We start from the raw sequence: 144,179 nt of genomic DNA on the forward strand, positions 1-144,179 counted from the left end.
AGTGAAACAAGCCAGAAAGAGAAGATATCATATGATATCACATATATGTGGAAGCTTTAAAAAAGAAAAGAAATGGATTTATTTATAAAACAGAAACAGATTTACAGACAGAGAAAACAAACTTATGGTTACCAGTGGGGGAAGGGGTGGGAAGGGAGAAAGGGATAAATTGGGAGTTTGAGATTTGCAGATAGTAATATATATATATATATATATATATAAATTTTATATATAGTTTATACTATATAGCACAGGGAACTATATTCAATAGCTTGTAGTAACCTATGGTGGAAAACAATATAAAAATGAATATATGTATGTTCATGTATGACTGAAGCATTATGCTGTACACCAGAAACTTGACATATTGTAAACTGACTATACTTCAACAAACTATATATTAAAAAAAATAGGTTTATTCAGGAGGCAGCCAAGTGATGAGGGGAGATGGGAGAACAAATTTCAAATCTGTTTCCCCAAAGGTGAGGGCTTTGGGATATTTATGGGTTAAAGAAACAGGGTGGTCTGAGGCATGGTGGGGAAAGGTGACTGGAGGTGAGAAAAAGGTGATGTCATTATTGTTCTGTACAGGAGCAACTAAGGTACATGCTTTTTCATGGGATGCAGGTGCAGGAAATGTTGGTGTTAGCTTGTTCTGAGGGTGGAGCTTTTGACCCTTTGATGCCAATAGGTCATGGATTGGACACGGTGCATAACCCAGTTGTGGATCAGTGGTTCCAACTAGCTGGGGCTCAAACTTGAAAACAGCTGATTCCAAGTTCCTGAAAAACAACTTGGGCAAACATTGTTTAGACTGTGTGATGCTTGAAGGATATGTGAGTTTCTGTAAAGACAAAGTGAGCTTAATCATTAAAGGCAGGTTACAGTTTACTGTTTATTAAGCAAGCTATAGTTTAATGGATCTAACCAATGACTGACCTCAGTTTCACTAGTAAGTATCCTAAGCTCTCAGTTGACGTGCTAGAGGTATTAAAAGTCTTACAGAGATTACAAGTTGTTTCAATCAGCCCAGTCTCTTGTTTACTATAGCTGTTTGTCAGAGGATGGGATATATTTCCTTTGAAGAATGATAACATCATCCTGAACATCTACAATTTTCCATTAACAATGTTGTACGTTCAGTAAAATATTACAAGTCATTCCAGGAAACAGCATTCTAAACAAAAACTGGCAATAGAAACATCCATAGTTAAGCTAGATGCTAGGATTAAGAGACATGGATTTTTTAAAATCCTGATTAATGTATTCAAGAAAAATAGATGTCAAGAAAGAATTACACCAGAGAAATTCTATAAAAGCATCAAAAGGAATTTCTACACCTGAAGAATGTAGCAAGTGAAATTAGGTTCTAAATAGGTTTAATCACATATTGGACATAACAAAAAGAGGATTTGTTAACTGGTTAAGTCAGTTAAAATATTCAAATTGAAGGACAGGGAGCAGAAGGTTCAAGAATGCAGAAAAGTCACATAAGAGATACATGCAACATGGGGAAAAGATCCAATGTTGAAATCAGAGAAGAAATGGAGATCATAGCGCAGAAGCAGTATTTGAAAAAATAATAGCTGAGATGTTTTTTCCCCCAAAACTGATGAAAGGTATCAAAAAAGTGCTACAAACTCCAAGCTGGATAAGAACAAAAGAAGCCACAATTAGACTCATGATTGTAAAATTTCTGCAAGCCAAAATCTTAAGAGCATCCAGAGAAAACTGACACTTTTAAAGGAGCATCAATCAGACTGATAGCTATTTTCTCAAAAGAGAACTGAAAACCAGAAGACAATACAATGATATCTCCAAAATGCAAGAGAAAAAAGCCAAAAATGTCAACCCAGAATTGATCAGCTAGTGACAATATTTTTCAAATGTGAAAGTGAAATAAACAGTTTTCTAGACAAACAAAAACAGAAAAATTCATCACCAGGAGACCCACACTAAGATAAATGCTAAAGGGAATTCTTTGGACTGGAGGAAAGTTATCCCAGAAATCCAAAAAGGAATAAACAAGAGAAAGAGTGGGTGGTAAATACAATGCTATTGATAGTTTTGCAGGGCTTAAAACAAACAGAAAATTACTGTTCGTGAAAACTATAACACAAAATTAGGGCATGTGTCATTTAGACTATCATTTATTATTAAGCCAAAAAACCTCAATCATATTGAATTGGTCAAGCCTTTGTGATCTCTCTGAAGGCTTCTGGGCAGAGTTCAGTCTGAGTGAAATTAGTTACAAAAGGGGCCAGGGGACCTTGGGAATATCAGGCTAAGGGCAGTGTCCAGGGCTGAGGGAGAAAAGGATTACATGGCCCTCTCTCTGAGAGGCGGGACTACCAGTGCAACTAACAGTCTCATGTGTAGACTTTTAAATGCTTCTACATGAAGAAATATTTTTTATCAGTACTCTTTCATTGTTTGCCCCCCTCAAATCCCAAATTTATGTTTGGTTATTAAACACAAGGGCCATTTGATGAGTAGCAGGGTGTTCTTTTTTTCATTTCATTATCTAGAACAAACTGAAACTAAAGTGTGAGAACTTGAATTTCATTGTTGCAGATCAAGTTAATTTGATCACACGACCAAAATTCCTAGATAGGACAGAAGGATCAGTGTCTTGGTGGCCTGATGGGGAGTTTGTTGTAAGGAGGCAGAATGAAGCTCCAAAACTGGATTGAAAATCATTACTTTAAGGTGGGCAGGAAAAGATGGTAAGTTTTCCTCTCTCCTCTAGCAATATAAACACATATTACCACAAAGTTGGCCATTTGTTGAAAAATTAATGGGATGTTGAAATCCAAAGAAATTAACATCATTTTGTGGCCCTTGCTACTTGTGGGATATTGGGCACCTCTTCTCCAAATATCTAATTCTCTCTTTTCATATGTCTAATCTGCTGTTAAAAATTTCTATTAAGTTTTTAATTTTTGGCTATTTCATTTTCCCTTTTTAGACTTTCTATTGCTTCTTTAAAGAAAAATTTACACTGCCATTTTTGTGGTTTTCTGCTATGAATCCTGTTATTTCTTTTCCTTTAAGAATAGTAAACACTCTTGCTCTCTAACCTGTCTCTGATACTTCTAACAGCTAAAGTATTTGCAAATCTGTTTTTGTTGACATCCTGGTGCTGTGTTTAATTATGTAGCTTATTTTCTTGTTGGTGTGCTAGGTCCTCATGCTTGGGAAAACATATATATGAGTAATCTGAGACCCAGGATAAATTATAAGTGCCTTCTTCCAGATATGATATATCTTTGCTTCTGAAAGATGTCTGGAGGAACTATCACCTTCAACCAAGTTCAAGGCTAGAGGGTCTTTGATCTACCTGGGGATGTGAAACCTACTTATTTGCAGGTGAGCTGCTTCACTTCTGGCTCTCTTTTACCCCAGGAGTTATTCCCTTTGAGTTTCAAGTATATAGTAATGGTGATTTCTTAAAGATTTTCTAGCTTGTACAGGCCCTAGGCTTTGATTTCTGCCTTGATCACCCCATGAATTACCAAAAGCAAAGTTCACTTTTGCCAGAATCAGCAAATGATGTCAGGGTAAAATTTGCTTCTGTGCTTGCTTAATATTTTCTCTCCATTTAGTTCTGGTAGTTTCTTCCTATCTTGTTTCCTCTCAGATGCTTTTAGGCAGATTTTTTTTGTATTATATTCAGCATTTTCAGTAGGATATTTGATCTAGATAATCTACCCCACTATTCCCAGAAACTGGAAGCCCAAGATAATAAATAATCTGCATTAAGATGATATTAGCTCACAGAATTTGCAGTTCAAGCAGATAGTGTGTACTTTCTAAGCTGAAAATAGCTGTTAAGTTGTCAGTTATTATTATTGTTAGAAAGTAGAAGAAAGAAACCCAGTTATTGTGTATTGGCTACCACCTTATATGGGGCTGTGTCATCCCCTCAGAATGGCTTTGGTTTTACAAGCTCCCATTCATAGTTTAGCCAAAGAAGAAAATGTATTAGAGCTTTGCTAGGAAGCAGAGGTTGGCAAACTATGACCTAAGAGCCAAATCTGATCTGTGGCTTGTTTTTATAAATAAAATTTTATTGGAACAAGGCCCCATATTCATTTACGTATTGGGTATGCCTGCTTCTGTATTAATAAGGAAAGAGTTGGACAGTTTCAACAGAAGCAACATGGACCACAAAACATATGATATTTACTCTCTGGCTCTCTATGGAAAAAGTTTGCCAATCCACTGATATGAAGTATTATTCCACCCAGGTCTTGTCTGACAAGTGGATGTGCTGGGAGCAAGTCAATTATTTTCTGCAATATTTGTGTACAATTTTAAATACTGGAAACTTAGTCTTGATACAATAGACTCCTCAGTCACACTGAAAAAAAAATAAAAAGGAAACAGCAATAATGAACACAATAAAATATCTTCAAGTAGCAACACTGTAGTTAAATCACTACTCTTATTTAGTTCAGAAAAATATTTTCCTTATCCTCCACAGATATTAGCTCACTTAGTTTTTGCTTTTTTAGAGAATGTATTTTCTACTTCATTTATAAAGTCAAACTCTTCATTTTTTCATTAACCTCTGCTCCTCAGTGCTATGTGAAGGAGAGAAGGCTTAGAGAAAATGGAAACTCACAAGCAGCAAAGAAAGGTGAATCCAGGCACCCATTAATTGTGGGAGAGTGGTTTTGAGCAGACATACAGCTCTCTTTCTCTACGCTGGACTAGCAGGGTTTGTGGGGCAGGATGAGCCAGCAGGGGTTTCTGCCAAAAAGCAAGATACTTTCTGAGATGATTCCTGCTTCTCAGGAGTAATGATAGAGATCTTAGCACAAAAATCAAAGAACAAAACAACTGGAAGAGGAAGCAACATTCAAAGTCCAGTACATTTCTTTTTGGTTCAGCACCAGCTCTAATGAACAGATCTCTTGTTTCTGTGTATGATGTCAATTAAGCTACTGTTCTGGCTCCCAGATACACAAGGGTGTTCTATATGTAAATGGTATTGATGTCATTCATGCTATCAATGTTAAGACTGCATCAATATCTCTGCAGAATTTTGGTTCAATCATAAATACCACAGAGTCTAGAAGACGACCAGGTCGAAAAGCATCTTACTGAGATGAATCAGAATACTGAAAAATACACCGGTCCCATTGTGAAAGTGTGTTGCTAAATTAAAAACAAGGAACACAGTAATTTCCTCGACCCAAAGCCCTGTTGGACGGATGTCTTCTGAGATGTGGTATGTATATAAAAGGGATGGGATCCAGGAGTGAGAAATAAAGAAATAATGAAATCATTTCTTTATAGAGGATCAGCTGCCTTACATGCATGCCACTTTGCATATTAAATCATCTGAAATTCCCTGGGGATCTGGAGCTGGCTCTTCACCTGCTGATGAGTTTGTAACTCAGTGCTAATTAACTGTAATGACTTTGAGAAATACCCTTCTAAATCACCACCCCATCCTCGGTTGCCAAAAGCCACCTGCACCTAGGTGGCTGACTAACAGCACCCCAATTTTATTCCATTTTTCATGTGGAATCCATTGTCCTCTGTCTTCACTGGAGAGCCAAGATGTCTCTAAATTTCTTCTGTGATGTGGTGTGGTAGGGAAGGAGAAGCTGCAGCCACAGAAGGTGGATATGTGAGAAAAGCTAAGGGGCTCTCTTCTCTAAGACCAGGACACAAAAGCCCCCTCTGTTCCTTACCAACTGGGCTCACAATTCTCATTCTATGAGAATGTAGGGGTTGATCAGATAATCTGAGGAACCAGGAGTGTCAGAGAAGGCAGTTCCCATGTGGCCAGTTCCTGGTGGCCTGGTGAGAACTGCAAGAGGCTGCTGGTAATTTTCCAGGCACTCAGCATGCTCCATGGTGCCCCTTGCACAGGCACAATGGCCACATAGCCAGGAAGCCAGATGGACTCTATTCTAGGCAAATGCAGAAAAGGGATGACAGAGTCTGGATTTGCTTAGCCCCTTAGCCTTGCTGCTGGCCTTCTGTCTTCCAGGGCCAGATTTACCCTTCATGGTCCCCAAAGGGAGAGCACATCCCAGCTTGGTCACCTGGAAGCTGTAGATTTGCTGATTTGCACCCTTGTGCATATTTTTATGTGGGCTGGGAAAACAGATGTCTCCATCCCGGTTACTGAAAACCCAGCTGGTTACTGCTGCATCAGAATGACCTGGATTTGGGGATCTGAGTTTTCCTTGCCAGAGCCTTGGGAAAGTCGGGAAATATGTCAGTCTTTGAGTTGAAGCACAGATGGTTGAGGTCAGAATCGCTGCATCCCTCTCTCTCCTGTGTGCTGTGGGGATTACAGGAACAGTGACAGTAAGCATAGTACATTACACCCAGTGCCCCTGCTCCCTTACATCATTTTTTAAAATTAGGCAGGTTAAAAATTAATTCAAACCAACCAACCAACCAACAGTAGAATCATCCTATAGTCTCTCCCATTTTTTAAACCACACCTGCACCACACCCTCCATTCTAGGTAATGATGGAATAGAACTTCATAAAATGGGTATTTGACCAGAATCTTCTGGCCAATGAGACAGCAAGTCTGCTGTGGAATACCTAGGAAAGCTTCCTCCCTCCTAAGAAAACAACACTTGAAGAAAGTTTTCTCTTTCTCCCACAGATGTTGCCCTATCTTCTCTAAGCAAAGGTGAGGGGGCGGGGAGTGTTTCAACAGGGAAGAGATATGGTTTGACTGGGGTTAAGTTTAACCAGAGCAGGAAGCATCACAGGGAGATGGCTGGAAATAACTGCTGGAGGGCTGTGGATGCGTCCAAGGTTCTGCTTCCCAAAGCAGGTGATGGTGTTATTTTTACAGTCCTGGCTGTGGCACAGCAACAACAAAGCATTTTGATTCAAGGCAACCTTGTGCTGGGTATAGAAAACAGTAATGACAGGTGAGGTGGTGTAGCGCTAAGAAATAGAGGTGGCTCTTTTTAGTAAAGACTATGCCAAAATGACATTTTCTGTAGAAACCCTTAAAGCTGTACACTTGCCTTTTCAGCCACTCTCATTATAATTACTCACCACTGAAATAATATATGTAAGGTGCTAAGTATAGTATCATGAGCATGGCAAGTACTCAGTACACATTAGCTACCGGCAGTATTGCAGATAGCAAAAGATCCTTCCTGGATGCCAAGGATAGCAGAATAATCTATAAAAATAACCCTGGGGGATCTGTCTCCCCTTCTCTGCCAGGTGGGAAGTCGGTTTGCCCTGTGGCATCATTATGCTTGTAATGTTTATCTTCTTCCTCCGGTTTCTCATTGTGCTGCTGGGCCCCTGGGGTGGTGTTGCTGGCAGGGCCCTGGCTGCAGGCTGCATGCAGCCTAGCTGGTCCAAATCTTCAAATTTAGGTTGCTGACCCCACAAGCACAAACCCCTTGGCTCCATGTCTGGTTCTCTCTGCTTCAGTTAGACAGGAAACCAAAGCTGGGCAAACCTCCAGATTTTCAGATAGGCCTTCTGTTCAGATAAGCTTCCAAGGATGTTTCTGCTTGGGAACAGTAACACACCTCAGGTTCCTTCCTGGGTTTTGACTTGTGCCTCTGTGACATGCCACCAGGTTTAGAACTGATGTTGTACTTGGAGTGGAAATGCCCACATGTGGCTTGAATTAAACAGACCTCCATGGATCAGAGATGCAAGGCTAACTAATCTCAGGGTGTTAAGCTGAAATTTTCTTAGAGGCACCGAGCAATCTCCCCTGTGAGAGATAAGTCTTTGGCCCATGCGGTTCTTTTTAACTGAGTTCAACTTCATATTGAATACATAGCAGCTTCCTGGTGACTTAGTGAAGCAGTACAGTAAGGTGGGAAAATGGGCTTTAGCCTCCTTCTGCCCTGTGTTCAAATCCCTGCTCCAGACCCTAGTACTTGTGATGAAATCATCAAATTTCTCTGATCCTATGACCTTTCTCATAGGTTTATTGTGAGGATCATATTAGTATGTGCCAAATGACCAGAATGTAATAAATTCTCCATACATGGGGGATATTATTTCTAACGCCCCAGGGAGAGGAGATTGCTATTGTTCAAATGTATTTTATAAGTCAAAAAATAATGTTAATAAAAATAATGACATTAATGGAAATAGGCTAGTTTGCTCAAGAGAACAGTTTCTTTCAGACATTCTCATTATACCTGATTCTTTCCACATCTTTCATACTGGTTACCCAGGCTTAAGATTATTCTCTAGAAGCAATATATGGGGAAGAAGTTCTTTGAAATGTTACTAAAACTAACAACAGTGTTTGCCAGCTCAGTTTGGAAGAATGAACATAGCCCTAGGAAAGGAAGTTCTTATTTTACCTTTGCAATCAATTCAGCTTTATCAAAAACAAGGGGAAACAAACTAGCATTCAAAAAATACGTAACAACTTTGACAAGGAGAGAAATTCAGCATTTGTCCCCTTTGATAGCAGAGCAGTCTATCCTGATATAGAGATCTCTTTATTCAAGTTTAGCTTCACTAAAACATGTGATGTTGCTGTACCTGTGAGGATTTGTTCAGCAAATGATATTTAAGCACCAACATTGAAGGATTCAGCAATGATAAAAAAAAAAAAAGACTGTTCTAGGTGAGGTTTGAATCTGAGGATCTCTAATGTGAGGCATTTAGAGCCAAGAATCTGAAATTCAAAATTCAAAATTGCTCAGTTCCGAGCAGGACTGCATGCCCTGATTCTGGGCTGGCTCTCTCCAAAACATACCATTGGGCCATCTCATTCATTCTTCCACCTTTCTTTCCCTTATGAGAATTTGTCAATTTTGATATCATTTATCAATTACCTGAGAAATGGATCTCACGATATAATTCATGGGACTCTGTTTGGTAAGATCTTTTCCTAAAAGAAAATTTTTTTTTGCTATTTTTATTTTATTTTATTTTATTTTATGTTGCCTTCATTTTTGTTTATTGAGTTATAGTCAGTTTACAATGTTGTGTCAATTTCTAGTGTACAGCACAATTCTTTAGTCATACGTGAATATACATATATTCATTTTCATATTCTTTTTAACTATGAGTTATTACAAGATATTGAATATATTTCCCTGTGCTATACAGTATCAACTTATTTATCAATTTTATATATATACCCATCAATATCTGAAAATCTTCATCTCCCAGTTTAGCCCTTCCCACCCTCCTCCCCCTGGCAACTACAAGTCTGTATTCTATGTCTGTGAGTCTGTTTCTGTTTTATATATAAGTTCATTTGTCGTCTTCTTTTTTTATTTTTGTTCCAAATATGAGTGATACCATACAGTATTTTTCAGTGGAAAAGGAGGAGAAATTAATATGGAAAACCTAAAATAACCAATTGGAAACCAACCACTCTGCTTGATGGATGCAAATAAATGTTGTTTTTGGCAAAAGGAAAGTATTGTTTTCTATTTGGAAATAGGTAAACCTGTCAAGCCAATAAAAAATAAGTTAATTATGAATAAGACAAGGAATACTTTACAAAATGTATTATAAAAAGGTAATGAACAACTGCATACCTATATACTGGCCATGTTAGGCTACATGAATAATTTTCTGGAAAACAAAGCTTACAAAATTGAGTCCCAAGAGGAGGGTATGGCTCAAGTGATAGAGCACATACGTATCATGCACAAGGTCCTGGGTTCAATCCCCAGTATCTCCTCTAAAAATAAAAGTAAATGAAAAAACCTAATTAACTCCCCTCATAAAAAACATCATGTATCCAAAATTGAGTCTTGGAAGGACAGAACCTTCAAACAGACCACTTTCTTAAAAGAAATGGAAATGTTGGTCACACATCCACCTCGGGGTGGCCTGATGAGCTGATGCCTTTGAGTTGTTGGAAAGCTTGGCAACTATCTTACAAAGGTAGCTTCTCCCCACCCCAGCATCTGCCAGCACCCCCAGGATGAAACTGGGGCTTGTTTAAGTTTAAAACATACAAGTAAACATTCCTATATACTCAGAGCTTATTTATTTTATATGTAGTAGTTTGTGTCTCTTAATCCTTTATCCCTTCTTGGCCCTCCCCGCTTCCCTCTCACCACAAGTAACAACTAGTTTGTTCTCTATATCTGTGAGACTGTTTGGGTTTCATTATATACATTCACTTGTTTTATATTCCAAATGCCACATATAAGTGATAACACCCAGTATTTATCATCTCTGCCTGACCTAGTCCTCTAAGCACGCTATCCTCTAGATCATTTCATGTCATTTCAAATGGGAAAATGTCATTCTTTTTTATGACTGAGTAGTAGCCCATTCTATATATGTATAAATATAAATGAAATAAATTATGTACATATTTATTTATTCATCTATTGCTGGGCACTTAGATTGCTTCCATTTTTGGCTATTGTAAATAATTCTGTTATATATATATATATTAGGATGCAACTATCTTTTTCAATTGGAGTTTTTCTTTTCTTCAAATATATATCCAGGTGTGGAATTTCTGGATCATAAGAGTTTTATATATAGGTTTTGAAGAATTTCCAAATGTTTTTCAAAATGTCTGTAACAATTTACATTCCCACCAATGGTGTACAAGGGCTCCCTTTTCTCCACTTCCTCACGAACATATGCTATTTGTGAACTTTTTGATGTTGGCTATTCTGGCAAGTGTGAGATGACATCTCATTGGGTTTTGATGTGCATTTCTCAGGTGATTAATGACGTTGAGCATCTTTTCATGTGCTGTGGGTCATCTGTATTTCACCTTTGGAAAAATATCTATTCAGAATTTATACCCATTTCTTTCTCTTTTTTAACATTTTTTATTGATTTATAATCATTTTACAATGTATCAAATTCCAGTGTAGAGCACAATTTTTCAGTTATACATGAACATATATGTATTCATTTTCTCATTTTTTTCTCTGTGAGCTACCATAGATCTTGTATAATAGATAAACAAGATTATACTGTATAGCACAGGGAAATATATACAAAATCTTATGTAGGCATTTCTTAATGAGAGTTTGTGTGCTATTGTGTTGTGTGAGTTTTTATATATTTTGGATGTTACCCCAATCAGATCTGAATTGCAGTTATTTTCTCTCATTTCATGCCTCACCTTTTCAATTAGTGCATGATTTCCTTTGCTGTGAAGAAGCTTTTCAATTAGCTGTAGTCTCAGTTGCTAATTTTTATTTTCATTTCTTCTAATTTCTGTAGTCAGAGCCAACAATTCAAAACCAAATCTGATGTTAAGGACCTCACTGCCTATTCTTTCTTGGTGTTATATGGTTTCAGGTCTTCTATTCAAGTCTTTAATCCATTTTGACTTTCTGTGGATGCTCTAAGATAGCAGTCCAGTGTGATTCTATTGCATATAACTGCCCATTTTTCCACACACTATTAATGGTGGAGATTGTCCTTTCTGCTACTGTGCATTTTAGGCTTCTTTGTTGTAATTTTCTTGACCATACATGTGTGGATTTATTTCTGGGCTCTGTATTCTGTTCCATTGGTCTAAATGTCTGTTTTTATGCCAGTACCATACTGTTTGTGTCACTACACTTTTGGCTTTTTTTCTTCTTCTCTAAATTACATGTGGAAAACCAGCAGGGGGACAGGGCTCCCGAGCAGTGCAGGGCCTTTTATCCTGTAGTCACCAAGGGCTATAGAGCCCACTGGGCTACCTGCTAGACAGCTGCAGGACAAGACATGGGACTGGGGACCTGAGGTTTCCCAAAGCCCCAGCTTCCTGCCACTTCCCAGGCGAGTACTGGGGCCCACGAGGCCACACTGACATCTCCCAGGACTATGGAAAGAGCCTTGGGGGAGGAACTGTGGGCCCAGGGCAGACCAACCTCCAGCATTTGAGGTAAACCTGAGGGAGGAGTCAACCAGGTAAAGAGCTCAATGGGCTTTCACTGAAGGCAGGGCAGGGGGTGGTCCTTGGAAGAACAGACAGACAGAGGCCAGTGTGGCTGGACTGAGGAGAACAAACCTAGGTGGGCTGCTGACAGGAGGAGGGGCTTCAGATCTGGCTCAGGATTGGGGCTTTTCCCCAAAATGACCCTGAGACATTTCTTGTGTGTTAGCAGAGTGACAGGAACAGGTCTGTATTTTAAACATCCCTCTCTTGGATTGAAGGGAGTAAGAAAGGAAAGCAAAGAGCATGAATCTGGGGCAATGGCAGTGGTGGATTAGACAGGGAAGGTGAGGGGGATACAGAGAGGTGATGAATGCATTTGCAGTTGGGACCCAGGGACAGGGGAGAAGCTGACTGCATGTGGGGTGAAGAAGAAAGAGGGATCAGACAGAGTCCCAGGTTCTGGTTTGAGCAGGTGGGGAGATTGAGCAGCTGCTGCATGGATGGGGGAGGGGTGCGAAGTGAGTTCCAGAAGGCAGAGTGGGGCAACATAAATCTTATGAGATTAGATCAGTTCTGATACACTTTATTTTTTCATGGACATATATTTGATTTGCAGTGTTGTTTAAGTTCCTGGTATACAACATACTGCTTCAGTTATACATGCATATATGTTCTTTCTCATATTCTTTTCCATTATAGGTTATTGTAAGTTACTGTATATACTTCCCTGTGCTATTCAGTAGGCCCTTGTATATCCTACCTTGTGTCTGTAATCCCACACTCCTGATTTATCCCTCCCCACCACCACTTTCCTCCTGGAAACCATAGATTATTTTCTATGTCTGTGATTCTATTTCTGTTTTGTAAATAAGGTCATTTGTATCCTTTTTTATTTTTTTTTTAGATTCCACATATAAGTTATATTTATCTTTGTCTGACTTACTTCACTTAGTATGATAATCTCTATATACATTCCATTTAGTTGGAAATAACATTCTTTCATTCCTTACAATGACTGAATAGTATTCCAAGGTGTATATATACCACATCTTTCTCATCCACTCACTGTCAGTAGACATTTACTGTGCTTCCACATCTTGGCCACTGTAAATAGAGCTGATGTGAACATTGAGGTGTATGTCTGGGAAATCTAGAGATTATCATACTATGTGAAGTAAGTCAGACAAAGACAGATATTATATGATATAATTAATATGAGAAATCTAAACAAAAGGCAAAAGTGATACCATTTTATAATGAAGTCACTGAGAGAAACTGCTTCCCAGGGGGTTTCAAGCAAGATGTAGTACTACAGATGACAAAAAAATACTCCATACCTCATGATCTGGACTCTGATTATACTGGGTTTGGACTGTAAAACCTGACAGCCATCCTGTGTCTTGGGGAGAGTAATTTAAGGACAGGAAAATAAAGGAAGCAGCAAATGACACTGACAAGCCTGTCTGGTGATGCCAGCCATCATTTGCCTGTCTGTCCCTGGCCCCTATTCATAAAGCCAGAGAAGCCCAGCTTGCCAGTCTGTGTGCCCCATGAAGGGGATAGTCTCCTATCCCCAGCTATATCCTATCTGCCTCCAGCCCTGTGGTTTTTAGTGTAGGCTGTTGAGCCAGACTGTCTAGGAGTCTGTGATCCCATCTCCAGCCCCTGCTACCTGTATAGCTTTGAGTCACTATGTTCTGACTTCCTAGACAGGACCTCAACACCTCTCATCAGCTTTGCTTTGGAAATTAGAAACTCTCAGACCTCAGGATGCTCTTGTCCATCCCACCTATGTGCAGGCAGTTTTCTGCTGGCCACACAGAGATTTAGCACTGGCTTACAAGCCTGCACAAACAACACACACACCCACATGTGAAGGTTGACATTAAATACAGGCTATGGGATGGGATCAAGAGAAAAACAGACACAGGGGAGATACTAAGAGTAAGTAAAAGGGTGTAGGAGGCATCACTAAGATGGGGCAATTCTCCCCCACTTTTCAGGTCTTATCCCACATGCACCTGAGGACAGCCCTAGAAGTACATGATAGAATAATCCCCACTGTGCAGGTGAGGAGACAGACAGGCCTGGACAGATGCCAGGATATATGCAGGATGGAGGACAGGTAAGAATGAGGAGTTGAGTCTGGAAGCCAGATTGTCTCCTCACAGCTACACACAGAGCCTCCCCGGGAGCTGTGGAGAGGCAGGGCTGCTGTAACTGTGGAAGATGTGGATTTGCATGGAGAAGGGTGAGCAGGCAGGTACGTAAAGGGCTGTGTGTGGAGGTGTTGTCTGAGCATGGGGTTCAAGTAAGGGGACCCAAGGAAGTGATGTCACTTCTTTGACCACAGACCCCAACAGAAATAGAACCAGGTAACCAGGCACCCACATTCTAGTGATGGCCCTAGAGCCAGCTCACTTGGTAGGAGACAGTTGAGAGAGAAACATGTTCTCCTTCTGTGTTCCCACCTCCAGGGCTTCAGCTTCAGGAAATCCTGAAATGAGAGGTTTTTCAGATGCTGTAGATGTTGGTTCAATCCTCAATTCGGATGACTCTGATCTTTTACCAGGAATTCACCTAAGGTAAAATATGTGGCCTGGAGCAGACCAATCCAGACACAGCCACCTCAGGGAGCCCTCCCTGGTCAGGGCTACTTCTCCTCATCTCCATTTGGGGGAAGGGGAACTTGAGGGGAGTTTTCCCTTCTAGGCAGGAACAGGTTGTTGAGCACTTGGTAACCTGGTGGTCCTGTCATTGTCACAGCCAAGGACAGGCCTGGCAGGGGGGAAAGAGGACTCCTCAGGGGCCTCCTACCTGTGCTTTGCCAATGGGAATCCAAGGGCTTCAGGTTGTTGGGTTTTTGTCCCTCATGTAGATCTGTGCAGAGAGTGGTATGTGTGAGTCTGGAGTCGAGACGTAGATCTGAGAATCAGCCAATACATTCAGACAGGGCTCTAATGATTCTGACTGGCTGCTAGGCACTGTGTTTGCAGGACTCTACACAGGACATCAGAAAGGACCTGGTCCGTGGGGTCCCCAGTTCTATCTCCCTGCAAGAGGGGCAAGGGCCCCAAGACACCAGCAGAGCTCAGTGCAGGCTCAGGGTGAGTGCGAGCGAGGAGACTCCACACCCAGGAAGCCCTGGGTCCCAGAGCTGCCCTGCACCTCCCTTGGTATCTCTATTAGAGACCTGCTGGCAAAGGAATCTGATTCCCTGTTTCTTCCACCCACCCTCACAGCCCAGGCCCTGTCTTGGCCAGATGCAATGTCAATGTCCATATATTAGACAGAATCTCAGAAAGAGACTTTGATAGAATCTCAGTTCATGTTAAGTCAATGGTGTTTTTACATTTTTCTACAGATTTTCCTGTTTTTCTTCCACCCTTACATTTCCATGTTTGCCTGACTATCCTGATCCCTCCCACTCCAGGATCAGTCTCTGTGTTCTCATCTCTAAAATGGAATGTTTTGACAGCAGTCACAGAGATGATGTAGTTCATACAGGGAGGTGCTGTCACTTCTGTGCTGTTCACTTATCTGTGAAGCTGATGCATTTAATCATCACCCACTGATACCTTTCCTGGTGATAAGGATAACCTTTATTCTGCTGAGGGCTCTCCTGTCCCACCTCTTGGCACATGTCCCTGAGGTTTGGGGATTTGGTCTGAGCTCTAGCCCAACACCCTGCCCTGGAGGTCCATGGTGTTGCCTCTGACTCTTATCTCTCCTCTGTTCCACCCCAGGCGGAAGATGTGTCAACAGGAAGCAGGAATGGGACCTGCATGTCATGAAACATCCAGAGAGACAGACTGGAGATTCTGGTGGCAAATCTGGTGCCTGCCATCCTGTCAGCAACCCCACTAACCACACATGTTCCTGGGCACCTATAGAGCTTTGGCCACCACCTAGCTGGTTCTTGACCTTCTAGTCCAAAAGTGAGCACTCTGCCCTCACAGGACATTGGTGATTCAGCCACCTACTGGCGATGAGATGGGGGAATGTCACTCCACCTACATGAACCTCAGTTTGCCACTCTGCACCCTGGAGTGAGCGAAGATCAGGCCCTAGGATGATAGTAAAACAGAGGGGGCCCTTCATGGAAAGTGCTTTCTGGGGCCCTTGCCCCTGGAAAGGTCAGCTGGAGGGGTTGTGGTTGTGCTAATTGGTCATTTTCCTCCTGCCCTTGAGGAAGTCTCCGCCTCCTGCATCACTGATTGTGGCCTTGGGTTAAAATAGTTTGCTATTTCAAATGTGATTTCAAATGTGATTTGTATTCCATTAGCTGTCCGTGTCCTAGGTCAATGAGAGCAGGGATCCCTGGGAGAAAAAAAATGGAGTCCTAGGCCCACTCAGGTCTGTGTAGTGGGACTGGTTGGGTTCATTCATTCCTCAAGTATAGTAAGGGACCCAAGGGACAGATACATTTATAGGAACAGCAATCATTTAATGCACTGAGCAGACAACAGCCCTGCCCTCCAGGGCTTCCATTCTACCAGGAGTCACACTGTCACACTAGACACCACATCCAGGTAGTGTTCTCAGTACAGTAAATGTGACAGAATCCTGGCCTCCTTTAGATATTGATACATCCTCCCTTACACCGATGAGGATGGTGGACACCTTCACCAGCTGAGATGGCCAGTTTCTTTGATTGAAGAGGAGAGGACTCTCTTCCCCAAATCCAGTGTGGATCTGTAGACTGTGTTGATAAGCAGGGAGCAAACCCTGAATTTCACACATATGATTTTTGCTTGAGAGCAGAAGTCTTAGGGCTTCTTCTGGCAAAGAAGAAAGGAGACCCAGAGAGCTGTGGTTGGGTCTGTGGCACTGTGAGGGGCATGTGGGAGGTCAGAGGACAGAGTCAGCCCCTAAGAGAACCCACAGCCATCCCCTCTCCATCCCAGCCCTGTCCTCACCTCCTTCCTGGGACCCAGAACACAAGGAGTGAAGAGCATCCTGCTCACACTCTGGTGGAGCCTCAATGATGGGAACTCAGCAGGTGCTCAGGGGACCCAGTGAGCCTCAGGAGACAGGTGAGCCCACCCTGTGGGAAGTGAGTGCCATGGGCAGGAAAAGACCCAGGCGGGGTTCCTGGAGTTTTAGGCAGCAGGAAGGTGCAGGTGAGTAGTGAGGAGGCCCCCGGGAAGCCTGCGTGGCAGACACAGCCTGTCTGTTCCCTCCTGGGTCAGACACTCATAGAGCAGCTCTGTGTTCCTGAGAGGGCAGTGCCCAGAGCACACAGCCTGCCTCTCCTCACAGAGGTCACATTCAGTGGGGATGGGCAGGGAGAGGGACAGAGCAGTGTGACAGGTGTCCCTGAAGAGGTGAAGAGGTGGAGAGTTGGTCACACCACTGACCAAGGCCTTTCCCTTCATAAGGCTTGTAGCAGCCCCTCCTCTGTGTCCAGGCCCACTTCTGCCCAGACTGTCAGGTGAGAAGGGATGTGGAGCAGAACTGGCCTCTGGGTGGAGAGGAGCCAAAGGCAAAGAGGCTCAGTTCCCCACAGGGCTCTGAGATCACAGCCTGGAATGAAAGGCCAGGTCTCTGCTGCCCTAGCCCCAGTTGTTTCCCTTTTTACTGAAGAATTAGCAGTGGTAGAATAGTGTTTAAATTCAGAGAAAAACACTGGTGGCTGCCAGATATGTTATCTTTCAGAGCTTAAAATCCAGTCCCAAGTGCAACATCCAGGGACCACTTTAAGGATCACTTCTCTCCTTAGCTCATGGTCTGACACCCAGTGATCAAGCCTGGTTTCCCTCCACTTTCCAGGAGTTCCTCTAAGCACGTCCTGGTCTCCTTGGAGGCCACAGCTCAAGTCTTAAAGGCCCCAGGTCAGGAAGGAGTTGCCTCCTCCTTCCATGCTAAGGAATTTCCCTCAAGCCTTTCATGTCTCAGAACCTGCCTCTTCCTGTGATGAGCCAGGGTCAGTCACTGTCTTTGCAGTAGTCCACTCCAGCCACACTAAAGGATGTGGTCTTCCCCTCTGATCTAAAAAGAGCAGACTCATCAGAGCACAATAGAGCACCAATAGCACAAAGATACACACACATGCCCTGGCATTGTCCCATCCTGAATTATAAAGAGAGAACAGACCCTTTCACGTCTGACACTTCTCTAAGTTTTGGTGGCTCAGGCTTCATACACGAGCTACGTCACCTGTACTGGTAAGGCGGCGTTTCACCTGCACAGGTGCTTTTCTACAAGACCTTTCCAAGAAGAAAGCTTCTCTGCATCACGTAGGCTGGGAGTGGGAGCTCAGCCCCAGGATGGCAGAGGTCGGGGGAAGGGTTCCCTTTCCACATCTTGCTCCAAATGCCACTGCCTTTGCCCTATGTAAAAGGTCATTGGCTTTCTGTCCCAACATCCACTACATCTCCACATGTTCTCAGGCGAGGTATCCTTATACATGAGGGTCAAGATTTCATTTAAAAGGCAGGACATTTTCCTTTTCACAAAGTAAAAGTGATCAGTCTCTACCTAGATTTCTGGAATTCAGTGCTTGAAAAAATGGAATTATATAGAGAGTTTATTCAAGAATTTTATACTCATGAAAATGTCTTTTATGTAAAAAGTCAACACAGAGATATCATCTGATATATAACGGCTGTAAAAAGATTACACTATTACACTCACATATTGTTCATAAAAAGCAAATACACACACATCAACTATATGAAGAACAAAGCTGAAAGGAAACAAAGACATTTACAGTGATTGCTTCAGTGATTCCTATTCTGCTTCTTTATGTTTCTTTGTATTTTCCAAAATTAATAACATTTGTTTCTATTTTACTCGGAAAAGTAAAATAAGCATTGGGAAAATTCAGACTAAGAAGCATCCACAAGATATAATAAAGACAAAAATTAACATCTGCATGGGACAGAATATTGTAGGAACCGTGTTCCCAGCTAATCCACTGACCCTCCTTGTAGAAAACAGAGGGTAGATGGTGCGTGCTTTTTCATAAAATGTCATCTCTTGCTATAAGTATGTAAATACTATATAAAATATACCACATAAATACTATATTTGCCCGTGTTTCACATTAAAATGAAAGACTTGACATGCCCAGTGAATACAGCTAATCCCTAGAATAATATTTCTAATCTTTTGAAAGGCTGAGGACAGTCAGAAAGAAAATTCCACACTGTGTACCACTTTTTTTCTGCTTAGCAAAATGCTACCCAAAAGCCTAAAAAGTACCTAAGGTCTCTTCTTGGTTTATTAATAGATTGACCAATATCATAAAGTCACTTTCCATGGCCCAGAAGGAAGCTTGCAAGAGCACAAGGCACATCAGCTGCTGCTCTGAATGAAGGTATCAATTACTTGCACACCCCCTCCTTTTCCCTGAAAACTTGAAAGTGTGTAGAACTAGTGACTATCTCTTCTTATCACAGCACAGACAGATGGCTGCAGGGTTCTCCTGTGAAATAGTGAGAGCCGAAGTGGACCCTGATTTCTCCAAGGAACAGCTAGCAGATCTGTTCATCAGTAGTGGTAAGTCTGTTTCAGCAAACTGAATTGTGGGAACAAAAACACGTCTCGTCAGTGATGCCATTACAAGGAAATAAATGTTGCTTGGGATAAATTTCAGTGGACTTTTAATTTATTCAGCAGCATTCCGATGAAAACTGGGACCCAGGTGAACACTTGCAAAGAACTATTTTCATGTACATATCATTACATTTATTGCACATCCTGTATTTTTTCTTTTTCTTCATCTTTTGTTTATATATTATTGTCTGCTATGAGCATACTATATAACTGGCACCCAATGATGCTAAAGGAGGAGGTGGTAGGAGCAGTCCACCTGGCAGAGCTAAGTATTGTGTCTTTGGTGCAGTTTAGAACTGCACAGTGATAAAAGCAGATCAGTTTTGGGTAAATTTTATTCTTACTTATAAATGCTCTGCAACCAAAGAACCCCTTATTGCTGCACCTGGGGTGAACTGCTTTCTCCACCTCACTCTTAGAGTGCTGTTCACTGGTACTTTGTTAAGCACATTACATGTATTAGTTAACTCATTTAATCTCCACAGCAGCCCTGTGCAAGTCAGTATTGTTACCTCCATTCCAAAGGTGAGGAAACAGGCACAGAGAGGTTCAATAACTTGCCACAACTACATAGTGGCAGAACCACGGTTAAAATGTCTATTAATAGAATGTTTTCATTAATTTTTCTATCCTTAGGCTCTAGAGTTTAACACCCCAAGCTTCACCACAGGTGGAGTTAGTGTAACCCTGCATAGCATAGCGTGACTAGTGGTTGTGAAACAAAACTGAAACGGACCAGCCTCCAGTCTCCAAGACCTCAAAGCCACAGAGACCCTGGGGGCCAAGGGGAGTGAAGGAGGGAGGCAGTTGTGCGCTGAGTGGAGAGGAGGGTTGAAATGTGAATTCAGGTCTCTTTTTTAGGGGAAGTGGTGATTCTCATCTTTGGAGCTATGATCAAGGAATATATCTTGTGGCTGGGGTAGCAGTTGACCAGGATGAGGAAGAAGGAAATAGCCAGGAGTTCCTAAATCAAAAAATAAAATTCAGAAGCAGTTTTAGAGAGGGATGGAGGAGTCCACAAAACCTGAGGCACATATTTTGGGGACAGGAAAATCCCACCAGAATCTGAATGTTGCTCTGGTACTGAGGTCAGTCTTTGACCAGATACTAGTGAAAGTTAGCTACAGAAAGTTGTTTTTCCCTGACCATGATACTAATAATAGCTAATATATATTAAGCTTTGACTCTGGTAAGCTTTATTCTAAACACCTGACTTATAAATACTTGAGACAGAAGTTAAGTACCCGATCCACAGATCCCATGGCAAGAACACAGCAGAGCAGGGCTCAGAACAAGCAGTCTGGCTCCTAGTCCTCAAAAGACTAGGAATAGACTTACCGTATGACCCAGGAATCCCACTCCTGGGCATATATCCAGAACAAACCCTACTTCAAAATGACACCTGCACCCCAATGTTCATAGCAGCACTATTTACAATAGCCAAGACATGGAAACAGCCTAAATGTCCATCAACAGATGACTGGATAAAGAAGAAGTGGTATATTTCTAAAATGGAATACTATTCAGCCATAAAAACTGACAACATAACACCATTTGCAGCAACATGGATGCTCCTGGAGAATGTCATTCTAAGTGAAGTAAGCCAGAAAGAGAAAGAGAAAGAAAAATACCATATGAGATCGCTCATATGTGGAATCTAAAACAAACAAACAAAGCATAAATAGAAAACAGAAGTAGACTCATAGACATAGAATACAAACTTGTGGTTGCCCAGGGGGCAGAGGGTGGGAAGGGATAGACTGGGATTTCAAAATTGTAGAATAGATAAACAAGATTATACTGTATAGCACAGGGAAATATATACAAGGTCTTATGGTAGCTCACAGAGAAAAAAATGTGACAATGAATATATATATGTACAAGTATAACTGAAAAATTGTGCTCTACACTGGAATTTGACACAACATTGTAAAATGATTTTACATCAATAAAAAATGTTTAAAAGTAAAAAGCAGTCTGGCTCCTGAACCTGACCTGAATCACTGCCAGCCATTGCTCCTTAAAAACTCACCTGTGCCAAATATTTATTTCTCCTCCTAGATTTATAACAAAAGCCCGTATGTGTTTTCAAGGTTCCATCTTGTTTCATCTCAATGTAAAAAACTAAAATATTTTGTTCTCACCCTATCATTGTAGATAAGCAATTAGACTGGATTCTGCTCTAAACTTAGAGAGCTAAAAAAATCTGAGAACAGTGAACTAGGTCAAGGAGGATGCAAAGGTGACCAACTCAGTGTTTCTAAACTTTTGGGAGCATCTTTTTAAAAAACAAAGCAAAACAAAACAAAACAAAAACACCTCTTCTTCCTAATTGCCCAATTTGGTGAGTGCACAAGTCTTTTGGCCCCTAAACTTGGAATTTAGGTCTCATTGGCAGACTTAAAAAACCTAAATGCCCACAAGTGCCAAAAAGCCACATTAAGTGGTGAAGCCAGCTAATTGGGACTGGGGGAGGGGAGGCACATCTTGGTCTCCCCAGGGCAGCAGCTTTCAGCTCTAGCCACTTGTTGGTGGTAGAAGCGTAGACCCAGGGTCCTGAGATCTTGTGATTTGGAAGAAGAAGCCAGAAATCCAGGTTTTTCTGTGAAAATCTGGGAGTTTGTTCTTTCCATATTTTCAACTATCTCTATTTTTAAAGCAGTATGAGGACCATTTAGAACCCCCAGGTTCTCATTCATGGACCCCTCACCCTTTTCACACAGCCAGTCTGTGTTCATGTCCTGCCAAGTGGGCCTCAGTGTGCCTTTTTCACCCACCCTTATGGTACCATCCTACTGTATGCCCCCTTTCCCCTGGCAGTGGCTGCTCTGCCTACCTCTTCTCCCTGAACATCCTTCATGGACCACCAGACTCCTGATTGAAAGTTCTGTGTGATTTCTGCCTCCCACATTCTTTCATCACTCACTGAATCAAGTCAATGCTATTCAAGACCTTCCATTCAAGGACATTGACCCATCTGATTTGCTTATCTGTCCCTTTTTAATTTAATTTTTGAGATATAGTGTAAGTTTAAGGTGTACAATGCATTGATTCCATACATGTACATATTGCAAAATGAATACCACTGGAGCATTAGCTAACATCTCCATCGCTTCACATAATTACCATTTCCTTCTCACAGTGAGAACATTTAGTATTTTCTCTCTTAGCAACTTACAAGTATAGAATACAGTATTGTTAACTATAGCCTCCATGTTTACATTAGATCTCTGGAACTTATTTATCTTATAACTGCACCCTTTGACTGTCATCTCCCCATTTCTCTCATCCTCCAGCCCCTGACAACCACCATTCTACTGTGTATCATCAGACTGGCATTTTTAGATTCCACATACACATGATATCATGCAATATTTGTCTCTCTGACTTATCTCACCTAACGCAATGCCCTCAAGATCCATCTGTGTTGTTACAAATGGCAGTGTTTCTTTCTTTCTCATGGCTGAATAATATTCCATTGTATATATATGGCACATTTTCTTTATCCATTCATCTGCTGATGAGTAGGTAGGTTGTTTGCATATCTTGGCTATTATGAATTAAGCAGTGAACATGGGAGTGCAAATATCTCTTCAAGATCTCTGCAAGATTTTATTGCCTTAGGATATATACCCAGAAGTAGAATTGCTGGATTATATGGTAGTTCTATTTTTAGTTTTTGAAGACCCTCTATGCTATTTTCCACAGTTGTTGTACCAGTTTTCATTCCCACCAACATTGTCGAGCGTTCCCTTTCTACACATCCTCACCAGCACTTGTTAACTCTTTGGTGACAGCCGTCCTAACAGGTATTGATATCTCACTGTGGTTCTGGTTTGCATTTCCCTGATGGTTGCTGATGTGGAGCTTCTTTTCATGTACTTGTTGGCCATTTATACATCTTCTTTGGAATATCTGACCCTTTTTAAAAATAGATACCTAAGCTCCAGCGAAAATATGGTATTTCTCCACACATATCCTTTGCTTTTCCACTCTCTACTCTTCTTTGTTTATGCTGCATTTTTTGCCTAGAATTACTCTAGGATTTCATCTAGAATAAACACACTAACTCTCTCTCTCTCTCTCTCTCTCACACACAAACACACTATGCTGCATGGCAGGTACTATGCCCATTACAGTGCTGATCGAAATAGCCATGGAAGCCCCTGCTTAAATGCTCTAAGGACACCTCAAATGAAGGCTTTTCTAATCGCCCCAGATATGACAACCACCTCTGATGAACAGCAGTAGGTTTTGTTTACCTCTGTGCCCCACCTAACTCTAGGTCAAGGCAGTGAGGGTACTATCTGGGCTTTTGGGCTTTTGGGCTGGCCCACACACATGTTGCGAGCTCCCTGAAAGCTAGTAATGTAGCTTATTCTTCTGTTTCACCTTGTACACTGATTGCCAATAATTGCTTTTTGAATGAGTGGATGATCAGGAAATAGCATGGGCAAAGAAAAAGGAGTTAGTCGTACTTAATTGTCAGCAGGTAGAAGAACTTGCTTATGGCGGAGGTAGAAAGAAGTAAGATTAGAGTGTGCAGGAGTTGTTAAGGCAATAGCTGATAATAGGGCATAAGGATAAGAGTGAACTGAGTTTGAAAAAGGAAGTTTTGGAACTATAGAATGAGGCCAAAAATCTCCACTCTAACTCCTTTCTCATGTAGGAAGTAGTGTAGCATCTCCAAGTATTAAAGGACTTTATTCTGTATGTGGCCCAGCAATTTATAAGTATCAAATACCCTCTTCCTTTTTTTAATAACAAAAGTAAGACATAAACACAAGATTCATCTGCCGAGACTGTGAAGGCATTTGCCCAAGTTTGCCAGCTGAGTGTATCATAGATCCTCATCTGCCTGAGTGCACACGTCCACTCAGCCGTGAGTTCTTCTGACTCTGCTTCCTACATCTCGTCTCCACCCCCTGCTCTCCTGTCCCCCTGCCACCTATCATTTCTTGCTCAAGGGACAATGGAGACCCTTCTTATTTTCTCTGGTCTCATTCCTTCCACAGGCCCCCTACAGGCTTCCGGAGGGCGCACCCTAGAATAGAAAACTGCTCAGGACAGTTCCCTGCTATTACACTGCAGTGGCTCCAGAATAAACACTGAAGGTCTCCAGATGTTAAGAACATTACAGTCTGGCTTCAGATCTCTCCCTTGCTGCTGTCCATCCTCATCTCCTAAAACTCCATCCACTGTCACCATCATTTTCTCAGTAAGACCAACTGCTGTTGACTGGTGACCAATGAGGAGGTCAAAGAAAACATACACTTTGAATAGATGGGGGCACCAGAGGCTTCTGAGCAGTGTGAGAGAATCTTGTGTGAGCCAGTGGGAAGGGTCTATGGAGACTGTGGTGTCCCTTTTTTTGTTGTGCAGAAAGCACCTAGCAGGGAATGTTCTTTTGGTCAAAGGGTGATGGAAAAGGACACAGAATAGCATGAGCAGAGATCTGGATGAAAGAAAGGGGGTCTCCTCCTCTATTCCATGTAGGCTTTTAGAATATTGGGGATAGGAATCTTTCAGCTATTCTCTTGCTTTTTTACTAATAAATTAAATTGATCAAATTGCATGACTTCCAAGTGAGGAATACACTGATTTGTAAGGTATTCGAAACTTATCCCTGGTTTTTAACCTTATTTTCTCTAAAGAAAGAGATTTAAACTACTAGAATTGGGCTGGGGTTAGAAAGTTGCACTTTTATCTTCCAATGGGCATCATACATGCATTACTGTATATGTTCCTCTATACAACTCTGCAGAAGAAAGCCAGTGGAAAGAGACACAGAGAAGGAATTTTTAAAAAAGTGTATGAATGAAAAAATACAAGAAGGAAAAACAGCAGATTTTTTGAAACTAATTAGCTTTAAGAAATAAAACTTACATGGAAATTAAAATGGTGCCAGTGAAGAAAATAATGTGGAACAGAACATGTCAACAAGGGTTATCTTTAGGCTAGCAAGGGTTATCTTGTGTTTATTTTAAAATAACATCTTCCTTATCATATTGACTTGTGTGAGAGACAGTCATGCCACATGGCTCTGTTATTTGCTAAGGAGGGTGTGAATGTGTTTTAGAAGTGGGTCAAATTTCTCCTCGGTGTAAGGTATTAAGTTGGGTTAGCAAGACCGACACTTTTTAAAATTGCATGTGACAGTAGTAGAAAAAAAATTAAACACTAAATTGCTATTTCAAAGAAATTCTTAGAATTAGAATTCCTGAGAGAAATTTCTACTTCAGACGTAATAGAGATGGACTTACTGTGATAATAGGAGGAGGCTGTGCAATTGAAGTCTACTTAAATGAGTGTTCCTCCTTAGACCCTACGTTTGTGGAGGCTCTTGGAAGGTTTGTCCCTTGCTTCTCATCTGGACTCAGAGCATCATCCCTACAGAGCTTTGTTTTAAGTGAACAGTATAGAAGATGTGCTGCCATCCATCTCAAAGGGGAGATTTTGGACTTGAGGTATGTTAGATATAAAGGAGTTTGGATTTAACTATAAATGTGATATGTTAATTATTTTTAAGCCCATGAGTCTTGCTCTAGAACTGCTATCCAGAACATTTAATACAATGGTGTGCAATGCTGGACAATAGCCCTGAGCCTACCCAAGAGGGTGTCTGTTTAAGATGACCAGCCTCTGGAGAGGAGCAGGGCTGATATAGCCTATAAAGTTGGAAGAGAAAAGGACAAAAAGAGTAGATTTGTTTCAGAAATAGGGCTTTGAATTATCACAGGGCAAAAGAAATCTGAACGGCTTTCCAGCACTGGCCAAAAGGAATCTCCAGCTGTAGCGTGGAGTGGGTGGCCATCTTGTGTCTACACAAACCCTGATCAGGGGCTGATAAATCCTTCAAGCCAGAAGGTGTAATGAGTTTCTGCTTCTGTGGTTGGTTAATATATTAGAACTGAAACTATGTTAACCTGAACTCAAAACATGCTATTTCTCAACTAAAATGAAATTTACCTTTGGACCAACTTGCTTCAGGATGTTGCTTGTAAGTGGTCTGTTGGAGACGTAGATGTTACTGAAAAATTGAGTATATTTTTGAGTAACTGAGGCCAGCAGTATTGAAGACCAAGCTTTTCATCAAAGAACCCAGTCTGTTTGACTCTTGATCAGTCCCTCAGGGAAAACCAAGATGAACAGAGATGAGATGGAAACAACCCAACAATCATGAACAGCACCCCCACCTCCTTTTGTCTAGGGCACAAGCTGTCCATTCAATGCGGGATTAACGAGCAATACAGTTCTTACCTGTTGACCCAGGAGGATGAGTTTATGTCTCCTGAACTCCTGTAAACTCAATTATCTCCAGTCTGAATCCTCCTGTCCTTCTGTCCCAGCCCGGCTGGACAGCTCAGGAGAGATGCCTGACTCAGCAAACACTCAGGCCTGAAACAGCCCATCCTCATCTCCCTGCCTCATGTGTGCTCTTCCTCGTATGCTTTCTGCCTCCATTACCTGCATGGCATCTTCTGATGGGAGCTTCCGAGTTGTCTGTGGTATTTCTCTCCACCGCTCTGTCAGGACAGTCAACCACTGAGCGTTACCGACTCCATCTCAAAACACCTTTTTGTTCTGTGCCTTGGCCCTCGATGAGGGTCCCACTCCCTCTTGTCCTCATCTCAGCAATAAGAGTCTGGGGGTGTTTTCCTGTTTTTCTTTCCTTTCCTGTCAGTTCATCACACCAGTGTAAGATCTCAAAGCAGGATTCAAATCATGTTTATCCCCCTCCTTAAAGACTTTCACCCATTCCCTCAGCTGGTAGTTTCTCCCCCGTGACTTTTGGGTTCTGAGACTTCATATGAGCAAATCTCACCCTGGCTGATCACAAAATGTCAATACCTGAGCTCAGAACAGACCAGTTAAATCAGAGCCCCCGGGGATGGATCCTAGAAGATCCTAGCCCAGGGTGAGGACCCAGCCTGCTGCCTGGCTGCTCAAAAATGGGCCTCCTGGATTCTGTTCCACTGATTTCATTCCTCTGCCCCGAGCTCCCAACCAAACCTAATTGAGGCCTGTATCAGCTTTGAGCTCACCAACATACCCCTCTTGCAACATGCCCCTCGATTCTGACCTTGGTTTGAGGCCCCTGTCCCCTCCAACCTTCGTTCTTCTGACTGTGCCATGTCTTAAACCTAGAAAGCCTTCTTCTGAACTGCATGTCAAGATGCACTTCCTTTTAATAGGTTCAGTTTAAAATGGCACACATCCCTGGTTAGAATTGATCACCTTTCTCATGCCACAGTGCTTAGCATGGTACATCCAGCAAGGAGGCATGGGAAATCATTTGCTGAGATGCAGTTCCTCTTTCCTGCAGACACGTTCTTTCTGGATGCAGCAGCTTCAGGACTACTGGAGCTAGTCAGACACTTAACACACATCAGGGAAAAGCTGGAGATCTGCAGTCCTTAGTTACAGAAAAGCAGATTCATCAACCATTCAACCTGGCCAATTTTTTTTTAATCAGTGGATATAAAAGTTTGTTAGCTTATCATTGTTGTTGTTGTTTAAAAAAAAAAAAACTACAGGTTTCTCAGACTTCCATGTCTCTGAAATAACATTTGAACCTGAGAAGCATAGAATTTTAGCACTCTTGACTCGATCGCTGTGTTGAAGAGGACCCAGCCCCCCCAAGTACAGCTAAATTGAGACGTGGTTGTTACTGTTTCTACTCTTCTAGTTTTTAAAGCTTCAGAAGAGATTCATTTACAGTGCTCAAGGAGTTCTTTTGAAAGTGAAAATGCATTTGTGTCTATAGTAACAAGGAGGCCAAAGGGAGTATGATACACTATCAGAAGTGTTTGTGAAAAGCGGAAGGCGTGACAGAATTACTCTCAAGTATCTTAAATTGATCTTTTTTCAAGGTTAATTTAGCTATGACTGGGGCATCTTAGAATCTTCTAAAACATTAAAAAGTAATTTAAATCTTTTTATTCATTGGTATATAGGAAGAATTATATATATTTTAACTACAATTTGAATGACATTAGAGTGCTTAGCAGGTGCCAGGCACTGTTTCAATTACACTTTTGTCCACTGACTTATCTTCTACATAAAATAACAATCTTCCATTTACTTTCCATCTTTCATTTGGGGTTGATATGTAGTTCAGCACCCCCTGTCTTTAGTGTGAGGACCCCTTAAATAAGAATCAGAAGTCCCAGACTGTAGTCCTTCCTTAACCACTGTTTCTGAAACCTTAGTCAGATCACTGTAACCTCTCTGAGATCTGTAAAATGAAAGGAGAGTTCTGCTTGTCTCTGAGGTCCTGTCTCCATAATTTTATGAATATTTTACGTATGTGTCATTAAAGGTCACTTAAGGATTTTGGCTTTCTGTATTGTGAAATACACATCTATAAGATACATACTACTTATATTTACAGATCAGTGAATCATTTAAAATAACCACTTAACCACTGATCGGTCACGGAATATCCCCAGTTTCCAGAATATACCCATGTGCCACACTCTGTTCACAAACTTTTCCTTCTGGAGATGTCCACTAGTCTGCCTTGTTGTAGTAACCATTTTCTTTGCTTTTTTAAAAAGTATTACTACATATGAACCCCTGAATTATATGTTTATTGTTGCCCCATTTGAATTATAATGTTCAAATTATACTGTATGTATCCTTGTGTGATTTCTTTATATATATATTTTCAAATTGAAGTATAGTCAGTGTACACTCTTGTGTCAATTTCTGGTGTGCATCACAATAATTCAGTCATACATGAACATACATATATTCATTTTCATATTCTTTTCAATCATAAGTTACTACAAGATATTGAGTATAAGTCCCTGTGCTATACAGTATAAACTTGTTGTTTATCTGTTTTATTTACATTAGTTAGTGTCTGCAAATCTAGGCCTCCCAATTTATCCCTTCTTCTCTGCCAATAGCCATAAGTTTGTTTTCTATGTCTGTGAGTCTGTTTCTGTTTTGTAAATAAGTTTGTCTTTTTTTTTTTTTAGATTCCACATATGAGTGATATCATATGGTATTTTTCTGTCTCTTTCTGGCTTACTTCACTTAGAATGACATTCTCCAGGTCCATCAATGTTGCTGCAAATGGCACTATTTTATTTTTTTATGGCTGAATACTTATTTATATTTTTTAACATTTTTATTGATTTATAATCATTTTGCAATGTCGTGTCAAATTCCAGTGTAGAGCACAATTTTTCAGTTATACATGAGCATATATATGTTCATTGTCACTTTTTTTTCTCTGTGAGCTACCATAAGATCTTGTGTATATTTTCCTGTTCTATACAGCATAATCTTGTTTATCTATTCTACAATTTTGAAATTCCATCTATCCCTTTCTACCTTCTGCCCCCTTGGCAGCCACAAGTTTGTATTCTATGTCTATTAGTCTATTTCTGTTTTGTATTTATGCTTTTTTTGGTTTGTTTTTGGTTTTGTTTTTAGGTTCCACATATGAGGGATCTCATATGGTATTTTTCTTTCTCTTTCTGGCTTATGTCACTTAGAATGACATTCTCCAGGAGCATCCATGTTGCTGCAAATGGCATTATGTTGTTGGTTTTTATGGCTGAATAGTATTCCATTGTATAAATATACCACATCTTCTTTATCCAGTCATCTGTTGATGGACATTTAGGCTGTTTCCATGTCTTGGCTATTGGAAATATTGCTGCTATGAACATTAGGGTGCTGGTGTGATTTTGAAGTAGGGTTCCTTCTGGATATACCATTTGTAGCAGTCCTCCACATGGTTGCTTGTAGTTGTGATTTGTTCCCTTTCATATCTGTTGTATGAATATACTCCTGTTGGAGTACAATGTATTGTTGGTGGACATTTGGGTTGATTCCCTTTGGGATTTGTTAAGGAACTGGTATTGGACCATTGTGTATGTGTGTGTGTATTCAGTAATGCCAAACTGTTTTTCAGAATCCTTATACTCCCATAGCAGTTTAAGAGCATTCCCATTGTGTCACATCTTTGCACACGTAACTTTTTGCCAGTTTATATAGGTTTCTGTAAAACCTTTAATCACCAAATTTCCTTTTGATCACAGCATGTCTGATCCTAGTGAAACAATCCTCTGCTACCAAGAAAATCATCATCATCTTAGAGAATTTGGAAAAATCTTCACTGTCTGAGTTGCTGGGGGACTTTTGGGGACCTCTGGAAAATCACAGCACTGAGAGCCCCTGTACTTTCCAGAAAAGTAAAGATAGCGGAGAGGGCTCGCTGAAAAGCAAGCTTCTTCAAGATCCTTTCAATCTTTCTATTCCCCAGAGTACACATTAGGCTTCCTGGTCTTCTTTCCTTCGTGCATATGAATTTGGATTTGTCCCTTGATACCTCTTGCTGAGGTTGGAGCGTTGCTTTCAGTTTGTTTTAGGAAATGTAACATCTGAATGTTACTGCTTTGATGAGAACCACTTTCTGATGGGAACCATTGCCAAGGCCTGTGTCCAGGGCTCTGACTTGCTGGTGCAGCAGCATTTCCACTGGGTTCAGCTGCAGTGGGACGGGGAGCCCATGCATGGGCTGCTGCAGAGGTTCCTGAGAAGGGAAGTTGTGAACGAGGTAACAGCCTACAGTCACAGGCTGCTGCCTGGAGAGGGGCCTTGCGTGCCAGGCAACCTGGGCCTGGGCTCTGCCATTTACGTGTGGTGCACAGCAATTAAAATTTTTGGATATTCAAGGGTTAAATAAGATAACACATACAAAATCCATAGTGGTTTCTGGAATATATTAAGTACTAAAAAAAAACAAGCAAATATTCATTGTTCTCAAGGAGTCTCTCCAAGTTTAAAATGCTGTGGGAAACTAGATTAGAAAGTTAACCACTCTTCTTAAGGAAGAGCTACTGCTTCCTTGGAGCCTTCACTGTCCATCCCCTTGAGCTAATCTTAATATTTGACTGTTACCCTGTCCTGTCATAAATATTAAGAAGTCATGTGAAAAAAATTAGAACGCTGTTGACACCTTTTTAAGAATAATAATCACTGTTAGTGATTTTTCAGAATAATAAAATATTCTATATTCTACCAAGTAACAAAATTAATTAGTGCTGACCAAAACTAGTACATTACTATTTAATTATTATTCTTAAATGAGGCCAGTAGCTGAGTGTCAGGATGGATCTGAAGTAAAAGAGCTAAGTTTAGCAGGGTTTTATTGTGTAATCCTGCACAGTGGGCCACACTTGGAGGACAGGATCTTCATTGTATCAGCATAGTATTTTAAGCTGTAACCCAAAACCCCTCTGCTAGCTGCTTCACATAAAGAGGCTTTTCCCCTTATATAACCAGACATCTTGCAGAAGGTGTTGCTGCCGTCCATTCACACCTTCATGATGGCAGAATCTCAGGTCTGGGTGAGTCTCTTGACCACCTTTCAGACTGCAGGATATCTGCAGGGCTTTGGGTACCATAACCTCACACAGACGTGTCTGCTGGCAGGAAGCAGGATGCTGTGTAGAGAGGGAGCTTCAGCATCTTCCGTCTCCTCTGTATCAGGGAGGAAAACAGCTTTTTCTCAAACTCCCAGAAACCTGACTTCCCCTTAATGGTTCATTAACTAGAACTACTTTCATGCCCACCTTTCCACCCCAGACCATGGCTAGAATGAACTTCCCAAGACCAAAGTGCTCCACCAAGTTCCTGAACAAAATTCTGTGTCTGTTGCATTAGAGCATATGAATGTACGTGCATTTGTGGGGTGGGGTGGGGGAGGCAGGCGGAGGGAGAAGTGTGGAGTGGGAATGCCTTCAGTGATTCCATGAACAGTGCCTGCCACTAGTAACTTGAATTAGTTTCTGAAATTTGTAATTTAATCAGAAGTCTTCTGCCCCAAGCTCTGCTAAAGTCAGTGCCTGGTTATCAATCTATGCTTTTGACCAAAGCACATATAATGTACAACATTAACCAGCAGGAAGGAAGGTAAGGTAAACATAGTCATAGGTCTGTAGCTTTTCAAATTATAGAGATTTCCATTAATTTCATCACTCTTATTATTTAAATCTTATTGCCAAAAAAATCACATAAATAATTGCAAAAGATACTAGTTTTTCTTAAAGATTTTATTGTTTAAGAGCAGTTTTAGGTTTACAATAAAATTGAAAGGAATGTACAGGGATTTCTGATATACCCCTTGCTCCCCAATCATGCATAGCTTCCCCTGTTATCACCAGAATCGTGCATTTTTCTTATCAAGAAGTAACCTACGTGGCACATCAACGTCCCTAGTTTACCTAAGAGAAAAACATCGAATGCGTCATGAATTTGCATGTCTTCCTTATGCAGGGACCCTGCTTCTCTGAAACGTACAAGTTTACTGGTTTACCAGTTTGGTTCTGTGGATACAGCACTATTTTGGATAAAATGTACCTCTTTTTCCCCTTCTCCACCTCTCTGGTGAAGCTAGTTTGAGAAGGATTGATTTTACTTGTTTTGAAAGGAAAGTTCCAAGCGTCAAGCTCTGCACTTTCCTCCACTGTGTTTAAGAACAGGCGAGTGGGGTGTGCTGTGAAGAACAGAAAGAGGGGAAAGGGTAATGCCTTTAATTTACCAGGAATCACTCAGGTAGGATAATAAAATGGGCTCTTGGAGTGAGTGCACAATGGGAATGACTGACTCCTGCAACACATTAGAACTCTTGTAACTGCAGGAAGGAACCAAACCCTTGGGGGCTCTCTGAAGCACGCTGGCACTTGTTCACAATTTCTTCTTCTGGTTCCTCACAGGGACAAAGGTAAACTGATCTTTAGGACAACATCAGGCTTCTAGAATTAAAAAAATAATAATTATATTTCTTTAGTAGGAAATTAATATTCAACTGTTATTAATTGTAGCACATGATCTCATTATTCCTGCTAGAAGAATATTGGAGAAAGTGGGAGAAATATGATTGTTCCTTTTTTTTGAAGAAAAGGGAAATTATAACAGATCCCTAAGCCTGGTGTAACACAGTGATGTCACTTTAGTGGTGCTGCTAGAGTCACTGAGCCACTCTTTCATTTTTTTTCTATACCAAATTCTAACCCTTCTTCATGTAGGACATACAAATATTCATATATTATCTTCAGTCTTAATATCATAATTATTATGATATATCATAATTATCATTATATCATAAAGATTTACATAAATCTGCTTTCTTATAAAATAGAGTTAATTGTGAAATAATTCTAAATTATTGAGATTTCTCCTCATAGTAAATAAATCTTCATCCTTTTATGAACCTTCTGTGCTACCAAAAAGGGACACTTTTTTATAAAATATAATTCTAAGGAGAATTGATCCCATTGAACTATGTGTATGATACAGTATTACTTAAAATAGATACATTTTAAAATTTGAAAACAAATGAATTTCCTTATGCCAGCAGAACTCTGTACATTTTGATGAAGTTAGCATTTTAGCTGACTTGCATTCTAGGGAAATTAAAAGTAGTACAAGGTGAACATGCCTCAGGTCCAGATGTACCATTTTCTCACTTATCCAAATTATTAAACTATTTCATGTCATCTTTATTCATTTGTTCAGAATCCTTTCTTGAACACCTACTATTTGCAAGACCTTGTGAGGTACTCTCAGTACATGTGAAAACTGATTTCTTCCAGAATTGATGTGTAAGAATTCATCTGAGGTGTCTTACTGCACTGTCACGTCTGAATCCTTGCATTTCACATAATGAGCTACAGATCTATTGCCGCATCTCATGCTAACACACATGATAGAGCATGGTATTACCTATCCCTCCTACAGCCACCCCAGGTGGAGGGAAAATCAGAATCGGCTACATTTTTGTTTTACAGTTTTAAATGTTTATCTTTTAAATTTTGGACTGATAGAAACAAAAGGAAAAGAATCCCTGTTCTAAACCGAGCCCCCATCTTGCTCCTTCCTGTGTCTCTAGTTACGAGGGCAGGTGCCCTCTCCCTGTGATCCCCTGTGCAAGATGGTTGACTGGGCCCTGGCTGTCTGGCAACAGCTCAGAGTGTGCCTAGCCGGCTTGGGCACACTGGAAGCACTTCTTGGACCAAAGTTATTTCCTATCTTGTCCTTTAATCCCAGGGTATATACAAGCAACAGTGAATTAAGTGTCATTTCTCCTTCTTTGTCCATGTAAAGTAGAGCCTAGGCCAGTTTGGGATTTTGGGGGGTGAGTGAGAAAGCTGCAGGGAATGCTGGGCTCCACACTGCTGGTGCAGGAGCACCAGGACTTGTCTGTTGAGCAGTTCTTAGGGAGACTGTTTTTTGCTAAGACTAGATAATAGCAGTTTCCCTTTGTTTACAAAACTCTCATCTGAGTTGTGGGTGACTTGCTGTGCAGTGTCTCCTGAGGAAGGTCCACATGACACATTCCGTCAAGGATCCTATAACCAAAAAAAAAAAAAAAGGAAGGAAGGAAGAAGGAAGGAAGGAAGAAGGAAGGAAGGAAGGAGGAAAGAAAGAAAGAAAGAAAGAAAGAAAGAAAGAAAGAAAGAAAGAAAGAAAGAAAGAAAGAAAGAAAGAAAGAAAGAAAGAAAGAAAGAAAGAAAGAGAGAAAGCCAAACAAAATGGCACAATTTCATTCTATTGATGAAGTGAAGAGCTTCCTCCTTTATTAATGAGACTTACGTACTTACTAGGTTTTCTTTTGGAGCAGTTTATGAGAACAGACATATATACAATAAGGTTAATGAGACAGAAAATCAGAAGAAAATTGAAAGGAGGAAAAATTTATCTCCATCCAGCTTACTTAGTAAGGGTTCTGAGATTAGCTATTAGATTTGATTCTGTGCTTTCTGGCATCCTGGGCAGAAATCCATTTTGGAAAGCAGGGGTTGCAAATAATATATCTTCTCTTTTGTAAGACAAACTGTCAAATTAGTAATAGCTCACTGGGGGAAAAGAAGAAGTGCTATATTAAAAAATACATAGCATTTTCTTCTTAAAAAGCAGAAAAACATTTATTCATATAATGACTCCTTTGTCAGTATCATGATTAAATTTAAGCCTTTTCAGAGTCTCAAGATTCTTAGGAGCCAGTTTTCACCTTTCCTGTTTGGAGCAGTTGTTGTCAAGGAGTAGACGCCCAGAGAATTTTATGCTCCTTATAAGCTGACAGGTTTACCTGCCTCTGGTTCGGGATGCTGGGTCAGAAGCCAGCACTTCATCACTTACAGCACAGCTGCAGCCTAGGTTTCATACGTGCATCAGTTCCCCAAGCTTCTCGGGTCCCCTGGGGTGATGCCTGGTGGCCCAGGTGGGTGCTGTCTTTGTATCAAAGCTGTGGAACTTCAAGCTTGGGTGGCAATCACCCTGTCTTCTAACAGGAGATGCTGGTGAATCTGTGTACCTTTTGTCCTGAAAGGAAAAATTTTCATTATCCTGCTGAGGAAACAAATCTGCCCACTGCTCCAGAAGGAGGCACTGTATTTTCTAAGTCTGTTTGCTGTACTAACATCCTTGGAAATGTAGTCCAGGACAACAGCTGACACAGGAGGTACAGAAATGCTGTGGAGAGTTGTCTCTGAAACATATAGGGAATTAAGAGATTTTTTTTTTGCCAAAGCTTATCATCTTTACCCCTTTAGCAACTTTAAGAGTAATTGTGTATTTTTTTTCTGAATTATGTATCACTAGACATGAACAAAGAAGCTGACCATAGACAGATGCTTGTTATCTGGATAATAGTTTTAACAGTCTTGAAAGGCTGATGCCAATAACCTAATAGCTTTGACAAGTTTCCTACTCTGGGAGTAGTTTTTTAATTTACAGCCTTTAATGGTAATTGTTTTTTTTTTTCTTAATGCTACAACAAAGTGTCATCTTTTTTGAAAGAATCTAAATTGGCATTGAGGGCTTCAAATTTGGGCTCAAGTCCCACAGCTACAACTATTAATGTGTAGAGTTCACTTGAGGTGATGGCTCGTTGACTGCATCCCTTCTACAGGGCTAACCCTCCACATGTAGACCCACCTTGGGGTAGGCAGATTTTATTTGCCAGTGATTATAAAATGAATCCCCATTGCAGAAATATTAAAATACAATCTATGTATCTTACTAAGGAAAATGGCAAGTAAGTTTAAGCTGTTTAGACACAGATTTTTAGGCAATCGTTTCCCCAGACTGCTTCAGTGTGTAAAGTTTTCTCCTTTCCACTTCCCCCTTACAGTAAATACTTATTTGGGCATTTATCTATTCAACACTCAAACATTGATTCCTGCTCTCCAAGATCTTATACAGAAAAAGGAGAGAGACATGTGAACAGCTTCATTTGAAATACATTGCACTTTTAAGGCAAACTCAAACTACTCTGGTGTTGGATAATTTCATTTATTCCCAAACTACCTGGGAATTATAGGATATATATAGAAACACTTAGGTTTTGTTTCATGGTCTTCAAACCTGTCCCTCATAATGTAATTTACAAGAGGTCTGGTCTTAACAATGAACCTGCCCCTCTCTCACAAGTTGGATGTCTAAGCTGTGGAATGCTGTCATTGCACCCAGAGTTCAAGAAGCAATATTGTCAGGAACCTCTGAGAAAAGACAGCCAGGCCTTGGGCACACAACCAAAATTCCTAGCCAAAGGCAGCAGGCTGTGGTGAGAGCTGCTCTCAGCATCTTGCTTAATAAAGCTGTTCTGCATGGCTGTTCCCTCCAGAGAGCAGGTATGTGGTTTCATGCTGAGAGGAGAGGAAATTCACACACTTACGTAAGACTTGTTTGAATTTGGTTTTAGGGATCTCTCTTTTCTCTGTGTAACTAGAGAAATTATCTCGACATAATGGTTGTCTCACAACATTGCTCTAGAACTCATCTATTTTTTAATTACTGGCTCACCTTTAAATACCAGATTTCAAAGTAAAGTTTGCTCGTTGACAAAACCTCTGCATGGATATTAAGCAGGCCCATGATTCTGAAGAGGCTATTTCTTTGGGAACTGGAAATGTTGGATTTTGCTTGACTCCATGAAACCGCATTATCACCACTCTCCTTTGTGTTGTTTCAGAGCTGGACCAGCATACAGCTGATTTCAAAGGAGGAAGTTTCCCTTTATCCATAGTTTCAAGTTACAACAGTTGTAGCCAAAAGAAAGAAAGTGGTGCCTGGAGAAAGGTGAGAACCAGTCCTTGCAAGAAGTCTGGGCATTTCTCTTCATTCACCTGGAACAAGCCAGACCTGAGTGAGGAAGGTAAGGGGGCCAGGCATGTCACCTACACACATGTGGGCAGCCACAGGTGGTTTCTGAATGCAGATGTGCTATTATTTTTATCATTATGCATTCAGCTAAACAAAACTGAGTATGTCAATGCATATTTTCAAGGAATAAAGTACATAGAGTAGGTACATTTCAAAAATATTGAGAGTACCCTACATGAAAAGATAACATTTTATACCAGAATTCTGAAATTAATTTTTTCTCTACTCTGTTAATGATCATCTGGTTTCGATTAATTTTTCTTAGGAGCCACACCATTACATATGTATGTAAAAAAATTGACCCATAAAAGGAAAGAAATATGCCAAAGAGCATCCCTAAGCCAACCTTAAATATTTAGAAATATGTTAGGGTCTCTTACATGTTTCTTTCTCATACATGGGATGTACCTTGTCCCAGGATTTACTCTAAGCACTGGAAACACAGAAGTGAAAACACGAGATAAAAATCCTTTCCCTCATATAGTTGACATTCTAGTAAGTCAGTGAACAGATTGTGTGTATAACTGGATATCATATACAGAAAAGAAATGTGTAAGATTGTATTCTAATAAAGAATAATTTATCTCTGGGGTTGGCTTTGACACTAGGATAATCAACAATTGTACAAATTACAAATGTCCTCCCTAAAGGAGATCATCTTTGAGTAAGAATGATGTTCCAACCTCATATGCATTGAGGATTTCTAATATACGTAATTAATTTTAGGTCTTCAGGGTACAAGTGGGCTCCTGAAGTAATACGTTTCATGTAATTTTATGGCAACTTTATAGCAGAGGGGTTGCTAAAATAAAAGGATATGATGTCTGAAATCTTATATTTCTTAAAGCAGAAAAAAGTTGCTTTAGTATATTTCCATATTTAAGCTTGTATTTTTAATAAAAATTTAATATGGCTTTTAACCATATCAATACATGCCAGATTTTTGAAATTACTCCAAATATGTGATGATAAATTGTGACCACTTTTTAAAAATGATTAAATAGACAGTAACTGGGAAAAAAACTCTCATTGTAAAATAAGCATTATATATTTATAATAGGATACATTCTGATCCCCAAAGCTTGCCATTACTTCCTAAAGTTAGAAATAATGAAGTTTGACTCATGGAATAAAATCATTACACTCCAGTCCCGCAAGAGACTCCCCTACATGAATTTCTGTAGCGAGAATTATACCCTCTACCTCTCTATCCCTTGGTAGTATTCAAAAGAGCTCTATGATGAGGATTGCCACCTCTGATTACAGATGTCAAAACTGAGGCTCAGAAACCCATGGCTACCTGCTCCAAATCCCTTCGACAACCCCATGGTTCTGTAATCCATGTTTTTGTATCTTGCAAGTCCAATGCTGTTTTTTTCCATCTGTTCCCCTTTAATCCTGCAGCATGTGGAATAGCCCATGGCAGTCGTACCTGGACACCATGCAGACTCTTCACTGTGGCAGTTCCAAGTGTGTGAGAATTTCTTGAGGGTTCAGCATCAGCCTCTTTCCTGAGCTAAGTAATTACCTAAACAATAAGCATTGTCTGTATATACTTTAGAGTTGACAAACAAAACCCATTAAATGAATATGAACTTATATTATGGAAATGAGTCTACCTTGGCAGACTATCATGCAAAATATTAAACAGTAAATAATTATAAATGATTTTAAATTCATTTATATGTTCAGTAATTAGTTTTAGAACTATTGGATATATCAGATATTCTTTGAAGTATGAAAACTCACTTGAAAGATGAATAATATTGTGTGCAACTATAGGTTTACACTGACTTCAACACAGAGATTTATAAAATTCATTGTCCAGTGTTGCGGTGAATAAACCACTGTTTGGTTAAGAACCAAGGTGGACATGCCTCTAGGTATTTTTCATCATAGTAATCTTTCCAACAATTACATTTGATATAAAATCATTACAACAAGGTTTGGGTTGAATTTTGTTTTTGTTTTTTAAATCATTGTTTAAAAAAATACCAAAATAGGAACCCTTTTGCATTCCCTGCAGACCACGGTGGAAGCTCATGAAATTTGGTAAAGACACAGCCTCTTTCTTTGCTGACCTAAAGCACAAAGATGTAGGTCACAGGCTCCTGGAGGGCAGGGCCCAAGCCTGTGCACTTATCTGGAATTAGGGCAAAACTGCTATTTAGTGCTTTCTGATAATAATGACAGAAGTAGGGATGAGTAAACAAGTACAGAGATTTTCTGATGGTCTGCCTTTAGTCAGGAGATTTCAGAATCATTGTTTAGAGATAACCTGTGTTAGCAGCATTCATACAATTTCTTTTCTTTTTTCTTATTTATTTATTTATTTTTCCTGCCTAATTTTTTTTAACATTTTTTATTGGTTTATAACCATTTTACAATGTTGTGCCAAGGGGGCGGGGGGGTGGGAAGGGATAGACTGGGATTTCAAAATTGTATAATAGATAAACATTCATACAACTTCAGAATTCACTCAGAAGCAAATGTTTTCATGAGCTTACAAAATGTAGGCTGTATTACAGAAACAGATATTTTGGTTTGGAAATGGCTGAGTGTTTCTCATACTTTGACTGTAACCCACAGTGAGAAATAATTGAAAGCATGACTAGTTACACATGGATAGATATGCATTTGCATGTACCCATAACTATTACAAATTGGTATGTTTACTGAAGGCAATACAGTCTGATATTTCCTATCCTGTTTCTTTTTTTTTTTTTAATGGATTGAAATCTGCAGTTTGAAATATTGGTATGATATGCAGTACTTCTTAATGGTGTGACTTTTTGTATACTGTTTCTACTTTGAATTTCTTTGCATTTTACAGAAAACAAAGTTAAATTTGTACACTATTAATGCCACCTGCACTGTAATACATCATGGGGCCCACACATCAGAAACTCTGCTTAACCTATAGTCAGTAGTGTTAGAAGGCAAACAAAAGTAGAGAAAGGGAAATTACCATCATCAAAGGGCAGGTATTAACTCCTTTTTAGGTACTTTGAGAACAAAGGCCTAAGGGCATGGGTAAGGGACCAGTGAGAATAGGGTCCACTGATAAAAGCAGAGTTCAGGAATCCCGAATTCATCTTCAGGAGGTGTGAGTTGTACTGACTTTAGTTATAAATATACATGAGGTAGTCATTCTCTGACCTTTCCATAGTGTCTTAAGAGATGGATTTAATCCAAAAATAGTTTCTCTGTACTGAGAAATTAATACAACGTTATACACTGACTATACTTCAGCAAAAAATTACAATACTCTCTCTTATAAATAAAGTTCAAGATGCACAGGGACATTCTTTTAAAATGCTTACAATTTTTCTTTAAACAGGTATCAAGAATAATATTGCAGCTGAATTGTAACAGGAATGCTTCTCTGTCAAAACAAAAAGTAAGTTTACCTTGCAGATTTAACTCATAACAAACAATACACATTCTTATTAGTTTGTGCAACAGCTATGCTGTTAATACAATTTCTTAAAAAGCATAGAGGTCATTCAAATGCTAGTATTAAACTGAAATCTAATGAATGAATGAAATCTAAAGAAAAAACTTCCTTAAGCTTAATATAACTTAATAATAGCCTATTTTGCTGTTTGTTAAAAGGTTAGAAATATCATTGGATTCATTTTATATCAAATTTGATAATTATTCTTAATGCATTTGCAAAGTTAGGGTAAATCCTATTTGTGAACTTTTAAACAGGCTTTAAATGTTACCTTTTTTTTTTAAATGATAGAATTACAGAAACATAGCATGACTTATTCTCTTATGTTGCTCCTAAGGAATTGAGTATAGCTCCAAATTTGTAAGCTGAAATAAAGAATTATTTATTATAGAATATTTGTAAATAGGTCCCCAGTGTAGCTGAATAAACTGTGTGCCCTCTCACTTGGCAGATAACATTTAAAATCCTGTGGCCTGGTTTACAGAATTACAGAAGGGGGAGACGTTGAAGGGAGGTAAAGGAAAGTTTCATGTGCTTGTTTCTACCAGGCCCACTGTTAGATCTGCTATATTCAAGGAACCTATATAATTTTTTGTGCTAATTCTATGATGTAGTATAAGGAATTTGTTCCAGATAAGGGAGCTCAGGAGCTGAAGTGTTGAGTCCAAAAAGAAAATCTGACCCAGGGCCATAGTGCTAATAAGTGGTAGATTCATACTTTCTCCACTATCCCACTGCCCCCTACACCATACAGTAGAGTGTTCAATGCCTTAGCTTTGGAGACAGAAGAAAAGGGAAGAGTATGAAGACTGGAATGTTATAAGACAACATTGATTTCTTTGTGTAATATTTTATCCTATGGAGAATTTTGAGTGGGAGTTATCAAAATCCAATGGGAGTGGGTTGTTGACTAAAATGACATTTATGAATGCCTTTAAAGGATATTAAAATCATTTTCCTACCCTCCACCAAATCCCCCAAAAAAGATGTGGTGTCTAGGTTCCATATTGGGAATTGGGCTGTTGCTCTCAGTTTGAAAAACTCTTCTGAACTTTGTGGTATGTCTTTAGAGAATAATATATCATTGATGTTGAATTTGGATCAAAGACTCTCTCTGGGTTCAGATGATGAAGCAGACCTCGTGAAGGTTCAGAGCATGTGTTACTGCAAACCTGAATCTGATATAAGCAAGGTAAGCAGGAGACATCAGGGAAGGCACTGAGTGGCTCCACCCAGCAGCACAGAGACTTCTTGGAGCCGCATTATTACACTCACTCCCTGATAGAAATTCCTTATAATTAATGCTCCAAATCAAAACATCCCTTACCTTGCTTAGAAAAGCGTTTCCTTCCAACATACAATTCATAGAATACGAGAGCCCTATTTAGCACAGCTAGTCATTTAGCACAGCTAGTCAGAAAACCATGAAGTTAAAAATTGTGTATGTTAATTGTCTTACCACAAGTTACACTAACACATCCTTTTTCTTTCCACATTCTTAACTTTGGCCCGTAAGTCATCTATCTGTAAGAGAACATTACAGCAGACTTGTGTTCTAGATAGAGCAACAACTCTCCTTAACAAATAAGAAAAATGGGTGGCCTGTGTAATTTGTTTAGTCAGTCTTTAAGCTGTGAAATTTGAGATCCAAATATGTACATCAATGACTCAGTCTCAAAGAAAGCATTATTATAGCATCAAGCTCAGCCTGTTCTGGCACTCTGATATCTGCAGCAACACTGACCAAACTTCCTTGATAAATGTCTTTTACTTCAAAGAGAGAAGGAAGGTAGTCATAACTTGTGCAGGTTCCACTGAGAGACTCCCCTATTATACTTGGACAGTTATGGTCTCTAGGACAGAGTAGAATTGACTACCTTATTTAACCTTGCTGGAAATGAGCTGAAATACTTAGCCACTGGAAAAATAAGGTAACAATCAAAGTCTTGCAAATTTTATATTCTTTTGTTGCCAAGTGACTTTAAAAAAAATAAAGGCTCATGTGGTTATCTTTTTTCTTAGAGACTGTTTCTCATGCATTTGCTGTTAGTTTCCCATGAAGTCTGCACGTATACAGTATAGGACTTAAGGGTCTGTTCTGTAGAATTTCTGACAGAGAAGAGAAGGATCACATTTCTGGTGTGGGCCTTCCACAGTGACTTTGTCTCACCTTGAATATGTCACAGTGTAACTGCAAAAGCACAACTTGATAAATTGTGTATTTTCCAGATTGCAGATTCCAGCGATGATTTAAGGAGGTTTGATAGTTCAGGAAACAATCCTGCATTGTAAGCAATTGTTAATAATTCAAGAATGCCAGTGTCACAAAAGGTAAAGGCCCCTTTCCCTCCAGAACAGGACAAAGAAGGATTGTTGTGGAAGTGACTTCACAAATCTGTCAATGTACATCACCAGGTTACTTTTAAACCATAGCTGGGAAATAAATAGGAGAAAGGTAAAAGTGTTCATTAGGTAACCAAGGTTAGAAAGATTACTGTTGAGCTAATAGCTTGAAAGAATCATATAGAAACAGCATTATCCCCTCCCCTTATATTTGATGCCTAAAAACTTGATTCCAAAATTTTGGGTGTCTTTTCCATTTGGCTTTATTATTTTATACCAAAACTAGAACTAATGTAACTTCTGTCTTCTTTGTTCTACTTTAAAAGGGAACACTGATTTTCATCTGAGAACTATTTTGGAAAATTGGAGTTAATTTACAGCAAAGGGCTGAGTGATAACCTAAAGGTCTTCTATACACGGTCTCACTTCTGGTTTTCTTTAACTTGCTGTATCATGCATGATGTTTCAGAGTCTTTCCTTTAAAAACCAATCAGAATGTCAAATAGAGGAGCCCAGATTCCAACGGAGTTCATTAACCTCTTGAAATAAAAGATTGGTTAATAAATGCCAAGAGATGAAATGGCCCAGCCTGATCCTCCTGGTGAAGGGAAACAATAAAACTGCTCCTTACCCAGCAGTGATTTTGTGAGGATGCATCTTTTGCAAGAGGCATTTAATGATGTGTGATTTGCTCACCAAGCCATGTTAATTCTGGTTCACATCCTGTTCTCGTCCCCTCTGATGGCGACTGACACCGCCCTGTGGGGAGCACAGAGAGCAGATTCTCAAGTGAGCGTGGTGAGACCACTGAATTATTCCTCCTCCTCAGCTCCCCTGCCCCTGCCCTCTCACTGCTTTATTAGGTTTCAGTCTTGATGAATTACACGTGAAACTGTGGGGCTGTGTGTGTGTTGGGGAGGAATAGTGATGAGGCTGCAGTCCCGTGTAAGAAATATGTAACTTGACCATCTGTAAAGAAGAGCACGACCTCCCTGGCTCACTCTCTAGAGTGTCTGCTTTTCTTTTTCCCAGTTGGGAGCAGTTTAAAAGCACAGTAAAATATAACTTGGAGAGCAGGTATGCAAGGATGACTAAGGAAGTGACCTGGGGTCTCTACTGAAATTCTGGCTGGAGAACACTTTGTTCAGGAGCTCCCCTGAGCTGTGGTTCAGAATACTTTTCTTAAGCCTCCAGGACTCTGCTTTAGGATTCCTTGTGGAACAATCTCCTGGCCCAGTCACTTACCTGTATAAAAAGTTTTCACTGCTAGTAACTGGCTGCTGTTGACTAGCATCTAAGGGAGACAGTTTTGTACCTGTTTCTGTGACATGACCATATTGGGTTGCCACAGTAAGGCACTGTCCATAAAAAAAATAGTACTGAAAGTAAGATAAGCCCTGGACAGCTTTGTGTTAAAAGGGACCTTAAAAAATTGGTCCTTTGATACTTACTGGGCTCTTAAAAAGAAACATGGAGTTGTTTAAATGCGTGTTTGATGTGGGTGTTAGGCCAGCTGCCTCCCGTTTTTCCTTTGCCCACTGGACACGTTCTGTTCCCCAAGGTTACCTATTTTTCTCCGAGCCTACCAGCAGAGGGCGAAGTAATACGCGTTTGGATTTGGCGTCCTCCTGAGAAAATACAATATCACTCATATGTGTAATTTAAAAAAAAAAAGGACACTATGAACTCATCTACAAAATAGAAACAGACTCACAGACATAGTAAACAATCTAATGGTTACTAAGGAAAGGGGATGGGAAGGGATAAATTTGGGAGTTGGAGATTTACAAATGTTAACCACTATATACACATAGATTTTTTTAAAAACTTTCTTCTATATACCACAGGGAACTATATTCAGTATCTTCTAATAACCTTTAATGAAAAAAATATGAAAATAAATACATATGTGTATATACATGACTGGGACATTGTGCTGTACACCAGAAATTGACACATTATAATTGACTGTACTTCAATAAATATTTTAAATAAATAAAAATTATTGTGTTCCTTCTCATGTCTTCTTTGACAGATGTACTTCATATCCACTTCAGATTTTTCAAAAGGGTGGCCCAGATTCATGGAAGCATATAGTACTTTGTGGTAGATATGAGGTTGAATGTCTGCTTTTTAATTTCAAATCAAGTCACATTTCCTCTTGGGAATAGCCAACCTATATATTGTAGAAACTGACTAGTATGGTGTCTTTCAAGAGACATCAACAGACTTATGCTTCAGGGGCACAATTTATACTGAACTCCATGTGAATAGCCTCCTTTGGATCGTGAAAAATATCCACCTTCCCAGATTACCTGTCATTCACATCCAAACTGAGAAATAGCCTGTCCTAAATTAGAGACATGTTGCTTTGAAACCTCAAATGACTGACCCATCTGTATAAAAATCAAAAGCCAAGATGTTTACGTCTTTAAGCCATTTTGAGTCTTTTTGTGTATGGTGTAGGGGAGTGTTCTAACTTCACTGACTTACATGCAGCTGTCCAGCTTTCCCAAAACCATTTGCTGAAGAGATTGTCTTTACTCCATTGTGTGTTCTTGACTCCTTTGTCAAAGGTTAATTGATCAAAACTTTGTGGGTTTATTTCTGGGCTTTCTATTTTGTTCCATGATCCAATGTCTGTTTTTATACCAACACAAAATGACACTATGAACCTCTTAGAAGAAAACATAGGCACAATATTATCTGACATAAACCTCAGCAATGTTCTCCTAGGGCAGGCTACCCAAGCAATAGAAATAAAAGAAAAAGTAAACAAATGGGACCAAATTAAACTTATAAGCTTTGCATAACAAAGCAAACCATAAGCAAAACAAGAAGACAACCTATGGAATGGGAGAAAATATTTGCAAAATTTGCAAAAGATGAGGCTGACAAGGGCTTAATTTCCAGAATATATAAACGATTCATACACCTTAATAACAAAATAAATAAACAAAAAAACCCAACTCAGTCCAAAATGGGCAGAAGACATAAACAAACAATTCTCCAATGGAGACACACAAATGGCCAATAGGCACATGAAAAAAAAAGCTCAATATCACTAATTACCAGAGAAATGCAAGTCAAAACTGCAATGGTATCACCTCACACCAGTCAGAATGGCCATCATTCGAAAGTCCACAAATGATAAATGCTGGAGAGGCTGTGAATAAAAGGAAACCTTCCTACACTGCTGATAGGAATGCAGTTTGGTGCAGCTGTTATGGAAAACAGTATGGAGATTCCTCAAAAGACTAAAAATAGACTTACCATGCGATCTAGCAATCCCACTCCAGGGCAAATATCCAGAGGGAATCTTAATTCAAAAAATATATGCACCCCAATGTTCACAACATCTCTATTTACAATAGCCAAGACATGGAAACAATCTAAATGTCCATCAACAGACAACTGGATTAAAGAAGCTGTGGTATATTCATACAATGAAATACTACTCAGCCATAAGAAAGACTAAAATAATGCCATTTGTGGCAACATGGATGGACCTGGAGAAGTTCATTCTAAGTGAAGCCAGAAAGAGAAAGAAAAATACCATATGGTATCACTTATACACGGAATCTAAAAAAAGAAAAAAGACAAATGAACTTATTTACAAAACAAGCACTCATAGACATAGAAAACAAACTTAAGGTTACCAAAGGGCTAAGGGAGTGGGAAGGGATAAATTGGGATTTTGATATTTGCAGATACTAACTACTATATATAAAATAAACAATATTCTACTATATAGCACAGGGACTATATTCAATATCTTATAGTAACTTATGATGAAAAAGAATATGAAAATGAATATATGCATGTTCCTATATGACTAAAGCATTGTGCTGTACACTAGAAATTGACACAAGTGTGTAAACTGAATATAATCCAATAAAAACATATCACATTTTTTAATATAGAAAAATATCCACAATACATAATTTTTTGAGTCTGCAAATACAGACCCTACACTTTCTTTTTAATGGCTGCATAGACAACCATATTATAGATGTGCCATAATTTATTCATCCATTTTCCTACTGATAGGCTTTATTCAAATTCCTTTAGTTTTTTTTTCCCTCATATTAAATTCTGTATTTTATCTCCTGCTGTTTTGACCAAAAATTAACAGTAAGATTTGACTTCTTTTTCCTTAAAAGAAACTTGGGGTTTGAGTCATGGGTATATTTTCTTCCCATTTAGTTTCTTGAGTTGCATACAGGAAAGCATTATCATTCAAATGTTCTTTTAATCATCTAGTCCACAATTTACCAGCAATCAGAACAAATTTGTAACTCATAAGCCATGTGCAGAAAAGAGATATCTCCCTTCACTGAGAAAATAGACAATTTTGTGAAACGTGGGCCATTATACACTGAACCACACTGAGAAGCCACAATGCACCTTCATTTGTTTTCATTTATGCTTTAACAGTTTTTTTTTGTATCTAGTGCAAGGCTGATCCAAATTTTGCTACATTTCAATTTACTTTTGACAAAACTGTCTATGACAATATCAATCAGGAAAACTAGAAGAATAAAGTTAGAATGCATAGTCAGCCCAAATGTTTTCTTTTAATTGAAAAATCAATCATTGAGAAAACAATGAAGGAGATTGTTTCAGTTTATTTAATGTTGTTTCTGCTATTATAACCTATGGCACAGTAAAATCTTCATACACTGTATTAAGTATTGGTAATTTTGTTTCTGTAGGGCAGATTCCTGGAAATGGTTTTGCTGTGTGAAAAGGCACAGGCTTTTGAGAACAATTAGTTGTAATGCTTTGCAGAAGGAGATCCTCTAAATGAATGCATCTCAGAAAGCAGCCACTTCTCTTACACTGAGGAATATTGTCCCTTACAATACAACAGAAGCCTGTGGGCCACAGACAGTGACTCCAGGGCCAAGGTGAAATACTCTCTTCCTGGTAGGCAGCTGCAGAGCCTCATGTTCCTTCTGGGACTCTGAGGAGGCTCAGGGAACAAACACAAGACTCCCGGGGGTGGACCTGGGGCTGCTCTGGTTTTTTTCCTCAATCCTCACGGTGCATCTGCTGGCTTTCTAGGCTGGAATCATCTAGGTTCCAGCTGTTTCTTCTGCCTTTAACACAGCAGACTTAGAACTTTCCAATTTCTGTTCTCTCAAGATCTTGAGAAATCTAGTCACTTCCAGTCACTCATGTATGCACTAAAATGCCACGTCCTCAGGGAGGCCTTCCCTGGCTCCTAGCCATCCAATGTAATTACCTTTCTTCATACCCTTCCTCTCCTTCATGCCAAGATTACTTCACAGCCCTTTTCATTGTCTGAATCCCAATGGCTCTGTGGTCAAGGTCCCTGCCTCCCCTGCAACCAAATATGATCCCTTTTCTACCCATTACACACTGAATGGCCAAAGGGGTTCCTAATCAAATCCAAGTAAATCCAAATTCCTCTCTCTGCTCATAACCTTTAGACTGCTTGCCAGAGCATTTAGAGTGATAGTATCTCATGGTGGTTTACTGGGCTCTACCTGAGCCCCAGGCTACTGCTCAGTCCATTTCTTTCTGTTCCATCCTGCTTGGCTCCCAGAGGCCACACTGGCCTTCAGCTCTTCCTCAAGGTGCCAGGAACTTGCCTTTACCTCCTGTTCCCCCTACTAGAACACTGAATGGAGACAGTCACAATTCTCATACCCTGGCTTCCTTCAGGGCTCAGATCAAAAGAGTACCCTGTACTGCTCTGCCCTGTTACTTTCTTCATAGTATTATCACCAGCTAAAATTATTTTGTTTACTCATTTACCTATTTATGCATTGTCCCTCTACCAGTAGAAAGTAAGTTCCATGAGGGCATGGACTCTGCTCTTTCTTCCTTTTCCTCATCCTCAGTGACCAGCACATGGTCAGTTCTCAATAAATGCTGCCTGTGAGTACAAATGAATTATACTATGTATCTCTCCCCCAACTAGAAAGTAAGCTCCTTGGAAACAGGGACCTCATCTCTCTGGTTCATTACTGTCTTCCCTAGTGCCCATCACTGTCCCTGGTGTCTGATGGACTCTTGGTAACTATTTGTTAAATGAATACAAGTGTGCCATTAATGGAGCTTGGGATGTGATGGTGATTATTTCTGTAGTGTATTTGTTTGAACCACATTTAGGTTAAAGGATTTAGAATATTTAGAAGAATATTCTCAAGATTACCTGTACTAAGCTGATTAGTATCTACCAAAACCATATGTCCACTTGAACTTGAGTGTGATCTTATTTGGAAATAGGGTCATGGCAGATGTGATCCCATTAAGTTGAGGATGAGTGTGGGCTTTAGAGGCCTGATAAGAGGGAAATTCTAGCACACAAAGATATGGAGGGAGAATGCTGTGTGATAATGGAGGCAGAGATTGGAGTGATGAATTTACAAGCCAAGGAACACCAAGGATTGCTGGCACCTCGGAGAAGCTAGGAAGAAGCAAGGAAGGATCCTCCCCTAGAGCCTTCAAAGAAAGCATGGCCCTGCCAGGACGCCTTGACTTTGGGCTTCTAGAACTTCCAGAACTGTGAGAAAGTAAGTTTCCACTGTTTTAACCTACCCAGATTATGTTACTTTGTTTTAGCATTCCCAGGAAACTTCTAATACACCATCCCTCTTTTTTTTTAATGCTATTCATCAAAAGATCCAATGGTATCAGTATTAAAAAAGATATGAAAAGAATTTGATAGTGATCTAGACATTCCTCCATTTTAAGTGTTGGAGATTATATAAAATACAAGATTTTTTCAAGGTGAGAAACTGACTACAAACTAGCTTGGCCTGTTGGATATTTTGCTGAAGAAATGAGAAGTGTTTCCCCATGCCAGGGAATCAGTGTTCAGTTTAAAAGCTGGTGAGGTGAGCAAACACACATTATCATTACTTCCACTGACAGAAAAGCCAAGAACACAGAAGGAGTTGAGTCATATGAGTATATCCTGAGACAACCTCTAGGAAAACCAAATGTACATCACATGTAACACACCTCACAGGTACACAATCATTAAGCAGCAGCATTATGTAAGGAATGATGCTTACTTGGCCTACACTCATTGCGTAAAACAATCTTAATTTCCACGCTAAGTCCAAAGTGAGGATTTCCTCAGCATGCATAACACTATTTAAAAGGCCCCTAGTGTAGAGCTTGTGGGTTTCACTCTTTCACCTTTCCATGCCACATTAGCAAAGCTCAATAATCCTTAATTTCAAGGAAAAGGGTAGGTTCTTTATTCTCTCTGAGCTTTTCTCCACCTAAAGCAAGTCTGAAGAGGTGTCACTGTCCACCTAGAGCTGCACTCCAAAGAGGGAGAGCCTGCCCAGGACGGCTGACTGTCTGACACATGCTTGAGTCATGCTGCCCACATGCAGTGATTCAGTCACACTGGCCAGCACTGCTCATTAGAGGAAGGAAAACTGGCCACTGAAATAAGGTAGTTGGCAGAGCTGATTTTATTATTTTTGTCTTCAAAGCAAAAAAGCTTGAAAGTAATAACACATTTGTCCAGAGGGAGAAAAGGAGGCAACTTCCTGGACTCTAAGAGGAAGCACTGAACAGCACCAGGTTGAAATTATATGCTAAATTCCATCCAAGAAGTATCTTTGGGGAAGTTGCATATTTCACATTTATTAATAACACTCTGCCAACCCCTCACCTTGGTATCAGTCAGTCCCTGAGGCACCACTACTTCATGTGGCTGTTCTTAAGAAAAACCCATCCACTAAGAAAGACTGAGCACAGGCCAACCTACCTTCTTCCTGCTGCTTCCTGGAGGCAAAGACCTCACCAGATCTGTGCAATGCATTTCAAGAAGATCCAACACACATTCCTTTGGGGCCTCTCATGCTTGCCACGGGCTCTTATAACCTAGACAGCAAGAGCCATGAAAAGAGAGCTGACACGGTAATTTAATGGAAGTTCTTCCAACAAATAGGATGTGTGTTCAAATACAAGGAAAAGAAGCAAGCCCTTTGAAAATGAAATGCACTATAAAAGGTAAGGTCAGAAGCAGAGCCAAGAAAAAGTTTTATTTTTTTTTAAATGCTAAGAAAATAAACAAAATGCCAGCTGGTTGTGCTGACCTGGCTTCCTTCGTAAGGGTTTTCTCTCTTCCTGAGTCAATGTAAGCATTGTTCCAACCCTTTTGAACTCCAAAGAGAAAAGTAAAATATTACATCATGCTTTGTATGCCTTTCTTGGAGCTGTATGGAGCACATTATTGAAATACTGGCATTTTTCCTTACCTTAAGGAATATTGTAATAAAAGATCTGATATTGATAAAACAAAACGTCTCTCAAAACAAAAGCAGAAAATACAAATGACAGCCCTCAATGCCTTTGGATTGAAATGAATTTTCATTCCTTTTTCAAAGAGAGTTCAACTTTCTCAAAGGATGAAAAAGAGTATTTTTACAGTTACACTGGTCTTCGCATGAGAAGTTTCTGCAAAAATTGGTAATGATATTTGATGCCAAGGGAACTGAGTAGTGATCATCCTTGTTCTCAACAGACTTGCCTAAAATATGTATAAGACCCTTATGATAAATTCACATTATCAAGTCTCTAAACATTTTCAAGTTCAGCTAACTGAAAACTTCGGGGAAATAAATCTTGTTTCCTGGCTTTCATTAGCTTTGGTAGGTGCTGCTGTTAATTCACTTACAGTTAATGACATCTTTGAACCATGTACAGCATTGTCCCAAAGCCAAACAGTACTCAAAGCTTTCCAGTTTCTCTAACTCAGGGCCCTGAAGCCCAAGCAGAGCCCTGGCCAACAAAAGGGTCACTTATATTAAGAGGTAAAATGGATTTGACTTAGAGTAACTGACTGAAAAAGCAACATGAGTTCATGTCACCTTCAACTTTTATGATTGAATAACAACATTTGGATTTTCTTCTTCACTTTGCTCTTCATTTGTTTTGATAATGCTCTTGATTGGGTCTGAGTCAACACTGGGTATCCTGAAAACCCTCTCCAAGGTAGTTGAAAATTTACCACTGTAAAGAGGCATGGGCCACAAAAATCTTTGGGATTGCTTACAACTCTCTGTACATCCAGCTGTAGAATCATTGCTACTGAAGAGTGGGAGACAAATCTAAGTTGTCTGCTTTCTAAGAAGTGAAAATCCTGGAATAGCTTTCACTTTTTCAACCGTGATCACATAGGGGGAAAACAGAACTGAGTGCAGCAACTATGGGACCCACTGCGAGGTCCATTTGAACAGTGTAAAAGAAACTCATTTGGCCACAGAACCACACAAGAAAACAATTCTACATCTGTTACTGAGTCAGAGGGTGATGTATGAGCAATTGCAGAGATATGAGGGAATTTCTGTGACTAATGGAAAGACCAGAGGAGGTATCAGAATTCAGTCTGGGGAACTGAGAGAATTACCTCACACAACATTGAGAGGAAGCCTCTGGCTGCCACTGCATCATGGACCCCACTGAGGGTGATCATTCAAAAGAATTCATTCTGGCCTACATTGTAATGAGCCATGAGTAAAGCCCAAATATGTTACTCTAGCCATGGTTACCTGAAGCAAAGATTAAGACTCCTTTGGAAATGGGTTCTCATTTCCCAAGAAAATGCAGAGGGATGAGCCCTCATTTGGGTATGTACTTCAAGGGGGTTTGTGGATCCTCAAAGCCTCAGGACAAAAATCCCCAATGTTAGAGAAGCTGACTTTCAAAGAGGTGAATTTGGGGCACCATTTCTACTTGGAGAGCCTCATAGTGAGAAGCTGAACCCTGACCTTACTGTGTGAGGGGAACAATGAGAAGACACATCGCCTCTCTGCCCTTTGATTATAGGTAAGAAGTCTGCTGTGCCTCATCACCCCACTCCCAGGTGGGGGCCCAGGAGGCACAGCTGATAAGGAAATTTCCCATCCTACCCCAAGCTTTCATATTCTGACAATAAAATCCCATCACTGAAGACAATGTGTATAGGATTCCTTTCTGTGACCTTGAAAAGCACAACTAATACACCTGCCAAGATGTGAGGTGGGATGTCCCACTGTGGTTACTCAAATGCCTGCTGGAAAGCTGGCTTCTATCCTCCCTCCCTCTTTCCTGTAGCTTCACAGGAAAGATGGGATGATTCCACATGCCAGCCCTTATCCTGGAGACTGTCTTGATTGTTTGACTCTTTTTGTGGGCCTAGAAGAAAGTACTTTCTGGGCAGCTGAACTCTAAAATGAGTAATTTGGTAACTTGGAAAACAAACGCTAACAAATGTTGCCCAATGAAAGGCTGTGAGGGTGTGGAATTGCTCCTCAATTAGAACTTGGACAGAATCCTAGAATTTTCTAGCTGTCCTTCAGTGCACAGTGTTTTTGAAAAGGTATTAGTCAAGACGAGTCACAACCAAAGTCACCAGGTCACAGGAGATAGAAATATCTTTGAAGTCCATAAAGATCAGGCTTAAAGAGCATTCAGGGCACCATCACTCTTATCCTGGCTATGCACACACATTTACATTCCCAGGAGAACACCCACCCTCACATCCTAGCAAAGGCTGGTGTCATGTGTTATACTAAAATGGAGGAGTGAGGGCTGCTGAACATTTGGATCAATGTTCCAATCAGAAAGGAGACTCAATAAAAAAGCTTTAAAGAGAGTCTTATATGTCTGTGAGTCTGTTTCTGTTTTATAAATAAGTTCATTTATCTTTTTTTATATTCCACATATGAGTGATCATATGTATATTCATATATTACTGAAGCATTGTGCTGTATATTAGAAATTGACACAACATTGTAAACTGACCATACTTCAAATAAAAAAAGTAACAAAAAAGTCTTGAAGAAAATAGATAATCACTTTTCTAGAATGGATCATCTTAAGTCAGGGAATTAGACAAGATTCTGTCACTTCTCATTTCTGGAATGATGATTTTGAAGACATTTTCAAGAAGGCATTAAGGGAAGGTCAAGCCATTTTCTCAAATAGATAATAACAAAATATTTTGTCTTAGAAAAAGCATGTTATCTGAAAAGTGATATTAGATAACCTATAGCTTCTTAGGTAGAAAATTCTGAACACTCTGGAGTAGTTGCTTACCAGTAACCATAACAGCGGTAGTCACATGTGACAAGAAGCCCACCCCTTCATCAACTGAGCTCTCATCCCGTCTCTCCACATATCCCCCAACCTGATCCCATCTCTCACAGCCTCCCAGGAATCACAGCAAAATCTCCTGCATCTTCAAACACTTGGACCACTCTTTCTCTTTCCACATGGTTTTAATGAAAACCTGGCTCCCTCTGAGCACACCGTTTTTATGGGACCCTCAAGGGAATTGCTTTCTTTTCCACATATCTTGTACCACTAGACCCAGAGGTGGAGGAGGATGTCCTCCCAACCTCTTTGTCCCATTAACACATTGTATCTTCCTCTTCCACAAATGTCCTTCTTTGAAGTTCTGACATCAGACTCCTCCAGCAAATGGTACTAGTCTTTTTTTATGGTCATACATATTTCTTTAGGGTTACCCTCTCTCTCTCATTTATTGAAGATTTGCTCTCCAGGTTCACTGATTTTAATATCAATGTAAATTTTCCTCTGATACCCTGACCTCTCAGCTTACTAGCACCTTTTCTTCCACCTTATTTCAGCTACCCACTCTCATGAAGTACCTGGCTTTGTTGTTATCAATATCTGCATCCCATCATGATCTCAATTTCCAGCATTCTATTCTCTGATCAACCTCTTCCCCCGGGATCCCAACTTCCAAAACTCAGACACCACAAAATTCACAGTCCGCTGAACTACACACCTTTTCAATATTCCTCCCCCATTCTGCATCCTTGTTTCTCTCCTCACCTAGTTTATACACCTGCTCCAAACTTAAGAGTCATTCCTTTCCATTCTCCTCAACTCCCTCATCCCCCCTTTCTTCCTGTTGTGCTTACTTGGCATAACCCTGAACCCAGTTAAATCCAGTTCTCTACCTATTGTATGACTATACCTGTAGAGCTGAAGATGGTTAAAAAACACACAACCATCCTGGCCTGCCTCTCTTCAGATTTGTGAACTATGTCACACATGGATCCTTTCATGACACCTGGCTATCTCTTTACTTTCCTGTGGTCCATTCATTCCCATAACTTACTTGGAAGCCATGTACCAAACAGAACCAGGATGCAGAAGTTATTACTTCTGTTAGCCATATGGGCATCTGGGTAGGACTTCTGTCAACCAGAACCCCTGATCCAGTTGCATCCTACCCTGGCAAACTGGCCCAGGGCTCCAAATGCCCTCCTACTTACCCACGTATTCTCATGTTTTTATGTGTGCCATGACTTTAAAAGACTGTGGAAACTGTCTTAGATAGAAGTTCACACTTCCTTCTGCTTAAATCCCCAATATTTCCTTTCCAATCCTCATGTTCTTATGTCTATCTTACTATTTAATTAATAAAATTGAGTGATTCAAAAGAAAACTTTCATAATTTCCACACCCACATTTATCAATGTACTTTTTCTCTTGTTCCCATAAATAATGTCCATCCTCCTCACTAAAGATGATCCCTCCTCTTGTGTCCTAGGTCCCTTCACTCTCACTCAAGGTACTCTGGGACAGCTCTCAAATCTTCCTGCAGCTCCATCAACTCCCCCTCCCCTTAGCTGACTATTCCTATATCCAGTATAATGAAAAGATTTTCTTTTTCTCATCTTAAAAACAAAAGTCTTGACTTCCATTTCCCATCCACTTACAATCCATTCCTCTCCTTTCCTATAAGTAAAACTCATAAAAGTCTATACTCATTGTCTCCAATTTCTCTCTCCAGTCTCTTGAACCCCACTCAAATGCTCTTGTAGAAGTCACCAATAGCATTTGTAATGCTGCTTCCAGGGGTCAATTCTCACTCCTCATCTTAACTGACCTACAACATTTACTAAATTGATTACTTCCTTCTTCTTAAAACACATTCTGAACTTGGATTTAGACACTATTCTCTCTGAATTCTCCTTCCTCCTATAATTTCCATCTTCATCTCATTTCCATGGCCTCCAAAGTTAGATGGTCCTCAGTCCTTATTTTTTATATTCATTCAGAATTCAGACTCTAGGTCATCTAATCTGAAAGCATCCTCAAACTTTAAAGTCTCTTAAGATCACTGGGGGATCATGATAAAAAGTCCATACCCATTCAGTAGTTCTGGAGATAGTGAGATTCTGCAGCCCTAACAAGCTTCTAGGTAATGTTAATCCTGTAAGTAGCAAGGATCTAGGTTCACTCTAGTGGCATGAAACAATCTACATTTTGATGACTTTCATATAATCTAGACCTCTCTCCTGAACTTCAGACATATATTCAGCTGCCCACTTGCTATTCCACTTGGAGTTCTCAAATTTAACATGTCTAAAACATGTCCTGAATCCTGCCCATCCCTTACCACCCCCCCAACTAGCTTCTCTTTCAGTCTTCCCAGTCAATAACAATTTCATCCTCAAAACTTCTCAGACCAAAAATTTAGCATCATCCTTCAGTCCTCTCCTCCTTTCCCATCCTATATCCAATTTATTATCACAGTCTGTTGCTTCTGTCTTCTAGGTACATGCAGAATCCAACCACCTCTCAGCTACACCATTGTTATCACCTTGGTCCAAGCTGCTGTGGTCTCTCACTGGGCCTTTTGCAATAGACTCCTAACTGCCTTTACACCCTTAACTGTTCCAGTCTAGTCTCAACCCAGCAGCAGAGTGACCCTGCTAGAAAATAACACCCAGCACTTCACCTCTCACTCTAAACACTCCAGTGGTTTCCCTCATCACTTTGAGTGAAAACCAGTGTTCTTACAGAAGACCATATCATCTCCCCTTCTCCCCGCCCCCTAATTCTCATGATTCTATTTCCCTCTCTGATCTCAACACAGCACCTTATACTGTTCCTCCAAGTTATGGAGTATGATTTTGCCTTTGCTTTGGCGCCTCCATTTCCTCACACTTCAAGAGGCCCAGATGACTTACTTCCTCACTTCATTCAGGTCTCTGCTCAGCTGTTACATCAATGAGGACTTTTCTGACTATGCTATATAAAATGATCCCTCTAAATCTCTGCTTAAATTTTCTCCTTCATTGCTGTGTGCTATTTTACATAGTGTAACCAATTGTTTATTTTTGCCCCCACCCACTAGAATATAAGGCCCATCAGACAGAGGACTTTGCCTTTTTCACTGCTGCTGTATCCATAGCATCTAGGACACAGAGATGGCACCCAATAATTTTTTGAAATTCTGGTTAAGAATTCTTACTTGATGTTACCACCACTTTTTTTTCATGTTTCACAACTTTAATAGAACATTCTAACTATTCTGTGCAAATTGAAAACACTGTATTCAGTTATAAATATGCCATAAGTAAGGCTCAGCACTCTACAGGCCTGGCCATGGTGTAGGCACGGCATCCCTGCCTACCCGAGGCTACAGTCACACAGTTGGAAACCCACATGCCAACCAAGAACAGGTCGCTCCCAACCCAGGGCTTTTAAGACAAGGTGAATATGGGGCCAAGAAATGGGAGCTGCTGAGAAAGCAAGACATTTTCCCACTGAATGGGAAAGCTATATTCCCAGCCTGAGCCCCACCCCACAAATCCCAGGTCTGCCCACAACCCTCATCCTCAGAGACAAGTGTGGTCCATTTGTCACAAGGACTAGCTCACCATCAGCAGTTTCTTCCATGCAGGCCTCACCCGGTAAGAGACAGACCACCTCTGCCCACTCAGGGCACCAGGTCTCTACTCACAAACCTTGTTTTAGAAACTCTAAGGACAAGGGACAGCATGGATCCCAAGCCCTCACTGGCATGAAAGGGTAAATACATACGAGATGAGCAAGAGCTCGTGCCTCAGGGTCCGTACCACCACTTGTTAAATAAGTGCCTCTGAAGTAACCTTAGGGTTCAGGCGTCATGCTGCCACTTGTTCTCAGGTGACAAGTTTCAGTGTCCCTGGTCACTGCTGTGCTGCTCCCCCAGTCTCCTGAGCATCCTGGCTTTTAGGCACCTTGATAGCCCAACCCACCAGTCCAGTGGTTCTTAGCTGGCTGCACATTAAAATTACCTGTGGAGCATTTAAGCTGTCAATAACCTAATCATATTCTCCCAAGATTCTTCCTTAATTGTCTTGGGGTGGGGTCTTGCCTCAGTGTTTTCTCAAGTTCTCCAGATTTTCCTAATGTTCATCCAGGTTTCACAGCCCCCACTCTGATGATGATCACTCTCTTAGTTTAGGCTGCTACAGAAAAATGCCACCACCATGGATAATTTTTTCTCACATTTCTGGAAGCTGAAAGTCTGAGGTCAAGGTGCTGGCAGATCTGGTATCAGGTGAGAGCAGGCTTCCTGCTTCACACGCAGCCAGCTTCTTGTGGCATTCTCACAGAAGGAGCAAAGAGCATTCTGGGATCCCTCTTATAACTGCTCTGATTCCAGGCATGGGGTATCCACCCTCCTGACCTAATCACCTCCCAAAGACCCCACCTCCAATACTATCATATTGGGCTTAGAGTTTCAACATATGAATTTGGGAAGGACAAAATTGCGGTCCATAGCAATCATTTTGACCTCAAAATCATAGTCAAAGTCAGCGTGTTTTTTACACATTAATGTGAATGAATAAGAATCACCTGGAGGGTCTGTAAAAACAGTTTCCTGGACAAACTGCCAATGATTCTAATTCAATAGTTTGGGGAGAGAGGAACATAGGTTTCTAATTCTAACAAACCCATAGGTAATGCATGGTGCTGCGGGCATCAGGGCCACACTCGGAGAACTACTGGTCTAGTACTTTCAGGTTACTCTGTGTGTGGAGAACGTTCCAGTAGCCTTCCAGGGATTGGGTTTAGGAGCTTTCAGTGGGATGGGACTTTCTGCAACCTTGACCACACCCTCCAAGCACCCACATCTGGGGGCCACAGCAGCAGCAGCAACTCTCTGATTCTCCCTCCCCTCAGAATAAGCCCCAAATCTGATGGCAGGGCCAATTTTCCTTTTTTCTTTTTGTGGGGGAAGAGGGGGAGCTTGACTGTGAATTGTGCACTGATTTACTATTGATTTCAACTATTTATACAAGTATTTATTAAATTCCTATCATGCACAAGTACCAGCACCATGCTTGGCACTGGAGGATACAACAGTGTGTTCTTGCTACAGCCAAGTTAACCACCTGCCCCAAAGTCTTTTTCTGCATTTCTTCCAAGGATCAACAGGTAGCCTATGGGATTATCCCAGAGTTCTCCAGTTGGGAACGCAGATTAGGCTTCAACAGGAAGCTGGCTATGCCCTCACAGACCCCAGCAGCTTCTGAACAGTTTATCAAATGAGCTCCCCCTCTAAGAGACAAAAACTAGGTACTATCTTCCACACCAGACCCTAAAGGATGGCAGATAGAAACACAGTTCTTATGCAAATATTTTCCAGTCATTTGTAAGGATTTCCCCTGTCCTTTCCTTAATGAATAAATGTTTTAGTCCAACCTCTCCCAAAACACAGAGTGTAAGTGGCACAAGGAAACTGGGTTGCATGGCCAAACAAGCTGGGAAATAGTGCATATAATATTTCATACTTAGAGAGTCAAAAATGTACCTCTGTGTATGAAAAGCCATGAGAAGTCCTGCAGTAACTTGTGACATCCCACTAAACAGACTGAGAAACAACTGATACAGGTCAATCCAAGCCCTTTGTTAGTACACCTTTACAGGCTTTGGGTTATGTTAGACCGAATCACTTCAGCATTAACAAAGACTTAAAATCAACAACAGAGCCACAAGCCTGAATCTGGATAGTGCTGAAAATATGAGCTTTCTCTTGTTGTGAGCATCCTATTTTTCTGAAGAGATTTTCTGCTATTTGAGACTCAGTGGGAGGGCAGAGCGGGGCTTGGTAGCCTCTCTAGAGAGGAACACATAACTAGAAAGTGGTTCTTTCTTTGTGTGGTAAACTGTCAGGTGACTTCCCTCTGATTAAAAATGAGTCTAAAGGGCCTAAATCCCAAAATATATGAACAGCTCAGACAACTCAATAGCAAAAAATAAACAGCCCAATCAAAAATTGGGCAGAAGACCTAAATTGACATTTCTCCAAAGAAGACATACAGATGGTCAACAAGCGCATGAAAAGATGCTCCAGATCACTAGTTATCAGAAAAATGAAAATCAAAACTACCGTGAGGTATCACCTCACATTAGTCAGAAAGGCCATCATTCAAAAGTCCACAAATGACAAATGCTGGAGAGGGTGTGGAGAAAAGGGAGAGGGTATGGAGAAAAGGTGGGAATGTCATTTAGTGCAGACACTATGAAAAACAGTATGGAGGTTCTTTAAAAAAACAAAAAGAGTTACTATGTGATCCAGAAATACCACTCCTGAGCATATATCTGGAGGAAATTAATTCAAAATAATACATGCACCCCAATGTTCATAGCAGCACTATTTATAATAGCCAAGATATGAAAGCAACCTAAGTGTCCATAGACAGATGACTGAACATATATATATATATACACACACACACACACACACACACACACACAATGGACCACTATTTAACCATAAAAAAGAATGAAAGTAGTGCCATTTGCAGTAACTCAGATGGACCTAGAGATTATCATACTAAGTGAAGTAAGTCAAAGACAAATATCATATGATATCACTTATATGTGGAATCTAAAAATGATACAAATGTACTTATTTATAAAACAGAAATGGACTCACAGACACAGAAAACAAACTTACAGTTACCAAAAGGGGAAGAGGGAGAGAAATAAATTAAAAATTTGGGATTAGCAGATACAAACTACTATATGTAAAATAGACAAACAACAGGACCCAGTGTATAGCACAGGGAACTATATTCAATATCTTGTAATAACCTATAATGACGAAGAATATGTATATGTATAACTGAATCACTCTGCTGTATACCAGAAACTAACACAACATTGTAAAACAACTATACTTAAATTAAAAAAAAAAAAAAGAAATGAGTTTAAACTTTCTAACGGCTTAAAATCTAGGAATGAGATGTAATTTCTGGAAAGATCTGTAACCCCTGAGCATCACAACTCTCAGAACCTCTTTCACAGGGATGTGTGAGAAACAAAATGGGAACTATATATAAAAAGCACCTGGCACATATTCAGTGGGAAAAAAAAGAGTCACCTGGGAGGTGAAAGATCAGAATAACTGAAACCCACAAGAATCAGAAATAAGCTGGAGGGCAACTTCCAGGACAGGGAGGTGAGGAGCTCTGTGCACCTGATCCCCAGTGGAACAACCATTACTGCTCAAATTATCAAACAACCATGTAAAATCTCTGGAAATTGTACTAATGGCATACAGCAAATGGAGAAATATTATTCAAGAAAATATAGTAAGTCTTGGTAGAAACAGCAAAAGCCTATAGCAATTCAGCCATAACCTGCTCCCATTTTCCTTCCCTATCTTGTTATGATTGAAGCTCTACTCTGGTATGTTATGGCCAAGAGGGTGGAGAGGGGGTCCCTTTCCCCCCAGCTCAAGTCTAGGACTACAGTACCTCCTTGGGGGTGCAGGCCAATGGCATTTCTCATTCTCCCAGCTTGCAGTTTGGTGTCACAGAGGCTAAATGCCAAATGAGTGCAATGGAGCAGTCAGGGCCCCCCTCAGCCCTCATCTCAGTTCCGATTGCAGGGCAGAGGTTCATCTCAGGTGTAGCAGCCAAGAACACTTGGCCTCTGATCACCCTCATGCTAGCTCATTCACAGGGTGGAAGTTTTACACCAGGAGAGGAAAACCTGGAAGGCCAGAGTGTACTACCTTTACTCAATACCTTGCTATAAAGCTGGGATGTCCTTCAAGAGAAGTAGGAAATTGTATTTGCCCCCAACGCTGGAGCAATGGCCCAGAGACATTACCCAGATGGAGTCACATCATCGGAACGGAGAACTCTCCCCAAATGAAGTGACTTCATCTGGAACAGAGTGTGGGGCAAGCCTGAAGGTGCTCTCAGAAACCATGGAGATTCAGGTGGGAAGCAATTGAGAGCAGGCTGGTAGCTATTTTATACACAGTATATTCAATATCTCATAGTAACCTATAATGAAAAAGAATATGAAAATGGATATATGCATGTATATGCATGACTGGGACATTACGCTGTGCACCAGAAATTGACACTTTGTAACTGACTATACTTCAATTTAAAAAAAAAAAAGAAAAGAAAAAAGAAAGAAAGAAAAAAAAAAGAAAAAGAAAAAAGAAAGAAAGAAAAAAAAAAAAAAGCAGGCTGGTAGTGCCACAAGAACAAGCTAAACCATTAGGCCAGTGAGTTCACCAGAGAGGACCAGGAGGCAGCATAATCACAGAGAGGCACTACTCCAATTGACTTTAAAGCACAGTAATTTGCCTGCATCTCTCTGGTGGAATATACCCTAAAGATGAAGGAAACGAGGGAAAATGAAATCAAATATTTTTCAATGACTATAGTATGGGTGTAGTGTTGTACTATTATTCTGAAGTGGTGAGCAAGTGAATAATTACATACTATCCTAATTTTTATCACTGTTACTGTTTTTGAGAGCTGGGCTTCTTGGCAGGGGGAAAAGAATATGCAGATAGAAGACAGACAAAGGCAAGTAAAAGCCCTGTAGTCTCGAATTTGGATTGGAAGCAATAGTGTGACCTTTTGACATATTTTCTCTATAGTAGATATAGAAATAGGTATATATAGTAGATATAGAAATAGCAATATAGACATAAAAATAGGCATAAAATGCATTCCTTTGGTTGGTTAAAATCCACTATATAGTTTATCTATATCTGTCTCTTTGTTCAATTCACTGAAAAGACCAATCCAGTGACCAATGCAATAGCAAGGAGCAACTCTAGTGACCAGTTTGGTCTTCACATACCATTTCCCACTGAAAGGAATGAGGGGTCCTTAGAGAAGTGGTAACTTCCATCTCTGCAAGTAAGCTTAGAATACATACAAGTAAACAGAGGATATCTTATTCCAAAATTCAAAGAAATTATCAAAACATATTGGGGTATTTCAGAAGAACTCAGGAGCCAACTAGAAGCCTTGGGATCTAATGCCAGTTAATAGAAATTATGGGAGACAGAAATTTGTTAAACAACTCTATGGAGATGAAAATGGCAAAATCTAGGCTGGTAGAAACTGCAAAGCATAAACAACCCAGTTTCTTCAACAAGTAAATTGCATGGGGAAAAAAAGAAAAAGGAAAAGAAAAGAAAAGAAAAGGGAGGAAAACTCTATAAGGGACTTAGAGATCTATGAACCATTCACAATATGTGAACCTTAATTTGATCTTGATTTAAACAAATCGTGGGCAGTCCTTGCTTTATATTGTTCACAAATGAACAGATTTCTGTTGCCAGTTTAGTTAAATAACACCAGTCCTCCAGCAACGTGGTTCAAATCTCAGTTACCACAGTATATTAACTATGAGTAATTGCATAAAATGCAGATGTCACCACTAGGTCTTCAGCCCACAAATCACTATACAGCCATCCCTCACTATCCATGTGGGATCAGTTCCAGACCCCCCAGGGACACCTAGTAAAGGATATTCAAGTCCCTTATGTAAAATGGCTCAGTATAATGATCATAGTCAGTCCTCTGTATACACAGATTTTCCAACATGTTCGGGGACTAATCATGTCACTTCTTTCAAAGTCTGTTGGTGGTTGGTCAATGTGCAACTATTATTCAGGACACACAAAAACAGTAAAGTGTGTGGAGTGTGTGGTTGTGTAGCCTCTTGGTCTCTCAATGATAAACCTGCATGCCACTTTACAAAAACAGAAAATTGAAGGAAGAAATTGACCAACAAAGATGAAAATTCAGCAAAGAGACAAAAAGTGATATCGCTGAAAGTGAAATTCACACAGAATCTAGATGGAGTTATGAAAGAAACAGCTGACTGTGGGGATGTTGACCCTGCAGGCATTTAAGAGACTCTAGATCTGCAGCCAGAGGAAATCAGTGAAGGCAAACTTAGCAACACAAATGGGGAAAGCGGTTGTGGCAAAGAGACAAAGACACAAAGACTCCGAGAGGAAGTGACATCAGCAAAAATCTTTATGTTAAACAAACTCTTGGATACATTTCACAATATTGGAGGCACTAAGAATAAAATGTTGGAAGCGGATCCAAAGTTAGAAAGAAGTATGACAACTTTCCAAGACATACAAGAGATGGTGCCTTCATATTGTAAGTTACAGGACCCGAAGTTAAGCGAGCACTCTCAAACTATTCTTGATAGGTATTTTATAAAGAATTAAAATACTTAAAACACTTGATGTTCCTAATGTTTTAAATGTATTACTATGTACTAAATAAATACTAGTTTTACTAGATTTTTTCATTTTCTTATCTATTTATAACCAAAGTAGGAGTGTTTTTAATGTTTAATAGTTTAATATTTGCAAATATCATAGATCAATTACAATTTTACCATTAATTATGTAAATTATTTTTGCATGGTCACTTTACAGACCTACACTACAGTGCAAAGTGAAGACTACCTGTATTTGAAGAAAAAAATGAAACAATGATATTTGTACATTGAGTGGATAGTTGAAGATACTAAGGACTTTTATTTTTTAGTTGTTGTAGTGGCATGGTGGATATGTTTAAAAAAAAAAAAGATGACAGAGAAAGTCCTTACCTTTTAGAGATACATACAGTTAAAGTTATATGATAGTTAGAATTTGCTGAAAATAATGTAGGAGGGAAGTGCAAGGCAGTATTGGTGAAATAAAATTGGCCATGAATTGGTACCTACTGAAGCTCAGTGACAGGGATATGCAGTTTATTTTATGTCTACTTTTGTATATATTTCAAATTTCCAAGAAGTTTTTTAGATGCTAATTGACCAGAAAAAATGTAAAAATATCATCATTCAATCTTTAATTGCAATGTTTAATTTTACTTTGTGGCTCCCTGGCCACAGAAGAGCCAGGCAACATTGCCAGGTTCAAGGGCAAACGCCTGGTGTGGGCTCTCAAGTAGGAAGGGAGCTAAGTCTGTTCAAGGACACTTGAGTTCTTGCTTTGCCTTCACAGGACACTGGAGCATGTGACATAAATGGGAGATAGGAAGGAATAAAAATAAAGATTTCTTCCCCACAAGAGCATTGTCTATGATCACACATTTGTTTACACAACTTTTGTTTAACCCCTGGTATTGGCTGCCAGTGAAGAGGCAGGGAGAAGAAAGATGGTTGTTTTGAAAATTGTCTTGTTTTTAGAAGCTTATTGAGCTCTGACAAAAACAATGGTTGAACAATCAAGTGTGGCCAAAGACTCTTTTTTGAACACTTAATCCAATTTAATTTCCAGCTTTATTGAGATATAATTGACAAAGAGCACTGTGTAAATTTAAGGTGTACAATGTGTTGATGATTAACCACAGTAGCATTAGCTAACACCTCAATCATATCACATAATTGCCATTTCTCTTTTGTAGGTGAGAACACATAAAATTTACTCTCTTAGCAACTATCAAGTATGTAACACAATATTCATTAACTATAACCACCATGCTGACATTAGATTCCCCTGAACTTATTCATTTTGTGACTGAAAATTTGTATCCTTTGACTAACATCTCCCCATTCCTTCCAGCCCCTGGCCATTGGTTACCACCATTCTACTCCCTGTATTGATTTATTTTACTAAAACAGAGAAAGCCTATTTCTTTATATTATACATTTTTGTAAATTACAATTTTAATGTCATAGGAGTTAATTGCAAGATAGATTTCTGCTATTTATTTTTAGCATCTGTGCCAACACTTGTCAATCAAAATATAATTCGGTCTTAGTTCCCTTTATCTGTACATCTGTCATTGCTGTTAAAGACGTTTCCTTCTATTACTCCATAAGTGTCAAAGGTGAAGGAGGAAGAACATAGCTAAAGAGTTGCTTATACACCAAAATTGTTCAGGCTTAATTTTCAATATTCACAATGGCTTCAGGAGAAAATATCTTTGGAGATTCATTTAAGTTGTTGGGTGAGTCTGTGCACATTTCAGTAACTGGCATATATGTTTTTTGGAAAAAAATCAGTTATCCTAACAGTAGAACCAAACCTCTATAAGGGAGCACTATTTGAGAGTCAATCTGTACTTTTTGTACAAATCTCATACTTTGATGAATGGAAGATGTAAACTGGGTCAACTTTTGATCCAAGTAACCATTTAGCATTATTGCTGCATGAATTCATTTTACTACATGAAAGTAAAGGCCAGCTTTAGCATATTCACTTAAAAGTTTCTGACCACCTTTCCCAATGCACTGTATCATTTTATAGTTAGAAAAACTGAGTTGTTAAAAAGCAAATGAATGTTCCCACCACAGTGAAATAAAGATAAACCCTAAACTTCTGCCAAGAAGTCTCCCTTATCTGAGAAATACATAGATACTGATTCCCCAGTTTCCTGTCCACTGACAGAAAGTGACTCTGGTCTCTGGTTTTACAGATAGGGAACAGCTAATAATTCACAACCTATTGATTTGGAGTTCTCATGCCCCATGCCTCTGTCTTGGATTTATGTTTCTCTCACTGTATCTTTTAATAGCAAATTGTGATTATCTGCACCTGCTTTAACAGTCAAACAGGTTTTTCTATTGAGCTTTATAAACCTCATTCTAAATTGTTTTCCACATAGTATTTGAGGTTCTTTCTTTAGCAAACTACTAAAATATTTACACTGGGGGTTTTACTAGCCTTTCACTCTAATACACTGTAATTTCCCAAACCTGGAAGGTCCCCAGTAACTGGAAGGAAATGTACTTGTTTTGAGCTTTAGCTTTTTTTTTCTTATAAAGAGGAAGACGAAAGTGAAAAGGCTGAGAAATAAATGAAAAAAGTATGAGTCAGACGCAAGTGGATGTAGACTGAGACAAAACTCAAAACTCCAGCTTTACATAGAGAAAACAAGTAGATAAAAGTTTGTGGCCAAAATAATTTATTTTAAAAAATGAAAAAAAAAGAGGGGAAAAAATCTGATATAAGAAAAAGTCAGGGGTTAGGATAAGCAGTGGTGCTTAGGTGAACAGCATTGACTTTTCCTTTCTTGTTTCTGTGTTTTTCTTCTTAAAGTGGGTTGTTAGAATTAGGGCTTCTTTTGTCACATTGAGTTTACATTTGACTCCTTCCAATTTGCAAAGTTTTGTTTGTTTGGCTTGTGTTTATTCAAAATGAATTAGACTTCTACTTTCAGATCCAATATGTAAAGAACTCAGAAGTCACCACTCAAACCTAACAATAACTAAAAAGTTGAGCAAATTGAAAAATCAACAAATCTTCTTAGATCTTTCAGAGAAGTAAGTCATAGGCCAAACTGCTACTCTCCCTCCAAAATTGGAGACATAAAGGGGGGTACAAAAATCACAACTTACCTGAGTAGAAACAACCAAGCAGAAACTTCCTTAGGAATCAATGCTGGGGTAGTGTAATTGGCAAGTTTCTAGAGACTCAATGTGGACCAGCCTGAGAGATGAAAACTCCAAAGGGACTCGGTCATCAGGGGAGAGGGACCCACACTTTGATGAGTTTGTAGCTCCAGGAGCTCTAACAGGTTCTCACAGTAAAAATGAGTGAAAATTCCCATCTGCTTCCAGCAGGAGGAGGAGAAAGGAAACCATTTTGAGAAATACCAGAGCATTCTATTTTTCTTACCAAGGCCTAACCTCAGGAGAAACTGTTTTACCAGAGCCTAACCTACCTGGAGAAGGGAAATGTCCAACTCCAACCCCTTCTACCACCCTGCTCCACTTAAGAGGGGGGGAAGTTCTGAGAAGAACTGGTGAGGTTCCAGGGGCACAGGTAAGACCTAATCATAGGTCTACAGAATACTCACCTCCTCCAACACCTTACTACTATGTAACTAATGGCCTATTTCCCACAGTTCCTTTTTCCTAGTACATCATGCTTGGCTTTCAAACAAAACAATCACAAGGCATACAAAAAAGGTAAGAAACAGTTTAAAGAGACTGAACAAGTATCAGAACTGGAGTCAGATAGGCCAGGAATTATCAGGCCAGGAATGCATATAAACTATGGTTAATATCCTAAGGGGTCTAATTGAAAAAAGTAGAAAGCTACAAGCACAGAGAGATGGAAACTCTAATAAAGCATCAAAAAGAAGTGCAGAGATCAAAAACAATGTAACAGAAATGAAGAATGCATTTGATGGGCTCATTAGTAGGCTAAATATGGCTGGGAAAAGAATCACTGAGCTTCAGGATATGACAATAGAAACCTCCCAACTGAAAAGCACAGGGGAAAAAAGCCTAAATATTCACGAACTGTGGGACAACTACATAACATGTAATACATCTGTAATAGGAATATCAGAAGAAGAAAGAGAAAGAAAAAAAAGAAATGTTTAAAGCAATAGTGACTGAGAATTATTCTCCCAAATGAATGTCAGACACTAACCCACAGATCCAGGAAGCTCAATGAACACTAAGCAGGACAAACAACACCCCCCCCAAAGTCCATACATAGGCATTATATTTAAACTGCAGAAAATCAAACATAAAAAAAAAATTGAAAAAAGAGAAAAAAACACCTTACTTATAAGAAGAAAGGATAAAAAATATATCTGACTACTCCTCAGAAACCATGCAAGAAGAGTAGAGTGAAATATTTAAAGTACTGAGAGATAAACCCACCAACCTAGAATTCAACACTCTGAAAAATTATCCTATAAAAAAGGGAGAAATATAGTCAGAAACAAAAATAGAGGAAATTTGTTGCCAGTAGATCTACCTTGAAAGAAATGTTAGAAGAAGTTTTTCAACAAGAAAAAAAATTATATAGGTGAGAAGCTCAGACCTATAGGAAAAAAGAAGAGCATTAGAGAATGAGTAAGTCAAGGTAAAATAAAAACCTTTATTTTTCTTATTGTTAATTGAGCTAAAAGAGTAGAGCTTGTTCACTAAATAATAGTAACATATTTGATTACATGTCGCATGCATAATAAAAATGCTTACATATATATAAGATGAATGATACAAGACACAGGAGTGAGGTATTAAGAATACTTTGTTATTATAAAGTACTTGTACTACCCTTGCAGTGCTAGAGTGTTATTTGAAGGGGATTCAGATTAGTTGTAAATGTATATTGCCAACTCTAGGGCAACCACTAAAAAATAGTTTGGAAAAAAAAGTATACTTGACATGCTAACAAGGGAAAAGAGTGGAATCATATAATTCTCAATTAAACCTACACAAAGGAGACAAAATGATTAAGACAAAAACAGGAACAAAGAACAGGGTGGTGAATAGAAAACATTACATATACAGCAGATACTAATTGAACTACATCAGTAATCCTTTAAATTTTAATGGTCTAAGCACTAATCAAAAGACAGAGATTGTCAGAGTGAATAAAACAATGAGACCCAACTATATATTTTACCTGCAAGAAACCCACGTTAAATGTAAAGACATATATAGGTTAAAAATAGAAGTATAAAGTACAATATACCATGCTAACATTAATCAAAAGAAATGGGAATACTAATATTAATTTCTGACAGGGTCAACTTCAGAGCAAAGAAAATTTTTAGAGATAAAGAGGGGCATTGCATAATTATAAAGCAGTCAATACTCCAAGTAGCCATAGCAATTCTTATTGTGGATGTGCCTAACAAAGGAAGTACATGTACGCACACATTACATGAAGCAAAAATGGGCAGAACTGCAAGGAGAAACTGCAATAGATGGATCCACCGTTACAGATGGAGACTCTAATACCCCTTTAATTAGAAATGACAGATTCAACAGGCAGAAAATCAGCAAGGACATAGTTGAACTCAACAGCACCATTAACAAACTGAGTATGTGACATCTATGGACTTCATCCAACAACAGCAAAATACACACTCTTCTCAACCTTGCATGGAACATTCACCAAGATAGATCACTTTCTGGGCCATAAAACACTTTAACAAATTTAAAAGAACAGAAATCACATAATGTCTGTTCTCAGAGTGCAGTGCAATTAAACAATAAAGCAATGACAGACAGATAGCCAGAAAATCTCAGAAGATCTGGATATTAAACATTACATTTCTAAATAACATGAGTCAAAGAAGAAAGCTCAACATAAATTTTAAAAAATATTCTGAACTAAATGGACACAAAAAGCAACTTATCAAAATGAGTGGCATGCAGCAAAAGTAGTGCTTAGATGGAAATCTACAGCATTGAATGGACATAGGGAGAAAAGAAAGATCTAAACTCAATTATCTAAGCTTCTAACTTAGAAATGAAAAAAAGAAGAGCCTATTAAATCCAAATTAGGTGGAAGAAAAGAAATAATAAAATTTAAGCAGTCATTAATGAAATTTAAAATAGGAGATCAATAGAGAAAATAAATAAAATTAAAACCTTATTCTTTGAAAAGATCAACAAAATAGATAAGCCTCTAACTAGGCTAAGAAAATAAAACACATACATTACTAATACCAGAAATGGAACAGGGAGGATCACCATTGATCCCATGGATATTAAAAGGATAATAAAGGATAATATGAAAAACTCTATTCCCATACATTTGATAACGTAGATGAGATGGACCCATTCCTTGAAAGACACAATCTGCTAAAACTCAGACAAAAAGAAGCAGATAATTTGAATAGACTTTTAAAAGAAATTGAAACAATAATTAATAACTTTCTGAAACAGAAAGTACCAGACCCACATGGGTTCACTGGTGAATTCCACCAAACATTTAAGGAAAATTTTTACCAGTTTCTGCAACCTCTTGCAAAAAACAGACACAGAAAAGATATTCTAACTCATTCTTTGAATCCAGCATTACCTTAATACTAAAACTGACAAAGGCATTACAAGAAAACAAAAGACCAATATCTCTCAGGAACATAGAAGCAAAATGCTCAACAAAATATTAGCAAGTCAAATCCAATAATATATAAGAAGAATTACACACCATAACCAAGTGGGATTTATCCTTGTTATACCAGGCTGGGTTTAGAATTTGAAAATCAGTTAATGTGATTCATCACAATGACAGGCTAAATAAGAAAAATCACATGATCATATCAATATACACAAAAAGAGCACTTGACAAAATCCAATACCAATTCCTGATAATATCTCTCAGCAAAGTAGTCTACATAAACCTTCCAGCTAACATACTTAATGGTGCAAAATTTGAAGCTTTCCCACTAAGATCAAGAACAAGGCAAGGATATACCCTCTCACCACTGCTCTCAGCATCCTATTGGGAATTTTACCAATTCAACAAGAAGCAAAAACAAAAGGCATGTGAATCATGAAGGAAAAAATTAAAACTGTTTTTGCTCATAGGTAACATAATCATATACGTAGAAAATCCAAAAGAATTAAAAAACCTTAATGCAAATAAGTGATTATAGAAAGGATGTAATATACATGGCAAATATTTAAAAAAGCCATCACTTTCCTATTTCCAGTCATAAACAAGTGTAATTTGAAACTAAAAACACGTTTACATTAGCATCCTCCCCAAAATGAAATACTTAGGTATAAATCTAACAAAATATACACAAGACCTACATGAGGAAAAGTATAAAAGTCTGATGAATGAAATAAAAAAGAACTAAATAAATAAATTATTTCACGTTCATGGGCAGGAAGACTCAATATTTTCAAGATACTGGTTCTTCCTAAGTTGCCCTATAGATTCAGCACAATCCCCGTCAAAACCCCAACAGGTTATTTCCTAGATATCCACAAGCTGATCTAAAAGTTTATATGGAGATAATAAAGACTCAGAGTCCCAACTCAATAATGAAGGGGAAGAAAAAGTACAAGAACTGAACAACTTAACTTCAAGATCTCCTATAAAACTTTAAGAGACTATAGTATTGGCAACAAATATACAATTAGTTCAATGAAACAGATTAGCGAGTCCAGAAAAAGACCCACATAAATATAGTAAACTTATCCATGACAATGAGGAAAAGCAATACAATGGAGAAAAGTAGTCTTTTCAACAAAGAGTGCTGGAACACCTGGCTATCATCATGCCAAAAATTTATCTAGATACTGACCTTACGCTTTTCACAAAAACTGACTAAAAATGGATCGTAGACCTAAATATAAAATACAGAACTATAAAACTTGTAGAAGATAACATACAAAACATAGATGAACTTGGGCATGGCAATAACTTTTTATATACGACACCAAAGGCAAGATTCATGAGAAAAAAATTGATAAGCTGGATTTCATTAAACTTAAAACTTCTACACTGCAAAAGACAATGTCAACAGAATAAAACAAGCCAAAGACTAGGAGAAAATATTTGCAAATGACACAAATCTGACAAAGGACTGTTATCCAAAACATACAAAGAAATCTTAAAACTCACCGTTAAGGAAATGAACAACCCAATCCAAAAAATGTGCAAAAAACTGAACAGAGGTCCCACCATATAAGATACACAGCTGGCAAATAAGCATATGAAAAATGTAAAACATAATCTGTCATCAGGGAAATACAAATTAAAACAGAAATGAGATACCACTACACACCAATTAGAATGATCAAATTCCCAAACACTGACAATACCAAATGCTGGTGAGGATTCAGGGAAGTAAGAATTCTCATTCATTGCTGGTGGGAATGCAAAATGGTAGAGGGTTTGAAGATTTCTTACAAAATTAAACATATTCTTACGACAAAATCCTTGGTATTTACCCAAAGGAGATGAAAACTTACATCCACATCAAAAGTTGCACAGATGCGTTTATTCATAATTACCAAAAGTTGGACACAACAAAGATGTCCTTCAGTAGGTTAATGGATAAATAAATGGTGGTACATCCAGACAATGGAATATTATTCTGTACTAAATGATATATCAAACCATGTAAAGACAGTTTTCACATCGTAAGGAGGAAACAAATGCAAGTTACTAAGTAAAAGAGGTCAACCAGAAAAGGCTACCTACTGTATGATTCCAACTATATGACATTCCAAAAAAGACAAAACCATGGAAACAGTAGAAAGATCAGTGGTTCCAGGGGCTAGGAAAGAAGAAGGGATGAATAACGGTTCACCAAGAATGAGACTTAATGTAAACATTGGATTTTAGGTGCTAATGTTGTGTTCATCATTGATGCGGGGCAGTAGGTCTCAGTGGGAGTCACTCACCGGGGTAGGTCTCCTGCTCAGCACAGCCAAGGTGGGTCCTCATCGACTTCTATCCCCAGAGCACTGAGTCTGCTTTCGCCTGGGGCGCTTTGCTACAATCCCGTGTATCCTAAAGTGTCAGAAGAAAGAACAGTGATGATAAGAACTGTGGGAGAGGGACAGGTTTTGATTCCAATTACCTGCTCCTCTACCTACAACGGCTTTCCCTGGATTGCATTATAAGGAACGCTCAGCAACCTGGGAGCAGTCTACACCTTGGACTTGAGCATATTACAGGTCTCTAGCCCAGCACTTGGCCAAGAAGATGGACGTGTACTGCTGAGTGAATAGAGTTGGGAGGGAAGATAGGACGGGTTAGGGGAATGTATTTGAAATGGGGACTCTCCTGGAGCTTTCCTGACAGGAAGTCATCAAACCTAGGCACCTTCCTCCCCTGCCAGGCCCTTTACTCCTGAAGACCTTCCCACAGAGCCCCTCAGCCAGGACCCACATGATCCCAGGGCTCTCCCACATCACATCGCAGCATCTGCTCTCACTTCTGTTCTCATTTTGGCCCCCTTGACTCTCCTACTGTGTGGCTCTGCACTCTAGGTCTCAGGGGACACCTCTGACTCCCTCAGGGATCCAAAGTCAGAATATTAGATCCTACGGACCTGAAGTTTCACGATGGGACTGAATTTATGAATCAGTCACCACATGGAGAAATACCGCTCTGCATGACTGTCATAATGCGGGGGGGGGGGGGGTTCTCTTGAACAATCCATGTTAAATCGATGGCATAAAAGAAGCATGTTTTTCTTGCAATGAGCATCCCTACTAAATTTAGCCATTTCTCTGATGAGGCTCTAAAAGACCTGACGCATTACATGAGGAACGGAGTGAAGTGATATTGTGCTATAACGCAGTATATAATGCTGTGATACTTCTAAAAATTGTTATTATCCAGTTGGGCTAGGGTAATTGAAAAAAAAATAACCTTGTGTGAATATGACCCTTGAAATTTCTCATGTTTCCAGGAAATTCAGAAGATGGTGGTGAACTCACCCATTTCTTTCTCGGCATTCGTTGAGATGGTCCTGTGTTTTCTCCTCACACTGTTAATGGAATGGAGTACAGTCATGCATTTTTCTAAGGTGAAGCCATCCTGCATTCCAGGAATCAATCCCACTTGCTCATGGTGTGCAGTTCTTCTTACACAGATGGGTACGAATGACTAGTTTATAGATTGTTTTCTGCCCTTTCTACCTCAGCTCAGGCTTCCTGAGCCCTGGTAGGGTGGCCGGTGATGGCCAGGACACAACACTGAACCACAGAGGGTTTTGCTTTCTCATTAGTCATGATAATTGTTCTTAGTAACCCCTGATGCTTGATTTACACAGTCATGACTGTCAGACAGACCTGCACTCACCCATTCCCCCCCCCACCCCGTGTCTCACTCTCCACTCGATCCTTCTGGGATTCATTCACTTCTTTTTTCAACCCACCCGTTCTCACTCTCAGTGACAGCCTGACAGCGGCAAACTCTCTGAGTCTCTTGGATCTGAACACAATGATATTTTGCTTTTACTCCTGAGTCATGGCTTAGAAGGAAAACTAGATGGACATTCCTGTGATGTGTCCCTTCGCATCTGAGATGTCATTCTGAAGTCTTGAAGTCAGTGGCAGCCTGGCCTCGCACAAAGTAGGCTCACTTGGACCGCCGGGCCCTGGCTGGTCTGAGAAGCATCCGTGCAGATGGGGCACTGCCCTTGGAGGGGCATCAGCAGGGCCCTCGCGGGTCAGGAGGCAGGGGAGGGGAAAAGTGGGCAAGAGCCTCTCCTGTGGTTTCCATGGGGATCAACAGGGAGGCAGGACTAGCAGGTGGGAGGACTCAAGCATCTCTGGGTGGAGGGGCTGTCCCTACTTGTCTGTCCCCGCCCTGGCTGTGCTCACTGGCATCTTCTACTGTCTCTAGGAACTGACTAGCCCTGGGAGGGGCAGCCCCTCCAGGCTCAGTGGGACCCAGGTGTCAAAGTGTCAGAAAACAGACAATAAAAAACGGCTAGCATACATGTCCAAACCACAGGCCTCCGTTTCCACATCCGTGGAGGGCGGGATTGGCCTCAGTGGCCCTCCAAGGCCCAGCCCTGCACTCTCAGAGTCCAGCCAGCTCCCAGGACCTCCCCAAATTCTGGTCCTAAGCGTCTGGGCTCAGCTAGGCAGCCACACCACTACCCAGCCCTGCAGCTCAGGCATTTCAAGGCCAGTGGGTCGCCTGGGGCCTCTGTGGGAGAGCAGGCCGTGGTGGGGCTGCTGGCTCAGCCTCCAGGTTGGACTTCACAAATGGAACGGGGGGCTCTGGGCTGGAATAATGCAGGCTTGTTCGCCACGGGAAGGACGGGGGTAACCGAGTCAGAGCACAGACTGCCAGTGCCTGGAGAACCATGCTGAGGCCAGGGCCGTCGGGGTCGGCAACTGGGAGCGCGCATCCTGCCGGGATCCTGTAAGATGGTGGCTGCTGTTTAATGCTGACGCTCACACTGCCCAGAAGGCTTCTGGAAATAAACACGCTCTCATAAACACAGGAACTTCCTGAGAAACAGTCAAACAAGGCTGGGAGACAAATGCAGGGCACGCGGCACGCGGCCCACCAACCGTCAGACAGCACCCCTCGCACCCACTCCCTTTGTCACCACGGCTGCCTGGCCTGTCAGTGGAGACGGCGAGTGGCCTGGTTTCCTGACCGCTTGGCCAGTGGCCAAAAGTCAGGGCTGAGGTTGGCACTTGTCCACCAGTGCTGTCCAGGGGACAGCAGGTGCCACAGAAGGATCTGTGGGGGCTCCTTGTGTCTGGCCAGAGGGACAAGATCTGCAGAGGGGTGTGGGGGTGCTGATCCTGCACCCAGGAAGTACACTGGCTAACTGGCCGTCCTTTCCTGGAATCCCTGAGAGCCAGCAAGATGGGCGCCTTGACATTTGGGGCAGGACTGAGCCACCCCATGTCTGTCCTGAGTCTTGTCTTTCTGCCTGTCCTCCTGACAAGGTGGCGCTCTGCGCATTCTCATCTGGAGACAGGACGACAGAGGCTCACAGGGGCACAGTGACCTGCCCAAGGCCACACAGCCGCAGCCAGGAAGGACTCAGACTCCATGTCCAGCCCCTTCCCACTGGGACATGGCCTGTAGCTGCAGAAGGCCCCAGCTGCAGCCCACAGAGGGTTCTCGGGAGTCGTTTTGACTCCAGAACCAGGGAGAGCAGGAGACCCCCCACGCCCCACATCTGCAACTGATAGCTACTGATAACAAAAACAACAACAAAAAAATAGGCACGTCCAGAGTGGCCCAGGGCCAGAGTATCCTTCTTGAAGGCAGAAGTTGAGTCAGCTGGCCTCCTTCTTGCCAGGTTGGGTGGGATCCTGGTCCTCAGCACCTGCCACGGCACTGGTGGATTGGGGGACCCCGCAGCCTCTAAAACAAGCTCCTGGACCCCCTTGCCAGCCACTTGTCATACCTTCTCCCTTCTGGCTGCCAGGATTTCTTTAATATTCCTCTTCCCATCCAGGTCCGAGAAGCACCCCAGGCTGTCGGGGATGGTGTGGTGGGTCTGGCAGGCAGGACAGGTCACAATGACCACACCCTGGTGATAGGCAAGCTTGGAGATATGCTTGGAGGACCCAGTCCCACATACATTGCAGGTGAAGACTAGCTGGTAGTGCGCGGGCGCGGGTCCCTTCTCGGAGCTGGAGGGACGCCAGCCCCAGCCCCAGCCCCAGCCCCAGCCCCAGCCCCAGGCCCGCCTTCTCCCTGCGGCCTCCAGGCAGGCACCGAGCCCCCAGCCGCCACCTCAGGCCAAGCATCCGGGAGTCCCGCGCCTCTCAACAGTCTCGGCAGGCAGCTCAGCTCTGCCCACAGGATCCCGCCCGCAGGCCCAACCCGCCATGATCTGCGCAGCGGAGACTGACCCCCGCCCCGGCTCTCCAGGCGCCCCGGCTCTCCCCGCGCCGACAAGGCCGCCCCCCACCCCAGCTGTCCCGCCGCAGCCATAATCGCCCATCGCCCCATGCCCCGGCTTTCCCGGCGCGGCCGAGAACGACCCCCGGCCCGGCTCTCCCCGCGCCCCGGCTCTCGCCGCGCGGCAGAGGCCACCTCCGGACCAGACTGTACAGCCGCAGCCTAGATCGCCCCACGCACCAACACCGGCTTTCCAGGCGCGGCCGAGAACGACTCCCGCACCGGCTCTCCCCGCGCGGCCGAGGACGCCCCCCACCCCAGCTCTCCCCGCGCCCCGGCTCTCCCCGCGCGGCCAAGTCCGCCCCCACACCAGCTGTCCCGCCGCAGCCGAGATCGCCCCACGCCCCAAGCCCCGGCTTTCCCGGCGCGGCCAAGAACGACCCCCGGCCCAGCTGTCCCGCCGCAGCCGTGATCGCCCCCCGCCCCATGTCCGGCTCTCCCGACGTGGCGGAGAACGATCCCCCGCCCGGCTCTCCCCGCGCCACGGCTCTCCCCGCGCCCCGAGTCGCCCCGCGCGGCAGAGGCCACCTCCGGACCACACTGTACAGCCGCAGCCGAGATCACCCCCGCCCCAAGCCCCGGCTTTCCTGGCGCGGCAGAGGCCGTCCCCGGCCGCGGCTCTCCACGCGCCCAGGCTCTGCCCGCGAGTCAGCGGCCACCTCCGGACTACACTGCCAGCCGCAGCAGAGATCGCCCCCTGCCGCAAGCCCCGGCTTTCCAGGCGCGGCCGAGGCCGCCCCCTGCTTCGGCTCTGCCCGCGCGGCCGAGGACGCACCCCACCCCAGCTGTCCCGCCCCAGCCGAAATCGCCCAACGCCCCATGCCCCGGCTCTCCCCGCGCGGCCAAGGCCGCCCCACACCCCAGCTGTCCCGCTGCAGCCGAGATCGCCCCCCGCCCCATGCCTCGGCTCGCCAGGCACGGCCGAGACCGACCCCCGCCCGGCTCTCCCCGCTCCACGGCTCTCCCCGCGCCCCGGCTATTCCTGCGCGGCAGAGGACACCCCCGGACCAGAGTGTACAGCCGCAGACGAGATCGCCCCGTCCCACACAATGGCTTTCCCGGCGCGGCCGAGACCGACCCCCGCCCCAGCTGTCCCGCTGCAGGCGTGATCGCCCCCCGCCCCATGCCCAGGCTCTCCCGGCGAGGCCGAGAACGACCCCGACCCCGGCTCTCCCCGCGCCCGGGCTCTCCACGCGCGGCCAAGGCCGCCTCCCACCACATCTCTCACGCCGCAGCCGAGATCGGCCCCCGCCCCATGCCCCAGCTCCCCCGGCGCGGCGGAGGCCGCCCGCGCCCCTGCTCTCCACGCGGCCAGGGTCTGCCCGCGCGGCAGAGGCCACCTCCGTACTACACTGTACAGCCGCAGCCGAGATCGCCCCCCGCCCCAGCCCCGGCTTTCCATGCGCGCCCGAGAACGACTCCCGCACTGGCTCTCCACGCCCGGCCGAGGCCGCTCCCTGCCTTGGCTCTCCCCGCGCGGCCGAGGACGCCCCCCACCCCAGCTGTCCCTGCGCCGCGGCTCTCCCCGCGCGACCAAGGCCGCCCCCAACACCAGCTGTCCCGCTGCAGCCGAGATCGCCCCCCGCCGCATGCAGCGGCTTTCCCGTCGCGGCCGAGAACGACCCCCGCCCCAGCTGTCCCGCCGCAGCCGTGCTCGCCCCCCCGCCCCATGCCCAGGCTCTCCCGGCGCGGCCGAGAACGACCCCGGCCCCGGCTCTCCCCGCGTCCCGGCTCTCCCCGCGCGGCCAAGGCCGCCCCCCACACCAGCTGTCCGGCTGCAGCCGAGATCGCCCCCCGCCCCAAGCCCAGGCTCACCTGGCATGGCCGAGAACGAACCCAGCCCCAGGCTTCCTGCGCAGCTGCCGCCTCCGCCCGCCGCCCTGGCTCACCCAGCCCAGCCTAGACCGCCCCAACCGGGCTCCCCGCTCCTGGCCCACCCCTTCCCCTGCCCCTCCACTGCAGATTTCTCCCCTCCTGTTCTGGCCCTCCAGGCACAGCTCATACCGCCCCTCCCCGCCCCGCCCCAATTCCGCGCGCGGCCCAGGCCACGCCTTCGACATCTTGGGAGCAGGCTTCCCTAGGCTGTCGCTTTAAAGATGGTTCGGATGGAAAAAAAAAAAAAAAAAAAGGAAAAACAGAAAACAGCATAAATACAAAACAGACACACTCATAGAAATAGAAAACAAACTTGTGGCTGCCAAGGGGGAGGGGCGTGGGACGGGACAACCTGGGAGTTGGAAATGTGCAGATACTGACAGGCAGATGCAGAATAGATGAACAAGATTATACTGTATAGCACAGGGAAATGCATACGAGATCTTGTGGTAGCTCACAGCCAAAGACATTTTCCAAAGAATATATGTATGTTCATGTATCACTGAAACATTGTGCTCTCCACGGAAAATTGACCAAATGATAAAGAAAGATTAATTAATTGCCCAAATACCTGTCTATATAAATCAACCTTTTTAAATAAAATACCAAAAAGGGGAGGGGGAAAGAAAAAGCTGCGGATTCTTTCCATAGCATCCCGGTGTGTTTGAGCACATGGAGTGACCCTACTCGTTCCTTCAGCGAGCATTCGTTGAACGCCTCCTGTGTGCCTGATACTGTGCCTGGTGCCCAAGAAATACTCCTTCTCCTGAAAAAGCGTACAGTCGCACATGGAAATAAGCAGCTACAGCAGCGTCTGGGCAGTTCTGTCCTACTCAGCCGGGCCCCGCTAGTTCAGACATGATCACAATTCGGGGAAGGACTGAGATAAGGACTGTATTCGTGCTAGTCTAGAAAGCAAGTCGTCTAAGCGAGCTGAAAGAGAAAGCACCGAAAAGTACAAATGGCTTCAAGGGCCCTAAGAGCATCCATTGACATGCTACAGCAGTGAAGGCAGAATCCACTCTAAGGAGCAGAGACCAGAGAGAGCACTCACCTTACAAGGGCAAAACTCTGACTGCCCTGTTGCCATCCCAGTTGAGGGAGTGGGACCTATAGGAAGGAAAAGTGCCCTGAAAGTACAAAGGTAAGTGGTAATATGATAAGGCTGAGAACGGGCCAAATGAGCAGCCGTGACAATGACACAGTGACTTCCGTGAATCAGTCTCGTGTGAGCTGCCTGAACATGGAACCCCCAATATCTCAGTGGCTTAATACAATCCCGGGCTTTTCTTCACTTGCGTAACGTCCAAAAGGGGTTTATCTTCCTTGGTGGGTAGCTCTTCTCCTAGCCAGAGTTCAGGGATCCAGGTTCATTTTATCCACTGAATCTATCATTTCGACATATGGCTTCTCAGGTCTCAAGGACGTGAAGGAGAACGTGTGGGAGATTTTCATGGGCTGTGCTGAAGTTCACATGCCACCGTCAGACCTCAACAGCTGAGCATGCCCGACTGCGAGGGAGGCCGGGAAATGGAGTCCAGCTGCATCTGTGCCCACGAACAGGAGGAAGTGACCTTGGTAAGCAGCTAGGCCAGACCGCCACACGGAGCTAGAGGTAGAGGCCAGCTCCCTGTGGGTGGGCACCCCCTCTCGCCCTCACCTTGCTATCTCTGATGCCGAGTTGAGAATCTTGGGCCCCCGGGTCATGAGGCCCCTACTGCCATTTCCTCCATGCCATGCTGCCCGTGGCCTTGCTCTCTCTCACGTCCCCATTGTAGTCCATCAGAACAATTATTACTTCCTGATCACATCCTTCCTTGTCATTCAGTTTACTCGCTGGCCTTCCTCCTACCTGGACGGAAGCTCCCTGAATGCGTGGAAGCAGCCTATGAGATGGTCACGTCACTCTACTGATGTGAGCCACCATCTGCCCATCTGTCCCTGGGTCACTGCATATCCAGCTGGAGAAGTTCAGCCTGCCAGACTGTGTAATCAGACAAGTGGACAGTTTTCCTGCTCCCAGGACTGTGCTACTGAGTGTGCACAGTGGACACAGGCTGTCTCTAATCCCAGTTCCAGCCCTGCTACCTGCGTGACCTTGACTCATGAGCTCTAACCTTCCAGCAAGGGCCTCAGGCTTTCTCACTCGGTTTGCCTTAGAGAACCGAAACCCTCAGACCTCAGGATGCTATTGCCCATTTCTCCTGTGTGGGGACTGTTTCCTACTGGCGACACAGAGTGTGAGCACTGGTTTACACACCCATACACACACACACACACACACACACACACACACAAAGACACTCACATTGACACCCGTGTACAATGACATTGAATAAGAATTATCGCGTCCCATCATAAGAGGAACAGACACGGAGGAGGAAGTCAGAGGAAGATAAGTTGGGTCGCAGGCAACACCTACAGGTGACATGACTCTCCAATTTTTTAGGCCTTATTCCACTTGCACCTGAGGACATCCCTAGAAGTACTTTCTAGAATCATTCCCACTGTGCAGCTAGGGAGACACACTGGCCTGGACACACACCAGGACTTCCCCAGGATGGAGAACAGGTAAGGATGAGGAGTGGATTCTGGAAGCCAGGGCGTCTCCTCAAAGCTGCATGCAGACCCTCCCCGGCAGCTATAGAGACGGCGGGGCTGCTCTAACTGTGCAAGGTGCGGGTTCGCGTGGAGAAGGGCGTGAGCAGGCAGCAGCCCAGAGGGCTGTGTGTGGAGGTGTTGTCTGAGGAGGGGGTTCCAGGAAGTGGACCCCAGGAAGTGACATCACATCCTTAACAGACCCCAACCGAAATGGAACCTGGTTACCAGGCACCCATATTCTAACGACGGCTCCAGAGCCAGTGCACTTGGCTGGAGACAGTTGAAGACACAGGATGTTCTCCTCTTGTTTCCCGGTCTCCCGGGGCTTCTCCGCCAGGAAACCCTGGACTGCGAGGTTCTTCGGTGGCTGCAGGCGTCTGTGGAACCCTCCACCCAGGCGCCTGTGGCCTATTTTGAGGAGGTCACCTAAGGTAACGCTGGGTGGCCTGGAGAAGGCCAGTCTGGGACCGGCCTCCATTGGGGGCCCTCCCTGGGCAGGCCCGCTTTCCCTCATCTCCATGTCGCTGAAGGGGGACTTGAGAGGAGGTGTCCCCTCTGGGCAGGAATGGCTTGTTGAACACTTGGTGACCTGGGGGTCCTGTCATGGCCGCACCCAAGGACAGGGCTGATAAGGGGGAAAGAGGACTCCTGGGGGGCATCTTCTCTGTGTCAATGGGAATACAAGGCTCCCACTTTGTCAGCTTTTCTGCCCCTGAAGGAGGTCTGTGCAGACAGTGGTGGATGTGTGTCACGACTGCAGATGTCTTATGGGTCGGAGAAGCAGACAGGGCTCTGAGGCTCCTGCCTGGCCTCTGGGCACTGTATTTACAGGACTCCACACACGGGACGGGACAGGACCTGGTCCACGGAGATCCCCGCTCCACCTCCCTGCAGGAGGCGCAGGTGCCCCACGACAGCAGCAGAGCCCAGGACGCGCTCAGGGTGAGTGTGAGCGAGGAGACTCCACACCCAGGAAGCCCCGGGCCCCGCTGCTGCCCCACTTCTCCCCTGGGCTGCCTCTTAAGAGAGCTGCTGGCAAAGGGATCTGATGCCCCGTCTCCCCCATCTGCCGTCACAACCCAGGACCTGCCTTGGCCAGACGCAAAGTCAGTGCCCACGTATGAGTCCGAATCTCAGAAAGAGACTCGGACAGAACTTCAGTATACGTAAAGTCAAGGGTATTTCTGCATTTTTCTACACGTTGTCCTGTTTCTTCTCCATCCCCAAGTGTCCACATTCACCTGAAGACCCTGAGCCCTCCCAGCCCAGGCTCAGCTGCTGTGTTCTCATCCCTTGAACGGGGTGTTGTGACAGCAGTCACGGGGATGAAGTGGTGCAGGCAGGGAGGGGCCGGCACTGCGGTGCCGACACAGGGATCCGAGACACTGATGCATTTCATCATCGCCCTTCACCCCTGGTACTGATGATGCCGAGAACCTTGGATTTGCTCAGGGCTCCCCTGTTCCACCTCAGGCACAACAGCTTGAGGCTTGAGCATTCGGTCTAATCTCCAGCCCCAAGAGCCAGGGGGTCCCCGGTGCTGCCTCTGATTCATGTCTCTCCTCCTTCCACCCCAGGGGGGAGCTGGACCATCAGGGAGCAGGGATGAGGCCTACAGGGCTTGGAGCCTCCGGCGACACAGGCTGGAGAAGCTGGTGGCAAAGCTGGTGCCTGCCGTCCTGGGCGGCCAGCCATCCTATGTGAACACATTTCTGGGCAGTTATCGAACTTTTGCCACTGCCCAGCAGGTGCTGGACCATCTGTTCCGAAGGTGAGCACTGTGTCTTCATGGGACATTGGGGACCTGGCCACCTACCAGCAGTGCCATGAGGCATTGTTCCTCTACCTCTCTGAGCCTCAGGGTCCCCCCTGAACACTGGGGTCAAGAGAGGATCAGGCCCTAGGAGGGTAGGAACAGAGGGAGACCTTCATGGAAGGTGCTCTCCAGGGACCTGGCTCACGGAAAGGGCAGCTGGCGGGGCTGTGGTTGTGCGAATTTGTCATTGTCCTCCTGCCCAAGGGCTAGCGTCTGCCTCCTGTGTCACTGGGACTTCGGCCTTGGGCGCAACTGTTTTCCCATTTCAAAGGGGATCTGTGATGCCATTAGCTGTCCCTGTCCTGGGAGAGTGAGAGCAGGGATCCCTGGGAGGGACAAGTGGGGTCCCAGGCCCACTCAGATGTGCGCCGTGGGGCCAGGTGGGCTCACTCACTCATTCCTCAAATGTACAGGAAGGGCCCCCAGGGACAGGGGCTTTTCTAGGAACAACCATCATTTAATGCATCGAGCAGACATCAGCCCTGCCCTCCAGGGCTTCCATTCTCTCGGGTGTCACACTGTCACACTAGACAGCACATCCAGCTAGTGTGCTCGGGACAGTGCATGTGACGCCTTCCTGCTCTCCTCTAGATACGGATGCGTCCTCCCTGTTACGGAAGAGGACGGGGGACCCCTGCACCAGCTGAAAGAGTGAGTCTCTTGGATTGAAGCGGGAAGGATTCCTTCCCCAAATAGTGTGTGAAGCTCTGGGCTCTCTGGTTGGGCAGAGGTGGGCGGAATCCTGGATCCCGCATATCCTTCGAGTCTGGCTTGAGAGCAGAAGTCCTAGGGCTTCCCCTGGCAAAGAAGAGACGAGACCCAGAGAGCTGTGGATGGGACTGTGGCGCTGTGAGGGGCATCTGGGAGGTCAGAGGACAGAGTCAAAAGTGAAGAAAACCCACAAGCATCCCCTATCCATCCCATCCCTGCCCACACGCCCTTTGGGAGACACAGAACACGAGGGGTGGAGAGCATCCTGCCCACCATCTAGGGGAGCCTCAATGGTGGGGACTCAGCTGGTGCTCAGGGGACCCAGGGAGCCTCAGGGGACAGCTGAGCCCATCCTGATGATGCTGAGTAGCAGGGGCATGAGGAGACCCAGGCAGGGTCCCTGGAGGATTCTGCAGCCAGCAGGTGCAGGAGCTAAAGTCTGAGGAGTGAGGAGGCCCGTGGGCAGCCTGGATGGCCGACACAGCCTGTCTGTTCCCTCCTGGCTCAGGCACTCATAGAGCAGCTCCTGTGTCCCTTAGAGGGCAGTGGCCAGAGCACACAGCCTGCCTGTCCTCACAGACGTGCCATCCAGTGGGGAGGGGCAGGGAGAGGGACATAGCAGTGTGACAGGTGTCCCTGAAGCGGTGGACAGGTGGTCACGCCACTGAGCCAGGGCTGTCCCTTCAGAAGGCTTGTAGCAGCCCCTCCTCTGTGTCCAAGCCCGCCTCTGCCCACACTGCCAGCTGAGATGGGACATGGAGCAGAGCCGGCCTCTGGATGGGCAGGAGCCAAAGGCAAAAAGGCCCAGGTCCCTGCAGGGCTACCCTGGGAGCCCAACGTGGTAGGAAAGGCCAAGGCTCTGACTCTGGTGTCCCCCTGACTACCCCCAGGGCCATGGCCTCCATCCTGGGCACCTGGATGTTCCAGTACCCAGACGATTTCCACCAGCCTCCAGAATTCCCATGCTTGAAGACCGTTGTTGCTTACGTCGAGCTCAGCATGCCTGGCTCAGACCTGGAGCGGCAGGCCCACCTCCTCCTGGCACAGCTGGAGCAACTGGAACTCCCAGAGGCAGACAGTGATGGTGAGGAGGATGCAGGGTGGGGGATCTGGTGGGTGGGGAGGGGAAGGCACTGGACCCCACAGAGCAGAGTCTGGGAAGACTCCCTGGGGGTGGAATCCTGGAGTGAGATTTGACTGAGTAGCAGTGAGGGCTCCCCTGGCTTTGGGAGACCCGTGGGAAAGCAGTCCTACTGATGAGAGTTTCCCTTCTTGGAGCTACAGCACCAGCTCCAGAACCCGCTGGGGAAACCCCTCTGGGTGGAGAGCCAGCTCCAGCTCTCCCGCCTGCGACAGCGCCAGAGCCAGAGCCAGAGCCAGAGCCAGAACCAGAGCAGAGGGACGCGCTGTAAGTATCAGTCCGGCTCGGCTGCCACCCGTCGCCTTCAGGGCCAGGACGCCCACTGTCCTTGAGGTGTCTGTGATTTAGAATTCCGGATTATTCTTAGAGGTGATAACATATTCCTTGCGGCCTGTTGTGTCTGTGTTTTATGGTTAATAGAAACATCAAAGTGCCCTACATGTCTCTGTTTGGATAGACTCACTTCTCTGCACCAGACACACAGGGCGGGGATGTGGCCAAGTGGCCCCAGCACATTCCCACCCTCTCCCTGCAGGTCCTGTGAGGCAGCGGCCTCCTCTCTCTTGTCTGCTGTGGACCCAGGGCCCAGCTCAGGGCCTCCGCCAACACTCCCTGAGACCCCACCCTTGGTAAGTGGCCGCCCATGTCATGATCAAGACAAGGACTTAGAAGGCAACCCCAAATTTTGATCTTAGAGGATTTGTTTTTTCCCAGCAGTGAGACTGATTTTGTGTTTGTGTGAATGTTGCCTGTTTGTCCGACATCCATGGAGCCAGCGGTTCACATGCCATTCCCCATACGGCCACCAGAGGGAGGGATGTCACTGCTTCTGAGAAACACTGTTCCATTCCAAAGTGGTCCTTCCCAATTTAGCCCTCCTCAGAACATGGTTTAGAAAGTGAGGATTCCTTTAAGCTATAGAGGTTTGGTTTTTTTCTTCAATCTCGTTTCAGGTCTAATCTCAATACACCTTCATTCACAAACAGCAATTGAGCCACTGAGTGGAAGTTGTCACTTGGGATACACAGACGTGTGTTCTTCTGTGTCCAGCCCCCATCTGTGTCCACCTCTGTCCCTTCCTCTCTCCCTCCAACCGTCTGCGTTTGTAAATATCTATTTAAATAAAAGACTTTGACAATCAGTGCAATGTACAAGAGATATTTTAATTCATGTTGCCTTGTGTGCGTGTGATGTAGATTTGGGTAGAAAGCGGTCTGCTCACAGGACAGTGGGGTTGTCCCTGAATCCCTAGGAGACAATTGAAGCGGGGCAGTAGGTCTCAGTGGGAGTCACTCACCGGGGAAGGTCTCCTGCTCAGCACAGCCAAGGTGGGTCCTCATCGACTTCTATCCCCAGAGCACTGAGTCTGCTTTCGCCTGGGGCGCTTTGCTACAATCCCGTGTATCCTAAAGTGTCAGAAGAAAGAACAGTGATGATAAGAACTGTGGGAGAGGGACAGGTTTTGATTTCAATTACCTGCTCCTCTACCTACAACGGCTTTCCCTGGATTGTATTATAAGGAACGCTCAGCAACCTGGGAGCAGAGTCTACACCTTGGACTTGAGCATATTACAGGTCTCTAGCCCAGCACTTGGCCAAGAAGATGGACGTGTACTGCTGAGTGAATAGAGTTGGGAGGGAAGATAGGACGGGTTAGGGGAATGTATTTGAAATGGGGACTCTCCTGGAGCTTTCCTGACAGGAAGTCATCAAACCTAGGCACCTTCCTCCCCTGCCAGGCCCTTTACTCCTGAAGACCTTCCCACAGAGCCCCTCAGCCAGGACCCACATGATCCCAGGGCTCTCCCACATCACATCGCAGCATCTGCTCTCACTTCTGTTCTCATTTTGGCCCCCTTGACTCTCCTACTGTGTGGCTCTGCACTCTAGGTCTCAGGGGACACCTCTGACTCCCTCAGGGATCCAAAGTCAGAATATTAGATCCTACGGACCTGAAGTTTCACGATGGGACTGAATTTATGAATCAGTCACCACATGGAGAAATACCGCTCTGCATGACTGTCATAATGCGGGGGGGGGTTCTCTTGAACAATCCATGTTAAATCGATGGCATAAAAGAAGCATGTTTTTCTTGCAATGAGCATCCCTACTAAATTTAGCCATTTCTCTGATGAGGCTCTAAAAGACCTGACGCATTACATGAGGAACGGAGTGAAGTGATATTGTGCTATAACGCAGTATATAATGCTGTGATACTTCTAAAAATTGTTATTATCCAGTTGGGCTAGGGTAATTGAAAAAAAAATAACCTTGTGTGAATATGACCCTTGAAATTTCTCATGTTTCCAGGAAATTCAGAAGATGGTGGTGAACTCACCCATTTCTTTCTCGGCATTCGTTGAGATGGTCCTGTGTTTTCTCCTCACACTGTTAATGGAATGGAGTACAGTCATGCATTTTTCTAAGGTGAAGCCATCCTGCATTCCAGGAATCAATCCCACTTGCTCATGGTGTGCAGTTCTTCTTACACAGATGGGTACGAATGACTAGTTTATAGATTGTTTTCTGCCCTTTCTACCTCAGCTCAGGCTTCCTGAGCCCTGGTAGGGTGGCCGGTGATGGCCAGGACACAACACTGAACCACAGAGGGTTTTGCTTTCTCATTAGTCATGATAATTGTTCTTAGTAACCCCTGATGCTTGATTTACACAGTCATGACTGTCAGACAGACCTGCACTCACCCATTCCCCCCCCCACCCCGTGTCTCACTCTCCACTCGATCCTTCTGGGATTCATTCACTTCTTTTTTCAATCCACCCGTTCTCACTCTCAGTGACAGCCTGACAGCGGCAAACTCTCTGAGTCTCTTGGATCTGAACACAATGATATTTTGCTTTTACTCCTGAGTCATGGCTTAGAAGGAAAACTAGATGGACATTCCTGTGATGTGTCCCTTCGCATCTGAGATGTCATTCTGAAGTCTTGAAGTCAGTGGCAGCCTGGCCTCGCACAAAGTAGGCTCACTTGGACCGCCGGGCCCTGGCTGGTCTGAGAAGCATCCGTGCAGATGGGGCACTGCCCTTGGAGGGGCATCAGCAGGGCCCTCGCGGGTCAGGAGGCAGGGGAGGGGAAAAGTGGGCAAGAGCCTCTCCTGTGGTTTCCATGGGGATCAACAGGGAGGCAGGACTAGCAGGTGGGAGGACTCAAGCATCTCTGGGTGGAGGGGCTGTCCCTACTTGTCTGTCCCCGCCCTGGCTGTGCTCACTGGCATCTTCTACTGTCTCTAGGAACTGACTAGCCCTGGGAGGGGCAGCCCCTCCAGGCTCAGTGGGACCCAGGTGTCAAAGTGTCAGAAAACAGACAATAAAAAACGGCTAGCATACATGTCCAAACCACAGGCCTCCGTTTCCACATCCGTGGAGGGCGGGATTGGCCTCAGTGGCCCTCCAAGGCCCAGCCCTGCACTCTCAGAGTCCAGCCAGCTCCCAGGACCTCCCCAAATTCTGGTCCTAAGCGTCTGGGCTCAGCTAGGCAGCCACACCACTACCCAGCCCTGCAGCTCAGGCATTTCAAGGCCAGTGGGTCGCCTGGGGCCTCTGTGGGAGAGCAGGCCATGGTGGGGCTGCTGGCTCAGCCTCCAGGTTGGACTTCACAAATGGAACGGGGGGCTCTGGGCTGGAATAATGCAGGCTTGTTCGCCACGGGAAGGACGGGGGTAACCGAGTCAGAGCACAGACTGCCAGTGCCTGGAGAACCATGCTGAGGCCAGGGCCGTCGGGGTCGGCAACTGGGAGCGCGCATCCTGCCGGGATCCTGTAAGATGGTGGCTGCTGTTTAATGCTGACGCTCACACTGCCCAGAAGGCTTCTGGAAATAAACACGCTCTCATAAACACAGGAACTTCCTGAGAAACAGTCAAACAAGGCTGGGAGACAAATGCAGGGCACGCGGCACGCGGCCCACCAACCGTCAGACAGCACCCCTCGCACCCACTCCCTTTGTCACCACGGCTGCCTGGCCTGTCAGTGGAGACGGCGAGTGGCCTGGTTTCCTGACCGCTTGGCCAGTGGCCAAAAGTCAGGGCTGAGGTTGGCACTTGTCCACCAGTGCTGTCCAGGGGACAGCAGGTGCCACAGAAGGATCTGTGGGGGCTCCTTGTGTCTGGCCAGAGGGACAAGATCTGCAGAGGGGTGTGGGGGTGCTGATCCTGCACCCAGGAAGTACACTGGCTAACTGGCCGTCCTTTCCTGGAATCCCTGAGAGCCAGCAAGATGGGCGCCTTGACATTTGGGGCAGGACTGAGCCACCCCATGTCTGTCCTGAGTCTTGTCTTTCTGCCTGTCCTCCTGACAAGGTGGCGCTCTGCGCATTCTCATCTGGAGACAGGACGACAGAGGCTCACAGGGGCACAGTGACCTGCCCAAGGCCACACAGCCGCAGCCAGGAAGGACTCAGACTCCATGTCCAGCCCCTTCCCACTGGGACATGGCCTGTAGCTGCAGAAGGCCCCAGCTGCAGCCCACAGAGGGTTCTCGGGAGTCGTTTTGACTCCAGAACCAGGGAGAGCAGGAGACCCCCACGCCCCACATCTGCAACTGATAGCTACTGATAACAAAAACAACAACAAAAAAATAGGCACGTCCAGAGTGGCCCAGGGCCAGAGTATCCTTCTTGAAGGCAGAAGTTGAGTCAGCTGGCCTCCTTCTTGCCAGGTTGGGTGGGATCCTGGTCCTCAGCACCTGCCACGGCACTGGTGGATTGGGGGACCCCGCAGCCTCTAAAACAAGCTCCTGGACCCCCTTGCCAGCCACTTGTCATACCTTCTCCCTTCTGGCTGCCAGGATTTCTTTAATATTCCTCTTCCCATCCAGGTCCGAGAAGCACCCCAGGCTGTCGGGGATGGTGTGGTGGGTCTGGCAGGCAGGACAGGTCACAATGACCACACCCTGGTGATAGGCAAGCTTGGAGATATGCTTGGAGGACCCAGTCCCACATACATTGCAGGTGAAGACTAGCTGGTAGTGCGCGGGCGCGGGTCCCTTCTCGGAGCTGGAGGGACGCCAGCCCCAGCCCCAGCCCCAGCCCCAGCCCCAGCCCCAGGCCCGCCTTCTCCCTGCGGCCTCCAGGCAGGCACCGAGCCCCCAGCCGCCACCTCAGGCCAAGCATCCGGGAGTCCCGCGCCTCTCAACAGTCTCGGCAGGCAGCTCAGCTCTGCCCACAGGATCCCGCCCGCAGGCCCAACCCGCCATGATCTGCGCAGCGGAGACTGACCCCCGCCCCGGCTCTCCAGGCGCCCCGGCTCTCCCCGCGCCGACAAGGCCGCCCCCCACCCCAGCTGTCCCGCCGCAGCCATAATCGCCCATCGCCCCATGCCCCGGCTTTCCCGGCGCGGCCGAGAACGACCCCCGGCCCGGCTCTCCCCGCGCCCCGGCTCTCGCCGCGCGGCAGAGGCCACCTCCGGACCAGACTGTACAGCCGCAGCCTAGATCGCCCCACGCACCAACACCGGCTTTCCAGGCGCGGCCGAGAACGACTCCCGCACCGGCTCTCCCCGCGCGGCCGAGGACGCCCCCCACCCCAGCTCTCCCCGCGCCCCGGCTCTCCCCGCGCGGCCAAGTCCGCCCCCACACCAGCTGTCCCGCCGCAGCCGAGATCGCCCCACGCCCCAAGCCCCGGCTTTCCCGGCGCGGCCAAGAACGACCCCCGGCCCAGCTGTCCCGCCGCAGCCGTGATCGCCCCCCGCCCCATGTCCGGCTCTCCCGACGTGGCGGAGAACGATCCCCCGCCCGGCTCTCCCCGCGCCACGGCTCTCCCCGCGCCCCGAGTCGCCCCGCGCGGCAGAGGCCACCTCCGGACCACACTGTACAGCCGCAGCCGAGATCACCCCCGCCCCAAGCCCCGGCTTTCCTGGCGCGGCAGAGGCCGTCCCCGGCCGCGGCTCTCCACGCGCCCAGGCTCTGCCCGCGAGTCAGCGGCCACCTCCGGACTACACTGCCAGCCGCAGCAGAGATCGCCCCCTGCCGCAAGCCCCGGCTTTCCAGGCGCGGCCGAGGCCGCCCCCTGCTTCGGCTCTGCCCGCGCGGCCGAGGACGCACCCCACCCCAGCTGTCCCGCCCCAGCCGAAATCGCCCAACGCCCCATGCCCCGGCTCTCCCCGCGCGGCCAAGGCCGCCCCACACCCCAGCTGTCCCGCTGCAGCCGAGATCGCCCCCCGCCCCATGCCTCGGCTCGCCAGGCACGGCCGAGACCGACCCCCGCCCGGCTCTCCCCGCTCCACGGCTCTCCCCGCGCCCCGGCTATTCCTGCGCGGCAGAGGACACCCCCGGACCAGAGTGTACAGCCGCAGACGAGATCGCCCCGTCCCACACAATGGCTTTCCCGGCGCGGCCGAGACCGACCCCCGCCCCAGCTGTCCCGCTGCAGGCGTGATCGCCCCCCGCCCCATGCCCAGGCTCTCCCGGCGAGGCCGAGAACGACCCCGACCCCGGCTCTCCCCGCGCCCGGGCTCTCCACGCGCGGCCAAGGCCGCCTCCCACCACATCTCTCACGCCGCAGCCGAGATCGGCCCCCGCCCCATGCCCCAGCTCCCCCGGCGCGGCGGAGGCCGCCCGCGCCCCTGCTCTCCACGCGGCCAGGGTCTGCCCGCGCGGCAGAGGCCACCTCCGTACTACACTGTACAGCCGCAGCCGAGATCGCCCCCCGCCCCAGCCCCGGCTTTCCATGCGCGCCCGAGAACGACTCCCGCACTGGCTCTCCACGCCCGGCCGAGGCCGCTCCCTGCCTTGGCTCTCCCCGCGCGGCCGAGGACGCCCCCCACCCCAGCTGTCCCTGCGCCGCGGCTCTCCCCGCGCGACCAAGGCCGCCCCCAACACCAGCTGTCCCGCTGCAGCCGAGATCGCCCCCCGCCGCATGCAGCGGCTTTCCCGTCGCGGCCGAGAACGACCCCCGCCCCAGCTGTCCCGCCGCAGCCGTGCTCGCCCCCCCGCCCCATGCCCAGGCTCTCCCGGCGCGGCCGAGAACGACCCCGGCCCCGGCTCTCCCCGCGTCCCGGCTCTCCCCGCGCGGCCAAGGCCGCCCCCCACACCAGCTGTCCGGCTGCAGCCGAGATCGCCCCCCGCCCCAAGCCCAGGCTCACCTGGCATGGCCGAGAACGAACCCAGCCCCAGGCTTCCTGCGCAGCTGCCGCCTCCGCCCGCCGCCCTGGCTCACCCAGCCCAGCCTAGACCGCCCCAACCGGGCTCCCCGCTCCTGGCCCACCCCTTCCCCTGCCCCTCCACTGCAGATTTCTCCCCTCCTGTTCTGGCCCTCCAGGCACAGCTCATACCGCCCCTCCCCGCCCCGCCCCAATTCCGCGCGCGGCCCAGGCCACGCCTTCGACATCTTGGGAGCAGGCTTCCCTAGGCTGTCGCTTTAAAGATGGTTCGGATGGAAAAAAAAAAAAAAAAAAAGGAAAAACAGAAAACAGCATAAATACAAAACAGACACACTCATAGAAATAGAAAACAAACTTGTGGCTGCCAAGGGGGAGGGGCGTGGGACGGGACAACCTGGGAGTTGGAAATGTGCAGATACTGACAGGCAGATGCAGAATAGATGAACAAGATTATACTGTATAGCACAGGGAAATGCATACGAGATCTTGTGGTAGCTCACAGCCAAAGACATTTTCCAAAGAATATATGTATGTTCATGTATCACTGAAACATTGTGCTCTCCACGGAAAATTGACCAAATGATAAAGAAAGATTAATTAATTGCCCAAATACCTGTCTATATAAATCAACCTTTTTAAATAAAATACCAAAAAGGGGAGGGGGAAAGAAAAAGCTGCGGATTCTTTCCATAGCATCCCGGTGTGTTTGAGCACATGGAGTGACCCTACTCGTTCCTTCAGCGAGCATTCGTTGAACGCCTCCTGTGTGCCTGATACTGTGCCTGGTGCCCAAGAAATACTCCTTCTCCTGAAAAAGCGTACAGTCGCACATGGAAATAAGCAGCTACAGCAGCGTCTGGGCAGTTCTGTCCTACTCAGCCGGGCCCCGCTAGTTCAGACATGATCACAATTCGGGGAAGGACTGAGATAAGGACTGTATTCGTGCTAGTCTAGAAAGCAAGTCGTCTAAGCGAGCTGAAAGAGAAAGCACCGAAAAGTACAAATGGCTTCAAGGGCCCTAAGAGCATCCATTGACATGCTACAGCAGTGAAGGCAGAATCCACTCTAAGGAGCAGAGACCAGAGAGAGCACTCACCTTACAAGGGCAAAACTCTGACTGCCCTGTTGCCATCCCAGTTGAGGGAGTGGGACCTATAGGAAGGAAAAGTGCCCTGAAAGTACAAAGGTAAGTGGTAATATGATAAGGCTGAGAACGGGCCAAATGAGCAGCCGTGACAATGACACAGTGACTTCCGTGAATCAGTCTCGTGTGAGCTGCCTGAACATGGAACCCCCAATATCTCAGTGGCTTAATACAATCCCGGGCTTTTCTTCACTTGCGTAACGTCCAAAAGGGGTTTATCTTCCTTGGTGGGTAGCTCTTCTCCTAGCCAGAGTTCAGGGATCCAGGTTCATTTTATCCACTGAATCTATCATTTCGACATATGGCTTCTCAGGTCTCAAGGACGTGAAGGAGAACGTGTGGGAGATTTTCATGGGCTGTGCTGAAGTTCACATGCCACCGTCAGACCTCAACAGCTGAGCATGCCCGACTGCGAGGGAGGCCGGGAAATGGAGTCCAGCTGCATCTGTGCCCACGAACAGGAGGAAGTGACCTTGGTAAGCAGCTAGGCCAGACCGCCACACGGAGCTAGAGGTAGAGGCCAGCTCCCTGTGGGTGGGCACCCCCTCTCGCCCTCACCTTGCTATCTCTGATGCCGAGTTGAGAATCTTGGGCCCCCGGGTCATGAGGCCCCTACTGCCATTTCCTCCATGCCATGCTGCCCGTGGCCTTGCTCTCTCTCACGTCCCCATTGTAGTCCATCAGAACAATTATTACTTCCTGATCACATCCTTCCTTGTCATTCAGTTTACTCGCTGGCCTTCCTCCTACCTGGACGGAAGCTCCCTGAATGCGTGGAAGCAGCCTATGAGATGGTCACGTCACTCTACTGATGTGAGCCACCATCTGCCCATCTGTCCCTGGGTCACTGCATATCCAGCTGGAGAAGTTCAGCCTGCCAGACTGTGTAATCAGACAAGTGGACAGTTTTCCTGCTCCCAGGACTGTGCTACTGAGTGTGCACAGTGGACACAGGCTGTCTCTAATCCCAGTTCCAGCCCTGCTACCTGCGTGACCTTGACTCATGAGCTCTAACCTTCCAGCAAGGGCCTCAGGCTTTCTCACTCGGTTTGCCTTAGAGAACCGAAACCCTCAGACCTCAGGATGCTATTGCCCATTTCTCCTGTGTGGGGACTGTTTCCTACTGGCGACACAGAGTGTGAGCACTGGTTTACACACCCATACACACACACACACACACACACACACACACACAAAGACACTCACATTGACACCCGTGTACAATGACATTGAATAAGAATTATCGCGTCCCATCATAAGAGGAACAGACACGGAGGAGGAAGTCAGAGGAAGATAAGTTGGGTCGCAGGCAACACCTACAGGTGACATGACTCTCCAATTTTTTAGGCCTTATTCCACTTGCACCTGAGGACATCCCTAGAAGTACTTTCTAGAATCATTCCCACTGTGCAGCTAGGGAGACACACTGGCCTGGACACACACCAGGACTTCCCCAGGATGGAGAACAGGTAAGGATGAGGAGTGGATTCTGGAAGCCAGGGCGTCTCCTCAAAGCTGCATGCAGACCCTCCCCGGCAGCTATAGAGACGGCGGGGCTGCTCTAACTGTGCAAGGTGCGGGTTCGCGTGGAGAAGGGCGTGAGCAGGCAGCAGCCCAGAGGGCTGTGTGTGGAGGTGTTGTCTGAGGAGGGGGTTCCAGGAAGTGGACCCCAGGAAGTGACATCACATCCTTAACAGACCCCAACCGAAATGGAACCTGGTTACCAGGCACCCATATTCTAACGACGGCTCCAGAGCCAGTGCACTTGGCTGGAGACAGTTGAAGACACAGGATGTTCTCCTCTTGTTTCCCGGTCTCCCGGGGCTTCTCCGCCAGGAAACCCTGGACTGCGAGGTTCTTCGGTGGCTGCAGGCGTCTGTGGAACCCTCCACCCAGGCGCCTGTGGCCTATTTTGAGGAGGTCACCTAAGGTAACGCTGGGTGGCCTGGAGAAGGCCAGTCTGGGACCGGCCTCCATTGGGGGCCCTCCCTGGGCAGGCCCGCTTTCCCTCATCTCCATGTCGCTGAAGGGGGACTTGAGAGGAGGTGTCCCCTCTGGGCAGGAATGGCTTGTTGAACACTTGGTGACCTGGGGGTCCTGTCATGGCCGCACCCAAGGACAGGGCTGATAAGGGGGAAAGAGGACTCCTGGGGGGCATCTTCTCTGTGTCAATGGGAATACAAGGCTCCCACTTTGTCAGCTTTTCTGCCCCTGAAGGAGGTCTGTGCAGACAGTGGTGGATGTGTGTCACGACTGCAGATGTCTTATGGGTCGGAGAAGCAGACAGGGCTCTGAGGCTCCTGCCTGGCCTCTGGGCACTGTATTTACAGGACTCCACACACGGGACGGGACAGGACCTGGTCCACGGAGATCCCCGCTCCACCTCCCTGCAGGAGGCGCAGGTGCCCCACGACAGCAGCAGAGCCCAGGACGCGCTCAGGGTGAGTGTGAGCGAGGAGACTCCACACCCAGGAAGCCCCGGGCCCCGCTGCTGCCCCACTTCTCCCCTGGGCTGCCTCTTAAGAGAGCTGCTGGCAAAGGGATCTGATGCCCCGTCTCCCCCATCTGCCGTCACAACCCAGGACCTGCCTTGGCCAGACGCAAAGTCAGTGCCCACGTATGAGTCCGAATCTCAGAAAGAGACTCGGACAGAACTTCAGTATACGTAAAGTCAAGGGTATTTCTGCATTTTTCTACACGTTGTCCTGTTTCTTCTCCATCCCCAAGTGTCCACATTCACCTGAAGACCCTGAGCCCTCCCAGCCCAGGCTCAGCTGCTGTGTTCTCATCCCTTGAACGGGGTGTTGTGACAGCAGTCACGGGGATGAAGTGGTGCAGGCAGGGAGGGGCCGGCACTGCGGTGCCGACACAGGGATCCGAGACACTGATGCATTTCATCATCGCCCTTCACCCCTGGTACTGATGATGCCGAGAACCTTGGATTTGCTCAGGGCTCCCCTGTTCCACCTCAGGCACAACAGCTTGAGGCTTGAGCATTCGGTCTAATCTCCAGCCCCAAGAGCCAGGGGGTCCCCGGTGCTGCCTCTGATTCATGTCTCTCCTCCTTCCACCCCAGGGGGGAGCTGGACCATCAGGGAGCAGGGATGAGGCCTACAGGGCTTGGAGCCTCCGGCGACACAGGCTGGAGAAGCTGGTGGCAAAGCTGGTGCCTGCCGTCCTGGGCGGCCAGCCATCCTATGTGAACACATTTCTGGGCAGTTATCGAACTTTTGCCACTGCCCAGCAGGTGCTGGACCATCTGTTCCGAAGGTGAGCACTGTGTCTTCATGGGACATTGGGGACCTGGCCACCTACCAGCAGTGCCATGAGGCATTGTTCCTCTACCTCTCTGAGCCTCAGGGTCCCCCCTGAACACTGGGGTCAAGAGAGGATCAGGCCCTAGGAGGGTAGGAACAGAGGGAGACCTTCATGGAAGGTGCTCTCCAGGGACCTGGCTCACGGAAAGGGCAGCTGGCGGGGCTGTGGTTGTGCGAATTTGTCATTGTCCTCCTGCCCAAGGGCTAGCGTCTGCCTCCTGTGTCACTGGGACTTCGGCCTTGGGCGCAACTGTTTTCCCATTTCAAAGGGGATCTGTGATGCCATTAGCTGTCCCTGTCCTGGGAGAGTGAGAGCAGGGATCCCTGGGAGGGACAAGTGGGGTCCCAGGCCCACTCAGATGTGCGCCGTGGGGCCAGGTGGGCTCACTCACTCATTCCTCAAATGTACAGGAAGGGCCCCCAGGGACAGGGGCTTTTCTAGGAACAACCATCATTTAATGCATCGAGCAGACATCAGCCCTGCCCTCCAGGGCTTCCATTCTCTCGGGTGTCACACTGTCACACTAGACAGCACATCCAGCTAGTGTGCTCGGGACAGTGCATGTGACGCCTTCCTGCTCTCCTCTAGATACGGATGCGTCCTCCCTGTTACGGAAGAGGACGGGGGACCCCTGCACCAGCTGAAAGAGTGAGTCTCTTGGATTGAAGCGGGAAGGATTCCTTCCCCAAATAGTGTGTGAAGCTCTGGGCTCTCTGGTTGGGCAGAGGTGGGCGGAATCCTGGATCCCGCATATCCTTCGAGTCTGGCTTGAGAGCAGAAGTCCTAGGGCTTCCCCTGGCAAAGAAGAGACGAGACCCAGAGAGCTGTGGATGGGACTGTGGCGCTGTGAGGGGCATCTGGGAGGTCAGAGGACAGAGTCAAAAGTGAAGAAAACCCACAAGCATCCCCTATCCATCCCATCCCTGCCCACACGCCCTTTGGGAGACACAGAACACGAGGGGTGGAGAGCATCCTGCCCACCATCTAGGGGAGCCTCAATGGTGGGGACTCAGCTGGTGCTCAGGGGACCCAGGGAGCCTCAGGGGACAGCTGAGCCCATCCTGATGATGCTGAGTAGCAGGGGCATGAGGAGACCCAGGCAGGGTCCCTGGAGGATTCTGCAGCCAGCAGGTGCAGGAGCTAAAGTCTGAGGAGTGAGGAGGCCCGTGGGCAGCCTGGATGGCCGACACAGCCTGTCTGTTCCCTCCTGGCTCAGGCACTCATAGAGCAGCTCCTGTGTCCCTTAGAGGGCAGTGGCCAGAGCACACAGCCTGCCTGTCCTCACAGACGTGCCATCCAGTGGGGAGGGGCAGGGAGAGGGACATAGCAGTGTGACAGGTGTCCCTGAAGCGGTGGACAGGTGGTCACGCCACTGAGCCAGGGCTGTCCCTTCAGAAGGCTTGTAGCAGCCCCTCCTCTGTGTCCAAGCCCGCCTCTGCCCACACTGCCAGCTGAGATGGGACATGGAGCAGAGCCGGCCTCTGGATGGGCAGGAGCCAAAGGCAAAAAGGCCCAGGTCCCTGCAGGGCTACCCTGGGAGCCCAACGTGGTAGGAAAGGCCAAGGCTCTGACTCTGGTGTCCCCCTGACTACCCCCAGGGCCATGGCCTCCATCCTGGGCACCTGGATGTTCCAGTACCCAGACGATTTCCACCAGCCTCCAGAATTCCCATGCTTGAAGACCGTTGTTGCTTACGTCGAGCTCAGCATGCCTGGCTCAGACCTGGAGCGGCAGGCCCACCTCCTCCTGGCACAGCTGGAGCAACTGGAACTCCCAGAGGCAGACAGTGATGGTGAGGAGGATGCAGGGTGGGGGATCTGGTGGGTGGGGAGGGGAAGGCACTGGACCCCACAGAGCAGAGTCTGGGAAGACTCCCTGGGGGTGGAATCCTGGAGTGAGATTTGACTGAGTAGCAGTGAGGGCTCCCCTGGCTTTGGGAGACCCGTGGGAAAGCAGTCCTACTGATGAGAGTTTCCCTTCTTGGAGCTACAGCACCAGCTCCAGAACCCGCTGGGGAAACCCCTCTGGGTGGAGAGCCAGCTCCAGCTCTCCCGCCTGCGACAGCGCCAGAGCCAGAGCCAGAGCCAGAGCCAGAACCAGAGCAGAGGGACGCGCTGTAAGTATCAGTCCGGCTCGGCTGCCACCCGTCGCCTTCAGGGCCGGGACGCCCACTGTCCTTGAGGTGTCTGTGATTTAGAATTCCGGATTATTCTTAGAGGTGATAACATATTCCTTGCGGCCTGTTGTGTCTGTGTTTTATGGTTAATAGAAACATCAAAGTGCCCTACATGTCTCTGTTTGGATAGACTCACTTCTCTGCACCAGACACACAGGGCGGGGATGTGGCCAAGTGGCCCCAGCACATTCCCACCCTCTCCCTGCAGGTCCTGTGAGGCAGCGGCCTCCTCTCTCTTGTCTGCTGTGGACCCAGGGCCCAGCTCAGGGCCTCCGCCAACACTCCCTGAGACCCCACCCTTGGTAAGTGGCCGCCCATGTCATGATCAAGACAAGGACTTAGAAGGCAACCCCAAATTTTGATCTTAGAGGATTTGTTTTTTCCCAGCAGTGAGACTGATTTTGTGTTTGTGTGAATGTTGCCTGTTTGTCCGACATCCATGGAGCCAGCGGTTCACATGCCATTCCCCATACGGCCACCAGAGGGAGGGATGTCACTGCTTCTGAGAAACACTGTTCCATTCCAAAGTGGTCCTTCCCAATTTAGCCCTCCTCAGAACATGGTTTAGAAAGTGAGGATTCCTTTAAGCTATAGAGGTTTGGTTTTTTTCTTCAATCTCGTTTCAGGTCTAATCTCAATACACCTTCATTCACAAACAGCAATTGAGCCACTGAGTGGAAGTTGTCACTTGGGATACACAGACGTGTGTTCTTCTGTGTCCAGCCCCCATCTGTGTCCACCTCTGTCCCTTCCTCTCTCCCTCCAACCGTCTGCGTTTGTAAATATCTATTTAAATAAAAGACTTTGACAATCAGTGCAATGTACAAGAGATATTTTAATTCATGTTGCCTTGTGTGCGTGTGATGTAGATTTGGGTAGAAAGCGGTCTGCTCACAGGACAGTGGGGTTGTCCCTGAATCCCTAGGAGACAATTGAAGCGGGGCAGTAGGTCTCAGTGGGAGTCACTCACCGGGGAAGGTCTCCTGCTCAGCACAGCCAAGGTGGGTCCTCATCGACTTCTATCCCCAGAGCACTGAGTCTGCTTTCGCCTGGGGCGCTTTGCTACAATCCCGTGTATCCTAAAGTGTCAGAAGAAAGAACAGTGATGATAAGAACTGTGGGAGAGGGACAGGTTTTGATTTCAATTACCTGCTCCTCTACCTACAACGGCTTTCCCTGGATTGTATTATAAGGAACGCTCAGCAACCTGGGAGCAGAGTCTACACCTTGGACTTGAGCATATTACAGGTCTCTAGCCCAGCACTTGGCCAAGAAGATGGACGTGTACTGCTGAGTGAATAGAGTTGGGAGGGAAGATAGGACGGGTTAGGGGAATGTATTTGAAATGGGGACTCTCCTGGAGCTTTCCTGACAGGAAGTCATCAAACCTAGGCACCTTCCTCCCCTGCCAGGCCCTTTACTCCTGAAGACCTTCCCACAGAGCCCCTCAGCCAGGACCCACATGATCCCAGGGCTCTCCCACATCACATCGCAGCATCTGCTCTCACTTCTGTTCTCATTTTGGCCCCCTTGACTCTCCTACTGTGTGGCTCTGCACTCTAGGTCTCAGGGGACACCTCTGACTCCCTCAGGGATCCAAAGTCAGAATATTAGATCCTACGGACCTGAAGTTTCACGATGGGACTGAATTTATGAATCAGTCACCACATGGAGAAATACCGCTCTGCATGACTGTCATAATGCGGGGGGGGGGGTTCTCTTGAACAATCCATGTTAAATCGATGGCATAAAAGAAGCATGTTTTTCTTGCAATGAGCATCCCTACTAAATTTAGCCATTTCTCTGATGAGGCTCTAAAAGACCTGACGCATTACATGAGGAACGGAGTGAAGTGATATTGTGCTATAACGCAGTATATAATGCTGTGATACTTCTAAAAATTGTTATTATCCAGTTGGGCTAGGGTAATTGAAAAAAAAATAACCTTGTGTGAATATGACCCTTGAAATTTCTCATGTTTCCAGGAAATTCAGAAGATGGTGGTGAACTCACCCATTTCTTTCTCGGCATTCGTTGAGATGGTCCTGTGTTTTCTCCTCACACTGTTAATGGAATGGAGTACAGTCATGCACTTTTCTAAGGTGAAGCCATCCTGCATTCCAGGAATCAATCCCACTTGCTCATGGTGTGCAGTTCTTCTTACACAGATGGGTACGAATGACTAGTTTATAGATTGTTTTCTGCCCTTTCTACCTCAGCTCAGGCTTCCTGAGCCCTGGTAGGGTGGCCGGTGATGGCCAGGACACAACACTGAACCACAGAGGGTTTTGCTTTCTCATTAGTCATGATAATTGTTCTTAGTAACCCCTGATGCTTGATTTACACAGTCATGACTGTCAGACAGACCTGCACTCACCCATTCCCCCCCCCACCCCGTGTCTCACTCTCCACTCGATCCTTCTGGGATTCATTCACTTCTTTTTTCAATCCACCCGTTCTCACTCTCAGTGACAGCCTGACAGCGGCAAACTCTCTGAGTCTCTTGGATCTGAACACAATGATATTTTGCTTTTACTCCTGAGTCATGGCTTAGAAGGAAAACTAGATGGACATTCCTGTGATGTGTCCCTTCGCATCTGAGATGTCATTCTGAAGTCTTGAAGTCAGTGGCAGCCTGGCCTCGCACAAAGTAGGCTCACTTGGACCGCCGGGCCCTGGCTGGTCTGAGAAGCATCCGTGCAGATGGGGCACTGCCCTTGGAGGGGCATCAGCAGGGCCCTCGCGGGTCAGGAGGCAGGGGAGGGGAAAAGTGGGCAAGAGCCTCTCCTGTGGTTTCCATGGGGATCAACAGGGAGGCAGGACTAGCAGGTGGGAGGACTCAAGCATCTCTGGGTGGAGGGGCTGTCCCTACTTGTCTGTCCCCGCCCTGGCTGTGCTCACTGGCATCTTCTACTGTCTCTAGGAACTGACTAGCCCTGGGAGGGGCAGCCCCTCCAGGCTCAGTGGGACCCAGGTGTCAAAGTGTCAGAAAACAGACAATAAAAAACGGCTAGCATACATGTCCAAACCACAGGCCTCCGTTTCCACATCCGTGGAGGGCGGGATTGGCCTCAGTGGCCCTCCAAGGCCCAGCCCTGCACTCTCAGAGTCCAGCCAGCTCCCAGGACCTCCCCAAATTCTGGTCCTAAGCGTCTGGGCTCAGCTAGGCAGCCACACCACTACCCAGCCCTGCAGCTCAGGCATTTCAAGGCCAGTGGGTCGCCTGGGGCCTCTGTGGGAGAGCAGGCCATGGTGGGGCTGCTGGCTCAGCCTCCAGGTTGGACTTCACAAATGGAACGGGGGGCTCTGGGCTGGAATAATGCAGGCTTGTTCGCCACGGGAAGGACGGGGGTAACCGAGTCAGAGCACAGACTGCCAGTGCCTGGAGAACCATGCTGAGGCCAGGGCCGTCGGGGTCGGCAACTGGGAGCGCGCATCCTGCCGGGATCCTGTAAGATGGTGGCTGCTGTTTAATGCTGACGCTCACACTGCCCAGAAGGCTTCTGGAAATAAACACGCTCTCATAAACACAGGAACTTCCTGAGAAACAGTCAAACAAGGCTGGGAGACAAATGCAGGGCACGCGGCACGCGGCCCACCAACCGTCAGACAGCACCCCTCGCACCCACTCCCTTTGTCACCACGGCTGCCTGGCCTGTCAGTGGAGACGGCGAGTGGCCTGGTTTCCTGACCGCTTGGCCAGTGGCCAAAAGTCAGGGCTGAGGTTGGCACTTGTCCACCAGTGCTGTCCAGGGGACAGCAGGTGCCACAGAAGGATCTGTGGGGGCTCCTTGTGTCTGGCCAGAGGGACAAGATCTGCAGAGGGGTGTGGGGGTGCTGATCCTGCACCCAGGAAGTACACTGGCTAACTGGCCGTCCTTTCCTGGAATCCCTGAGAGCCAGCAAGATGGGCGCCTTGACATTTGGGGCAGGACTGAGCCACCCCATGTCTGTCCTGAGTCTTGTCTTTCTGCCTGTCCTCCTGACAAGGTGGCGCTCTGCGCATTCTCATCTGGAGACAGGACGACAGAGGCTCACAGGGGCACAGTGACCTGCCCAAGGCCACACAGCCGCAGCCAGGAAGGACTCAGACTCCATGTCCAGCCCCTTCCCACTGGGACATGGCCTGTAGCTGCAGAAGGCCCCAGCTGCAGCCCACAGAGGGTTCTCGGGAGTCGTTTTGACTCCAGAACCAGGGAGAGCAGGAGACCCCCACGCCCCACATCTGCAACTGATAGCTACTGATAACAAAAACAACAACAAAAAAATAGGCACGTCCAGAGTGGCCCAGGGCCAGAGTATCCTTCTTGAAGGCAGAAGTTGAGTCAGCTGGCCTCCTTCTTGCCAGGTTGGGTGGGATCCTGGTCCTCAGCACCTGCCACGGCACTGGTGGATTGGGGGACCCCGCAGCCTCTAAAACAAGCTCCTGGACCCCCTTGCCAGCCACTTGTCATACCTTCTCCCTTCTGGCTGCCAGGATTTCTTTAATATTCCTCTTCCCATCCAGGTCCGAGAAGCACCCCAGGCTGTCGGGGATGGTGTGGTGGGTCTGGCAGGCAGGACAGGTCACAATGACCACACCCTGGTGATAGGCAAGCTTGGAGATATGCTTGGAGGACCCAGTCCCACATACATTGCAGGTGAAGACTAGCTGGTAGTGCGCGGGCGCGGGTCCCTTCTCGGAGCTGGAGGGACGCCAGCCCCAGCCCCAGCCCCAGCCCCAGCCCCAGGCCCGCCTTCTCCCTGCGGCCTCCAGGCAGGCACCGAGCCCCCAGCCGCCACCTCAGGCCAAGCATCCGGGAGTCCCGTGCCTCTCAACAGTCTCGGCAGACAGCTCAGCTCTGCCCACAGGATCCCGCCCGCAGGCCCAACCCGCCATGATTTGCGCAGCGGAGACTGACCCCCGCCCCGGCTCTCCAGGCGCCCCGGCTCTCCCCGCGCCGACAAGGCCGCCCCCCACCCCAGCTGTCCCGCCGCAGCCATAATCGCCCATCGCCCCAAGCCCCGGCTTTCCCGGCGCGGCCAAGAACGACCCCCGGCCCAGCTGTCCCGCCGCAGCCGTGATCGCCCCCCGCCCCATGTCCGGCTCTCCCGACGTGGCGGAGAACGATCCCCCGCCCGGCTCTCCCCGCGCCACGGCTCTCCCCGCGCCCCGAGTCGCCCCGCGCGGCAGAGGCCACCTCCGGACCACACTGTACAGCCGCAGCCGAGATCACCCCCGCCCCAAGCCCCGGCTTTCCCGGCGCGGCAGAGGCCGTCCCCGGCCGCGGCTCTCCACGCGCCCAGGCTCTGCCCGCGAGTCAGCGGCCACCTCCGGACTACACTGCCAGCCGCAGCAGAGATCGCCCCCTGCCGCAAGCCCCGGCTTTCCAGGCGCGGCCGAGGCCGCCCCCTGCTTCGGCTCTGCCCGCGCGGCCGAGGACGCACCCCACCCCAGCTGTCCCGCCCCAGCCGAAATCGCCCAACGCCCCATGCCCCGGCTCTCCCCGCGCGGCCAAGGCCGCCCCACACCCCAGCTGTCCCGCTGCAGCCGAGATCGCCCCCCGCCCCATGCCTCGGCTCGCCAGGCACGGCCGAGACCGACCCCCGCCCGGCTCTCCCCGCTCCACGGCTCTCCCCGCGCCCCGGCTATTCCTGCGCGGCAGAGGACACCCCCGGACCAGAGTGTACAGCCGCAGACGAGATCGCCCCGTCCCACACAATGGCTTTCCCGGCGCGGCCGAGACCGACCCCCGCCCCAGCTGTCCCGCTGCAGGCGTGATCGCCCCCCGCCCCATGCCCAGGCTCTCCCGGCGAGGCCGAGAACGACCCCGACCCCGGCTCTCCCCGCGCCCGGGCTCTCCACGCGCGGCCAAGGCCGCCTCCCACCACATCTCTCACGCCGCAGCCGAGATCGGCCCCCGCCCCATGCCCCAGCTCCCCCGGCGCGGCGGAGGCCGCCCGCGCCCCTGCTCTCCACGCGGCCAGGGTCTGCCCGCGCGGCAGAGGCCACCTCCGTACTACACTGTACAGCCGCAGCCGAGATCGCCCCCCGCCCCAGCCCCGGCTTTCCATGCGCGCCCGAGAACGACTCCCGCACTGGCTCTCCACGCCCGGCCGAGGCCGCTCCCTGCCTTGGCTCTCCCCGCGCGGCCGAGGACGCCCCCCACCCCAGCTGTCCCTGCGCCGCGGCTCTCCCCGCGCGACCAAGGCCGCCCCCAACCCAAGGGCATCCCACATGTTGGCCCATAATTCCAGGCCGGCTGCTGTCACCCTGGTGGGGGCCATTTTGCATCTCAACCTTGGAAGACTGGGGGGGACACTGGGCCAGGGCAGAGGCCATGGGCCTTGGCTGTCCAGCTTAAGTGTGACCAGGGCTTTGGTGGGGTACAGGAACTTGGTGTAGGACACAACCTTTCCATCTACCCCTAGCTCCACACCTTCCAACTGAAAGACCATCTCGAAGACATGAAAATGTTGCTGGATGGATGCCTATGCTTCTGGCTGTTTGTTCCCCTGCAGGTCACTGATCCACCAGCCTTCTCCGTAGGGCAGGACCAAGAAGGACACATGCAGGGAACATTTGGAACAAATCAGTATGATCCTACTGCTCTTGGTATCATACAGCCTCACGTTCTTGATGAAGTGAGTTTTCTTCAGGCCTTTGTGTCTCAGGGACCCAGATATGTGCATTGTCCAATGAACCGAGGTACATCCCACTGTGTCTTTCAGAAACTGAAGGGAGCAGTGCTGGGAGGCGATGCACCTTCTCTGGCACTGCCCATCGAGGCCTGGGCCCTGGCCAAGGCCCAGGCTAATGAGGGCAGGCACAGGGCTGAGCAGGCCCTGGGGGGGGGCCTAGGCCCTGCTCATGATATTGGGCAAGGACAGGCCGAAGGGCGGTCCAGGTGGTGTTGCATGGGGCTCGTGGGCCTCTGTCGGTGGCAGTGGTGGGGTGGGGGCTTCTTGCCTCCTGGGCCCAGGTTGAGGGACACCCATTTAGGGAGATGTTGTTCAGGAAAAGGACCATGGCCTGGTGGTGCCAAGCATCCCTGTGCCTCAGCAGCGCCTGTGGAGGGGCTGTCAGGCAGTAGGGTGCTGGTGGGGCTGTGGGATGGGCCTGGGGATCCACTCTATACCACAATTTCTTCATCCATTCATCATCATTGGACACTTGGCTTTTCTCTGTATCTTGGCTATTGTAAATAACTCTGCAGTCAGCATGGGGTGCATATATCTTTTCCAGTTAGTGTTTTCCTTTTCCTCAAATACCAGAAGTGGGATTGCTGGGTCACATGGTAGTTCTAGTTTTAATTTTTTGAGGAAATGCCATATTGTTTTCCATAGTGACTGCCCCAAATTACGTTCCTACCAACAATGCACAAGGGTCCCTTTTTCTTAACATCCTCTCTAACATTTGTTATTTATTTCTTCCTTTTTTTTTTCCTGATTATAGCCATTCTAACAGACATGAGGTGATATCTCATTGTGCCTTTGATGAGCACTTCCCTGATGATTAGTGATGTTGTGCATCTTTTTCATGTACTTATTGGCCAACTGTATATCTTCTTTGGAAAAATGTTTATTCAGATCTTCTGCCCATTTTTCAATCAGAGTACTTGTTTGTTTGCTGTTCAGTTGTATAAGTTCTTTACATATTCTGGATATTAACTGCTTATGAGATACACGATTTGCAGAGTCTAAATGATTTGTTTACATCTTTGCTGCTGTTAAGAAGCCCCTGGTGCCATGTAAAGTCCACACTCCTGGTCCTGCTGCTGAGTCCTCCAGGAAGCACCAGGTGATTGTGCTTTCAACAAGGGTCCCAGGGATTCTCGTGCTCAAGGAAGTCAGGAAACACTGGTATAAAGTGAGTGGTAGCTGAGAAGGAGCCTTCCCTGATCGCCACCAAACCATCAGCAGGTGAAGCCAAATGAAGCTATTACCAACAACAGCCAGGGAAAAACAGATCTTTGATTTTTCAGTGTTTCCCACAAGTACAGGATCGTTAACTACCATGGAACTAGGGTTTGTCAGCAGTCTCTCCTTGAAGGAGATTTCAAAGACCCCAGCATCTTATATCATTAAAGTAACTGGGAGAAAGGTAAGCCAATGGGGGAAGTGGCTCTCCCTGAGAACCACATTATTGCAATGATCCAGTCAGGCTCCTTCTGTCTCTTATAGAAGAAACACAAAGAGCTGTGCTTTGTGTTTCATCTTGAAGGGTATTTGCTGGTCTCTGTTGTGAAAAAAGGTGTCTTTAATGCCAGGTAAAGCATGTTATGAGTTTTTAATATTTATGTAAAAGTAGTGGTGTGATTGGAAGTCATTAAAAAGGTTCTTTTTCTTAGGACTAGGTAAAGTCAGGGATGTCTTTTGAGATTCACTAATCATTACAGTTCCTCAGATGTGAGCTTTCTGTTATGCCCTTTGTCAGTTTTTCCATGTATTTTTAATTCTTTGTATGGAATTGCTTTTCTCTTTGATTTGTTTTTGATCGTATTTGTCTTCCTGATGCTGAAAATTTATTCTTCTGTCACTCACTGTAACTTCATTTCTGGTGTCTGTTTCCCTTTATGGCAGCTGTGCTTTCATTTTTTCAGTGAAGATCAACTTTTTTTGTTTGTTTAGCAAATTTGAAATTATACAAAGCATACATTCAACAAGGAATTGAAAATAAAATTTCAAACATTGGAAATGGGCGAGGAATTTAATATAGAAAACCTAAAATAGTTGGAAAGCAAACACTGTGTGTGATGGACACAAATAAATGTTGGGTTTGGAAAAGGAAAGTATTATTTTTCTAATTGAAAATAGATGAACCTTGTCAAGCAATTAAAAAAGTTTATTATAAGACAAGAAATAGTGTGGAAAAAAAGTATTATGAAAAATGTAATGAACAACTTCATACCTATATAATGGCCATATTAGGCTATATGAATAATTTTCTGGAAAACAAAGTTAACAAAATTAAATCTAGAAAATATAAAAACTCCAAACAGCCCACTTTCTTAAAAGAATTGTACATTTGGTCACACATCCACCTCCTCCAGGAGGCCTGAGGAGCTGTTTCCTTTGAGCTGCTAGAAAGCTTGGCACCTATTTTACAAAGGTAGCTGTATCCCCTCCAGCATCCATCAACATCTTCAGGGCAGAACCGGGGCTTGTTTAACTTTAAACCATACATGTAAACATTCCTAACCACACACAGCCTATTTATTTCACTCATAGTAGTTTGTGTCTCTTATCCTTTACTCATGTCTTGCCCCTCCCCACCCTCTTCTCCTCACCAGTAACAACTAGTTTCTTGTCTGTATCAGTGAGTCTGTTTCTGTTTTGTTATATGTACTCCTCTCTTATTTTTTAGACTCCATATATAACTGACAACATACAGTATTTGTCTCTCTCTGACTTGTTTCACTAAGCATAATATCCTCAAGGTTCATCCATATTGTATCAAATGGCAAAATTCCATTCCATTTTTATGCCTAAGTAGTGTTCCATTATATGTATGTACATTATATATACATATATAATGTGTATATATATTATATGTATATAAAATGTATATACATTTAAAGCTTTCGTCTCTTGGGTGATACTTAGGTTGCTTCCACATCTTGGTTTTTACAAGTAGTGCTGCTTTGAACACTGGGGCTCCTCACACAGAGGAGAAGCACACCTCTCTCTAGGGTTTCCCCCCAGGACCCATCCCTGCTGCCCTCCCACCCACCCCAGCACCCTGGACTATTGGAATTCCATGAACACCCCTGTCCACTTGCTATTTGTTCTACCCAGAAAGCTCTTCTCACAGACAAATAATTTCATCAAACCAGTTGGACCAGAGTCTAGAAAACCCTCTGACAGTGTTTCCTTTAAAGAGAAGGAGAGATGGGGTAGCAGCTGGAGGAAGAGGGGAGGGGTCCAGATCCAAGAGAGATGTAAACATATAAATGATTATTCTCCCCACCCTGGACGGTAAGCTCCAAGCTAGCAGGCTCTTTATAGGTTTCATTCACTGCAGTATTCCCAGTGCCTGGAATAGTCCCAGGCATACTGAAGGAAAAAATAAAGGTGACTTGTACCAGCCACATATTAAAACAAAAGAAGCGAGGATTTGTACCCAGGTGACTCTGAGTACTGAGCCCTGAAAGACCAACCAAGGAAACTGGAAAAGAAGCCTGTCTTCTTGTGATGAACAGGTCAGGATCTGAAAGCCCCACACACGGCTCTGGCTTTCTCCTCCTTTCAATTCCTCTTGGAAAACCAGCAGGGAGGAGGGTATCTGGAGGTCTGCAAGGCCTCTTAACCCAGGCTGAGAATGAGTGACAGAGCCCTCTGGGCTCACCTGTAAGCGAGTGGCAGGAGGAGACACAGGGCTAGGCACTGGGAGGTTGCTCAGGAGCCCAGGCTCCTGCAAATTCTGCAGGCAAACCCTGGGGCCCAGAAGGCTGCAACGATGACTCCCTGGATGATGGAAAGAGCCCTGGGGTAGGCACTGAGGGCCAGGGCAGACCATCCTCCAGCATTTGAGGTAAACCTGAAGGAGGAGTCATCCAGGTAAAGAGCTCAGTGGGCTCCCAGCCTGAGGCTTTTGCAGGGTGGGTAGGGGATGGTCCTTGGAAGAACAGACATAGGCCAGTGTGGCTGGACTGAGGGGAGCAAGGCGAATTGGGCTGCTAGCAGGAGGAGGGCCTTCAGGTCTGGCTGAGGATCTGGACAGTTCCTGAAAGTGCCTCTGAGAAGTTTCCTATGAGTTAGCAGAGTGACAGGAACAGATTTGTCTTCTAAACATTCCTCCCTTGGATCAGAGGGAGTGAGAAAGGGAAACAAAACATGAATCCAGGACAGTGTCAGTGGTGGCCTGGACAGGAGGGGGAGGGGGATACAGAGAGGTGATGAATGCATTTGGAGTGGGGACCCAGGGACAGGGGAGGAGCTGACTGCATGTGGGGTGAGACAGAAAGGGAGCAGAAAGCACCCCAGGTTCTGGTTTGAGCAGGTGGGAAGATGGAGCTGCTGCAAGGATCGGGGAGGGGTGGGAAGAGAGTTCCAGAAGGCAGCTTGGGGCCAACTGAACCTGAGACACTTACAAGACTAGATCAAATCTGATACACGTTCCTCATGAAATTACTGGGAGAAACTGATTCTCAAGGAAATTCCACTGAGGCTGAGGGTCTTCTCACTCCAGTGGATAAAAACCCCATTGTTCCTGGGGAAGGTACTGTTTATACTGGGGTCGGAAATTGGGAGAGGCATGTGAGGATGGGAACATAGAGGGAACACCAAATGAGACTGTCAAATCTCTCTGGTGACAGCAACCCTTCAACTGACCATCTGTCCCTGCACCACTGTGTGTCCAGCCAAAGAAGATTACTCTGCCAGGCTGTGTGCCCATGAAGGGGACACAACACTGTGGTTCTGAGTGTGGACAGTGGGACCTGACTGTGTGAGTCTGTGATCCCAGCTCCAGCCCCTGCTACCTGTATGGCCTGGAGTCATGGTGCTCTGACCTGCTGGCGAACGCTTGAACCACATTCATTACGTTTGCTTTGGAAATCAGAAACCGTCAGGCCACAGGAAGCTCATGCCCAACCCTCCTATGTGAGGGCAGTTTTCTGCTGGCCACACAGAGAGTGACCCCTGGCTTACACGTGTGCCAAAGCACACACACACACAAACACATAGACACACATGCACATTGACATTAAATAAGAACTATATGGTGGGATCAGGAGAGGAACAGATGTCAAGGGTGGTAAGAAGACAAAAAAAAAAAAAGGGGGGGATTGGAGGCATCACCAACAAGTGTCACGACTCTCACACTTTTCAGGTCTTATCCCACATGTGTCTGAGGACATCCCTAGAAATACAAGCTAGAATCACCTCTACTGTGCAGATGGGGAGACTATCCTCAAGAAACACCAGGATAAATCCAAGATGGAGGACAGGTAAGAATGAGTTGTTGAGTCTGGAAGCCAGGGCGTCTCCTCACAGCTGCACACAGACCATCCCTGGCAGCCGTGGAGAGGGCGGGGCTGCTGTAACTGTCAAAGATGTGGGTTTGCGTGGAGAAGCAGGTGAGCAGACAGCAGCCCAGTGGGCTGTGAGTGGAGGTATTGTCTGAGGAGGGGGTTCCAGGAAGTGGACCCCACAAAATGATGTCACTTCCTTGACAACAGACACCAACAGAAATAGAAACTGGTTACCAGGCACCCACATTCTAGTGATGGCCCCAGAGCCAGCTCACTTGGCTGGAGACAGTTTACACAGAATCATGTTCTTTTTCTGTTTCCCGAACTCCCGCTGCTTCTCCTCCAGAAAACCCTGGAGTGAGAGGTTTCTGAGAGGCTGTAGGCATTGGTTGAACCCTTAACCCCAACGTCTGTCATCTATTATGAGAGGTCACCTAAGGTAACACAGGGTGCCCTGGAGCAGGCCAGTCCTGGACCAGTCTCCTCTGGGAGCCCTCCCTGGGCAGGCCCACTTCCCCTCATCTCCATCTTGGAGTAGGGGGACTTGCGGGGAGGTGTCTCCTCTGGGTAGGAATAGGTTGTTGAACACGTGGTAAACTGGTGGTCTTGTCATGGCCACACCTGAGGACAGGGCTGGCAGGGGGGAAAGAGGACTCCTGAGGGGTCTCTTATCTGTGCCACTGGGAATCCAAAGCCCTCAGGTTGTCAGCTTTTTGTCCCTCATGGAGGTCTCTGCAGAGAGTGTTGTGTGTGTGTCAGGACAGGAGATGCATTATGGGTCTGAGAACCAGTCAAGACAATCAGACAGGGCTCTGAGGTTTCTGCATGGCTGCTAGGCACTGTGTTTGCAGGACTCCACCCAGGACATGGGACAGGACCTGGTCCAGGGAGCCCCCTGCTCCATCTCCCTGCAGGAGGGGCAGGTGCCCCACAACACCAACAGAGTCCAGGATGGGCTCCGGGTGAGTGCGAGTGATGAGACTCCATCCTAGGAAGCCCCGGGTCCCAGAGCTGCCCTGCTCCTCCCCTGGGCTCCCTCTTAGAGACCTGCTGCCAAAGGAATCTGATGCCCCATCTCTCCCACCTGCCCACACAGCCCAGGCCCTTCCTTGGCCAGATGCAAAGTCAATGCCCACATATGAGTCAGAATCTCAGAAAAAGACTTTGACAGAATTTCAGTTCATTTTCAGTCAAGGATGTTTCTGCATTTTTCTAAATTGTCCTGTTTTTCCTCCATCCCCAAGTGGCCACATAGGCCTGACAATCCTGATTCCTCCCACCCCAGGATCAGCCTCTGTGTTCTCATCTCTACAATGGGATGCTGTGATAGCAGTCACAGGGATGAGGTAGTTCATGGAGGGAGGTGCTGGCACTGCGATGCTGACACAAAGATCTGAGACATTAATGCATTTAATCATCACCCACTGCCCCTTGTAATGGTGACGCCGAGAACTTTGAATCTGCTCAGGGCTCCCCTATTTCACCTCAGGCACAAGACCTTGAGGCTTGAGGATTCGGTCTGAGCTCCATTCCCAACCCCCTGGTAGTCCCCTGTGCTGCCTCTGACTTATATCTGTCCTCTTTCTACCCCAGGGGGTAGATGGACCATTAGGGAGCAGGGATGAGACCTACAGGGTGTGGACCCTCCAGCGACACAGGCTGGAAAAGCTGGTGGCAAACCTGGTGCCTGCTGTCCTGGGCGGCCACCCCTCCTACTTGCACACATTCCTGGGCAAGTACAGAAGTTTCACCACCGCCCCACAGGTGCTGGACCTTCTGTTCCAAAGGTGAGCACTCTATCCTCATGGGATATTGGTAACTCAGCCACCTACTAGCAGTCACATGTGAGATTGTCACTCTACATCCCTGAGCCTCAGTTTGCCCCTCTGCACATTGGGGTCAAGAGAGGATCAGGCCCTAGGAAGGTATGGACAGAGTGGGTCCTTCATGGAAAGTGCTTTCTGGGGAACTGGCCCCTGGTAAGCTCAACTGGAGGGGCTGTTTTGGGGCTAATTGGTCATTGTCCTCCTGCCCATGAGGAAGCCTCTGCCTCCTGTGTCACTGGGACTTTGGCCTTGGGTTGAACTGTCTTCCCATTTCAAAGGGAACTTCTGATGCCATTAGCTGTCCCTGTCCTAGGAGAGTGGGAGCAGAGATCCGTGGGAGGGAGAAGTGGGGTCCCAGGCCCACTCAGATCTGTGTGATGGGGTTGGCTGGGCTCATTCATTCCTCAGACTAACAGGGAAGTCCACTAAGTACCTTCCCTTTTCTAGGAAAAACCATCATTTAATGCATCAGGCAGACAACAGCCCTGCCCTCCAGGGCTTCTATTCTCCCGGGAGTCACAATGTCACACAAGAAATCACATTCAGGTAGTGCTCTCAGGACAGTCAATGTGACACCTTCCTGGTCTCCTCTGTGAGCCTTCCATGCAGGCCTGTTTCAATTCAGTGACCTTGGTCTATGCTATTGAACACTGCCCATTACTGGGGAGGCAGGTGTGTCCCAAAATCTGGTATCTGCCCCAGGAGCAGCTCCTCACTGCACCTCAGAGGCATTGACTGTCCCCAGCACAACCTCTTCTGATTTCTCCATCTCTTCTCCCTTGGTGGGCCCCAGAGCCCAGGACTTTTTCTCAGCATGGCCTGTGCCTCCCTCCCCCCTCATGGTCATGGAGTTTGAGGCAAAGGAGGAGATGCAGATTCAGCAGGTACAGTGGATAAAGGGGTGCAGGGCCTGACTCCTCCAACCCCACTGAAGTGGAACCTCAGGCACCTCCAGCTCCTAAAGTGGGCCCTCAGCCAAGTACCCATGTGCCCATTGGAGCTGAATGCAAAGGTAACAGGGGCTTAGGGATGGCCACCATCCCCACATCAGTCCTTTTCCCTCATGGGGCTCAATGGTCTTTCTTTCAACCTCAGCAGCCACCAAGAGGGGTTTCAGCTGCCCTTTGTCACGCTGGGGCATTGACTTGGTCAGTTTTGTAACTTCACTTCCACCTCCCTGTCTAAAGACCCCACATAAAGTCTGCCTGGGAAGTGGGCGGGATGGGGAGACACTTGGAAAATTGGAGTTCCCCACTACCTGACTTCACTTCGTCAAGGTTCCCACTTAACTCCCTAACACGTGACTCTCTCAGAAGCTCCCCCTTGCCTCTCCCTCCTCATTCCTCATCACTGTGGGTGAAGATTCGGGTAGTCTTGACTCCAGCCACACCCACATCCATGTCATACAAACACTGTCTGTACCAACACGTGTGCTGCATGGTCAGGAGCTGGATGCAAAAGCCCCTTACATTATTTCCTCCTCCCACTCTGCCCCAGGGTGTGTGCCCAGGAAGGGTGGCCCCAGGGCCTGGCCCAGCCCACCTGCCCACAACTACACAGATTCCAGTGTCCCTCGGAGACCATGGCACCTAAGGAGATTCCCCCTGAGGCTGTGAGAGTATGTGGACACCATGGAGGAGATGGTGGGGCCTGTCCCCTCAGCCACTGAGGAGCTCGACGCAGAATTCCAAGAGGACAGAAATGAACTGAACCAAGAATAGAATGGGACCTACACGGATTGGATCTCCTGAGCTACAATGACAAACTGTGCTCCCACGAAGACTTCGTTACCAAGGTGGGCTGGGCTTGGAGCCTGGGGGCTGCAGATTCCAGGGACTGGCACTCTCAGCACCAGGCCTGGAGTTCTGCCCAGGCCTCTGGGACTTAAGCTCTGAACCTTGTCCCTGAGGGGGGTGTGTATGTGTGTGTGTGTGTAGCTGACTGCCTCAGTGGTTTAAAGCGTGCCACCTTGTGGAGGACAATGGGATGGGGCTCTGTTTTTCACTTTCCCTCCAGGTATTTATGGCTCACAAATTTACTCCAGGCCAAGGATACTCACAGCCTCTTCCTCCCATCTTAGGGGAAGGCAGTCATTCACTCTCAATTCCTGGCGGACTTGCTTTCCCCAGAACCACAGCTGGATCTCTTGGTCCTAGCTGAGGAGTTGGAAGGGAAGAAGGACTCACCCATGAAGAGGCGAGCCAGAGGAGGGAGGGACCCCAGGTAGAAGAAGGAAGGCAAGGGACACCCAGGTAACCAAGGGAGGCAAAGACCTAGGACAGATGGCTGAGGGATGGGATCACAGAACAGGAGGCCCACATGGCTCTGTTCATCCCTCCCCTGCCTGGTAGGCCTGGCATTGTGGAGGGCCTGCTAGGGACTGGATGCAATGCAGGAGCACAGGAAGGAGAAGACGGGGGCCCAGAGGGAAAGGAAGGACACACAGCTGGGAGTAAGGCCCAGGAGGACAGCAGAAGAGCTCTAGTGTCTGTACTTTGACTGGAGTCCTGGAGACATCTGCCTCTTGCTCCACAATGCCATCATCCCACTGCCCAGACCTCCTCCTCCCCTCACCTGTACATGCAAGGCCAGTCACTGTCCACGTTCCTCCTACCAGCTGGTGCAGAAATGACTCCTGGCCCCTGAAGCAGCAGTTGGGTGTGCGGGCACCCACCAGTCACAGTGCACCCCATTTGGACTCAAGTACTCGTGAGACTGACATTGGCCAAGATGCCCAGACGCATGACCAAGGCCCCCAGCTAGGGGTCAGTGATGAAGACGGCCCACCGGACATTGATTTCAAGGAATGTCTAAGGTGCTACCAAACAGAGAGTGGCCTGTTCAGGACCAAACGCTTTATTATCTCTCCAGGACATCACGGTTTTCCCTCCATTCCAGACTGGACAGCCCCTCTCTCCTCCCCAGGGTCAAAAGCACACTGCACGGAGCCTGGGACCCAGGGATGCCTCAGTTCTCAGAGAGAGGTCTATTAAAGAGGTCCCAGGGCCAGGGGATGAGTTCAATCAAGACAAGGAGAAGCTCCCAAGCCTGGCCTTCCTCTTGGCCTCTCAGTACAGCCTGTGGCCCTGGGAGATGTCCCAGAGCTCTGCCCCAGGGCCCTTGAAATTTGCCCTGGAGGTTCAGGGGCTCCCCAGGCCCCCTCCCCTCAGACAACTGGCCTCAGCCCAGCTCCTCCACCAGCTACCAAGTCTAGGACGTGGGCTCCAGTGGAGGCCCAGTGTCTGCTGAGAAGCTGTCCCTGCCCAAGACTGACCTCGGGATCTCTGGGAGGCCAGTCTTGACTCTGGGGCTGCTTCACCCCTCACAGGCAAAAAAAAAAAAAAAAAAAAAGAGAAGGTGTGACCTGTTTGGCACAGAGAGTAAAAGAAGGAGAAACAGGAACTGCAGCCAGCAGGGAACAGCGTGCCAGCCCTCCATTAACAGCCCCTTAGGGGGACCCCAGGGGACCTTAGGGGCTCCTCTTCATTCAGTGCTGAACCCAGCTGATGTGGGGACCTGGAGGGAAGGGCAGGGAAGGAGGGAGGGCCATCAGGGCCATGGTGGGGTGGGGTGGTGGGGAGTTAGAGGGTAGGGGAGGCGGGTCTGGGTGGCTGTGGGTGGGAGCAGCATCTTGGGGGGTTGTATGTAAAATGTGAATGATAGTTTTGTTTGGGAATGATCTCAGACCACTGTAGTCTTATTCCTGTCTGCACTGCTCTACAGAAAGGGGTCCTGAGAAAGAGGATGAGGAGTTCCCAGGAGTTATGGATCCACAGGTGGCTGACTAGCTGTTCCTCCACATTGACACGGGGTCCTCAGACTGCTCCTGGCAGCCTGCAGCTCTCACTTTCCTCAGGGACCCCTGCATTGTCCTTTTCCCTCCAGCCTGATTGGCCATATGCCTGTGGGGCATTCCCTCATCATCTGCATCCCTGAGCAAACTAGGGATGGAGAGCTGTTTTTGTGCCTTTCAGCTCTGGACACTAACCAGTTCTCTAGAATGGAGCCTGGAGACAGCCCTTGTCTTTGGGGAGCTTCATTCTGCTTCCCTGAGGTGGACAGATGACAGTCCAGGGTTTCCTTTATGGGTGTCCTTGGCCTGAGAGACAGGGCTTCCCTTATCTCTGCTCCATTGTAGAGGGAGCCTCTTCTAGTCTCCTGGGATTACTGCAATGTGGGGAGTGGTGGAGGCAGCTCCCTCTTAATCCCAAGGACACGAGGGGAATTGGCTGAGAGGAACCTCATGAGGTGCCTGTTAAAGGTGTGTAAAAGGGGAATAACAGCATCACTGTGGGATTTGTGGGATTTCTGGGTGGGAGCATCTTGTCCACTAAGGGAGGACAACCATTCTTGCTGTGGCCTTAGGGGTTAATGAGTTTGCAAAGGCGCCCCACAGTTACTATTCCTTCCTTTCCCACCCACGGCTGCGTGTGTGTCGATACAGATTTGTATTTGCATCTGAAACAGTTCCTTCTATAAGGGAACCCTCCTGCCCTGTTGGTGGGAATGTAGTTTGGTGCAGCCACTATGGAAAACAGTACGGAGATTCCTCAGACAACTAAACATAGACTTACCCTATGATCTAGCAATCCCACTCTTGCACATATACCCAGAGAAAACTCTAATTGGAAAAGATACATAGGCCCCAATGTTCATAGCAGCACTATTTATAATAGCCAAGACATGGAAACAACCTAAATGTCCATCAACAGATGACTGGATAAATTGTGCTATATTTATACAATGGAATACTACTCAATCATAAACAAGAATAAAATAATGCCATTTGCAACAACATGGATAGAATTGGAGACGGTCATTCTAAGTGAAGTTAGCCAGAAAGCAAAAGAAAAATACCATATGATATTACTTAAATATGGAATCTAAAGGAGAAGACACATATGGACTTATTTATAAAACAGAAACACACTCACAGACAGAGAAAACACACTTATGATTATCAGAGGGGATGGGAGTGGGAAGGGATAAATATGGAGTTTGAGATTTGCAGACACTAACTACAATATATAAAATAGATAAACGACAGGTTTATACTGTATAGCACAGGGAACTATATTCAACATCTTGCAGTAACGTTTAATGAAACAGAATATGAAAACAAGTATATGTATGTTCATGTATGACTAAAGCACTACACTGTACACCAGAAATTGAGGACTAAAGCACTACACTGTACACCAGAAGTTGAGAACATCTATCCTGTTGGCTTTCCAATGTATGGGAGCCCCAAGTAGTGAAAGAGAAAAGAGAAGTAAAAAGGAAGAAAGAGCATCTCAGGGTCAGGCAGGTGGGCAGGCAGAGCAGGCTGGATGCGCGGTGGGGTAGCTCGAGATGTTTTTGGGGGAAACATTTGTTTTTAGTAGGTACATTATTGCGAGCAAGGTGAGTAATAAACTATACATAGTTCCTGGAAAGCTCAACTGGGATGCTTTTCATAAAAAAATATTGTTATTAATAGTTGAGAACATACAAATTAAATTCAACAGAATGGCATATAAACTACAGCTAACCACCAGGAGCATACTATTAGGCATGTTGCTAATATCAAAATGAATTTTGTTTGCATTTTACCTGCACTCAAAACTATTCAGAAACTCTAGGTTTTCCATTGCTCATGTAGATGGTCTCCTCACATCCTTGAGCTCCAAAAACCAAACAAGAGACTTATTCATTAAAAGTCAAATTGACAGTTACACCAGCACAACTTGGAATCTGGTCTGGAGCCTCTGTAGATGATTTATAGCACTGCTGGTCCTGCCTTTCAAACAGGTGGTACCAACATAGCAAGTCCCAGGGAGGGATGGGGGAGTGCTAGAGCTGAAAGACATAAGGACAAGTTCATGGAGGAGATGAACCACAGAGGAAGGCAGGACATGACTAGGGCCCAGCCCTTCTTCGAGATGGGCTGGAGGGAAACATCACTGGCATCTTAACAGGATATTCCTTCGGTGCAGTGACTGAATGTGCTGTGCAAACTGCATGCAGGTCATTTGGTAAGTCCGCCTCCACCACATACACACTGAAGGGCAATAACACCTCCAATCAATGTAACAACAAAAAGCAAAACAAAACCCACAAACATATCAAAATGTCCCTGGAGCCTGGATAAAAATCACATTCACTGAGTACCGCTAAATAAGTAGAAAGAGATAAGAACAGTGGGTAGAGGTAGAAAGTCAAAGACAAACAGGGAAACACAAAATTTCACGGGGAACCAGCAGAAAAAGGGCATCCTTCAGTGACTTTCCCCTGCCAAATCAAGTCCCAACTCCTTAGAAAACAAAGTCCTTCAGAACTTGGCCCCACCTATCCCAGCTGCCTCCACTCCAGCTTTCTCACCAAGGACACTCACCCCCACCCTCCCTTTCCAGACAACTCCTGGTTTTCCTGACCAGAGATGTCATGTTCAGACTTCTGGGCCTCGGTGTGTCCATTCTCCTCTACCTGGAGTGTACTTCTCAAGGCAAACTCCCAGTCATACATCAACATCCGGCATGAAGGTTTGTGAAGCCAGACACAGACAGCCCCACGCAGGTGCACAGCAATCAGACCTATGCCATATAAGCAATGCTGTGGGCAGTACTGTCTTTCCATTACCTTCTAGGACCTTGTTTCGTTTAGGCCTGGCCTAATTGAATTCCTCTTATGGCTCCTAACCCACTGAGTTCACGTGAATCTTCACAACTGTACTGTGAAGCACTCTGTTCCTGAAGAGAATGAAAATATTCAGGTTTGTTAAAAGAATTTTAGTCTTTGTGCCTAGCTAGCATACTTGGTAAAACATTCCCTCTATATATTTCTAAAATAATGACCATTCAAGTTTGAATATGTTTCTGAGCTAAATTTGCTTTTAAGAGTAAAATATGCTAAAATTCTAAATTATTAATAACAGTAATTAAAGAAAACAGGGAGTAATGAAAAGAGCTCTGGCAACTGAAACAGGATGACAGTCTACAATCTCAAGTCTGACTCTAGTTGTGTGACCTTAGGAACTGGCTTCACCTCAAAATACTTTCTCATCTGACTAATAGCACTGCCCTCCCCTCTCTGCAGGTGGCTGTTCAGGTAACAGGAGACAAGGTGCCTCGCACAGTACATGACACGAAGTGTTCATAGTCTGCTTCCTTCCTTCAACATGAAAGACACGCTCACATGAAGGTTTAGATGTAAGGAAGCCCACACCCCCACAAGCCTCTGTCAGCACAAAATACCACAGGAGTTGGTTCTAATAAAAAAAAAAAAAACCCAAACACATACAAACAAAAAGACACTGTCACCCCCAACTCCGAAACGCTTCTGAGGGATCTGGAGCCAGACAAGGGAGCCTGCATGTAGTTGTGCAAGAACTCCCTCAGGGCCACATACACACTGACCAACAAAGTATTAACAAGAAAAGTCCGCAGTCATTGTGCTAAAACCTCTGGATGCCTTTATGCTAGAGTTCATGCCGGGTAAAAGGGGAAAAAAGTCAAATTAGGCCCAACTCCTAAGACTCCTGAAATAAATCAAAAGAGCGATGCTGGCTTACCCTTCCTGGAAGGCGAACAGTACCATGCCTAAGTCATTTAAAACTTCAAGACTGAAACATTCCACACCCAAACTGGTGCCACTACATGCCTTTTAGAAAGCCTGCACAGGAGGGCACCAGGGGCACCACGGAAGGTGCTGAACCACAGCCGTTCTCGAAAAATGCAGGCAAGTGGAGAATAAGAGGATGATTTAAGGGTTGTGCACACCCGCCGCTGAGAACCGCTTTCCAGACCAAAGCCGCCTCCTCAAGTATCTGAAGTAATTCGCGGCTTCACTATGCGGACGTCAAGGGAAGGCCGCGAGGCGAGCACCCTGGGGCTGGGGGCCGTTCCCGTCCCGACGTCCCGGGGTCCCCAGGTCCCGACCTCCGCTCCCCGAGCCCCTCCCCCACTCCGCGCGCCCAGCGAGGGCCGCCCGGCAAGCGCCGCGAGTAACGCCGCAGCCCGAGCGGCCCGGCCCCGCACGAGACCCCCGGCGCGCGGACCGCGGGGCAGCCCGGCTGCGGTCCGGCCTGGCTCGGGGTCGGGGTCGCGGGTTGGCGGCCGACGCCGCGGCCGCGTCCGCCCAGGCCGGGCGGGAGGCCGGGCAGGAGGGCGCGGACACTCACCGCATCACGCCGGAGGAGCCCTCGCCGATGAGGTTGCTGGAGCGCGGCCCCGCGGCGAAACCCGCCCGCGGACAAGCTCCGGTCCCGCGCCAGCCGCCGCCGCCGCCGCCGCCGCCGCCTCCACCGCCTCCGCGCTGGCTCAAGGCTTCGCGGACACCGCTCTGCCCACACTGAGCCTCCCGGAGGGACCGCGCCGCCGCCGCCGCTGCAGCCGCCGCCTCGAAGCAGATGCGGAGCTTCGGAGCCGCCAGCCGCTGAGACCAACTGCCAACCGTCGCCTGCCTGCCTGACGAAAGCGCGGGCCGCTAGGCGGAGGGCGGGGCCCAGCTGAGGACGGCTCCGGGGCAGGGCCGGGCAGCGAGCGCGCGGATTGGCCCCTGTGGTCTGGGGGCGGGGCTGAGCACTCAGGACAGAGACACATGTGTGAACTGGTGTCCACACAATTAGTATTTTTTTTTCTATTAGGAATAATTCTCCTATGAACATTAGTATACAAGTTTTGTGGAGATCTATGTTTTCATTTCTTACAGCTGCATATCTGAGATTGCCATGGCTGGGTTGTAAGGACACTCTGTGGTTAGCCTTTTTAGAAACTGCCAGACTGTTTCCAAAGTGGCTGCACAATTTTACGTATTTCCACTAGTAGACTATGAGGTTCCAGTTTATCTCTACATTATAGCCAACACATGTTATCCTTTGTCTTTTTGATGACAGTCATCCTCATGGTTCCGAAGTGGAATCTCATTGTGGTTTTGAACTGCACTTCCCTGATACTGAGCTTCTTTCATATGCTTGTTGGCCATTTGTATATCTTCTATGGAGCAATATGTATCAGCAATTATGTATTCTAAATAAAAGTCTCTTTTCAGAGATATGATTTGCAAAAAAAAATTCTCTCATTCTATGGGTTGTCCATTACTTCCTCGAGAATGTCCTTTGAAGCAGAAAAATCATTTAAATTTGGTAAAGTTTATTTTTTGTTTCTGTTGTTGCTTGTGTTTTGGTGTCATCTCTAAAGCTATGTTGACTAATCCTATGTCAAGAAGATTTATACCTGTGTTTTCATCCTTTTTTGAAACCATCTTAACCATTTTTAAGTTACAGTTTAGTGGTGTTAAGTATATTCACATTGCTGTACAACAGATCTCTAGAAATTTTTCATCTTTCAATTCTGAAGATCTGTACACATTAAATGCTAATTCTCCCTCCTCCTCCCCTAGACCTTGACAACTGCCTTTCTACTTTCTGTTTCTATGATTTTGACTACTGTAGGTGTTTCATATGAGTGGAATCATACATTAATTGTCCCTTAATAAGTGGCTTATTTCACTTAGCTTAATATCTGACAGTTTCATCCCTGTTGTAACATGTGACATGATTTCCTTCCTTTTTAAGGCTACATATTCGTCCATTGTATGTATAGTCCACATGACCCATTCACCTATTGATGGGCGTTTGGCTTTTCACCTCCTGGCTATTTTTGAAAGCTGCTCCAACGAATATAAGTGTGCAAATATCTCTCTGAGATCCCGCTTTGAATTCTTTTGTATATATATATATATACAGAAGCAGGATTACTGGATGACATGGTAGTTATATTTTTAAATTTTTGAGGAAACTTCATATTGTTTTCCATTAAGAACTATAACATTAGCACTCTCACCCACAGTGAGAAATATAACCACTATCAAGAACTTGGTGTATATCCAACTTATAAAAATGTTTATGCTTTTTGCACAGTATAAACAATCAAAATTAAACATACTGAAAATATGTTTGCTTATATATGGAATCATATGCATACCATATTGCCTTTGGCTTCTATTTCAACATTCTGACTTCAAAGTAATAAAAATCAGTATAGTACATGTTCTTTAATTTTTTAAAATTATTTATAAGTTTGCATTATATGGACGTGTTAAAAATAATTTATCAATTCTCTTGTTGGTGAACTTTTATAAATCATAATGTTACTGGGTTATCAGGTCCAGATGAAAAGTCTTCCCTTTCAGAACTTTGAAAATATATTTCATCAACTACGGTTTTTGTTATTGTTTTTAAAATTATGCCATCACTCATATTTCTTTCATGGTGGGTGATCAATGTTTCCTTGCTAATTGTTTTTAAGATTATATTTCATCTTTTGTGTTCTATAGTTCATTGAGGTGTGACTAGTTTTAGGTTAAAAAATTTATCCTCTGCATGATCTAGTTGGCTTCATTAACTGCAAAGACACATTCTTCATCAACTCTAGAACATAATATTATCTTTTTCAAATGTTTTTTTCCTCCTCATTCTCTCCTGTGTCTACTTCTAGAACCATGGATATACATGTATTAGACCATCTCATATATTCTGTATGTCTTCATCAGCTTGGACTGCTATAACAAAATACCAAACACTGGATGGCTTAAAAACAGATGTTTATTTCTTAGTTCTGAAGGTTGGAAGTCCAAGATCAAGGTGACAGATTCAGTTCCTGATGAGAGCTCTCTTCCTTGCTTTCAGACGATTGACTTCTTTCTGTGTCCTCCTGTGGTGGAGAGAAAAGAGAATCTCTCTGATGCCTTCTCTTATAAGGGCATTAACTCCATTAGGAGAGCCCTATTTTAATGACCTAATTATTTCCCTAAATGAATCCTCATCCCCAAATACTATCACATGGCGGTTAGGGCTCCAACATATGAATTTTAGGGGGACATAAGTTCATAGCATTCTGTCCCTGGTACCCCAAATTCATGCCATTTTTGCATATAAAATACATTTTGAGACTATCCCAATAAGTCTCAAAAGCCTTAATGCATTCCAGCATCAACTCTAAACTTTAAAGACCAAAGTCGCATCTAAATAGCATCTGAATCACACATGAGTGAAACTGGAAGTACTAATCACCCTGAGGCAAATTAAGTGTATAGCTGTAAATCTGTGAACCAAACAAGTGTTTCCAAACTATGATGGTCAGATGAGCGTATAATAAACACTCCTACTGCAAAAGGAAGAAACAGAGAAAAAGGAAGGGGTGACAGTTTCCAATGAAGTCCAAAACCTAGTGAGGCAAATCCCATTAGACCTTAATGTAGGAGAATAATCCTCTTTGGTTTGATGCTCTGCCCTCCAGGCCCACTGGGGAGGCAGTATCACTCCCACAGCTCGCTGAGGTAGCTCCCCTCCTTCAGTTTGGTGGGGTGCCACCCACATTCCATCTCTCTGTAAGGTCTCTGCTACACCATGATGCTCTGTGACAGCAACACTCCCGCACTTTGATTCTGAGGTTCCTGGGCCTGTGGTGGGATCCACAGCCCTGATAAGCTATGCATTGCCTTTGGGGTCTCTTCTTCCCTTTTCTTGAAGGGAAGCACGTGTTCACAGCCAAATACCTCTTTTCTTCTGTTTTACAGAGTCCAAGAATTCTGGCAGCCTTCCCTCATTCTACATGGCTTTCTCTGTCCTTTCAAGTTCCCATTGGCAATGTCTCTGCTGGTTTCACCCCTCTGTATTCCTGGCCTCTGCAGAGATAACTGATTTAATCACATCCAGAATTTCTTCTTCAAATGGTTGCTCAGCTATTCCCTTAGAGTTCTCTTTGGAACAAACCTTCTCATTTTGAAATATACATAGGCTGAGAATTTTCCAAATCTCTAAATTCTAATTACTTTTGGCCTAACAATTCTGTCTTCAATTTATCTCTCTCCTGATGTGTTACTATAAGCAGTCATGAGAAATGAAGCCGCTTCTTCAGCATTTTATTGAGAGATCCCCTCAGGTGAATATTCAGTTTCATCACTCCCAAGTTCCACCTTCCACAAAACACTAGAATATAGTTCAGTCAATTTCTTTGCCATATGATAACAAGAATTGCCTTGCTTCCAACTTTCAATAACATGTTCCTCATTTCCATTTGAGACCTAACCAGAATAGCCTTTAGCATTCCATATTTCTATCAACATTCTGTTCATGATTGTTTGTGTATTCTCTACACATATGGAGACTTTCTCTCCAGTGCCCCTCTTTCTTTCTTAGCCCTCACCAGAATCACTGTTTTCTTTCTTTTTTTTTATTGATTTATAATCATTTTACAATGTTGTGTCAAAGTCCAGTGTAGAGCACAATTTTCAGTTATACATGAACATATATATATATATATATTCACTGTCACATTTATTCTCTGTGAGCTACCATAAGATCTTGTATATATTTCCCTGTGCTATACAGTATGATCTTGTTTATTTAGTCTACATTTTGAAATCCTGTATATCCCTTCCCACCCCCCCAACCCCTTGGCAGCCACAAGTTTGTATTCTATGTCTATGAGTCTTTTTCTACTTTGTATTTATCTTTTGTTTGTTTGTTTGTTTGTTTAGATTCCACATATGAGAGATCTCATATAGTATTTTTCTTTCTCTTTCTGGCTTACTTCACTTAGATTGACATTCTCCAGGAACATCCATGTTACTGCAAATGGCATTATGTTGTCGGTTTTTATGGCTGAATAATATTCCATTGTATAAATATACTACTTCTTCTTTATCCAATCATCTGTTGTTGGACATTTAGGCTGTTTCCATGTCTTGGCTATTGTAAACAGTGCTGCTATGAACATTGGGGTGCAGATGTCATTTTGAAATAGGGTTCCTTCTGGATATATGTCCAGGATTGGGATTCCTGGGTCATATGGTAAGACTATTTTTAGACTTCTGAGGAATCTCCATACTGTTTTCCATAACAGCTGCACCAAGCAACATTTCCACCAACAGTGTAGGAGGGACCCTTTTCTCCCCAGCCTCTCCAGCATGTATCATTTATGGACTTCTGAATGACGGTCCTTCGGACTGGCATGAAGTGATGTTTCATTGTAGTTTTGATTTACATTTCTCTAATAATTAACGATATTGAGCATTTTTTTCATGCGCCTTTTGACCATTTGTATGTCTTCATTGGAGAATTTCTTGTTTAGTTTTTCTGCCCATTTTGGATTATGTTGGTTGTTTTTTTGCTTATTAAGTTATATAAGTTGTTTATATATTCTGGAGATTAAGCTCTTGTCAGTCTCATGTTTTCCCAATATTATCTCCCATTCCATAGATTTGTTTTGCCTATAGTTTCCTTTGTTGTGCAAAAGATTATAAGTTTAATTAGGTCCCACTTGAGGTTTTTTTTTTTTTTTGCTTATTTTTCCCTATTGCCTGGGTAGACTGCCGTAGGAGTACATTGCTGAGATGTATGTCAGATAATATTTTGCCTATGTTTTCTTCTAAAAGGTTTAGTGTCTTGTCTCATGTTTAATTCTTTAAGCTATTTTGAGTCTATCTTTTTGTATGGTGTGGGGGAGCATTCTAACTTCATCACTTTACATGCTGCTGTCCAGTTTTCCTAACACCATTTGCTGAAGAGACTGTCTTTATACTCCATTGTATGTTCTTGCCTCATTTGTCAAAGTTGAATTGACCAAAAATTTGTGGATTTATTTCTGGGCTCTCTTTTCTGTTTCATTGACCCATACATCTGTTTTTATGTCAGTACCATGTTGTTTTGATGACTGTAACTCTGTAATATTGTCTGAAGTCTGGGAGGGTTATTGCTACAGCTTCATTCTTTTTCTTCCATATTGCTTGGCAATTCTGGGTCTTCTGTGAATCCATATAAATTTTAGGATTATTTGTTCTAGTTCTCTGAAAAACGTCCTTGGCAATTTGATAGGGATAGCATTCAACATGTAGATGGCTTTGGGTAATATAGCCATTCTAATCACATTAATTCTTCCAATCCAAGAACACAGGATATCTTTCCATTTCTTAAAGTCATCTCTAATTTCCTTAGTCAGTGTTTTGTAGTTCTCTGCATATAAGCCTTTCACTTCCTTGGTCAGATTTATTCCTGAATATTTTATTTTTTGGATGCAATTTTAAAGGTATTATTTCTTTATTTCCCTTTTCTGATATTTTTGTTGTTTGTGTAAAAAAATGCCACTGATTTCTGTATGTTATTCTTGTATCCTGCTACATTGCTGAATTCTTTCATCACCTCTAGTAGTTTTTGTGTGGAGTCTTTAGGGTTTTCTATATATAGTATCATGTCATCCACATATAATGACAATTTTATCCTGTCTCTTCCAGTTTGGATTCCTTTCATTTCTTTTTCTTGACTAATTGCTATGGCTAGGGCTTGCAATATTATATTGAATAGAAGTGGTGAGAGTGGGCATCCTTGTCTTGTTGTAAACTGTAGCAAGAAGGCTTTATTCACCTTTTCACCATTAAGTATTATGCTGGCTGTAGGTTTATCATAGGTAGCTTTTATTATTTTGAGATATGTTACTTCTATACCCACTTTGGTAAGAGTTTTTATCATAAATGGGTGTTCAATTTTGTCAAATGATTTTTCTGCACCTATTGAGATGATCATGTGATTTCTGTCCTCTCTCTTGTTGATGAGGTGTATCATGTTGATTGATTTGCATATGTTGAAACATCCTTCTGTCCCTGGGATGGACCCAACTTGATCATGTTGTATAATCTCTTTTATGGTTTGTTGGATTCTGTTTGCTAGTGTTTTGATGAGGATTTTTGCATCTATGTACACCAATGATATTGGCTTATAGTTTTCTTTCTTTTCTTTTCTTTTCTTTTCTTTCTTTCTTTCTTTCTTTCTTTCTTTCTTTCTTTCTTTCTTTCTTTCTTTCTTTCTTTCTTTCTTTCTTTCTGCTCCTCCTCCTCCTCCTTCTACTTCCTCTTCCTCTTCTCCTCCTCCTTCTCCTTCTCCTTCTCCTTCTCCTTCTCCTTCTTCTTCTTCTTCTTCTTCTTCTTCTTCTTCTTCTTCTTCTTCTTCTTCTTCTTCTTCTTCTTCTTCTTCTTCTTCTTCTTCTTCTTCTTCTTCTTCTTCTTCTTCTTCTTCTTTTCTTCTTCTTCTTCTTCTTCTTCGTGTCTTTGTCTGGCTTTGGTATCAGAGTGATGGTGTCTTCATAGAATGCATTTGGGAGAATTCCCTCATTTTCAATCTTTTGGAACAGTTTGAGGAGGATTGGTATGAGCTCTTCCTGATATGTTTGGTAAAATTGCCCAGTGAAGCCATCTGGTCCTGGACTTTTGTTTGCATGGATATTTTTTATTGCTGATTCTATTTCACTTCTAGTGATTGGTCTATTCAAATGATATATATCTTCTTGGTTCAGTTTTGGTGGACTGTATGTTTCTAAAAACTTGTCCATTTTTCTAAGTTGTCCAATTTCTTTTTTGGCATACAAGTGCTCTTCTGGAATCCTTCTGGCTGCACAAGGACTCTGTGTCAGGCAGATGGGCAGGAAGAATGGTGTGAACATTGCTTCAAGGCTTAATGCCAGATCACTAAGTCCTGAGTCAGTTAAGCAGAAAAGGAGACATGAGGCTCCATCAGCTGGAGGTGTGTGGACAACTTAGGTGAGGCTGACTTTGGTTCTTGGACAGAGGGAATAGTTTTGTGTCTGTTTGGAGGCCAGGAAGGTGGAGAGTGAGTTGAGCCCCTTCAGACAAGGGAGAGCAGGGCCATGGAGGCAGGTGAGAATGCTGCTGGGAGTTAACTCCAGCAGTAGAGGTCTGAGGACTGCCAGCCTGAACCTCAGATCTCAGCCTGGAATTGGGCCTCCTCTGTCTGTTTCCACTCAGTCTCCTAGACCCCTCACATTCAAAAGCCCTCTATGCTGTAGGGTGGAATCCTCTTTCTCATAGGCTGGGTCATGTACTCTAGTCCAGCTCAATTTCCTGCACCCTGGGAACTTCCCTCTACCTCCAAAGGAAGTTGATCCTACCTTCTCTAAACCTCAGGAGTAATGTTTCTTTACTTTGAGAAAACTCTTACTGCTCTGCATTGTAGTCACCTGGCAAAATGTCTTACTGTCTGTTATGGGCTGAACTGTGTCCCCTCAAAATCCATATATTGAAGTCGTAACCCCCAGCAACTCAGAATGTGACTTTATTTGGAATACAGCTTTTAAAGAGATAATTGAGTTAAAATGAGGTCACTTGGGTGGGCCTTAATCCAATATGACTGGTGTCATTTTAAAAAAGGAAATTTTGTACACAGAAACATACAGGGGGAAGATGATGTGAGTACACAGGGAGAAGATGACTGTCTATAAGCTAAGGAGAGAGTTCTCAAGGGGAATCAAACCTGCCTACTTCCTAAACTCAGACTTCTGGGCTCCAACCAAAACTATGAAATGATAAATTACCGTTGTTTAAGCCACATTGCCCATGGTGCTTGTTATAGCATCTGGAGCTGACTAATACACTTCCTCTGAAGGTCTGTGCACTCTCATGTCAGGAGTGTAGTCTGCAAGTGAAAACATCCTTCTCCCTCCCCAGTTGGACTGCTTCAGCACCCTCAACCCTGTTTCCTCCTGGGACAGCCTCTCTGCCAGGTCCTGTTTCTTTGTCCAGGGAGCCAGATGACAGAACTCAAGGGAAGAGGAGAATGCTGAGGATCAAGAAGGGTAGGAGGCCCCAAAGACAGTAGCAGGATGAATCTTTCATTTGTTTTTATTTGGTTTTTCAGGCTTGGTTTGGGGAGTGGCAGCTGTTGGACTATTAAGCCAGAAAGGACTTCTGAAAGCTGATGGGGCTGGGGGAAGGAAGGGGTGAAAAATTCCAGCAAGGAGACTGGGGTCTGAGGCAGAGGGAAAGAGCAGAGAGTCTTAGCAGGACACCACAGGGCCTGTCATGGGGCCTGGAACATGAACAGCAGTAGAAGACAGGTCTGTGGAGTCACAAAGCCTGTGTCAGGCCCAGGTTAGCAGCAGATTGCAGAGGTTGGTATGGAAACTGGGTCTGAGGAGCAGCAGACATGGTATCAGGGAGAGATGTGAGCTTCTGGATCTCATCGATCCAGTCAATGAAGTAGGAGACACTGGTGAAGGCACTGGGGTAGATGGGATACTTGCAGTCCAAGCCCCAGCTGGCCAGCCCCACCAGAACCCAGGCATTAGTGAGGTCACAGACAAGGGGCCCCCCAGAATCACCCTAGGAAAGAGAAGGAAGTTAGTGTGTGTAGCTTACCCAAATCTGAGAAGACCAGGTAGCAAGGCCAGGCTCATGAGTGTCTGCCATCAGGCTAACTCAAGTGGGCTTCTTTGAACGTCCAACCATCAGTCTCCTCTGTGATCAAGGTCATTAAGGCAGGCACTGGAGTCATGCTTTAGGAAACTCCTGAGTGACCCTCAGGACAGTCATGGATCTAAATCTACAACCCCTGGACTCTTGCTCCCAGGGAGGTCTTGGTGGTCCAGGAAAAGTCTGAGAAGGGACAGCTGCCCCAAAAGGCCCAAGAGGACTGGTCTGAGTGGAGCCTGGTAAGGTAAGGCCACTACAGGCCCCAGTTCTTGCAAAACCCTGAGCTGCAGCAGAATATGCCCACTTGGGTCCTCCCCTTTTTTCATTCATTCATTTAGGCCTTTGGTTTTCTCTCAAATTCTTGGTTGAGCATCCTCAGAAAATACTCATACCCAGGCCTGGCAGAAGCAGCCAGCTTTGCTTGGGAAGCAGGAGGGGTTCCCCAGAAAGCTGTTGGGAATTACTGGAGTCCTGAAATACTGTCAGGGCAGGACCATCTGGTTGAAAATCCTCTCACTTCATCAGGAAAATGGAGGGTCTCATCCTTGGATGTAGGGGTAGTGGAGCAGGGGCCACAGCCATGCTTGCTGCTTTTCCACTCATCTGTCCAACATGCACATCAAGTATCCAGGGCAGCCTCCATCCTCGTGTACAGGGGTGAAATAACAAGGCTCCTTCCTTATGGTGCTTTTGTCAATAAGCCAGCTAGCCTGTCATTGTTAGATGTGGTGTGTGGAAATTAGCCATGAAAGGGACAGGACAAGAAGTTTGGAGGAAGAAAGATTTCCTGAGCTCAGACTCTAAACAGGAAAAAGCCTAACTTTCTGATGCAGGAGCAGAGGGATCAGTAAGTGCAGATGAGGAGAAGAGGGATGAGCCAGATGGAGGATGCTGGGAGGACCTGTAGGGCTGGGAAGGTGAATGGGCTCTAGCCTGATTGATTCCTTTGATGTTCTCAGTGAAATAAGGAGCAAAAGCTCTAGTTGAGAGGGAGGGGTGGGGGAAGCAGCAGCTTGAAGGAGAGAGAGGGGTGTATGGTGTGGCCAGCCAAAAATAACCCTCAAAGATGCCCATCCTCATCTCTGGAACCTGTGGTTATGTCACCTTACCTGGCAAAAGAGACTCTGCAGATGTGGTGGAGTTGGGAATCTTGAAGTAGGAAGCTTATCTTGGATTATCTGTGTGGGACCAAGGTAATCACAAGGTTCCTCACGAGGAAAGAGGGAGTTGAGAGGCCAGAGACAGACAAGGAGATGTAAGGACAGAAGCAGAGGTTGGAGTGATGTGCTTTGAGGAAGGAGGAAGGGGCTATGAGCCAAGGAAAGTGAGCAGCCTCTAAAAAGCCAGAAGAAAAAAGAAAACATTCTCCTCCAGAAAGAACGTGCCTGGCCAGCAACTTGATTTTAGGCTTTTGACCACCAGAAACCTAAAGTGATAAATTTCTCTCATTTTAGCAACCCACTTTGAGGGGATTGGTCTCAGCAGCCCCAAGAAAGTCATACATGAGGCTTTTTGGAAATAGGGAATGTCCCATCATCCTCTCCACTCCTGCCCTCTGTGGTCCCTGCCTGGAGTACCCCGGCCCTCCCCACAGTGTACTCACTCGTAGTTTCACAAGGCCAGGGGAAGACTTGGTCCTTGTCCACTCCAGGCCTCAAGGATTCACACACATGAGCCATGTGGTTGCTGATATTATGATAAATGGAGATGGGAAGGGCTCCAACAGCCTCCTGGCCCACAGAGAGCTCTCAGAAGACAGAGGGAACCCAACATGAATATATCCCATGCAAAGTGAGCTGTGGTTTGCACTATTGTAGAGAAAGAGAAAACTGTGTATATGTGTGCATAAACTTGTGTGCATGTGTGTCTTGAGTCAGGCCAGGCCAGTGAATTATACCTTAAGTGAGAGAATTGTCTAAGACAGGCCCAACACAGGTACAATTAAGATAGGCGAGGGCAGACCAGGCCAGGACAAAGAAAGCCAACACTTGTTAAGTGCCTACTGAGTGCCAGGCACAGTATTCAAATTTTTATAGGAACCTTATTAAGTGGAGGCTGTTAGTGACCCCATTTCATGGATGAGGAAACTGAGCTAAGGCCACAATCCCAGTTAACAACACATTAATTACTGGACCCAGGTCTGTCCTACACCACAGTTTGAGTACTGAGTGTCCCTGTGGCCCTTCTCTCCTCAGACCTGTTTCTGGGTGCCCTGTGCAGAAGGAGGGACAATTTAGGGGAGAGAAGAGAGCCCTGGGTTGGAGGATGGGGGCCAGAACAGGTGATGTGGTAGAAGATGAATCTAGATGGAAACTCTCAGGTAGCCTGCGGTGACTGAAAGGCTAAGGGAGGCTGGAAGGGGCCATCTGCTGGGACTCCTAGGCATCTAGCTCAGTGGTGTCCTCAAGCTGGGGAGATCTAGAGGAGGAGTGAGGTCAAGGGGCACTGTGGATGTCTGGCAGGCAAGCAGACAAGGGCTCCAGCCCTGAGCTCCATTGGCATGACCTCTGCAAGGGGAAGGCAGATGGAGGACAAGGCTGGATGTGGGGTCTAGGGTGACAGTCAGATGGGGATTCAGGAAGCAGTGGGCTGAACCCTTTGTTTCATATCTGGGTGCAGCTGACTCTGTGAGAAGGACAGGCCAGTCCAGACAGTCAGAAAGTCCATACCCATTGGTTAGGCCTGGGAAACAGGAAACCTAGGTCCACCTCCCAACAACAGGGCAGGTTGCCAAGCTTCCTTCCTCAGGCTCAGCAGCTCACTGGGCCATCATAAAAACTGCTGTCAGCAAGGATCTCCCATAGGCCGAGTGCATCTCATCCCTCCTGTGTGGGTTTCCTGAAGTGACACAGCTTATCAACACAAACTGAGTGGCACTACAAACAACAGAAATGTATCCTCTCAAAGTGCTGGAAGCCAGAAGCAAGACATTGAGTGTCTCTGTGTCTATCCCCCCTCTTATAAGAACACAAGTCTTTGGATTTAGGACCCACAGTAAATTGAGAATGGTGTCATCTTGGGATTCTTATCTAGTCACATCTGCAAAGACTCTATTTCCAATTAAGGTCATATTCTGAGATTGCAAGTGGATACAGATTTAGGGGACACTATTCAAACCACTATACCATCCTTTCAACAATGCCATGAAGGAGACCTCAGAATCCCACAATGTGAAAAAGGACACAGGCTCAGGAGGTGAAAAGCCCACCAGAAGTTGCAGGGCAGGGACACATTGCAGGGCAGTGTCTCTAACTCTGGAGCCTAACACTCTCCCCTCCACTCCATGGTGCCATCTTTGTAAAAGATAAGATGTCAGCTTGGGAGGCTGGGCCCAAGGGGGATGCAGTGGGTTTGGACTCTGAGCACAGAGCCCCAGGTTGCTCTGCCTTAGTTTAGGTTGTCACTTTCCCTCTCCAGGCCTGTCTGCCCACCTATAACATGGGGCATGAACTTCACAATCCATATATGCAAAAGTGGACTCATATCTCGAATATGGAAAAGCATACAAATAGACCAAGAGCCCCTAAAGGAAAAGACAGACAACCCAAGAGAAAAATGAGAGGGGAAAGAAATCGAAGGGAAACTTTATAGAAGAAGACATCCAATGACAATAAATATATGAGAATATATTTAATTTGTCATAAGGAAAATGAAGATAAAACCACATTAAGATCAAAATGAGAAAAGATAGAAAGTGTTAAGTGTTGACGAGGACAAAAACTCTCATCCACTGCTAGAATGAGTGGCACTGTGGCAACCACTTCAAGAGGTTTGGTAATATCTGCCAGAGCTGAATATACACATACCTTTTAATCCAACAGTTCTCCTCATGGGCTTCTGTGAAATGCAATATGAAACATTTGGAAGTGAAATGAAATAGAAAGTTTGCAAACTACTAGTATACCCATCAAAAGCAGAAGTGACATAGAACTCAGTGCCTACAACAGACTCCTGTAAGGCAATGAGAATGAACAAACTATAACCACAGGCAACAGGAGGGAAGAATCTCACACATATAATGTGAAGCCATGAAAGACTGACAACAGAAATAAATTATACTTACAGAAAATTCATAATCTAAGGTGTTGGAAGTGAAGATGGTGGTTTTCCTTGAGTGCTGGTGGCAGGAAAGGGACATGAATGGGGCCTTGGGGTGTTGCTCACATGTTGCATCACTGTGTGAAAATTCATCCACTACACACCTATGAAAACAGTATGAATATACTCTTTTGTAGGTATGTTATATTTCAACCAAAAATGTAAAATATGCCTCAAAAATAGATGCTGTCTGAGGGTCCTGCCAGTAGATGCTCGCAGGTGCAAAGGGCTTAGGAAGGGGTAGCCTGGGGGACACTGCCAAGGGATGGAACCCAGGGAAGACACATAGAGGGAGGAAACAGGAAGTCCTGGGGGTTCTCCAGAAGGAGAGTAGAGGCAACACAGCCCCCAACCCTCCACCCTCAGCAAAACAGGGAGGACCTGAGAACAGGCAAGAGAAGAACAGAAATGGTCTCGCACACTTGGCAGATGGCCTTTCCTGTCGAGAAGTCCCCAGTACACAGCATCTCCTCATGCACAGAGTAGTTCTTGCCTTTGCCAACTCTTTGTTCATATAACATATTACAGACCTTGTTCTCATTGAAGCCCACCTTTCCCTCCTCGATATGGACGGGTTCGAGCAGAGGCACCATGAGTATGAGGAGGTAAGAGAAGTGTGCTGCAGCTTAGCTACAAGCCACTCTACTCTCCCCACTATTCTTTACTGCTCACCACTCACCCCTGAGCGTGGGGTTTTCTCAGCACAGCTGAGCTCTCAGCACTGTTTCACTCTTCTACCTCTGCCTAAGGAGCCCTCTCCTGTTTCTCAAACTTTTCCAGTCTCATCCAGTTCCCTCTACCTCTCTCATAGCAACAGACCACAACTCTTTTCTTCCACAAATCCCACCAACACACACCCTTCACTGGTGCTTAGCAACCATCCACCAGCCTACTTACCCTTTCACAAACCATCCTATCCATTCTCCATTTGTCTATCACTAAACTTTCCTTCCACCCACCAATCCCTCCATCTATCTTCCTAGCTTTCCTTTTGTCCTATTCATCCACTCACCCTTCCATCCATTTGACCATCCACCCATCTTTTGACCCATCTCTCCATTCTCCCCTCCATCTACTGATATGTCCACTCACTCCATCTCTCTACCCACTCTCCTTCCACCTACCCACCCACCCATCTTCCCTTACCCTCACTCATCTTCCCACCTACCCCTCCCCAATCCGTCCTCTCATCCAATCAGTCACGTATTAATCTGTCCACATGTTAAGTATTTTTTAGACACTAGTGACACAGGAGAACATTTTCAGTTCAGGGAGATCGGGTAAGTGAAGTGAATAGGTAGCATTATTTTAGATCTAATAAATGATGTAAAAGGAATAGGGAGAAGTGATATGAGGGGTTGCCTATTTTAGCTCATGTGAGCCAGTAAAACTCCTCAGAAGAGGAGCTGAATTGTTCATGTAAAAAATGAGTCATACCAAGACGAGCAAGCAGAGCAAGTGAGGCTAGGATCCCAGCCACGGTGAAGGCCCCGAGGTGGGGGTGGCTGCAGCATATTCAAAGCAGGAAGGAGACCTGGTGGCGGGGATGGCATGAGTGAGGGATGCAGTAGGAGATATGTAGGGAGGATTGGGGGCCAATGTTATTCAGAGCAAAGTACGGAGTCTGGACTTTTTTTGAAGCACAAATGAGAAGGCACTGAGGGTAGTGAGCAAGGAACCAGAATGTCTCCTGCTCTAGAGCAAACATTCAGCTGTGTGGAGACTGAAGCAGAGCACACAGGGTGGAGCTAGGAGACCAGTCTGGAGGTGCTGGCAAGAAATGATGGTCGATGGGACCAAAGTGCAGCAGTAGAGCACTTACCAGGTGCCAGGTACAGGGCACAGACTGAAATATTAAATCCAGAAAGACAAGGTCTCTGTTCTCAAAGAGGAAGCAGTCTCTCTGTGTGTATTTGTGGATATGGGTGTGGTGTGTTGTGTTTCTGTGAGTATTTCTGTGTGTGTGATTATGTATGGTATGGGAATACTGGGGACATGGTTCTTCTATGACAGGGAGAGTTACTGACACACTAGCAGGCACATCCTACACAGTGAAGATAGGGTCCATGCAAAATGCCTGTAGACCTCTGCTGAGAAACACTGTACCAAGTAATTACATATATATTTGCTTTTTCCACCTAATTACGCACCATAAGCATTTCCCCAAACCATAAGCAGTCCTCTCTTTAATAAAGACTCTTGCTCACAAGTCTTTGCCTATATTTCTCCTTTTTCAATCTTAAAACACTCAAAATTTTTCCTGCATTATTCAGTTCACCTAATAAGCCTACAAAGTAGATAGCTGACCTGGGTTGGGAGAAGAGCAAAGCAGGCTTCAGGGAGGTCAAACACTCTTAAGTCATAATAATTCTAACTTGATCCTGCAGGCTCAGAGGTCAGAGGTCATAAATGTGCTTTCTCTCCACTCTTCCCAAGAGCCTCCTATAGCAACGGGAAATCAGTGTGTCGGTGGCCCCTGGAACAAACCAGTCCCCAATCAGGACTTCTGAGTTGAATCAAGTCAACTCACATCCATGGTTGATTAAAACCTTAGAGTCAATAGTCAGAAAGACTCCAAGAACCCAATTCTTGATTCCAAAAGTCAAAGATTTCCAAATTTTCAGAGATCTGGACTTAGGGAACACTGAATCTTTAGAATCACACACTTTCACAACTAGGACATCAGTCCAGTCCTTTTGATATGAGGCACGGCAAGCCAAGGACCAGTGGCCACTTTGCCTGGGGACTCCTCTGTCCTCCTCCCTTTCTCCTCCTCCCTGCCTCATCTGTCCCTCAGCCTCTCCTATGCCCCCTTACTTTCCTCATTGAACACCCCCCAGCCAGATATTGCAGGATGTGTTACTGGGTAGCTGCATGTCAGCAGCTGGGAGGCAGGCGGGGATGACATAGGAGATGAAGTTCACGGGAAAAAGCAGCTTCAACGTGGCTATGTCATTCCCAAAGGTTGAAATTTGTCAAAGTCTGGGTACATGATAATCCAACTCATGCATATATTCTGGGTGTGCCTGGTGTGCTGGTACAGCTGGGGTGTTTCCAAACAAAACCCGGTAGTTCTCCAGGATGTGAGATTTTTCTGGAGGAGGAAGGGTGTATTTTCACCATCATATCTGAGTGTGGGCTAGCTCTCTTTCTTTGCATCCTCATCTAACTGCCCACAACCCTCTGCGCCCCTCTGCCCCCTATGATGCCAGGCAGCTTTTGTCTCCCCATTTCTAATGATAAGGAGCCCTTCTTTCTTGAGGCTAATTGATATTCTACTTACAACCGCAGCATATGGCTTCCCCATCACACACTAGAATTGGAGGAGCATTGAATCTTAGGGCTGGATGGTGGAATGAGGGGGTCATCAAATGAAGGCCATTTGATTGTACACAGAAGGAGTTCTGGTTCAATTCCAGCTCTAACATCACCCTTCTGAAGGCTCCCTACATCCCCCCTTCTGGTCCCACACTTTTCCTGACCCCTCCTTTCTTTAAACATCTTCCTGTCCAAGGGCTAATTGTCCACTCATTATAAGCACTTAGAACAGATTTGTTAAATGAGCAAATGAGCACAGGAAATGGGACCTTGCCTTGTTCCCTGAATACAAGTGGTGAAACTTCCCACCTCCCTGAGGTTGCATGCATGGCTTATCCACCCGGACACCCTCCCCCTTGCTCCCCTCCAGCAAGCCCCTCCCTCTCCACACCAACTGGAGCACAGAGCTTCTCCTGACCTTCCCCCACCACTATGTGGTCTGCCCTTCTCACCCATGTTGGGCTTTCTCTTCTGGCAGGATGGAGTCATGGTGAGGTGGGGGCTTGCCACCCTTAATGCCACAGAGGAGCATGCATGGAGTGTGGCACAGAGTAGGTACTGGCAGGACTCTGGGTTCTCAAAGCTCCAGCTCCTGGACCTGGGCTGTGATGCCCCTGCTCCCTCGAGAACCCTCTTCATCTGTTCAGAAGCTGGACACTGAGCCAAGCCCAGGACGAACAGTAAGTTAGACACCTGAGCAGCTGTGTCACTTTCCCAGGGAGGCCCATCTCCCATTTATGCAACCTGGCAGCAGGGTTCCCCCCATTCACACCAGTGACCACAGCTCCTTCTGGGAACTCAGTTTTGCACAAGTAAGAAGAAGAATGGCCCAGCTGCTGGCCATACACACAGTTCCAACTTCCTGCCTAGAGTCTGATACCCAGGAATGTGGGGACACTGAGAAGAAGCTGTGGTCTGAGGTTGGTCCACACCTCATGGCAGCCAAGACCAACACTATCAGTCTCCTGGGTGCATCTGTGTTGGGGGACAGGTACAAGGGCTGAAGGCAGAGCATGAGGAGGATCAGACAGGTGAGTGGGGAGGATAGTCCAGGTGGAGGGTACACAGGTCAAAGGCAGGGATTACATGCATTTGAAAACCACAGACTGCCCCAGAGAAAAGCCCAGAAGACTGTTGTGGGATGCCCATCACCGCTGTTCTCCCCTTCCCCTGCAAGCCCCTCCCCTGCCAGCACCTCTGCTGGCACCCTAGGAGGGAGGACTCACTTGAGAAAGCAGTGGGCAGCAGAAACCAGCCAGTGGGAGTTGATGAGGGTGGCTCCACAGACATGCGAGCCTTGTTTGGCATAGCAGGCTGGCTTGCCATGGCCACTGGCCCACCACCACATCCAGGCCACCATAGATATTCCCTATCACCTTGGGTTTCCCGCACACTGTGGAGACACCCCTGCCTCCTATGACAGAGACACTGGTAGTACCTCAGATGCCACTACTAGGGAGGGCCTGTCCACTTCATAGATAGGAAAACCAAGGCCAAGCAAACAGAGGCCTAGCCAAAATGACAGGCTGCCACTGAGAACTGGACAGCAGAGGACAACTGAGCAAGGCCTTTGGAGATGAGGCCACAGTGGTCTGGTGGGTGGAGCAGGGGGACCAAAGGCAGCCACAGCAGCTGACACAGCAGCATCTCCATTGTGACGGATATCCCTGCATGAGCCTGTGAAGGGCTGGGCCATCACAGCCATTACTTCCCTCACTTAGCACACCTCAGTGCCTACTCTGCAGATCCAAGAGCTGCAGGCCTCAGAGGCTGCCAATATTACTTGCTCAAGGTCATGGTTGCTAAGTGCTTCTGCCCCCTCCACTTCATCCCAGTATCTCAGGGAAATAGGTTCATAGGCAGAAGTGTGTGGTGCTGTGTGACCTCAGGAAAGTCACTCCCCCTCTCTGACTCAGGACCCTCCATTTCTAAAAGAGGGAGCGGGCTAATGAAGACAGCCCTTGTTCTAGGACTCACACTTGGAGGGCAGGGGTGTGCCTAGGCCCCCTGAAAGTGGGCATCCCGGTCTAGAGCTTGTGCTCCCAGGGCCTCAGGGAGGGAAGTGAGACCCCTGGGCCCCAGACTAAGGGCCACTTATTCAGCAGTCCTGGTGCTTTCCTCCTGCCAGCCTCCCAGCCTCAGGGCCAGACCCTGCTACCTGACCCATTCCACAGCCCCACAAAGGTCCTGGGGCAGTTCCCTCCCAGAGGCACCACGGTGGGGGCCTGTGACCCACCTGTGTTGAGGTGATCTCTGGGCTGCCTGTTTGGAGGCAAGGACAGAGAGGAGATGAGATACAGTGACTCAGGTCACCCAGGCCCTGGTCACAGCGCATCCCACTGAGGCCCTCTTGTGTAACCGGTCTCAACTCCGCCCTGAGGCCCCAGTTGCACCTGAGGCTCCAGGAGCCAACCACTGCCCATCAGGAGTCAGTGCACCACTCTTCACTGGCCTCTTCACACCTGGAGCCTGACCAGGGGTGGCCAAGTCCCTGTTGGAGGACCCCCACAGCTCCAGGGTGGCTGGGGGAAGCAGCAGCATCCAGAGGAGGGCCACAGGCTGGCTTTGGACTTCAAAGATCCACACCCTCATGCCCATTATCAAGCTTGCTGACCCCTGCCTGATCCCCAATTAACCCCTGCCTGACCCTGGCCTGATCCTGGTCTTAACCAGCCTTGAGTCTGGCCCCTAAGCCTGGGCTCTGACCCTTCCCTGACCCTGCCCAAGCCCAGCCCTGCTCCCATTCTGGCCTTATTAACTGTTTAAACAGCTCTGTTGAGGTGTGATTTATATACCATGAAGTTCACTTATTACAAGGGACAATTCAATGATTTTCAGTACATTTTTATTTCTTTATTTTTATTTAAATAAATTTTGTATTTTAGAGTAGCTTTAGATTTCTGGAAAAGATGCAAAGACAGTGCAGAGTTCACATAACCCCCTCACCCAGTTTCACATAATATTAAAATCTTCTATTTGTATGGCTCATTTGTCACAACTGGTGAGTCAATAGTGACACATTAGTATCAACTAAAGTCCATTCTTCATTTCTTTCATGTTTTAAAGTTTAAAGTGTACATTGATGGTGAAATCAAAAGCTTCACAGATGAACAAGAGCTGAAACATTTCAGCACCACCAAAGCAGCTTAATAATAAATATTAAAGGAACTTCTCTAGTCATCAAATAAGAAAAGAGAACAAAAAGAAGAAAGATTAAAAAATAAAAAGACCTAGAAAAGATTGCTTTGGCTGTTCAGGGATTTTGTGTTTCCTTAAAAAATTTGGAATTATTATTTCTAGTTCTGTGAGGAATGTTGTGAGTATTTTGATGGGGGTTGCATAGGATTTGTGGATTGATTTGGGTAGTGTGGCCATTTTGGAGTGTTGATTCTTCCAATCCAAGGCACAAGAAATCTTTCCATTCCTTGTGTCATTTTGGTTTTCGGAGTATAGGTAACCCCCTTGGTTAAGTTTATTTCTAGGTATTTTGTTGTTTTCAATGTAATGTAAATGTTTCTGCTGGTTGTAAAATTCTGGTTATTGAAATTAAAAAAAGAGAATGAAGGACCACAAATAGCAAATATCCTTCTTTCTTATGGGTGAGTTTTATTCCATTACATATGTATGTATATGCTGCATCTTTATTATCTATTTAAATATTGGTGTGCACTAAAGAGGCTTCCATATCTGGGCAATTATAAATAATGTTGCTGTTAATAGCAGAGTTTATGTATCTTTTTGAATTAATTCTTGTTTTGTGGTTGGCTTTATTTCTTTGATAACTATGTAATTTTAAAAAGCTAAAGCCCTAAACATTCTTAGAAACACTGAACAGTACATACATGTAAATTAAAAAATATATGTGCAGTAAAAAAATAAAAGAAGAAGAAGAAAAAGAAATGAGCTATCAAGCCATGGAAGACATGTAAGAAACTTAAAAGACATATCACTAAATGAAAGAAGCCAGTCTGAAAAGGCTACCAACTGCACCATTCCAACCAAATAATAATCTGGAAAAGGCACAGCTACAGAAACAATAAAAAGATCATGGTTTCTAGGTGTTTGGGGAGAGCGAGGGAGGGAGGAATAAATGGAGCACAAGGGATTTTTAGGGCAATGAAGTTATTCTGTATATTACAATGTTGGCTACATGTAATTATGCATTTGTCAAAACCCATAGAATGTACAACATTAAGAGTGAACCGTTATGTAAACTGTGGCCTCTGATTGATAATAATGTGCTCATGTTGATTCTTCAATTGCATCAAATATGCCTCATTGATGAGTGATGTTGAGGTTAGGGGAGTATATACGGTTGAGTGGGGAGGGCTATGTGTGAACGCACTGTATTTTCTGCTAAATTCTGCTGTGAACCTGAAAGTGCTCTAAAAAAGTAAAGCCTATTAATTGAAAATACATATGTAAACAAAACAAAACAAAATACAAAAGAAAGGTTGCTGACATTTCCATATCAATTGCTGTAAACCTATGATTAGTATAAGGAAAATTGGCATCTTTACTATGCTGAGCCTTCCAAATCATAAAAACAGTGACTCTTCATTTATTTAGAACCTCTTGCTTTCTTTCATCAGCACTTCATAGTTTTTAGTATACAAGTTCTATATGTATTTTATTAGATTTACACCTACGTACTTCATTTTTTTCAGTAATTACAATTGGTATTTTATTTTGAAAGTATGACTTATGAATATTTGTTTTTATTATTTAAAAGTGCAGTTGAGTTTTGAATGCTGGTATTGCAATGTTAATGAACTCACTTATCAGTTCTAGAAGTTTTTTGTAGATTCTTTTTTTTTTGGATTATCTCCAGCTACATAGATAAACATGTCACCTGCAATAGCAATAATTTTATTTTATTTCTTCCTTTAGGACTTTTCCTTGTCTTTTGCAGTATCTATAATTTCCAGTACTATAAAGAATAAGCATAGTAAGAATGAACACCTTGCCTTGCTCCCAGTCTTAGGGAGAAAGAATTCAGTCTTTGATCATAAGAAATAGTTTTAATTGTGGGTTTTTGTAAATGTTCTTTATCTGTTTAAGTTGACTTCATCCCAGGAACACAAGGATGGTTCAACATACAGAAATCAATCAATGTAATACACCACATCAACAAGACAAAGGACAAAAAACACATGATTATCTCAATAGATGCAGAAAAAGCATTTGATAAAATGCAACACCCATTTATGATAAAAACCCTCACCAATGTGCGTATAGAGGGAACATATCTCAACATGATGAAAGCTATTTAGGACAAACCTACAGCCAGCATAGTACTCAATGGTGAAAAATGGAAAACATTCCCAATAAAATCTAGGACAAGACAAGGTTGTCCCCTCTCATCACTTCTATTCAAATAGTCTTGGAAGCCCTAGCCACAGCATTCAGGGAAGAAAAAGAAATAAAGGGGATCCAAATTGGAAAAGAAGAGTTAAAATTGTCTCTATATGTAGATGACATGATACTGTATATAGAAAACCCTAAAAACTCCACACAAAAATTACTAGAATTAATAGAAGAATTCAGCAAGGTAGCAGGATACAAGAAAAATGTAGAGTAATCAGTTGCATTTCTTTATGCTTATGATGAATCAATGGGAAAAGAAAGTAAAGAAACAATCCCTTTTAAAATAGCACCCAAAGTAATAAAACACCTAGAAATAAATCTAGCCAAGGAGGTGAAACACATATATGGAGAACTACAAAACATTGATTAAGGAAATTAAAGAAACTTTAAAAAATGGAAAGATATCTCATGCTCCTGGATTGGAAGAATGAATAGTGTTAAAATGGTCATACTGCTCAAGGCAATCTACAGACTTAATGCAATCCCTATCAAATTGCCCAGGACATATTTCACAGAAGTGGAACAAATCATAATGAAATTTATATGGAATCACAAAAGACCCAGAATTGCCAGAGCATTACTGAATAAAAAGAATGAAGCTGGAGGAATAACTCTCCCAGACTTCAGACAATAATACAGAGCGACAGTTACCCAAACAGCATGGTATTGGTACAAAAACAGGCATATGGATCAATGGAACAGAATAGATAGCCCAGAAATGAACTCACAAACTTTGGGTCAATTAATCTTTGACAAAAGAGGCAAGAACATACATTGGAATAAAGGTAGACTCTTTAGGAAATTGTGTTGGGAAAACAGGACAGCAGCATGTAAATTAGTGAAGCTAGATCACTCCCTCACACCACACACAAAAATAAACTCAAACTGAATTAAAGACCTACAAAAAGATAAAACACAAT

At 45.5% G+C, this 144,179-nt stretch overlaps 1 protein-coding gene, 1 long non-coding RNA gene and 4 pseudogenes across 9 annotated transcripts; 2 read left to right on the plus strand and 4 right to left on the minus strand.

The window, feature by feature from the left end:
- Positions 1-14,206: 14,206 nt before the first annotated feature.
- LOC140685453 (cortactin-binding protein 2-like) lies at positions 14,207-44,065 on the plus strand (annotated as a pseudogene).
- LOC140699618 (uncharacterized) lies at positions 32,449-79,490 on the minus strand. 8 transcript variants are annotated; one of them, XR_012077835.1, is made up of 10 exons: positions 74,619-74,914; positions 73,575-73,683; positions 44,946-45,007; positions 44,011-44,138; positions 43,207-43,317; positions 42,496-42,560; positions 40,903-40,964; positions 37,220-39,107; positions 35,555-35,737; positions 32,449-33,168 (listed from the first exon to the last, which is right to left on the minus strand). It is a non-coding gene; the product is annotated as an uncharacterized lncRNA (long non-coding RNA). The 8 variants fall into 8 exon arrangements; XR_012077837.1 differs by having other exon boundaries at positions 35,505-35,737; XR_012077832.1 differs by lacking the exon at positions 32,449-33,168 and adding an exon at positions 79,378-79,490 and having other exon boundaries at positions 34,840-35,737; positions 74,619-74,668.
- Positions 32,645-32,739, minus strand: LOC116279515 (U6 spliceosomal RNA; annotated as a pseudogene).
- A 16,235-nt stretch (positions 79,491-95,725) lies between the features above and the next one.
- Positions 95,726-104,109, plus strand: LOC140699532 (ral guanine nucleotide dissociation stimulator-like). Its single transcript, XM_072972205.1, has 9 exons — positions 95,726-95,894; positions 96,295-96,405; positions 97,041-97,234; positions 97,871-97,930; positions 98,881-99,074; positions 99,275-99,398; positions 99,667-99,760; positions 101,444-101,560; positions 103,966-104,109. The coding sequence occupies exons 1-9, from the start codon at positions 95,757-95,759 to the stop codon at positions 104,107-104,109; spliced, it is 1,176 nt and encodes a 391-aa protein (XP_072828306.1). The 5' UTR covers positions 95,726-95,756.
- A 977-nt stretch (positions 104,110-105,086) lies between these two features.
- On the minus strand, positions 105,087-107,985 carry LOC140699533 (CDK5 and ABL1 enzyme substrate 2-like; annotated as a pseudogene).
- A 21,959-nt stretch (positions 107,986-129,944) lies between these two features.
- On the minus strand, positions 129,945-140,484 carry LOC140699535 (putative serine protease 47; annotated as a pseudogene).
- Between the last annotated feature and the right edge of the window lie 3,695 nt (positions 140,485-144,179).

The sequence above is a fragment of the Vicugna pacos genome, chromosome 11 (genome assembly GCF_048564905.1).
Source record: "Vicugna pacos chromosome 11, VicPac4, whole genome shotgun sequence".
Taxonomy (NCBI): Eukaryota; Metazoa; Chordata; class Mammalia; order Artiodactyla; family Camelidae; genus Vicugna; species Vicugna pacos.

Bases quoted from the DNA above. Each gene is read 5' to 3' on its own strand.
- LOC140699532 (XM_072972205.1), top strand. From the start codon at position 95,757: ATGTTCTCCTCTTGTTTCCCGGTCTCCCGGGGCTTCTCCGCCAGGAAA. The intron at 99,075-99,274 runs GTGAGGAGGATG...TTGGAGCTACAG, and splicing joins CCCAGAGGCAGACAGTGATG to CACCAGCTCCAGAACCCGCT. The intron at 99,399-99,666 runs GTAAGTATCAGT...CTCTCCCTGCAG, and splicing joins CCAGAGCAGAGGGACGCGCT to GTCCTGTGAGGCAGCGGCCT.